General features: G+C 41.9%; 1 protein-coding gene across 4 annotated transcripts; it reads right to left on the reverse strand.

Annotated features, from left to right (window-relative positions):
* Positions 1-38,007: 38,007 nt before the first annotated feature.
* Positions 38,008-121,271, reverse strand: LOC127045661 (opsin-5-like). 4 transcript variants are annotated; one of them, XM_050942005.1, is made up of 6 exons: positions 121,018-121,271; positions 81,862-81,949; positions 77,026-77,188; positions 72,014-72,141; positions 69,208-69,542; positions 38,008-42,352 (listed from the first exon to the last, which is right to left on the reverse strand). In XM_050942005.1, exons 2-6 carry the CDS (start codon positions 81,947-81,949, stop codon positions 41,735-41,737), a joined length of 1,332 nt encoding a protein of 443 aa, XP_050797962.1. In that variant the 5' UTR covers positions 121,018-121,271; the 3' UTR covers positions 38,008-41,734. The 4 variants fall into 4 exon arrangements, with proteins under 4 accessions (XP_050797962.1, XP_050797963.1, XP_050797965.1 ...); XM_050942006.1 differs by lacking the exon at positions 121,018-121,271 and adding an exon at positions 80,001-80,139 and having other exon boundaries at positions 81,862-81,937; XM_050942008.1 differs by lacking the exons at positions 81,862-81,949; positions 121,018-121,271 and adding an exon at positions 80,182-80,261.
* Between the last annotated feature and the right edge of the window lie 625 nt (positions 121,272-121,896).

A 121,896-nucleotide genomic window follows, 5' to 3' on the forward strand; every position in this document is an offset into this window, starting at 1 on the left:
GGATTATGCAGGGAATATCCCCAATCACATAGGTATAAAAGAGGCATTTTGCATCTGCTGTTAATTATGTTAAGCATTCATCTTTCTTCATTGAAGTTACAGTAAATGCTGAAACCTCCTCATACCCATGACTTCAGGTGTTTCGTGCATAAACCTACTACGATGTCATTACACATACTTGCAGATCACCTTCCAGCAAGATACCAACAGATGTCACTGATGAGGTGCTCAGGATGGAGCAATATTGTATGACTTCAGAGGAACACAGGAGTTGCGATGTTGGATGAGACCAGTGGTCCATTTTGTTCAGTAGGGCTGGTCTATGCTGTCACAGTAAGTTGGCCTAAGTTATGCTACTTCAGTTACGTGAATAACATAGCTGGAGCTGATGTAGTTTCGGTCTTCTCGGTGAGCAGAAGTACGGGAGCCAATGGGGGAGCGCTCTGCCATCAACTTAGGGGGTCTTCACCAGACTTGCTAAATCAATACTGCTGCATCAATCACAGCAGTGCTGATCTACCAGTAAGTGCAGGCAGGGCCTCTGATCTTGGAAGCAGATAGTATCGGCCACTGTTTGAGGAAGGTACAGGAAAGCTTGTGGTAGACAGCTATGTGATAATCTGCCCAAAGGAAAAATTTCTTCCTAAAACCCCAGTGATAGGGAACTGGCAAGAGCCCTGGAGTATGAGGATTTATAACCCTACCACAAACTTTTGGTTTTGTATAGTTTCCTGTTATAATTCTGGATCTTTGTTATCCATATTAGTGTCCAATCCTTTGAGTCCAGCTGAACTCTTGGCCTCATTGATAGCTTGCTGGGCAAGGGAAATGCAGTCCTCAAGAGGAATAAGTATTTTGCATATTATTCATGCTACCACCTGCCGTCTATGCTTTTGTAGTCACTGTTAGAGGTTATTGTATGAATTTATTTAAATTAATTGTAGCTAATTATTACATACAATTATGGTACATCTCGTTAAGTACCAATAAGTCAAACAATTGTGATGAGCAATTAAGTAATTACACATAATTATTTAACGGAGTGATTATGCAAAAATTCTTATTAAGCTTTCAAGTAAGAAAGCAGTGGGATTGGCTGCTACAGAATCAATTTCACAGATGAAATGTTCTGTGGAAGTGCTTGGATTTGGCTGTGAGTTAGCCAAATACTGGCCCACTTTGTGCCTTAAATTCAGAATTTAGCTAAATCCACAAAACTGGGGATATAACTGTGAAAGTAAAATACTATTTTGCAAAATAAAAAATAGAATTTAACTGAATATTACGTTAACAGCATAAATGTAGAAAGGGAGGCCTATGCACTGACCAACTGTAGTCAGCATTTTGTAACAATGGCCATTAAAATTTCAGGCTGTCGGATTACACCCTGAGCATTCAGTCACAATTAGGAGTGGAAGAGCATTTATCTGCTGGGATTAGAAAACACTATGCTCTCCTGAATCATCAGTAAGATGTTACATAGCAAAAGAGGAAAATGGCAAAAGAGAAAGGCCAAAGGAGGTGGTGAGAGGCATAGCTGGCATGGAAAGAAAGAGAAAACAAGGAGAAAAGGAGAAGCATAAAAACAAAACAAAACCAAAAGAAAAACCACCACACAACACACATTCTGCCAGAAGTGGTTCCCGTTGTGAATCCCAGACAACACATCCAAGTTTGCTTTTTCTTTCACTTGACTCCTTACCTGCATATCATGAGCAAGCATCTAGTCCTCTCTCACACATACTATTTGTAGAGGAAAATGCTTTTTCCTGCAACTTTTCTTGTTGCACAAAATTTGGAGCACCTCTGAACTGATGTGTGCTGACAGTCTGGCACTTTTCCTAGCTACTTTCCTGACAAACCCAACCCCCGCCCCCCACACGCACACACCCCTGACCTTGCCATCTGCCTGCTAGAATCAAAGAGAGAAGAGAAGATGATGACCCTTGAGGCTACAGCTATATGGGAGCTAGCAATCACAGCCCAAGCTATAGTGGACATACTTAAACTAGCTCTCAATCAAGCTAGTACACTAAATATAGTAGTGTAGCAGTAGCACAGGCAGCAGTGGCACAGACTAACCACCCCAAGTACAAATCCACCTGAACCCTGTTGAGTATGTACTTTGAGTCACAGCTTATGCAGATATACTTGCATTAACTCTCCTCTGAGCTAGCACACTATAAAAAGAGTAGTGTAGTCATGGTAGCACAGGCAACAGCGGCATGTGCTAGCCACTCTAAGTACATACCCAACAGGGTTCAGGTGGGTTTGTACTTGGGGTGGTTAGTCTGTGCCACTGTTGCCTGTGCTACCATGACTACACTACTCTTTTTATAGTGTGCTAGCTCAGAGGAGAGCTAATGCAAGTATATCTGCATAAGCTGTGACTCACACTCCTCCCCGACCCCCCCCCCCGGCTAGTAGTGTAGACACAGCCTGAGAGGAGCAGAAAGGTACACTAGGTCTATGCCTGTTTGAAGAGTGAGGGAGGTGTGTGTAGTTTACACATATGATAATTGTATGTGTATATATGTCCTTCAGGTTACCCGCATCATATTCTCCTGCCTGAATGCACAGTGTTAAGTCAAAAGGTGTCTGTTAGAGGAACCAAGGAGGAAAATCAGAATAGAGACACAGAAATGAGTCCTTGAGGAAGCAATGGGGAATATTCCCTACATGGCTCCATCCCAGCTAAGAATGATCTACTCTTCCAAACGTTAAGCAAGATGGTTTGCTTCTCACAGACAGTCTAAGATTGGAGAGACCATTGGATTCCACTCTGAGTGATCTGCAGTTGCCAGGCCTGTCACCTGAGGGTGCACTTCAAAGGGACAAAGGGGTCTAAGACAGGAGCTTTCATGGTAACTTCCATTGAAGTCAAGGGTAAAAATCCCATTGGAGCCAATGGGAGAATACCCATAATGATGAACTGCTATTCTCCAGCTATCGCTGACTCAAACAAACAAACATCCTCATGCATATCCTGGCCTGGTGTAGCCACTGCAGTCATCCCAGAGTCCACTGTCCACTGCCACAATACGAAATTTAGGGATGAGACAAAGTTAGGGGACCCATGCTGAGGAAATTGCAAGTCTGACATTGGAGAAGTGTTTAATAATGTTACAAATTTAAAAAAAAAAACACTTCCCTTTTTTCCCTTACTGAGTCTTATGAATGAAGTTATTGCCATTTCAGATTAGATCAGCGACCCTTATATAGTCTCAACTCAACCGTATCTAGTACCCAATGCTTCAAGGAAGGTGCAAGAAATCCCATAGTGGACAATTATGAAATAATCTGCACATAGAGTTTTATACTAACCCTTTCCATTATGGTTAGCTTACTCCCTGAAACGTGGGTTGATAACCCTAACTTTTCAAATCTTTTCTGATGTTACTGCTTCTCAGTGAGATCTTGTGACAATGGATTTCTACAGATTAATTGTGTGCGGTGAGAAAAATAAAAGTGTTTCCTTTTTCAGTTTAAAAGTTACCTTTCCATTCCGTTTACAGTCACTTTCTAATACTGAGAGAGCAAATAGGAGCATCTTATTTACTTTCTCTACATCATTTGTTATTTCACATATATCAAGCACGCTGCTTACTATTAATCTCCTCTTTAAACTGCATGGTCCCAGTCTTACCATCTTGATTCCAGCTTTTGAACACCATAAAATAGGTTTTACAATTTTTGTGATTTCTCAGCTGATGGAACATTGCCCCTACAGCATAATCTTTAGTGATTCAAAAAAATGGGTAGAAAAAAAAATCCCCGAACTTGTGCATTTCCAATAAAGCAGGGTAAAAAATCAATTAGAAATCACTAAATCTCCAGAAATGGGCTTAAACATAAGCCAGTTGCACTCCCAGAGCCATCAGATGTATCATTAATAAATGGGGGGTGAATAATGAAGGATTTCTAGGGAAATGCAGCCTAGATGGAGCTACTACATGGTGGGTGCAAAACTGGTTGGAAAACCATTCCCAGACAGTGTAGTTATCAATGGTTCACTGTCATGCAGGAAGGACATAACGAGTGGGGTCCCACAGGGATCAGTTCTGGGTCTGGTTCTATTCAATATCTTAATCAATAGATAATGGCATGAAGTTTGAGGATGATGGGGGTTGCAAATGCTTTGGAGGATAGGATTAAACTTCAAAATGATCTGGACAAACTGGAGAAATGATTTGAAGTAAATAGATGAAATTCAATAAGAATAAATGCAAAAATATTCCACTTAGGGAAGAAAAAAAATCAATCAGTTGCACACCTACAAAATTGGAAACGGCTGCCTAGGAAGGAATACTACAGAAAGGGATCTGGGGGGGATGATATTGGATCAGAAGCTAAATATGAGTCAACAGTAACACTGTCACACAAAAAAAAGGAAACATTGTGATTTATTAGCAGGAGTGTTGTAAGCAAGACATAAATAGTAATTCTTCCGCTCTACTTTGCACTGATTAGGCCTCAACTGGAGTATTGTCTCCAGGTCTGGGCAGAACATTTCAGGAAAGATGTGGACAAATGGAAGAAAGTCCAGAGAAGAGCAACAAAAATAATTAAAGGTCTGGAAAACCATGACCTCTGAGGAAAGATTGAAAAAAACTGTTTAATCTGGAGAAGAGAAGGCTGAGGGGGGCACATGATAACAGTTTTCAAGTCCATTAAAGGTTTTACAAGGAAAAAAGGGAGAAAACTTGTTCTCCTTAACCTCTGAAGATAGGACAAGAAGCAATAGGCTTAAATTGCAGCAAGGGAGGTTTAGGTTGGACATTAGGATAAGTATTTAAACTCTTTTAGCAGGAGACCATGATGTTGCCCATCTTACAGTCCAATATGTATTTCCCTCCACAATCCCAATAGCTGCTGAGCCTCAGCCATGCAATGCTAGGGTCTCGTGCAAATTCCACTGAAGTTCTTCCATTAACGTTAGTGAGCACTGGAGCAGGCTTCTAATATGCAAGTGCTTCCATGATATGAGGGGCAGGGAGAAATTGTTTGCACTCCCTTCTTTTCACTTCCCTGCTGGTTGGCCTCTCCTTACCCACCTCCTCTTCTGCAGCACAAAGGGCAACTATCTGTCCCTTGGCTGTTTCTATTATATTTAATAAGGTAACCTTAAGGTTTGTGTGTTATGAAACCAAGCAGCCCAGTACCAGTGAAGTGGGCTTTGAAATATCATGAGTAGTGACACATGGACATAATACAAACCAGGGTCAATGAGATCAATCTAATCAGCCAGACCATTTACAACAGAAGGCAAGCGCCAATCCAATCCGCCTAGGATAGTAGAATTTGTGGTGGGGAGGGTGCTGGGGGAAATAAATCTTATTGTGAAATGTGCCAATTTATTCTTATAGGTCACTCACAGGCTGAGGAACTGCTGAAATGCCACCAGCTTCTATAATTAGAGATGTCCTTCAATCCTGCCTTAGCTCTAAGACCTGTCAAAACAGCTTGAACTACTGTTCCACATCTTAGATTTTAATAAAAGTAACCTTTTCCTCTCGTTAATATGACTTGGTTCCATTCTGGCCACTTAACCTCAAAATTCAATATTAAAAGAACTCATCATGCCTTCCCCCCTCCAGCATCAAGACAAACATTATGTAAATAAATGGCGAATAATACTCTGTTCCAAATTGTGATTTCAGCTGTATTGATGTAAGTCCAGTATAATTCCAATGGAGTTATTGGAGATTTGCAACAATTTAAAAGAATAGAATTAGGCTCTTTGTTTTTCCTAGTTTCATGGTAGAAGTTTCCATAAATTAACTTTTAAATCTGAAAGCCAGGATTTAATAACTGTGTGTGTCATGTCATGGAACAATGTCCCCACTAAAACGATGTGATCCTAGGACCAATCTTAACACCACCTGTTTCAAAATTCTATAGAGGTAATTGTAGCATCAGTTTTCAGAAGGAGTTTTGGACATTCAAGGAAGATACAGTAGCAGCCCTGTTTTATTTTACTATAAGAAGCTGCTCCACATGCAGTGCCTTTATGCTCTGTTACAAGCCAGCATGAAACAAAGCTTTTTCAGTGCATAGAGATGTTGTCATGCTCATTTCCAGGGGCTGCCAAATTTCAGCCTTTATAACCATTATCAGACTTCGTCCATGTGCTGCTGAAAACAGCGTAGATATCTTCCAGTGAGTCACTGATAGTCTTGCGCAGGACGACTCGTGGTGCAACACAGGCCTTTTAAACCCAAGAACCAGGCTCCTTTGTGTGAAATTATTATTATTTTCTCAAGTGTTCTGTAGGAGATAATATTATTAATAAAAAATGGAGGGTTTTAAAGTGTATCTTGGCCTCATTCTGGGAGGATTATACACTCTCTCTGCTGAGATTGTGGTCCATCAATTGTCCCTGCCTAGGAGATATCTGTGGTGGGAATGAGTATAAAATACATTCACACCCACTTATCAGAACACTAAAAGTATCTGAGTCAGTCTAAGAGTGAAGAGGGAGTTGAAACTGGTGCCACTTACATATTTGTGGGCAGGCAGAAGAAGGTTTGAGTAGCAAAATGTTTTGCCTCCCTCAAATCTATTTAAGCTGCACCAATTTAGAGACTCACCTCTGAACTTGGTCTTTTGTCTCAGTACATGCTTGTATGCAACAAAGTGCATGTTTGATAATTTTATTAATGCTAACATTAAAAACTATATAATACAAAGGTTAAGAAAAGAGTATCTGTACATCTGGGTATAGTGCTTAGATTATCCAAAAATACAAAGTTTGTTTTTTAAAAAAAAGTCAAAATATAAATCAGCAGTAACCTAAATTTAGGTGAATAAATTTAATGCTACATTAATAAACAACCCTTAAGAAAATGTTTACTTTGAATTCTTCCTGTGGTTAGATGTTTGAGGTGGGGTGTGTGTGTGTGTGTGTGTGTGTGTGTGTGTGTGTGTGTGTGTGTGTGTGTGTGTGTGTGTGTGTGTGTGTGTGTGTGTGTGTGCTCCTTGTGTGCTGTCCCAGCTCTGCACAAACAGCCGGCATGGCAGACCTTGAGCAAACCACCCAATGACCACAAGATCTGTTAAGGTATAAAGGCACCAAGCCAGGTTTAGTGTTGACAAAGCAAGGTAATAGCACCTGGCAGACTCTACGAGGGTACTAACATATGTATGCCCATGACAATGGACGCAGTTCAGTGAATGGCGGGACTTTCCATACCCCCCTCAGCTGGACAAAGATACTCCCTCTGAGATATCTCTTTATAACCTGATACAAACAAGTTACTTACTGCTTCGGACATAGTTAGTTACTGTCCCCTGACATGGCTAGTTATCACCACCGTTTACTTATTGGTTTGATCAAAACATCTCTATTATGTATTGTTAACCTAACCTTACTATTTAGGAGGAGTCAGTATGTTTCTGTTATTCTTGGGATGCTTTTGTACGATCCTTGATATCGAGATGTTCTGGTACCACTTGATATCAGGATATGTTTGCGTAAGTCCTCTGTGCTTAGCGCTTCTTAGAAATGTGTATTTCTGCAGCATCAGCCCTGTTCTTGCCAGATACTGTGAGCAGGTCCAGCCTCATACCAGGCCTCTGCTACAGGGCTTATGTCTCAGGCTCTCTTCCCACTACACCTCCATCTCAAATCCACATACAAATCCAGACTACTGAATGATGAACAACTCAGGTTAAAATCATAGAAATTTAGCAAAAAGCATATCACTTAAAAAGTTGCTACCATTTGCCTCATTATACAGTGGTGCATCAAAGCTGTATGCATACAAACAAGAAATATGGATGCCAGATCCTTAGCTGTCTTAAAATCAACACAGAACCAAGAACCTAGCCCAGAAAACCATCTAAGGAGGTACAATCTATACATGATAGATTAACAGGTCACTTATAAGAAACATGATTCTTGGAATTTGAGAATGTTAGTTCTATGTGTCTTTGGCACATTTCTGGGAACACAGGGTACATCTAGACTGCAGTCATCAGATAGGAGTGCAGCTTGTGTATACATATCTGAGCTAGCTTTAACCTGGCTAGTTCAGGTCCTGGAGTAGTGAAGCAGTGGCAGTGTGTGCTTCATTGTGGTCTGTACAAGCCTGCACCAAATACTGGGAAGTTACTCTAGAGGCTAACCTGAGTTGAAGCCCATGCTGCTGTGGCTTCACTACTCCAGGACCTGAGCTTGCTAGATTAAAACTAGCTTGCTCAGGTGTGTCTACATGAGCTGCAGTCACACCGTATGATTGCAGTATACAGGGCCGGCTCCAGCCCCAAAGCGCCAAGCGCATGCTTGGGGCGGCATGCCGTGGGGGGCACTCTGCCGGTTGTCGGGAGGACGGCAGGCGGCTTCGGTGGACCTCCCGCAGGCACGCCTGTGGAGGGTCCGTTGGTCCCGCGGCTCCAGTGGAGCATCCGCAGGCACGCCTACGGAGGGTCCGTTGGTCCCGCGGCTCCAGTGGAGCATCCGCAGGCACGCCTGCGGGAGGTCCACAGGAGCGGCGGGACCAGCGAGCAGCAGAGCGCCCCCCACAGCGTGCCGCCATGCTTGGGGCAGCGAAATGGCTAGAGCCGGCCCTGGCAGTATAGACAGTCTCTATTGTCAAAGTGAATGAAGAACATGAGCTAATGCTTTGTAGTACCTAGCATTCATCCATCACACACAGAGGTTGGAAATTATGTACCTATGCACCACCTGAATGTATTTTGCCTGATCTATCTTGTTCTTTACTGAAAGCAAACAAACAAATTAGGCTGACTTGAAAAAAAAAAAACTTCCATAAGAATAAGGAAGGCTAATAAGACTTTTCAGATTGAAAAAACCTGTGTTTCTGGTTCATTATGGACTTGGGTCAAAGCTCATTGAAATCAATGGTGGGTGGGGGAGAACAGTCATTGACCTCTAGGGGCTTTGGACTAGGTCCTATTTAAAAATTTTTAATAGAAAAGACCAAGTATTGCAGCCAGTGATCCCAAGCTTTGGTGAAATTCTGATCTTCAGTTTATCTTCACAGTGGGCCAGTCTCCATAGTTGTCTGAATGTAAAATGTTTGATTCCAGATCCTAAGTGTGGGGTTTATACCAGAGGTGGGCAAAGTACGGTCAGCAGGCCAGACCAGTCCTGAGCTCCCGGCTGGGGAGGCTACCCTGGACCCTCCCCTGCTGTTCCCCTTCCTCCGCAGCCTCAGCTCACTGTGGCACCGGGCAGCTCAGCACCTGTGTGGGGCCGGGGGGGGGGGGCGGGTGGCAGGGGAGAGCAGGGAGGGAAGTTCACCTGCAGCCTCAGGAGAGCAGGCATGCAGTGTGGGTGGTGAGAGCATGGGAACCTGGCTGGAGGACTTACTAATAAATACAAACACACACTAGTGCACAATCCCTTCCCTAGATAACATCTATACAGGCCTTTGAAAAATGAAATTTGGAGTTAAAGTTAGAATTTGATCCTGGATAGCTTCATTACAGTGGCCCTCTGTCTGGAAGCCTCAGAACCTTGCTGTTTTGCACACAAATAGAAAGTTAGACAAGGACAAAGTCTGAGCCTTAATGACTTGCATGAAAAGTGCCCTGAATCCTCTTGTGTAAATTGAGCCATCAATGAAGTAGTGTAGGAGACATAATTCAACATGTCTTATAACAACCTAATATGGCATATCACATTATAGTGCAACAGATGAAGCTTTGAGGGGAAATGTCCAGTGCTATAACAAGCAGCTCACTAACTACCCACAGACACCAATAAAACACAGTTCTAGGGTCCACACTAGCAAAATCCTGCATTTTGCTCTGGGTCCCTGGTGCAGCACACAGATACACAGGGCACCGATTTGGCAATTTTTAGCTGAAACCTGAGAGAAACCATAAAAGGACGCAAGGTTTTCCCATGCAAGCTATGCAGGTGTTGCCATTCACAGGTGTCAAATGCACTTACAGTTAAGAGTAATGGGGAGAAAAGAACAGAAAACACACACATAAGAATTAGATGGTTGGAAATATATCAAATGCTGGAAGTAAGAAATATGCAGTGACAGATTCAACTAGGAGAAAGTCCAGTATTTTTCAAAGAGAAATTGTCATTGTAACAAACAGAAGAAATGAAGCATTGTGAAAAATTCAGTAGTAGCAACCAAATGTGAATAGGTGTTAAAACAAATTCTAGTATTACTGTGAATTCAGGAAATGCTCCAGAGAGAACATAAATTGGGAAGAAGTCATTTAATACCAAGTAGTAGGTGGTAAGACTAATTCAGCGAGGGAACACAAAAAAAACCCTGTTATTTTAAAGATTTGAGCTCCTTTGTACAGGAAGCACTTGTCTTCTAATATAGATTTTCTTATTGTTCCTGAAGAATTTCCCCAGTCACTTTTCTGCAGGCTTTTCAGCAAGAGAGAGGGCTAAGAAACCTGAAAGAAGACAGAACCCTGGGTTGGTCCTTTAAGCAATATATAAATAGGAGCAGAAGAACTGTGTAGTCTGTTTAAGAGACTACATAGCTATTAGGTGCAACTTTATGTATTAATGAATGTTTAACTATTTAACATAAACAGCACCCAGAAGGACTTATGGGGCTAAGGGAATGAGCTTCTGAGTGCTTAAATTAAAGAAGTATGGGCTGGATGAATGGACTATAAAGATAGATAGAAAGCTGGCTAGATTGTCAGGCTCAACGTGTAGTGATCAATGGCTCCATGTCTAGCTGGCAGCTGGTTTCAAGCAGACTGCCCCAAGGGTCGGTCCTGGGGCTGGTTTTGTTCAATATCTTCATTAATGATCTGGAAGATGGTGTGGACTGTACTCTCAGCAAGTTTGCAGATGACACTAAACTGGGAGGAGTGGTAGATACACTGGAGGGTAGGGATAGGATACAGAGGGGCCTAGACAAATTAGAGGATTGGGCTAAGAAATCTGATGAGGTTTAACAAGGACAAATGTGGAGTCCTGCACTTAGAACGGAAGAATCCCACTCACTGTTACAGATTAGGGACTGAATGGCTAGGAAGCAGTTCTGCAGAAAAGGACCTAGGGGTTACAGTGGACGAGAAGCTGGATATGAGTTAACAGTGTGCCCTTGTTGCCAAGAAGGCTAATGGCATTTTGGGCTGCATAAGTAGAGGAATTGCCAGCAGATCGAGGGACGTGATCATTCCCCTCTATTCGACATTGATGAGGCCTCATTTGGAGTACTGTGTCCAGTTTTGGGCCCCACACTACAAGAAAGATGTGGAAAAACTGGAAAGAGTCCAGCGGAGGGCAACAAAAATGATTAGGGGGCTGGAGCACATGACTTATGAGGAAAGGCTGAGGGAACTGGGATTGTTTAGTCAGCAGAAGAGAACAATGAGGCGAGATTTGATAGCTGCTTTCAACTACTTGAAAGGGGGTTCCAAAGAGAGGCTGGATCTAGATGGTTCTCAGTGGTAGCAAGTGACAGAACAAGGAGTAATGGTTTCAAGTTGCAGTGAGGGAGGTTTAGGTTGGATATTAGGAAAAACTTTCACTAGGAGGGTGATGAAGAACTGGAATAGGTTACCTAGGGAGGTGGTGGAATCTCCTTCTGTAGAAGTTTTTACGGTCAGGCTTGATAAAGCCCTGGCTGGGATGATTTAGTTGGGGATTGGTCCTGCTTTGAGCAGGGGGTTGGACTAGATGACCTCCTGCGGTCCCTTCCAACCTTGATATTCTATGATTCTAAGCTCAAAAACACAGTTCAGTTAACTCATAACTTCTGACTGGTCCAAGTGAGAGTTATATATAGCACTGGTTTCTGATATTCAGACATCACTATGCCTCGGTCTCCCTTCTAGAAGCAGTTTTACCTCAGTCTCAATAGTCCACCAGCAGCCCTCCCTGAGACTCAAGAGTACTTCTAGTAGTGCCAAGGTACCCTCACCACCTCTCAGAGGAGGAGCCCACCCTGGGACCCAATCTTCCTTAAATCCAAGATTTCCATTCTACACTATTTTCTTGCATCACGTCATACAGTGCCTATTGCTGGTCAGACTGTACCTGGCTTCCCCCTCCACCACAGTACACAAACCCCTCCTTCAGGGTCCACCTATAGGCCTCCTCTCTGGCCCTTATCTAGTTTCTTCTATACACTCTTTCTGGACTACTTCAGTAGACAGCCATTGCTAATGCTTCCCCAGTTCCTGGAGAATTTCACAATACCACAGGTCCCACCAACTTCCCACTCCTACTGAAAGAAAGCTTCCTTTTACAGTTCCCAGCAGACCTAACTCTCATTCACCAGGTCTGTCACATGACTTGGGGGGGGGCAGGGGAGTAAAACTAGATGCAGATTTTTGTTGAGACTGGAATCGCTTAAAGGCTCGTCTTATCTTGTACCATACCGTAGCTGCTGACAGTGCTTACAAAGCAAAAGAGGCCCATGGATCTTACAGCCTACATACGTACACACAAAAATACTAAGATAAAAAACCTTAAGGTTGCAAAGTCTGTATCCTCATTCTCCTGCTCCATCATAAGCTCTATCGAGTGCCTTGAGTGTGTCAGAAAAGGCCACAAAAATTCCATCAGTGCCTCACAGAAACTCTGCCTTGTTCCTGACACAGGAGTGAAAGTGCAAGCAAAGACGACCTTCAAAAGGTGTCTTCATTCATGTTGCTGGCTCTGGTTGCTGGAAGCACACAGACCAAAATGACTGCTCAGCAGGATGAGTTGGTGGCTTCCGGCCATTCTGTGTCTGCTGCAAATTCTGTAGTGGACTGTTCCTCAGGGGGGACATCAAACAGCTCCTCTGAGTACACCCCCCAAGATCGGTTGCTGCTCCTGCTGCTGCGGCAAAGCCTTCGGTGGGACCAATTTCAGCAAGAGTCACTTTGTTGTCCACACTTGGCCCCTGCTCCTGGCTTCCATCAGTCTCCACAGGGCAGCACATCCTGCGGCGGGTCCCTCAGTCCCTCTCGGAGTGAAGGACCCACTGCCAAATTGCTGCCGAAGAATGAAGTGGCATGGTAGAGCTGCCACCAAAGTGCTGCTGATCACAGCTTGATCATTTTTTTTTGCTTCACCGCTTGGGATGACAAACAGGCTGGAGCCAGCCCTAAGTCTTCGTGGATTCTGGGGCCATCCTGGCTGAGTAGGTCATCATGCACCGCTGCTGACTGTGTACTCAGCCCAGTACTCAGCACCCAGTCAAACACCTCATAAAATGGGCACAATGTCAGCAAGTTGCCCAGGGTGCAGTTCTGGTCCCTGGATTTCCTATATTCAGTCTTGAGCTGCTTAACCAGTCTGATAAATTTGCAACATTGGCAGCTTCTTCACTATGTTGATATGTATGGTCATTTCGGGTCCTCTTACTAAAGTCCACAATTTTGCTGGCCTTGCATCAGAGATTTACCAAAATCTGACTGCGCTACCATGACCATGAAGCAACACTATGCAAAAGGCTTGTTCTGTTCAGCCTCCACTGCAAACACAGAAGGCTCTCCAATGGTGTGTTCGCAATTTGGTAGTCAGAAGACAATGAGAGTTAAACACTGACTCACTGAGCTGCTGCGCTACACCAAAGAAAGTTAGCCCATGGGATTGTGGGATACTTTTGGCAGATTCCCAGAATCTGAGTTGAGGGGCTGCATCTACACTGCAAAACAAAAGGCCTCAAACTCTAGGCCTTGGGTTGATCCAGGCTTGGACTCTCCATCTCTGTAGGATCCTAAGTCTGAGCTATTTGTGTATAAACAGAAAGGGAGGTTGGACTAAAGCCTGAGTATGAGCCAGGGCTTATATCACAGCATAGACATACCCAGAGACAGCACTGAGTAGTAAACTAAATAGATCTCAGAGCATATCTTATGCACAACAAAAACAGGAGAGAGAAAAAAAGTTACTGTGCTGTTATGCACCCAGTGGAATATCAGTCCAAAAATCATCAACAAAATCCCAGTGAAATTCATCAGAGTTCTAAACCCACAATTATAAGTGGGAAGCCTTCCTGAGGATGCTGTAAACAGTCTCTGACTCATGACTGCTGACCACACTGCAAGGTCAAGTGACTGGGTCACCTGGTGCTGGACTCTATCTTGGAATACCAGTGTTTTTCCACTGGCTGGCATGGGAACCACGCTTTGAAACAAAAGGTTCCCGCCATATGCAAAAGCCATTTAAGGCAGGGGAGTGACATAGTCATGGTTATTCACTGACTCTCTGCCCCAAAGAAACTCTTAGAAAGACCTGAGGAACAAGGACTGAACTGAAGAGGGTGGCACCCAGGGTGGAGGAGTGCTAGACCCAAACTAAAGGGATTTTTAGCCTGTGAAAGGAACACCTAGATTTTAAACTGTAAATAAGTGCAGCTGGTCCCTTAACGAATCTCTGCAGCCTGCTTGAATCATTTAGGATGAGAATTTGCTGCTCATATCCAATCTCTTTAGTCTATTAAGCTTAGATTGCATTTTTGTTTATTTGCTAGGTAGCCTACTTTGATCTGTTCGCTGTCCCTTATGATCACTTAAAAGCTACTTTTTGTAGTTAAAAAAATGTTTTTGCTTTATCACAAATCAGTGTGAAGGAGTCAACTTGGGGCAAAAAGTTGTTGTATGTTTCCTCTCCACACTGAGGAAGGGTGAATTTCATGAGCTTATGCTGTGCAGTTTCCTGTGCAGCACAAGATGGTATAACTTGGGGTTTACACCCCGGTGGGGGGTGTGCACTTGAGTAGCTAGGCAGTTCCTTAGCTGTAGCCTCCCCATGCGGAGCTGATCACAGCAGCTGTATGTACTGCAGCTGTGTGTGTCCGTACCCGTAGGTGTGCTGAAGCCTGAGAGAAAGCTTAGCAGGCTGGTCACAGCAGTACAGCATAAAGGGAGCCCAGGCTGGTGGGTCAGGGAGCTCAGTGGCACCCCGAGGGACCTGTCACACTGAGATATTAGGCATGCCTGCAGATCCATCCCCTGTCAGCATTAGAAGACGAGTTGTGCCTAATCTCTGGGAAAAAGCATCTTCTCCAAACCAAAGTAGCGTTGAGACCCGCCCCACAATTTTTTTCGTGCTGTGACAGGGTGTTCCACTCACCTCTAGGATGGTGCCTCCTCCTGGTCACTCTGGGAAATAGCTCACCAGGTCAACACCTCTTCCTGCAGCTGCACACAGTCTTTCTGGGTCTATCACCTCTTCCTCACTCCTCAAGCTGCAGCCTTCTCTCCATGACTCAGTCCTCCAGCCAAGTTACTCTACATGTTTTCCCCTTCTAGGGTAGGGGAGTCTGTCTCCCCTTTCACTTTCCCTTGGTATCACTCCTCAGGGGAACCTAGACCTGCCCTCTACTCTGGGTTCTGGCTCAGGGACCCTATAGTCATCAGTCAGAGAGTGTTAACCTTACTGCCTTTCCCTGAGCCCTTTCCTTACAGTCTGGCACTCCCCAGAGTAACTATGGGCTACCTATCCCCATGGTCTCCAAACACATCTTCCTTCAGCCAGGGAGTAATTGGATACTTTCCCCAGCAGCTGCCTCTGTGCCTAATTTCCTAACTTTATAAGTCCAGTCCAGCTCTTTCTTCCCCAGATGGCCTCCCTCCCTCAGTCAGGTGATTTCTTACCCACTTGATTCCTCTCAGCTGTGGCCTGGTGGGTTAATTAGCCCCCTTCTCAATTTGCCATAATGCTTGTAGGGTAAGTGTGGGGCAAACACACCATCACACTTGCCTAGAAATAAAGATGTAACCTGCCTGAAACCCACACTTGCACTCTCAGAGTCTGTGCCCTGGGTAAAAGATTTCTTACAATAATACAATTTAAAATATTGCTAGAGCTTGTAAAAAATGGAAAATATTTTCCCCACTCCCTTTGAAAATGTTTAACATTTGAATCTTTTTCAATCAGCTTTAAACACTACTCAGTTAGTGGGAGACAGAGGCACCTTCTAAATGTTCCTTAAGCATCTAGTGATATTTATTATTACCTGAAATATTTTGACCAGCTATTTACCTAGTTTTAAATCTTCTCATTCTTCAGTATCTGATTTTGCTTAAACTCACTCATGGTCTGTTTTGGTTCCTGGGCAACATAAAGTTAGCACTTGCACCAGGCTCATGTTCAGTGTATATAGATCCTCTGTCTAGCACCCGCCCTCCTGAGAGCTGGGACTTTGCAATCCAATTTGCCTACACCCTGAGGCTAGTTCTGGCTCCCTCAAACTCCCCAGTAGCTTAAGCACCTCCTTCCCAGAGCTCCAACCTGTAAACTACAGTGCTCACAAGTTCACCCTTTGAGGGGCTTGGGACAGTTGAAGCAAATAAACACAGACTCTGAATAGGATTTCTTACATAATCACACTATTCTTTAGACATCACAAGAGATATGCAGATGTAGGCAAAATAAGAAGCATCTGCCCATGAATCCTTGCCTCACTTTCCAGCATTCCTTGGGATTTAGGCGGTCTTCTAGAGAATCCAGGATCTTTCCTCTCCTGCACATGGCTTCTCCTTTAGAACATGAAGTCTCTCTGACCTACAGTCAGCATTCTCCACCTTTGGCTGGGCTGGCAGTCAACAAGCCTTCATAAATTTGTCTCTCTGTTCCTCTTTGAGTCCCTCTCCGAGTCTTCTTCCCCCATCCCCTCAGTTTCTGAGACTTTGTGTTTTTGAAGGTCTGCATCAACCTTTGGGTTCTTTGTTCTGCTTCAAAACCTCATCCCCACAGCTCGCCTGGAATGTAACTGGATTCTTCCAGCTCAGGCACCCTCTTTAACAAACCCATTGTCCTGATAGAGCAGCGTCATTACAATGTTAATGATTCCTTTTGTTTGTTCTGTAGCTTTTTCCAGGTAACCTGTATGATACATGACAGGGGACTTGTTAATTTGTTATGCATTGGAAGTGGAGTTATACAAAGAGTTCATAAAATAACCATTTCATAAATTTTACATTGCAGGTCTTCCAGATGGTCACATCTGGCTTTTGTAGTACTGCTAAAATCAATCCTTGGCTTTTAATTTTTATGCATACACAGATAGTGCTGTATAAAAACACCCCAACAGTGTGTTAAATAGTTGGGATTAAGTGGCCAAATCCAGCAGCCAATGGGGAAATTAATCAAATGAGTAAAATATGTAAAATCCACCCCCAGGTTTTGATCGATAGTTATTTATAATTTCTATACTTAACAGTTATTAAGGAAAGCATGCTTGGGAATTGATATCTCTGTTTCTCAGTTTTCCCATGTGTGAACTGGAGATATTTGCCATTTCTTTACAGAAGGAGATAGCTCCTTGCACCCTTACTCCACCCTACCATCACAATGCATAGGAGTCAATCATAATTGTATCCAAATTCTCTAAACTGGACAAGATATAATACAGTGCCGTACATTGTATTTCACTTACACATCTGTAACAGACAAGCTGCTAAGCCAAATGCTCCCTTTGCAATGCTTGATGAAAGCATTGTTTCCCAAAAGCTTATGTATTACACATTTTATTTGTATAGCTGAACATCTGTTGAATCAAACATTTTCCTCAAAGATTAACCTGCACAGATATTTTTTGAGGTTCTTTCAGGAAAAAGAACTGTTTGAGTTTTATGATTAGACAAGCTCCAGAAATGTAACATGATTTTATCTGAAACTGAACAAGAAGCTGTGATTTATAATTCAGGAGGCTCAACTTCTTTACATGAGAATAATGAACTATAGAAATATACATCACCGGCTGACTGCAAGAACATCATTGTACACTGTATAGCCAGTTGCAAACTTATTTGCTAATTAAAAGAAGACTGGCATATTCTACCTTATTTCTAATCCTCCACAATGGATACTTTTAAATTCTTACATCTCCAAAGTTCATAGAATGGAGTTTAATTACAATTCCTACAGTAAAAAAAATGAATTGGACCAAAGTTGTTTTGCTTATTCAACTCCATGACGCTAGAATTCTCTTCTGGATAATCAGACTTAAAGAACATGGCCTAAATCATTTAAGGCTAGCCTGTTTTGTTATTAGAGTGCATCATATACTTAGATTAGATTTGTGTGACAACAGTGCATTACCGTTGTAAGGGAGGGATATAGGTGTCCTGTTAAGATTATCTTTCTTCCATCACCTTCTCCTCCCCCGCAATTCCATTCAGACAGACATTTTCCACACACACTCAGTATATCTTCTCTGTGATCAATCCAACCCTTACATCCTTCAGCCAAAGATCCTTTTGAATAGAAAGTGATGCATTTTATATGCCTCTGTTTCTTGATACAAAAATGTTCCTATATTCTGCACCCACATCACCTCAAGCTATGATCATATAATATCTCATAGTCAGAGGCACAATAATTTACACATACACACTAATGCAAACAAAATGTAATCAGGCTATTTCTCCTTCACACTGGGAAGAGAGAGTGAAATAGATTGTTTTTTCCCAATTTTTTAAATACTCGGGAGATTCAGATACTATGGAAATGAGGACCATATAAATAGGATGGATGGATAACTACTAAGGAAATATGAGGTGCTGTAGAGAGTGGAAATAGCTAAGCACTTTTTCTTCTGAGCCAGTATGGACCCAAATCTCCAGCATAGTGATAGGGGGCACCAAGCTGTTGGAGTTGACACCTTCACTACTGAGGATGTTAAACCAAACTTATGACTAGAACTAGCCAAAAAATTTTCGAAGGAAGAATATTCCATCATTTTCACTGAAATAAAAACGTTTTATGAGACTGCGCCAATTTTAATGAAATTTTTGACACAAAAACATTGAAAGAAAAAATCGGACTGTTTTCTTTCAGCTTTTGTCTACTCTACAAAATTATGTTGACCCAAGTTACATCAGCATAGAGGCATCACAGTAATTAAACCGTTTTTGCGTGTCCACATTATACTCCTTGTGTCAGTCGTGCGCATCCTCACTACCAGCACTAGCATCAATGCAGAGATCGGTGCACCGTGGGTAGTTATCCCACTGTGCAACTTTCCACCATCTAGTTCAGGCTGTTTTGAGAGGGTTTTTCAATGTTTCATGGGGCCAAATGTCGTGCAGGGGTGACTGATAGCATGATTTCAAGTTGGTCCATGAATGCCAGCAGCAATCTTGAATCATTTGTTTCCATGGCAGACAGCATTGCAGGCATCACTGATTCATTGTCTGGGTCACAACTCATGAAGTACTGCAGGACCAGCTGAGTTGTGTTCATAATGATCATCACCACGCTAATCAGCAGCTCAGGCCATGCTATCAGGCAGAGATGGCGGACGCACAGTTTACAAGGCCTGTTGAAAAATGGTGCAAAAAGAAACAGAAAACCCATGGAATGCTGGGACAGGAAGAACTGCTCCACTAATGTTATTATAGCGACTTCTGATTGTCGACTTAATTCTGTAGTGTAGATATGGCCTGTGTCAGCATAGCAGGTGAGTTATATCAGTGGGAGCAAAATTTTAATGTAGACACTAACATAGTTAGGTCGATGTAAGCTGCCTCGCATTGACCTAACTCTGTAGTGTAGACCAAGCCTGAGAAACTGCAGATGTTCAATATCTAGGTTATTTTTACATTGCAAGTGCTAAAGCAGCAAGCTCTAGTGCTGGGGCTACACCTTTGCAGTCTAGGCACTTGCTATAGTGACTGAGGAGATCTTTCTATTGCTGTAGTAAATCCACCACTTTGAGAAGTGGTAGTTAGATCATCTGAAGAATGTTTCCATTGACCTAGCTGTGTCTATACCATCTGTGGGGGAAAAAAACCCTGACCAATGCAGCTAATCTAACTCACAGTGTAGCTGCAGCTATATATATCTACAGAAGAATGCTTCTGTCGACCTAGCAGCCATTGCTCAGGGAGGTACAATCCCTACATGAATGGCAAAAAAACCCTTCTGTTAGTGTAGGCTGCATCTACACTACCAGGTTATGTCAGCATAGCTACAATGGTGCAGCTATGTTGGCATAGTCTCTGTAGAAGACATACCCCCAGATACCTATGTGTGTCAATTGTGGGTAGATTTTGAGATTTTAACAGCAACTTTTGTACATGGTTTCTGGAATGGAGGGATCATAAAGCAAATTGCCCAGGGGTTATTATTTTTTCCTATCTGAGATCTTATTCCTCTGTTACATCATTGATTTATACTGGTTTTATGAAGGCACTGACGAACTGCAGCAATACACACACAGAAAACCTTCTTAATTTTCCCACTGAGAATTCAAAAACATCAAGACTACCCTTGATGAAAATTCCCAGCCCATTAACTGATATCCCATTAGCCAAATTAGGTTGCATTTTACAAGACAGTTCCCTTCTAATGTGTGTAAGCTATTGTTGGCGTGCTGCATTTCATTTAATTTAGGGATTAACGCAAAGATGTCATTTTATAAGTCTTTCTAAGGGCCATAGATAGTGCAGGATGCATTAGCAGCTGGGCACTAATGGTGCATAAAATGAAAGCCAAGATAAAATTAATTTGTTTTGTTAAAATTAGTGAGAAGCAGAAGGTATAATGGAAAGTGACAGTTGTACTGTAGGTGGAACTAATATATTATGTCTGGCTTGAAAGCACCAGTAATCATTTATGGAAAATAAACCACTCTTCAAAGGTGACAGAACCTAAGCAATCTTTGCCTAAAACAGAATTTGATTGCCAGGGTCTCATCTTGTGAAAAGCTTTGTGATTCATTTATTATTATTGTTGGTGTTTTTCGAGATTTATTTTAGGGTATTCCATAGGCTGCATTTAATTTTTAGTGTCATTGTAAAACTCCTGCTCAATTTAATAAAGTTTTTTGAAGACCAAATCCTGCCTTCTCCTGCTTATTTGCAACCTGTTAACCTCAATGGAAACACTGCATGTGTGTCCCCAATGGCAGTGTTAGTCCTTGGCAGGAAAAACGCACACCATTTTAATAGCTTTGTGTGTCCTCAATGTGCAAGTATTAGTGAATATGTAGAGTCAATAAAAAGAGCTCCATGTCTCCAAGCCAAGTGTGAGATTCCTAAGGCCTTTCCTGCCTTCTGGTACTGGGTTCCCCCCAAGGGATCAGTAGTGCTGGGTGGTTGTCTTTGGAGTTAGCTTTCCCTTTTCTTTTTGGGCAACTTTGGCCAATAAGTAGAACTTGGTTCGAGTAGTAAAATTTGATTTTGGGTCCAGATCTCAAACACCTCTTATCCTGTGCCTGCTCTAATTTGCATCGTTGACTGAAAAGTCCTCTCAGTCAGCTCTAGGATTTGAGGGAGGGAAAAAGAAACATAAGTAGCACACAACTTTCCCCTGAACTGAGTGCAAATCACTGGACCCAAGGATTGTCCCTGCAGAGAGAGAGAGAGAGAGAGAGAGAGAGAGAGAGAGAGACAGTGTGTGCGTGCATATACACAGCCATTCAGCAGGCCATATATTTATATACACAAGTCATAATTCTGCTTTATGTAGAGAAGAGTCTATGTAGATGGTTTAAACATGATTAACAAAATTGTTATTGGAACCATAACTTTCATAACTCCTGACTTTTAAAAAACAATTGTGTAACCTTCAGTGTTCCATTAATGTAGGTTTTGCATTTAATGTTTAAGTAAGAGGTATATAGAAGTGGGCGCATATGCGATAAAATAGTGCTAGATAGCAGGAAAATAATGTCATTCTGCAAACAAACAGAATTGAAACTAATCCAAGCTGAACTAGTCAAGTACAATTTGTCTCAAAATCTGATGTAGGCTTCAAAATGAACCAAGACGATGTCTTGGTCTGGCATATGACGTGCAACTGTGAAGTTAAACAGAACGAGGGGGAATAAGTCCCTATTCTGTAGGTACAGGAGATGCTGACAGTTTTGAGGAGAATTACATCTTGCTGATTTATGAACTGACTGAACAGCTTGTAGTGTTTAGATGTTGCTTGTGATTATTAGAACTGGGAGCACTGGCTGCTGGGAGTCTGAAAGGACAGGAAACAGGAAGGAAGGGGGAGGAGTTGAGGAGACTGAGTGAGAGTTACAGAGAGTGCAGAAGTGCTTGGTAGAGAGGTTTCCACTTTAAATATAAAATCCTGTTGAAGTTTGTTAGTACCTTGCCTGGTTGATGCAACACAGCTTCAAACAGTTTAGTTTTGTAAGATGAGAAGCCATCTGGTATGCAACTAAACAAGTGAATGTTACCAAAGCAAATGGATTTGATGCTTATATTTCGCCAGGGGCTAGCAAAGATCACTGTATAGATTCATAGATTCCAAGGAACTGCGATCATCCAACCTGATCTCCTCTATGACAGAAGACATAGAACTTCCCCCCAAATAATTCCTAAAGTGTATATTTTAGAAAAACATCCTATCTTGATGTAAAAATTGGCAGTGATCTAGATTCCACCACAACCCTTTGTAAATTGTTCCAATGGTTAATTACTTTCACCATCAAAAATTTACACCTTATTTCCAGTCTTAGTTTGTCTAGCTTCAACTTTTAGCCTTTGGATCCTGCTCTACCTTTCTCTGCTAGACTGAAGGGCCCATTATTAAATATTTGTTTCCTATGTAGATATTTATAGACTGTAATCAAGGCACCCTTAACCTTCTGGACACACTATTCCAGCAGCAGTTGCACCACTGCTAAACAGAGGTAAAATAACCTCTCTACTCCTAAATAAAGTGAAGGCTTTTTGTGGGGAGGGAGCAACTGGAACAACGGCCAAATATATATTTCTGACTCTGTTTAGTAAAAAGAGCATTTCCAAGGATGTAGGTGGAATGTACTAGCAATGTTTATCCAAGTCATCTCCTACAGAAATTAATTCCAGGCCCATAGTTAAAAGCTGCCTGTCTCCATCACATCATAGCTCTAATTGAGGATTCAAACTCTCTCATCACCTCCTCGCCCATCCAAATCAAGTGGAACTGAATACCACAGTTGTCTGAATGTTATATCAAGAGCAGGGTCCACGATGGTATATTATGGAGAGTGGGACACCTCTGCCTGAGACCTGAGAGAAGGCAATGTGATGCCAGTTAAAAAACAAAGATTTGCAAAACATCTGTAAATTTTACTAACAGGGAAAACCTATTACTGTCCCTGCATATGAGAAAAGGGAATATGTTGTTGGAATGACCTGATGTGTCAGCTGGAGGTGGAATTTTTAGGCATTCCTGAGCATTGGTGTCTAAGAGAACTGAGCAGTTTTTTGGAAGAGTGATCATAATAAATGAGGGTGAAGGCAGAACAGTGATTACGATTTTCCTGCCAGGCCTCTGATTAAGTCTGATGACACCTGCAACTGGTGAACAAGTAATAGAGAAATCTGTTTGCAAAGCAGCAAACAATGTTCTTTTCAAACTGCACTATTACAGGGATGGAATTAAAGATCTTTAGCCACAACAAACACTAGGAAATGTTGTGGTGTTTTTACGATATGGACAAATGGCCAACAGGGCTCAATTGAGACTCAGCTCACTTGCAACTTTAATGGGAACCTGAATCTTTAGAGAAGAAAAGGTGGAAACCAAAGCAGAAGAGGATAAGTGAGGATGAAAAGAAAAGAAAAGATAAAAAGAGAACTGTTGCGATCTGGTAAACAACTGAAGGTAAGTGAAGAAGCACTGAGAGAACAGTGCTTGGAAGACAAAGGAAGAGAAAAAGAAAAGATGAAAAAAGAAGGAAAAAAGGTAAAAAAGAAGGTGCAGGAAACTGAGAAATAAAATTAAATGAACAGAGAGCTTGGTTCTGCAAACATAGTTCAGGTGAGGAACTTGACTAAATGAGACTGACACAGGTAAAGGCACTCCTGTACGTACAGAGGGCTCTCCTATGCACAAAGCTAAACTCAGGCTTGAGGCCAGACCGGAAAGGAAAAGTGAAAGGAAGAGGCAATGAAAAGACGAGTTATGAATTTTCTGAAAAAAAGGAAGTTTAGACTGAGCATCAGAAACCTTAAGGTTCTGCCATTCCTGACTATAATGAAAGCATTGGAAGGCAATACCAATGCTCTGCAAGTCTCCAGCTGTTCCTTCTGGGCATCCAAGAGCTAGACCAGTAGTTTCCACATTGGCGAGTACTAAACTTCAATAATCCTCTTCCAGTTATTAGCGACTCCTGGATCCATTATGCATCTGTCTCCATTTGACACAACAGCATACTCCTGCTTCCAGAAATTATTGCTCATGACTAAGTAACCATTTATGAAAATATGACAATGACATAGATCACCAGTTTCTCCCTCACTCCCTGCTCTGGGCACATTTACCCTGTTCTATGTCTGCCTCTCACTCCTCCTCACTCATTGTTCTCTGGGGTTTTTTTTCAGCTTCTTTTTCTCACTTCTCCTCACCCTCTCTCAACTCAGTGCTTAGGTTGAAGAGAAAAGGGTGTTGGAAAGTTTCTCCTTCCAGTTCTCATTACCTTTCTCATTCCCCAACAATTTTCTTTACCCTCCCTTTTCTGCATTACAATTCTCTTCAACCTGCCCCTCTTTAATTCTCTTTACTTCGCTCTTTTTCCAGGCTCATTTTCTTTTCACTAGTTCTCCTTGCCATTCCCCAGTTCTCCTCTGTGGCACAAGTATGTAGTCAATACAGATTATTTATAATTTGTATTGTGGTAGCACCTCGGGGACCCACAGACTAGGCTCCCCACTGTTCTAGGGCCTGAACAAACCCATACCAAAAGTCAGTCCCTGGAGCTTACTATCTGAGTGATACCATCCTAAATAATTCTCCTTTCAGCTTAACTACAGAACTATTCAATCAGAAACTATAGCCTCCATCAACGCTAGGGATTTGAATGATTGCTCACAATAGTTTTCAGCGTGGATCCTTCTGGCTGCTAGTATAAACAGGAGAAAACTAGTTGTGGTACAATTTCAGAATAAATACTGGCGCTTGGTGATGTCTTAGTGAAGTTGTCAGTATTGGCTCTGCTGGTTCCCCTGCTGAGTAACCTTGACAGCAGCAGTTCAATTTCATAGTGCAGACAGGGATTATAACTGCTAATTAACTGCTTTGAGTGCTTCTTTTTGCATGAGACTAAGCCACTCCTCTGAGATACATGTAGCTGTTTTACTCATAACTGGAAACAATGGCTACTATGCAAACTATTTCTGCAAAATATGAATCCTTTCAGTCACCTCCAACAGGATATTTCATTGCATCAGTTGTACAGAGAATAAAATGTTCTCTTCAGATGCTTTTCCTGAATGGCCCTTCAATTCTTTACTTTTAAAAGGCTGAAGGAAGAATGGAAGGACTTCATTTTGTAAACATGTACAAAAAAGTAATTAAGCTGAATCCTTAAAAAAACCAAAAACAACACACACACACACACACACACACACACACACACAGAGCTGTCTGACTCTTCTGTCCCTGAGCTGGCTAATTGGTGCTGCCCTTAGTCATTCTTAGGATATGGGCTTCTCAGCAGAAGAGTGACATCGAAGATATGGAAATAGCAGAGGTATGCTTAGAACATCAGGGGGTTCCTCTGCCATAAGGTTAGAGCCAGTCCTGTAGTCATTCCACATTCAAAGCTCTCCCTGACAGCATGATCAGGCCGCTAGTGGCCAGTGCAGCTTCCAGTGATTGCAAGGGCTTAAATCACCAGGCTGAAAATGTACCTCTTATTGATTTCATATGTGTCTTGTTTTTTCCAGCATATAAGTGCCACCATGCTAGAGCCTACACATACTAGATCATTTCTGGTGAGATTCTCTTCCCTGCATATGCTGGGCAAAAGGGCCAGAGAGAAGTAGTTCCAGCTGGGGGGGAAATCCCCAAGTACAAGGACTGAGAGAGACAGCATAACCAGTCTTCCAGGGACCCCCTTTGGAAGCCTTGGCACAGGGCTGTAACCAGGGCGGGGTGCATGGGGCAGCTGCTCAAGGCACAAAATTGGGGAGAGGGAGAAATGGGGCAGAAAAGTGACAAAAAATGGTAAGCAGTGCAAATAATCTTGCTCATCCTGGGTGCTTGAATGCCTAGTTATGGCTCTGCCCTGGCACAAGGGAACATGTTGGGGGGTGGATCAAAGAGGGGGGAGGGTGTTGGACACAGTTCCACTTCATGTAGTTCTGCTGAAATTCTGGGTAGCACTGCTGCTTGTAGGGTAGCCAGGGGAGGCTCTTATGACTTAGGCAGCCCTAAGCTGAAGGCTGCTCTGACCCTTGGGGGGCAGGGGGACCTCAGGCTCAGACCAGCCCTGTGCAGTGTCTCCTTTTCGCTTTGAGATATATGGTCATCTTACTAATGTGGATGAAGAATATCTGAGCCAGGACTTGTTACAGCAGTTTTTTAAACAGGCCAGCTGGATTTTCATTGATACTGGGATTGGAATGTTACTGCAGGGAGCAGGGGAAAGGGAATAGATGACTTGCCCTTGCTACAGCAGTAGAAGTTTCATTGGATCCTTCAGTTTTATAAAGGTGGCTAGTAAGAGTTTAGAAAACATCTGTATGGAAAATTACCATGTATGATTCATGCTGTTGGAATACTCTTATGGAATTCCTGTGACAATATTTAAAACAGACTGACAACAAGCCCTCTGTAGTGGGGTATGCACACCTCCACCCTCTTTCGGGGTGGGGAGGGGCTGTTCAGCCCAATGGCCAGAGTCAGGGGCCACCACCCTGGGATGGTGACAGCTAGGGTATGGGGACTCAGGCCTTCCCTGCTCCACCAGGTCCTGGCCAGGGCCCTGTCAACAGTGAGTATGGTCACCACCCAGTCAGAGGGGAATCATACAACACCACACTGATTTTCCTCAGGTGGGAGATACCACTCAACCTGCCTCCCCAGACCACTTCCTACCATGTGTCCTGAAGCTGGGGTCCATTCGTCATCGGGGGTACTGAACTCCTCAGCACAGGTAGCTCACTGGGATTCAGACTCCAGTTGAGCAGCTGTAGGCAACAGGTCTCCGGTCTAGGCCTCAGATCTCTGGTCCCTGCAGTCAGTGGCTGAAGTGGCTCCTGGGCTGGAGCCTCCACCAAGCATCTTTCCTCCTTGGTGGTCAGCCTCCCTTTTATACTGAGGCAGCAGTTGGAGCATGCCCAGCATGGCCTGAGGGGCGGGACCATAATGTGGGATTAACCTTATCTTGTTCAGTGCAGGGTATGCACACTCCATCACACCCTCCAAATGTTTTCTGCTATAGCATGAACAATAGAATTAAATATTAGTAACCAGATTTTGATGTGTAATTCTAGCATTTCTTGGAAACTTTCTGTTTGATTATTGACAAAGCTTTTTGTGAAGGGTTTACTGGTGCTTCTGGGAAGATAAGACCTGGGAAAGTCATTTCTCAGACATTGAAGACCATGATGATAATAATGCACACTTATACAATGCTTTTCAAACCAGATGAACTTAAGAGACAAAGAGTATGTCTACACTTTGAGCTTGGGATGTGATTCGCTGCTTGAAGCGACATGTCTGGGCTAGCTCTGACTGAGCTAGCACTTTAAAAATAGAATGTAGTTGCAGCAGTGTAAGGGGGGCTAGCCATCCCACGTGTGTGCCCATCAGAGATGATAGGTACATATTCGGGATGTCTAGCACCTTTCTTCTTTCGTGCTGTTGCAGTTACCTTCTATTTTTAGCATGCTAGTTCTGACTGAGAAAAGGGGAGGAAAATTGAAAAAGAAAAAATGAGGCTTTTAGTTTTATCATTGAAAAAAGGGAACTTTCATGACAATGTCGATTTTTTGCAGAGAAACAATTTTTTCAATCAATAATAAAATTAATCTGAAATTTTCAACCAGATCTTTCCAACTTGCAAATGGTATGCAGCCCCTTGGGGAGCATAGCCAACTGGTATAAATTAGAACAGCTGCTCTAAATTACCCCCAGGCCTGGTGACAGGTCAACCTGAGAATCAGGCAGCTGTAACTGGCTCCCTGACAGTCACCACAATCTGTACTGAGTTGCCTTTGGTTCAGGCTGAAATCTGGGCTGTTGTTTTTAATATAAAGTCTTTTGTACTGTGTCAAAACAATTTACTGGGTCAATGCTGTTTTACTTCAGAAATTATTCCATTAATGCCATAAGAATCAAAAATGGAAAATTTATATACTGTGGGTCTAATCCTCCACTCTGCTATACTGGTTTATGCTAGTGGAATTACATCAGCATAAAGCCAGTGTAACAGAATTGTGAATCAGGCCTTGTGTCTCCTTCCAGCTTTTAAACATCAACTTGTCCTCTGCAGCTCAGTAGAAACATATACATTATTAGCATTGCTAATGATTTATCACAACCCAGTCATTCTGGGTTCCCAATTAAAAATTGGAATAGGTGGTACTATGTGGAAAATAAGGTTAAATTGCACAAGTAGTTCATATCTCTGTATAATCTCAGATGGGCGTATGATAACCTTCAAAAATGTGCAGTGTTAATTCAACTTTCCTAAAATACCATTTTTCATATATCTAATAATTGTAAACTGGATTCTCACTTAATATACTACTCTGCAATATTTGCTCCCCCAGTATTAACTGCTTCAGTAACATATCTCAATTCCAGAGCAAAGACACCCCATGAAGAATCAAATAAACAAACAGAATCACAGCACAATCCTTGTTAGGATTCCATAAAATATGGAAAGTGAACAAAAATAAATCCCTGTCTCTTACATAGTAGAGCAATATATGCAGTAGACATATAGAATATCTTCTACTGTTCATGCTTTTGCTTCCTTTTCCCATGTTTTGGAGGAGCCTCTGAGAACATCTGCAAAGCCACCTCTTTATTGACCTTCTAATCCCTTCTCAGAACTCTCCAGTCCCATGTTGACTATCAAAAAATTGACAACAGTTAGACTGCTGGTGTCCAGAAACTGTTGGCTATCATGCTGATCACGTTGTCTCACTGTTTCCTTGTACTCCTATCTGCCTGTATCTATCTGTTGCCTTTTGTCTTATATTTAGATGATAAATTCCTTGGAGAAGGGACTGTCTTTTTGTTCTGCGTTTTTATAGTGCCTAGTACAATAAGGTGTTGGTCCAGGACTGGAGCTCCTAGATGCCGTGGTAATAATAAACAACAATATATACAGCAGGGGACGACAGTAAAGACACTTCAAATTCCAATTCTGGTTGGGCATTTGATACATCACTGGAGAAGGGAACAGCAGTGGATAGGAGAATGGACTTTAAGAGGAATGATAGTGCTGATACTAGTCATATAGGCATATTAGCACTAGAATGACTGTACCCAATCAGGCAAGGAATGTGGACAAAGCGAAGCCGCAACAACTAAGATGCTTGTACACCAAAGCAAGGAGCCTAGGTAACAAAATGGAGGAACTAGAACTACTGGTGCAGGAAGTGAAACCAGATATTATAGGGATAACAGAAACATGGTGGAATAGTAGTCATGACAGAAGTATAGGTATTGAAGGGTATGTGCTGTTCAGGAAAGACAGAAATAAAGGCAAAGGTGGCAGGGTAGCATTGTACAGTATATTAATAATAAGGTAGACTGTAAAGAAATTAGAAGAGATGGAATGGATAAGACAGTCTGTCTGGGTCAAAATCACTTTGGGGAAGAAAGCTGATACAGTGCTTGGGGTGTGCTACAGAACACCAGGATCTGATCTGGATATGGATAGAGACCTCTTTAATGTTTTTAATTAAATAAATAATTTTGGGAATTATGCAGTTATGGGAGACTTTAACTTCCCAGATAAGGACAAGTGCTAATAATAACAGTAGGGTCCAGATTATCCTGGATGTGATAGCTGACAGATTTCTTCACCAAAGAGTTGCTGAACCAATAAGAGGTGATGCCATTTTAGATTTGGTATTGGTGAGTAGTGAGGACATCCATGGAAGAACTAGTTGTAGAGGACAACCTTGCTTCGAGTGATCATGAGCTAATTCAGTTTAAACTAAATGGAAGGATAAACAAAAATAGATCTGCAACAAGAGTCCTTGATTTCAAAAGAGCTAACTTTAAAAAAATTAAGGGAATTCGTTAGGAAAGTGGACTGGACTGAAGAACTCAAGGCTCTGAATGTGGAGGAGGCTCTGAATTACGGTACTTTAAGTCAAAGTTGTAGAAGCTATCTGAAGCCTGCATCCCAAGCAAGGGGAAAAAATTCATAGGGAAAGGTTTCAGACCAAGATGGATGAGCAAGCATCTCAAACAGGTGATTAAGAGAAAGCAGAAAGCCTACGAGGAATGAAAGATGGGGAAGATCAGCAAAGAAAGCTATCTCTTGGAGGTCAGAAGGTGTGAGGACAAAGTGAGAACTGCCAAAAGTCAAGCAGAATTGGAACTTGCAAAGGGAATTAAAACCAATAGCAAAGGGTTCTATAGCCATATAAATAAAAAGAAAACAAGGAAAGAAGTGGGACCACTAAGCACTGAGGATATAGAGTGGAGATTAAAGATAATCTAGACATGGCCCAACACCTAAACAAATAATTTGCCTCCGTTTTTAATGAGGCAAATGAAGAGCTTAGGGTTGCTAATGGCAATGATGATATGGAGGCAGAAATGACCACATCTGTGGTGGAAGTCAATCTCAAACATTCTACTGGGACTAAACGGCGGGGGGGGGCCGCAGATAATCTCCATCCAAGAATTATAAAGGAACTGGCACATGAAATTGCAAGCCCAATACAATGATTTTTAGTGAATCTGTAAATTTGGGGGTCATACCCTATGACTAGAGAATTGCTGATATAGTTCCTATTTTTAAGAAAGGGAAAAAAGGTGATCCAGGAAACTACAGGCCTATTAGTTTGATCTCAATTGTATGAAAGGTCTTGGAACAAATTTTGAAAGAGAAAGTCATTAAGAACATAGAGGTGAACAGTAATTGAAATAAAATACAACATGTTTTACAAAAGGTAGATCATGCCAGACCAACCTGATCTCCTTCTTTGAGAAGATAACTGTTTTTCTAAACAAAGGAAATGCAGTAGATATAATCTTCCTGGATTTCAGTAAGGCATTTGATATAGTTTCACACGGGAAATTATTAGTTAAATTGGAGAAGATGGGGATTAATATGAGAATTGAAAGTTGGATAAGGAATTGGTTAAAGGGGAGACTACAACAGGTCATACTGAAAGGTCAACTGTCAGGTTGGAAGGAGGTTATTAGTGGAGTTCCTCAGGGATTGGTCTTGGGACCAATATTATTTAACATTTTTATTATGGACCTTGGCATAAAAAGTGAGAGTATGCTAATAAAACTTGTAGATGACACAAAGTTGGGAGGCATTGCCAATACAGAGGAAGACTGGAATATCATACAAGAAGATCTGGATGACCTTGTAAACTCTAGTAATAGAAATGAGATGAAATTTAATAGTGCAAAGTGCAAGGTCATGCATTTAGGGACCAACAAGAATTTTTACTATAAGCTGTCCATTTATCAGTTGGAAGTGACAGAGGAGGAGAAAGACCTGCATGTATTGATTGATTGCAGGATAACTATGAGTCATCAATGTGATGTGGCAGTGAAAAAGGCTAATGCAGTCCTAGGATGCATCAGGCGAGCTATTTCCACTAGAGATAAGGAAGTGTTAGTATCATTATACAAGGCACTGGCAAGACCTCATCTGTGCAATTCTGGTCTCCAATGTTTAAGAAAGATGAATTCAAACTGGCACAAGTGCAGAGAAGGGCTACTAGGATGATATGAGAAACCTATTTTATCAGAAGAGACTCCAAGAGCTTAGCTTGTTTAGCCTAACCAAAAGGAGGCTGAGGGGAGAGATGATTACTCTCTATAGACAGGGGCGGCTCTAGGTATTTTGCTGCCCCAAGCACGGCAGGCAGGCTGCCTTGTCCCATGCCTGCAGGAGGTCCCCAGTCCTGCAGATTCAGCGGCACGCCTGCGGGAGGTCTGCCGAAGCCGCGGGACCAGCGGACCCTCCGCAGGCACGCCGCTGAAGGTAGCTTGCCTGCTGCCCTCACAGCAACCAGCAGAGCGCCCTCCGTGGCTTGCTGCCCCAGGCAAATTCTTGGCATGTTGGTGCCTGGAGCCGCCTCTGTCTATAGATACATCAGAGGGATAAATACCAGGGAGGAGTTATTTAAGTTAAGTGCCAATGTGGACACAAGAACAAATGGACATAAACAGGTCATCAACAAATTTAGACTTGAAATTAAGTGAAGGTTTCTAACCATCAGAGGGGTGAAGTTCTAGAACAGCCTTCCAAGGGGAGCAGTGGGGGCAAAAGTCCTAACTGGCTTCAAGTCTGAGCTTGATAAGTTTATGGAGGGGATGGTATGATGGGGCTGCCTATGATGGCATGTGGCCCATCAGTGATTGCCTTAGGAAAAATCCCTACTGGCCAGACAGGAGATTAGTTGGCCAGGCCTCTGAGTTAGTACAGAGAATTCTTTCCCAGGTATCTGCCTGGTGGGTCTTGCCCACATGCTCAGGATCTAACTAATCGCCATATTTGGGGCTGGGAAGGAAGTTTTGCCCAGTCAGATTAGCAGAGACTCTGGGGGTTTTTGCCTTCCTCTGCAACATTGGGCACAGGTCACTTACAGGTTTAAACTAGTGTAATGGTGAATTCTCTGTTTAAACCATGATTTGAGGACTTCAGTAACTCAACCATAGGCTAAGGGTCTATTTCAGGTGTGAGTGGGTGAGGTTCTGTGGCCTGCAATGTGAAGGAGGTCAGACTAGATGATTACCTTCTGACCTTAAAGTCTATGAGTCTATAATGATTATTTTTCATATTTTCTATATCAAGGTAGGACCATAAATATGCATGGTGCTTTACGGACTTGTAAAGAGACAGACTCCTATTCCAAAGGAGGAGGGGCAAATAGATATAGAACATGGTACAAAATATGTAAGATAGAAAGATATAGTATTTACAGCCCAAACTTAAAGGGGAAAGCTACATAAATCAGAAACAAATCACAACAAAAAAGGTTGTACTTCTAGGGAAATGGATTTTTAGTTAGCAGCAGCAGCAGCCAGGACCCAGAGAGTGAAGAGCCCTTTGTTTATAATGCACATTAATCCCAGTAGCACTAATCCTTTAACTGGTGGGGCAGGAAGAGAGATACAGGGCATAAGACCACAGGAAAAATTGTCACAAATGGAAATGAAGAGAAGCTTATGGTAGCAAGAGTAAGATTTCTGCAGTAGCAGGGATCAGTAGTGAACATCCCTCTGTACTCACATTCCACACCCTATTGTAATAATCTTTTATACAAAGTATGCCTTGTGAGGGATCATTTGAAAACTCATAACTTGCTGGTAAGCATTGGCATGGTAGGATGTGCTTTATGTGTAAAGTTATACACTTCCCCTGTATGGTGTTAAAAATACATGGTCAGACTCATGTAGCATCAAACTGGTCAACCTACCTGTCTTGAACAAAGCAGTGTATGCTTATCTTAATTTGCATTTAAGCAGTAAACAGAATTGTCAAGCAGAAGGGGGAAGGAGTGCTGGAACAATTTGTACAGTGAGGGTGCTGAGAGCCATTTAACCAAACCGCAAACCCTGTATATAATGGAAACCACTTCAAACCAGGGGGTGCTACTGCACACTACAACTCTCCTAGTCAGAGACACAGACTTTCTAATGTTCAGAGGGGCTCCACCCCAGTCCCCACCCATCCCTCAAGACCCCACCCTGCCCTGTCTCTTCTGCCCCACCTCCACCCTGCCTCTTCCCACCCCATTCCATTCCCCCAAGCACATCTATCCTTACTGCTCCCGCCTCCCTCCAGCACTTCCTGCAAGTTGCTGAACAGCTGTTCCATGGCAGGCAGGAGATAGTGGGAGGGAGTGGGAGATGCTGATTGGTGACTGGGGGGAGAGGGAGGTGCTGATATGGGGGAACACCCATGGAGTCAGAACGTATGCTCCTAGTTCCAGCACCTATGGAAGGGTGGGGGAGTGAAAAACAAAGGAAGCTCACACAGGTGACATCCTTCTACACAGACTCTTGATCCTCTGGTTCTCAGCTGTAAATGTTTTTCAAGAGGAGAACTGATATTATAAAAAGGAGAGCAAAAGCCTCAAGACAGCTTTCCACTCTCTCTCCCTGACTCTCTCACTCTTTGCATCTGAGAAGACAAAAGCCATCACTGGACTCCAGGGGAGGGGTCCTGACCTGAAGAGTTTGGTGGGTAATGCTGTTAGAAACATACGGTGAGAAACTTCACTTGACTCTAATAAACTTTGTTATGTTAGGTACTAGAAAGTGTATTATTTTTATTTTTCTTGTAACTATTTCTGACTTTATGCCTTTTTGTTTGCACTCACTTAAAATCTTGCTCTTTGTAGTTATTAAACTTGTTTTATTGTTTTATTTAAGTTAAAGAGTCTGGGTAGCTCTATTTAAGATAATAAGATGAAGGAATAATGGCCTTCATATATATATTTACTGTCCAGAAAAGGGTTAGGCAGTATAAGACATATATTGGGGGGCAAGAGAGAAAATCTGGGACTGGGAGGCTGTTGGGGTCACCCTGCATAAGTAACCCAGGCTGGTAAAAGCCAGAGTGTAACCCAAGCGTGGGTGGCAGGCTGCAGTTACACACTGACACTCACAGTGTGGCTTGCACACTGGAAGGCTGTTTGTGAGTGGTCCAGGTGGGAGCTACTGCAGCAAGGCATTGTAAGGCATCCACAGTTGCAGGGCAAGAATGTCACAGCCCCTCACTAGTCTGGATTGTACCCCCGTGTGTCACACACAGTCACCTGCAGAGGATTATTAAAATATAACTGTTGTGATGTTAACAACTGTCCTGACAAGGTTTTGGCTTGCACGGTTTTAAAGCCTCAAATATAATTTTAAGTCATTGTTTCAATAATTCATAGTAGCCACCCTAATAAATCTAATTTCTTACTTCTTACGACAAGTAAGCACCGACTGATTAGTCGTCCTTTAGAAATGCTCATCGCCATTGTGTCAAAAGTATTGTACAAATAGTTATTTTATTAAAATACAGACACGCATAGCTTGAACCTATGGCACTGAATATACTTGACACTATCATTATTTATTATTCTTATTACAGTAGGGTCCAGAGGCTCGAGGCAGGATTGGCAATCCATTTTAGAAACATACCAAGAGACTGTCCCTGTCCAAGGAATTTACAACCTATCTTAACACAAAAACATGACAAGAAGGTGTACCAAATAAATGGAAGGTCTGGGAGAGAGAGGATGAGGGTAGTAGTTTCATGTGGTTACACAGACTAGCAGTCACAGAATCATAGAAATGTAGGGCTCGAAGGGATGTCAAGAAGTCATCTAGTCCACTCCACCTCACTAATGCAGGACTAAGAAGATCTAGACCATCCCCTGACAGGTGTTTGTCTAACCTGTTGTTGAAAACCTCCAGTGATGGAGTTCCACAACCTCTCTAGATAACCTGTTCTAGTGCTTAACTATCCTTATAGTAAGAAAGGTTTTCCTAATATCTAGCCTACAGCTCCCGTGCTGCAAACTAAGTTGCTTACTTTTTGCCCTACTTTCAGTGGACATGGAGAAAAACTGATCACTGTCCTCTTTATAACAATTATAATCATGTACATAATAGTCATCTGGTTTCAAATCAAAGGTGTTTATTTTTAAAGATCTAAACTAACCAGTAATATTATCATCAATCATTCCTACTGGCCACCTGTCTGACAACAAAAGTGCCATTTCATGGCAGTTGTGATAGCATTTGTATATGTGATGAGGTTAGCCATCTGCTAGGATCTGAGATCACCCACATGTATCACCAAACCTTTCAAACAGCCACCAGCTTGTAATGACTTTCAATCACTTCTGATTGGGATCACATTTGAATTGGTGACCTTGAGAGCCAAAGGCTTCATATTCCAGTACAAATATCCTGAGCAATCACATTCTCTTACAAAATGTTTAAACTTTGAGAAGGGTGGTATTTCAGTGTTGTTGTAGCCATATTGAGCCCAGGACATTAGGGAGTCAAGGCAGGTGAGGTAATATCATTTACTCTACCAACTTCTGTAGACAGGCATGACATTTTTTACTATATTCTTTGTGTTGGGCATGAAAGACTGCAACCTGCAGCAGAAATGCCCTTGCTTTTGCTACCATTGCTCTTATTATTGACATTTATTCTGAAACCTGTCCTTAAAAGTTGATTTTACTCAATATATTTAAAAATCACACCTCATCATCAGCAACAAGTATGAATTAACTCCCCAGACATGATATCACTCCTTTTATTGTTACACCTTGAAAAACAAGTTTTTTTCTTCCAATAATTGACAGCGTTTTTCATAAGACCTTAATACATAATGTCAAGAAGACCCTGTAATCAGCAGCATCATGATTTGCAAATACATCTATTTGCAAGAAATTCATAACAATAGTCTAACTCTGAAAAATGGTAGATGGACCAATCCAAAGGCAGACAGGTTGGGAAGAATCTTCTGTGACTCATTACACCAGAAAAAGCATTTAACATAAGAAGAACTTTTTTCATACAACAAACACAATCGAGAATTTGACTGTCAGTCTGATGCTTGTGGACACTGGGCATTGCTTCATAGTTCTCTTCAAAAGCACAATCCTGCTCCCATTAACTCCAAAAAGGAATAAGCTGAGAGTTCGACGTTCATTGTAAAACAAAAAATCATCTGAAATCTCAACTGTGGAGAAAAGAAAAGTTGAAAGTGACATGTTGATTTTTAAGCAAATGTTTACTCCACAGTCAAAACTTATGACTAGTTCAGGGACTCCAGTGCAGACTTGGAGGGAACAAACAGTGATACATTAACTTTATTTCTATACATTATATAATAATCAGTGTATAAATACTCATGAATTTTCCAGAGAACATAGACACTGTATAGTGCAAACTATTTTTATTCCCTCCACCCCCAACATGTGTTTTCGATTAAAAGCCTGAGTTTTTTTCTGATTTGCTTATATGGAGCAAACAAACAAAAACAATCTTCACTGTTCAATCTGGTTATTCCAAACATTAGCTCATCAGATTGGTGATGTACAGGTTGACACAAATAGGAGATACAGCGAGAGGCTTCAGAATTTCCTGAGTGTTTTAAATAGGGGAATATTACAACCAATATGGACAGGCCTAAGGAAGATGGATGCTATGAAAATCCCAGCCTACTAGTTGTTTGTTCCTGTTTTATATAGTCCTGCATTCTTTTCGTATTCCAGTTAATCACAATGTACAGATCATTCATCTCATAGTAGTGAGCCAACCATCTAAGGCCCCAGTCCTCTAAAGCAGGGGTGGCCAACCAGAGCCTGACAAGGAGCCAGAATTTACCAATGTACATTGCCAAAGCACCACAGTAATATGGCAGCAGTCCCCCCATCAGCTCCCCACTCCCTCTCTCAGCGCCTCCTGCCCACGGCAGCCCTGCTGATCAGTGCTTGCCCCTCTCTCCCCGCACCTCCTGATCAGCTGTTTTGTGGTGTGCAGGAGGCTCGGCAGGGGAGGGGGAGGAGTGAGGGCATGGCAGGCTCAGGGGAGGGGGCAGGAAGGGATGGAGTGAGGGCAGGGCCTGTGACAGAGTCAAGGGTTGAGCAGCAAGCACCCCCTGACACACTGGAAAGTTGGCCCCTGTAGCTCCAGCCCAAGCCAGTGCCTATACAAGGAGCCATATATTAACTTCTGAAGAGGCGCATGTGGCTTCAGAGCCACAGGTTAGAGACGTGTGTGCATGCCGTAAGAAATCTGCTCTAGAGACGTGTGTGCATGCCATAAGAAATCTCCTTGAAACCAGTAGGACTCCTCACAGGGAATATCTACACAGTAGCTGGGAGGGTGTTTCCCAGCACACGCAGAGAGATGTGCTAGCACTGTTTGAGCTAGCACACTAAAAACAGCAGCGTGGCTGCAACAGCACAGGGAGCAGCTCAGGCTAGCTGTTGAGTACCCCCTCGGGGAGTACATTGGGATAGTATTAAGGCACCTAGCCCAAGCTGCCACCCATGCTGCCACGGCCACATGGCTATTTTTAGTGTGACAGCTTGAGCAGAGCTAGCCTGGGTCTACCCAGGCTGAGAAGTACCCTCCCAGATGCTATATAGACACCCACAGGGCATAGAGGCTTTTTCTTAGCGTATGCGCAACATGCCTCAGGTGACATGTGACCAGGATCCATAATTAGTTTAGGGCCTCATCCTATTCCACTTGAAGTCAATGGCAGAACTTCCCTTAACCTCAGTGATGCTAATCAAAACTTCAGTTTTAATTTGCACATCCTTCAAAAAACAATACAGTTCATTTACAGAGTGCATGGCTCTTAAAGAGGTGTGGTGTTTTAGCCGCACACAAAGCTTTTTCTCTAATATATTCTAAATGTTTTAGACTCTGCAACAAACAGCTACTCATGTGGAATTTTAAAATCTCTGCAACTATGGGAAACTAGCAAAAACATCAAAAGCATCATGCACATGGGAATAGATGGAGGATGAAGGGGGAGACAGTTTAAGTAGAAGGCAAGAAGCCACACTATAGGTCCCAAGTAAACGAGCTGTATACTATCTGTTGCAATAACATCCATTTAAATAGCGGCTTACTCAGAATTTCAGGGGGGAATACAGTCTGGAAACCATCAAAATACACCACCAAAACCAAACTCAAGATTTAATCAGATCTGTGTACTTTCAACATTACTTTATAGTGCAGAATGCTGGGGAATGAGAAAGTATTACATGTCTAAACTGTCTTCAGTCCATACAACCTGCCTCAGAAAAATCCTCTCTATCTTTTGGCCCTGAACAATCTCAAACTAAGATCTATTGACACAGTGCAGTCATGAGGATTTGAGCACCATCATTGCCAGGAGGCGTTGGAGATGGATCAATTATGTGCTTCGACTGGAAACTGACTTCATCATCAGAGTAGCAATAAGATGGACACCTGAAGGCAAGTGAAAACGAGGCCACCTGAAAACAACATGGTGAAGAGCTGTGGAAGTCAAGCTGGGGGAGTCATTGAAAGACTTGCCATAAACAAACAGGAGTGGAGGAGCTTCGTCACTGCCCTAAACGTTAGAGGCATAATGGGAACATGATGATGATCACTCAGAATCACTGGTAGAGTTTAAATGGTTAGGTCACTGGCATTCAAGTATGCAGCCACCACAGAAACTTCAACAAAACGTGCTGGTGCCACGTGGTTATTTATAGAACTAAACACATGCAGTTTATTTCACTGATGGTTTGGGCGGTGTCTCTTGAAGAATGTAAGACTAACTTTTGGATTGCAAGTTCTTTGGGACAGAGACTGCAGCTTTGTGTATGTTTATACAGAACCTAGCACAATTCAGCATCAATCCTGAGACAGGCCTCTGAGCACCACTGCAATATAAATATTAAATAATGATGGCTGCATACTTGAACCACAGGGCCGTGGCCTGACCAAGATGGTAGCCTGGCACTGTCAGGGTGCCCTCTGCTTCCATGACAGGAAATAATATAGCACTTCCTGTTGACTGAGCATGAACTGGTGTGGCAGTATAGAAAAAAGGGTGGTGGTGATGTTAGGTGACCCAACCTCCTCCCCAGCCCACTACACTCACTAGTAGGGGTGTCAGTAGGGTTGCCAACAGTCCCTTATGACAAGTGATGTCCCTTATTTTTTTTATCTCTGTACAACAGGATCAGGAGTTGCTGAGTGCTGCAAAAAGCAGCAAGAAATACCCCTGGTGAATGTAAGTGAGTCATGCTTATTAATAAATAATAATAATGATAATAATAATTAGTGGGATGAGAGGTGGGGCATGAGGTGCTAAGAAAACAGTCCCTTACTTTTGAAATACAATGTTGGCAACCCTAGGTTTTAGAAGTCCCTTCTTTTTTTGCTCTCTCTCCTATCTCCGGAAAAACAAAAACCACAACACCAGGGTCAAGCAAGTGAACATCATAACTTCTGCAGCTGCAAACCCTGACAGAGATCTATAATGTGTTGCAAAATGGAGCACCACTGAGGAGGAAGGATAATAAGAAAGGAGGAGATAAGAGAGACTGGGAACAAACACAAAGAAAAAACTGTGTGTATTTCTATCCACTAAGACTAAGATTGTAAACCAAACAGAAAACCCTGGCATCATAGGCACCAGATCTTCAGCTGGTGTAAAACTGTGCAGCTTCTCAATATCAGTGCAAAGCTGCACTGATTTACACCATCTGATATTCATAGATCCTAAGGCCAGAAGAGATCATTATGATCATCTGGTCTTACTTCCTGTATCAGACATGCCATAGAACTTCCCCAAAGTAATTCCTGTTTGAACTAAAGAATATCTTTAAAAAAGTAATCCAATCTTGATTTGAAGATTTACAGTGATGAAGACTCCACCATAATCCTTGGTAAGAGGGTTAATTATCCTCATTGTAAAAAACTTACTCTTTATTTTCCTATCTAAATTTATCTAGATTCAACTTCTAGCCTTTGGATCGTGTTATACCTTTTTCTGCTAGACTGAAGAGCCCTTTATCAAATTTCTGTTCCCCACTTAGGTACTTATAGACTATGATCAGGTTACTCCTTAACCATCTCTTTGTTAAGCTAAATAGATTGAGCTCCTTAAGTCTATCACTATAAGGCATATTTGCCAATCCTTTAATAATTCACATGGCTCTTTGCTGAACCCTCTCCAATTTATCAACATCCTTCTTGAATTGTGGGTACCAGACTGGACACAGTATTTCAGCAGTGGTCACACTGGTGCCAAAAACAGAAGTAAAATAACTTCTCTACTCCAGCTTGACATTTGTCTGTTTATGCATCCAAGGATGCTTTTGGTCACAGTTTTGTACTGGGAGTTCATTTTCAGCTGATTATCTACCATAACCCCCCAAAAAACATTCAGAGTCACTGCTCCCCAGAATAGAGTTCTCCATCTGTTAAGTATGGCCTGCATTCTTTGTTCCTAGATGAGTACGTTTACATTTGGCTGTATTAAAACTCATATTGTTTGCTTGAGCCCAGCTTACCAAATTATCCAGATTCTCACCCTTTGAGTTCTCTCTACTCCTTTTCTTCACCCCAGTTATTCCAAGGTCCTTATTAGAAAACTGGGACTATTATTTTGACATTTCTGGGTCAAATTCCTGCCAGTTACACCAGCGTAAATATGGAGTATATCTGTTTAAAAATCAGAGTTACTCTGATTTTACTCCAGCATAAATTGGAGCAAAAGCTGCCTCTTTGTCTCTTCATGGTAAGGAACAACATTATCTGTTAGTTAAATTTGTTAGTCTCTAAGGTGCCACAAGTACTTCTGTTCTTTTTGCGGATACAGACTAACACGGCTGCTACTCTGAAACCTAACAATATCTTTGCTACCAACATTGAAAGCAGAATACATGATTATTCTCCAGGGCTTTTTGGAAAATAGGCATTTCATACAGCATCTACTTTTTAATTTCTGTTACAGTTAGAACAGCATGAGGTTGTCTTTTTAAAATTCTTATATGCATTATGCTATTTGTCTTGAGTGTACAGAATATAAAACATACAACTTTTAGAAAGAACAACAACACCTCACAGAAATGTCTTCATAGTACCCAGGGGTCTGTTTCCTTGAAAACAAAGTAAACAAGAGCTCCGAAACTCAAAGTGGGAAGGAGATTAATTGCAATAGAACTGTTTGAATACAGTTAGCACAAGATACTTACTGAAGTCTGCATTGTGAGAATCAAACATCCTTTTTAACAAGTTCATGCTCCATTAGGCATTCTATCAAAGGACATGTGAGGGAATCAGGAAAACTGTATAGAAAATGGGCAGTGGGTGGGCTGTTTAGAAAAGGTTACATTCAGAAGTCTGATACCATTACTTTATTGTTTCTTAAATGAAACCCTCCAGGCTCTACAGATTTGCAAATCTGCTGCGTGCAGGTATTGTTTCCAAGGTGATTTCAAAGTTATCATTTTGGGTGCTTTTTTCTCCTTGAACAACCACCTTTACAGATTTCTTGGCATCCTGCTTCCATTTTGCTTGGAGACTACTCTCCAAAGATACACTTTCTTGAGGAGTATATTCCATAGTGCCTAACCTCTTCTGGCAGCATTTTGGATAGTTCTTAAAGCATTCGAAAGTATCATTGCACTTTTCACAAGGGAAGTAAGAACATCCTTCTACTGTCTGCACTGAGTTACAGCTGGACTCATTTCTCCCTTTAAATGATTTCAGGCTGATTTCCAGAACTGACCTGTAACTACAGCTCGGTAGGGCCTTGAGGCAAAAACAAGTCCTGATGCATAATTGCTGGAGAACTCCAAAATCTTTGGCAAGGGTGCTTCGGAAATTGGGCTTCAGAAGAAGATAGGTAACTGGGTTGTAGAGTGTTGAGGACTTTGCAAAGACAGCTGGCACAGCAAAGGCTAGTGGAGGAATCCCTTCTATGGATCCAAAGGCTGCCCACATGGCTATGATGGCATAGGGGCTCCAGGCAGCAAAAAATCCAATGCATACAGCAATGCTCATCTTGCAATGAAAGGAAAGAGGAAAGAAGTGGTGTTAGCTAAAACAGCATATGTGAGAAACATACATACAAGCTAGTGTGGGCATAAGACATTATCATGTCTAATGCATCTGCTGAAGTGTCTCTCTATGCCTTCCTCACTTATCATCTTGTCTACTCTGTACATAGCTATTCTGTACTTGGATAATTGTTTCAGATAAGATGCATACCAGGCTCCATTGTATCTGGAGCTTTTTGAGGACAGCTCTACCATCTCAATCCTATCTGTTTCTCACGTCACAGAAGGGCAAACATTGCCCTTATAAACACCTGAGGAAAAATGCAAAATCAGAAGAAATTCTCTTCTGACCATCAACAATAGACTTTTCTATTTCCTAGCCCAAATAATTGGTTTATATTGACTTTACTATGTGCACCATTCCCTTAGAGAGAAAGGAAAGTTAAACTAAACTGTAATAAATCTATAAAACTTAATCTGTGGTGACTCATCTCATCACCAGTATCCAGAATAAAGAATTCTATGGGAGTTGCACACAGGCAACTGATGGATTAGTCTGGCTTTTAAAAAATACATTTAATATTTTTAAAGCAGTTAAAATATTTAAACCAGCAGCTGACTCGAATGAATTCATATGAACTGCTGTTGCACAGCTAATTCATGAAGTTTTGATAGCTGCTTTTAAAAAACTTTGGAGAAAAAACCCACCATTTAAAGAAGTGCATATGTATAAAGCAAAAATATGAGAGTAAATACCAGAATTGGAATACAAACACCAAAAGCCAGAAATCCCAGATATATTGTAAACTTTCATTCACATAGAGAGACCATAATCTACTATGACCATTCTGAGCTTCATTCAGAATAAACTGTACTGAACACTTAAAAAGATATATACAGACAAGAATACTCTCAGATAAGTGTCAGATTTCTGAATGAGTTGCATGAGCTCTGAATTGGTCAAGAGCTGCAATTCAAAATGAGAAATGATGAAGAAAATCCATTTCACCTAAAGCAGCGTCAGGTCAAAGTGTGTTTTGGCAATGAATGCACTCTTGTTTCCAAAAGCCTATTGTGCTCTGTGCCTGTAGTGGTAACTAGCTCATCTGGCTTTAAAATTCAACCATTCCACCAGGCAGGGTCAGGCTACAAACTCTCAGCTGCCAAAAGCATGTTTATATTCACATGTTCCATTGGTTTATGTAACGGCGATATTGAGAAAGGCCTTCTGAGCCCAGAATAAAACCAACATGTGTACAAGCTGTGCAGTGCAATCTATTTTAAAACATGCAGCTCTCTCCCAAGATTTTAATTAGTCTCGCCCTAAATTTGCAAATTTCAGGAACTGTAGGATAATTAAGTACAACATCCTCAGGAGAAAAATCAGTCTAAAAGACACTAAGCATTAGAAATGGGGATGTAAAACAAAAACTGAGGGAGCTAGTCAAAAAAATATCCTTTAAGTCAAAGATGAAATTAAAATCCTGAAAAACTCAGCGTGGAGGCTTAGCACAGGATAACAGAACCACAAGAGGCATGCATCCTTAAAACAATAAAGAACTTAGAAAAACAGAGGAAAATACTACAGTTAAATTGCACAGTTTAACACACTCCTGGAAGGCTGTTAGCTCCTACAGTGATAGGGGTAATACAAGATTCTGAATAGGTTATTCCAGCCAACCCTTTTCAAAAAATGGAAATCCAACCCAGTGAAACTAAAAAGGAGCATAAATTATGGAGGTTGTAGCCTTTCCTTAAATTGAATGGATAGTTCTGTGTCAAATCACAGTATTCCTGATGAATATTAGGTATATAAACAAGGTAAGGCTATAATGCAAAGCCTACAGGTTAAGGCCTGTAAGATTTCAGCTTAGCCATACTAGGCCTCAAGAGGTGCTATGGTTTAACACAGCACTACCATTTAAGGTAAGGAAAGGCTACAATGTTAAAATGTAATTAGGACTAAGAGAAAATCTGAAGAGCAAATAGCCAAAGATAAAAAGAAATAGCAAGAAATTATTTAAGTATATCAGGACCAGAGTTTATAGGGCACAATGAAGGAGAATAAGGACATTGCAGAGAAGCTGAATTATTTGATTGCATCAGTCCTCACAGCAGAGAATGCTGGAGACATACTTGTCTTAGACCTGCTCTTTTGAGCAATGGAGGAGGCACGTTCAAAAACTGAGGTGTTAAAAGAGTTGGTCCTGAAGCAAATTCATACATTTAGAGATTCATGGATTTCATAGCCTGAAGGAACAATTGTAATCCTCTAGTCTGACCTCGTGTATAAGACAGGCCATAGAGTTCTCCAAAATAATTCCTAGAGCAGATCTTTTAGCAAAACATCCAGTCTTGATTTTAAAATGATCAGTGTTGGAGAATACACCACAAACCTTGCTAAATTGTTCCAAAAAAATTGAAGAGCAATGAATCGTGAGGACTAGATGGAACTAATCCAAGCATTCTGAAGGATTTTAAGAATGAATAAAAATATGCAATCTTTCATTAAAATTAGCCACTACTGGAGGATTGTGTGGTATCAAATGTCATACCCATATCTATTTTTTTTAAATGGTAGTATGCATGATCCTGAGAATTACAGATCAGTGAGTCTTTAAACTGGTTGAAAAGATAGCAAACTACAGAATTATAAATCATGTAGATGAACGTGATTCATAGACTCAAACTTCAAGGCCAGAAGAGACCATCATGATCATCTGGTCTGATCTCCTGCACACCACAGGTCACATAACCTCACCCACCCACTCCTGTAATAGACCCATAGCCTCCGGCTGAGTTACTGAAGTCCTCAAATTTACATACTTCAAGTTACAAAAAAATCTACCAAATTACACTAATTTAAACCCACAAGTGACCCATGCCCCATGCTGCAGAGGAAGGTGAAAAACCCCCAAGGTCTCTGCCAATCTGATCTGAGGGAAAATTCCTTCTTGACCCCAAATATGGCTTTCAGTTAGACCCCAAGCACATGCACAAGACCCACCAGCCAGACACCTGGGAAAGAATTCTCTGTAGTGACTCAGAATCCTTCCCATCTAGTGTCCCATCACTAGCTCTTGAAAGTGATTGACAATGAGCAAAGAACATGGAAAAATCATATATCACTAATTACTAACATTCTTTGATCCTCAAAAAAATTGAGGAAACCGGATGTCAGAGATCTGTCCCTCCATTGGATGCTACACGAAAAGTGCAGATACACGAGTCCAGTCCTTCCATCAGAAGCATTTGATGTCAGCTTATAGACTCATAGACTCATAGACTCATAGACTCATAGGTCAGAAGGGACCAATCTGATCATCTAGTCTGACCTCCTGCACAAGGCAGGCCACAGAACCCCACCCATCCAATTTTATACAACCCCTATCCCAGGATTGAGTTTTTGAAATCCTCAAAAATGGTTTGAAGACCTCAAGCTGCAGAGACACCACCAGCAAGCGACCCGTGCCCCACGCTGCAGGGGAAGGCGAAAAACCTCCAGGGCACCTGCCAATCCGCCCTGGAGGAAAATTCCTTCCCGACCCCAAATATGGCGATCAGCTAAACCCTGAGCATGTGGGCAAGAGTCACCAGCCAGCACCCAAGAAGGAGTTCTCCGCAGCAACTCAGTACCCATCGCATGCAACATCTCCCCGCAGACCATTGAGCAGACCTGTCTGGTGGTAATTCAAGATCAATTGCCCAAATTAACGATCCTATCATAACATCCCCTCCATATATTTATCAAGCTTTGTCTTAAAGCCAGGAAAGTCTTTTGCCCCTACTACTTCCCTCGGAAGGCTATTCCAGAACTTCACTCCCCTAATGGTCAGAAACCTTCGTCTAATTTCAAGCCTAAACTTCCTAATATCCAGTTTATACCCATTCGTCCTCGTGGTTACATTAGTACTAAACTTAAATAATTCCTCTCCCTCCCTAACGTTAACCCCCTTGATATATTTATATAGGGCGAGCATATCCCCCCTCAGCCTTCTTTTGGCCAGGCTAAACAAGCCAAGCTCTTTGAGTCTCCTTTCATAAGGCAGTTTTTCCATTCCTCGGATCATCCTCGTAGCCCGTCTCTGAACCTGTTCCAGTTTGAATTCATCCTTCTTGAACATGGGACACCAGAACTGCACACAGTATTCCAGATGGGGTCTCACCAACGCCGTATACAACGGTACTAACACCTCCTTATCCTTGCAGGAAATACCCCGCCTGATGCATCCCAAAATCGCATTTGCTTTTTTAACAGCCGTATCACATTGGCGACTCATAGTCATCCTGCTATCAACCAGTACCCCAAGGTCCTTCTCTTCTTCCGTCGCTTCCAACTGATGCGCCCCCAACGTATATCCAAAATTCTTATTATTAGTTCCTAAATGCATGACCTTGCACTTCTCACTATTGTATTTCATCCTATTTCTATTACTCCAGTTTACAAGGTGGTTCAGATCTTCTTGAATAGCATCCCTGTCCTTCTCCGTGTTAGCAATACCCCCCAGCTTCGTGTCATCCGCGAACTTTATTAGCACATTCCCGCTCTTTGTGCCAAGGTCAGTAATAAAAAGGTTAAATAAGATCGGTCCCAAAACCGATCCTTGAGGGACTCCACTGGTGACCTCCTTCCAGTCCGACAGTTCACCTTTCAATACGACCCTCTGGAGTCTCCCCTTTAACCAGTTCCTTATCCACCTTACAACTTTCATATTCACTCCCAGCTTTTCCAATTTAACTAACAGCTCCCCGTGCTTAGCAATGACTGGCTCTCAGCCCACCAGCCAAGGCCTTCTGACTATTTCTCTCCATTTCAGAGTCCCAAGTGAAACAGACAAATAATCCAAAATTAGCAAGAGAGATTAAACAAAAGGATGAAGAAGAAAAAAAAAGCCTATAGTCAGTTATTTGGCATCTCTTTCTTTAGAGGGGCCTGGATGGGCTATAGTCCACTCCAAAGTTCTTTGGGTCTCCAGCACAAGTATTAGGATACAATCGCTTCCCCTTTTTTAGCACAGGGGGTCTGTCTTCACTTTCTGTGAGGGCAGAGTCTCTGCTAATTCCCAGGCTCTTCCAGCTGCTTTCCTAGGGCGCCCTTCAACAACCTGCTCTCTTTCCCAGGCTGCCCACTACTGAATGGAGTTTTCTCCTTTTAAATGCCTTCTCCATTCCTGACATGACATGCAGGTGCAGCAAGGTGCCGCTACTCCAGACTAAAGTAGCTCCTGAACCCCTTCCATGTCATTGCTGGGTTTACACACCCCATCACAAAGGGTAACTGGGTGACATGGACTTTTCAAAAAGATTTTAACAAAGAGACTATTGAAAAAATGTCATTGTGGGGTGAGATTGGATTGTAATGGATTAGAAACTAGCAGAGACAACATGAAGAGCGGGAATAAATGGTCATGGTAAAAGATTAACAGTGGATTGTCTATATTTCCATGCTAGAATTCATGATGTTTAGAACATTCATAAATTATCTCAAAAAATGGAATTAAACAATGAAGTGACAACAGGTGCAGGTGGTACAAAATTAATCAAGACTCAGCGGGATCCAACAGGACTAAGACGAATTGGCATCAAGGTAGCAGATGTGAATTATTTTGCATTTGTCAAAAATGAACTACTTTGGAAAAATAATCTGAACTACTCTTACTGAAAAACAAATATTGCAGTGCTCTCAATCAGCTGTAACCATTCAGAGGAAAGATCTAAGTGTCACTGGGTGCCAGCTCAATGTAATGCACTGTTTGCACTGGTGCAAAATAGGACTAGCATCAATGTGACCTGGGCAAATTGCACCAGTGCAAGCCCCCTCTAACTGCAGTGTATGTACCCACAAGGGTTGCACTGGTGTACCTCCACTGGCGAAAATACACCAATACACCCCTCCCTCCCCCAAAAAACTCCTCACCCCTCACCACCACCACATTCCAGTACAGACATGACCAAAAAATTGATTCAGAAGGTTACAAAAGCATGGTGGAAACCATTTACAAGATCAAATTGTGCAAATGTTTGAGTGGCAAAGGCTGATTTCACCAAAATCTAGTGTGTAAAGCAAGCACCTTGATAATTTATTACACAACACAGGTATATGAGTGCCCCTAAAAGAATGAGAGATGTTAAATTGGATTAAGCTGGTTAATCAAGTCTTTATTTATTTAATTTTTATTTAGTAGGCCTTTGGATTCCAGGTGTTTGTGTCCTAAAGACACATTGATCAAATGTAGAATTGTAGGAACAATTATGACTACTCTTCAAATCAATCTATTCAATAGGGATGGATACTCTCAGCTTTATGGGCTTATCTTTTAAAGCCAACTGTACTTGACTGGTATGTTTGTTAGCATTCACAATTTTATCAGATCCGCAATATTATATTTAGTGTATAACCTTTTCTCAACCAAAAACATTTTGAATAGGATACAAGATTCTGGACTTTCACATTTGGGTTCCAAAGAAACATTTTAGGTAGTAAAAGGACAGAACATTTGTCTTTGACTAGAAAAATAGCGTTTGACCAGAATATGCTGGTTATTTAGAAATCTATGTTTCTCTTTATCCAGAAATCATCGTTCAGCCTAAGTGATTTGTTAATAATTTTTGTATATTCCTTTTACTCACATATCAGCTATATACATCACAGAGAAGTAATTGTAAGTGGGTGTAACTTTCACATCAATATGGGGAGATCTGAAGGGTCATCTAACCCATCCTCCCTCTCCGCACCCTACCCCCAGGATGTGATTGATTTAATTATTGTTAAACCATTCTTGATAGATGGATGTCATTTCTGGCCTTGAACATCTTCTGGTAAAGGTGATACCATCTCCCTTGGCAAATTGTGCACTCATCTATCCAATGAAAGCCCAGGCAGGACATTAAAATCAAGCAGGAACAGACTTTGTGACCTTCTGATAATCTAACTGCGGGCTTTGGGCCAACTGTTCCACACACTAAAATGAGAAAGATAATGATTTCTCTAACTTTAGACTCAGGCTGTAATTCAGCAGTGCTGAAACTGCAGTAGCAGCAACTATGAGGACACTAATCCAGAATGGGTCACAGAGAAATACGACTCTGGATGAGGGACAGTTTGAAGACATGACATTCATAAACTTAACAAAAAATGTATAAATAATTTTTTCGATTGATAAGATGTCCTATCTAAGTAATGAAATCATTCCATAAGGTAATAAATAACTCCCTGAGGTTTGTAAAAAGTATCAAGAACCTAAGGCCTGATCCAAAGCCCACTGCAGTCAATGGAAAGATGACTTCTACTGACTCCAGTGGCCTTTGGCTCAAACCTCTATTTACTATGGGCCCACTACTGAAGAACAAGGATTAAAAATCAAACAACATTAACAATGGTTATCTTCCAATGACTGCAAGCATTTGTGGGAAATTATTATTAATTTTTATTAAATTAACACTTATCAAATCAGTGTCCCACTTTCACAGGTGTTCTACAGACATAGTAAAGACAACCCCTGCCTGCAAAAGCTTAAAAGTAGTTGAAAATAAGACATAAGCGGATGAAAGAAACAAAATGTAAACCTGTATATAGCGCAGAATTATTTTATGTATTTGTACAGAGGCAGTGACTAGAAGCTCCAGCAAGAATTGAGGTCCCATTGTGCTAGCTACAATACACACACAATGAAATGTCAGTTCCTGCACCAAATGGTTACGTCGAGAGAGAGAGAGAGAGAGAGAGAGAGAGAGATCCAAATGGCGGTATTTCCAAATATCTAGTGCTCACCCTGATTTAGCTAGTTATTCCTCAGTGAATGATGCAGTTTGTAAAATCTCTCTCACATAGCATGCTGTTAGGACTCAAAAGAATACAAATGTAAAGTAATGATAATAATTTCCTATGTAGTGCTGGCAGAGGCAGTGCATTTTGGTGGGGGCATGCAGGGTCATGTCCCACCTCAGATTTAACTGCTTGGCTTGTATTGAGCATGCTCACACAGACTGAGCATGCTCAGTAACATTTGCTGAAGCTTCTGCCCTCACTCTGCCCTTACTTGTGCTCCCCTCTCCCAACTCTTGGCAGATACAGGTCGTCTCTCAGTGCTGGAATATATTCATCCTTGCCCTGCCTGTGAGTTTGGCCACTACTGTACAGTAGGGTCTGAACAATACAGCTTGGCTTGGAGGCAGATATTACAAACGAACAAAAACCACTCTGTGCCTAAATAAATCACATACCTAGGCATTTTTCTACATACTATCCCTTTCCTATCTCATCCTACAAATGATCAACATGCAAAACTCCTTTGTGTGTGTGTGTGTAAAAACAAGCACTTTTTGCACAAAAATTTTCATGGGAATAAAATTCTTCACAGAAGCTGTTGCTCTAGCAAAGTTGTATGAAAGCAAATGGAGGCTATGTTGAGGTTCCTGTACAGGTGTTTTAGATAAATAATATCCACATACCATACTGGTTAAGTAAGTATGGAGGAGTCTGGAGGAGAGAACAATTAAAGAGTGATAAGAGGACGAATCAGATCATAGAAGATTTTTTGCATTGTATTTCTTGTTATTTACTATTTTATTTGGGGAGGGGGAGGTTAATGTCAGGCAACAGAGTGGGTGTAGTTAGTACTGCACAGGAGTTTACTGGCAGAAATCTAGCTGGAAGAATAAAAGAGGATGCAGGGAACTATAGACCAGTTAGCCTGACATCAATCCCAGGTAAAATAATAGAACAGTTAATTCTCAATCAACAAAGAATTAGAGGTTAAAATATAATGAAAGTCTGATAACATGGCTTCATGGAAGGTAGGTTTTATCAAAAAAACTTGTTTTTTTTCCTTCTTTTCTTTACAAGATATCGGGTCTGGTCAATGAAGCCAACTATGTTAATATAGTATCTAGGGATTTCTCCAAGGCATTTGACTTAGTATCAATGACATCTTGATTGAAAACACTTCTTAGGTATATATTAGACGAATTAAAAACTGGTTCACTGACAAATCTCAAAATGTAATTGTTAATGGGGAAACATCACTAAGCAGGGTTGTTTCTAGTGAGATCTCTTAGGGATTGGTTCTTGGTCCAATGCCAATTTTTTTATCAATAATATATGATCATATAAAATCTTTGCTGGTACAGTTTGCAGATGACACAGATTGCTGGATAGTAATGAGGAGGTTAGGTTATTGTTCCAGGGTGATCTGAATTGCCTGGTTAAAATAGTTACTGTGCAATCCAACGAAATCCATGTTAATACAGCCAAATATAAGGGAATACATCTGAGAAGAAAGAATGAAGGCTATACCTACAGGATGGGAGATTTTCTTGGAAAGCAATGGCTCAGAAAATGATTTAGAGAGTCTCTGCCAGGACCTGCCTCCATGGTGCCCCATTCTGGCCCAGTGGGCACTCCTCAGACTACTGCAGGGTTTCCATTGGTCAGTTGCCACCTCTAAGGTGTTTGGTGCAGTGGTGTTTTAGTCCTTCGACTCAGGCACACTTGTGTCCCACCCCTTCCAGGTGTTAAAATGCAAAAATAAAAGGAATCCTAAAACTCAAAATAGGGTCAATCCAAGGACACTTCAGCAGAACCCCACTATTTTGTACAGGGCTTGTCTTCATGCAGCCAGTCCTTTGATCAGTCTCCATGGGCCTAGTTGTTCCATCCACCAGGAGGTTGGTCCAGGCAGCAAGTGGTCTCAGACTCTTGGCTGAAATCAGACTTCTCTCACCAAGGGAGAAGTGGAGCTCTGTTCTCCATCCTGGTCAGCCCCAAACTGAGCTGGGCCTTCTCCATAACTCTCCTCTCCACATCTGTTACCAGTGTAGCAGGACAGGGCCAGTTGGGTCCACAGGCCCTCATTAATCTCCTCCTGCCAGTGTCATTATAGATAACTGCCTGAACATGAGCTCTCAGTGCAATGCTGCAGCAAAGAGAGGCCAGTGTGGTCCTTAGTTGTCATAAAAAGGGAATATCAAGTAAGGAAGTGGTCTTGCCTCTGTACACAGCATTGGTAAGGCCACTCCTAGAATACTCATGTCTAGTTCTGGTGTTCCCACTTCAAGAAATATGTGGAAACGTTGGCGCGAATTCAAAGGAGGGGCTGGAAATAAAGCTTTACAATGTGAGGCTTAAAGAGCTCTGTCTATTCAGCTTATCTAAGAGTAAGTCGAGAGGTGACCTGATCATAGAAACATACAATATCAGGGTTGGAAAGGACCTCAGGAGGTCATCTAGTCCCACTCCCTGCTCAAAGCAGGACCAACTCCAACTAAATCATCCCAGCCAGGGCTTTGTCAAGCCTGACCATAAAAACCTCTATGGAAGGAGATTCCACCACCTCCCTAGGTAACCCATTCCAGTGCTTCACCATTCTCCGAGTGAAAAAGCTTTTCCTAATATCCAATCTAAACTTCCCCCATTGCAACTTGAGACCATTACTCCTTGTTCTGTCATCTGCTACCACTGAGAACAGTCTAGATTCCATCCTCTTTGGAACCCCCTTTCAGGTAGTTGAAAGCAGCTATCAAATTCCCCCTTTCTTCTCTTCTGCAGACTAAACAATCCCAGTTCCCTCAGCCTCTCCTCATAAGTCATGTGCTCCAGCCCCCTAATCATTTTTGTTGCCCTCCGCTGGACTCTTTCCAATTTTTCCATAGCCTTCTTGTAGTGTGGGGCCCAAAACTGGACACAGTACTCCAGATGAGGCCTCACCAATGTAGAACAGAGGGGAATGATCACATCCCTCGATCTGCTGGCAATATCCCTATTTATACAGCACAAAATGCCATTAGCCTTCTTGGCAACAAGGGCACACTGTTGACTCATATCCAGCTTCTCGTCCACTGTAACTCCTAGTCCTTTTCTGCAGAACTGCTTCCTAGCCATTCGGTCCCTAGTTTGTAACAGTGAATGGGATTCTTCTGTCCTAAGTGCAGGCCTCTGCACTTGTCCTTGTTGAACTTCATCAGGTTTCTTTTGGCCCAGTTCTCTGATCACTGTGTGTAGATACTTACACATGGAAAAGATGTCTGAGGCTTTTCAATCTTGCAGGCACAGGCATAACAAGATCCAATGGCTGGAAGTTGAGGTTAGATAAACTCAACCTTGAAATAAGACAATTTCCTAGCAGTGAGTGTAATTAAACGCAGGAGCAGCTTACCAGGGGAGGTGATTGATTCACCATCACTTGGAGTCTTTAGATACCTTTCTAAAGAATATACTTTAATCTGGCTTCTGGGAAAAATTCTACAACTTGCATAGACAGATCAAACTAGACTATCGTAGTGGTCCTTTCTGGCCTTAGAGTCTATGTGTCTGTGAATAAGAATTAAGTTTTGAAGAGGTAACTGAAGGAAAACTTTAACAGACTGCAATGAAAACTTTGAAGGAAGGAGTATGAACTGCAGGATTAAGCTTTTATATCTCAGAGGTGTGGAGAAAAGAAAAGGAGAGACTGTTTTTCCAGCTGCACAATTAAAGATACCTGCACATGGAAGCCCAAATCCTCAGATGTTATAAATCGGTGTAGTCCCATGGACCTCAATAGAGCTATAGTTATTTACATCATCTGAGGATCTGGTCCAGAATGGTTCAAATAATGAGTGTATTACAAGTATATAGTGAATTTAATATGTTTGGATTAGAAATACTTTAAATAAATGGTGCATTATTAAATCTTTTTAAATGTGAACACTTCAGCATTTTAATTTGCCCACTCAGTCAAGATATTCCTGGCTAGTGAATTTACAACAAAGGAAAGGAAATGTTACTGCACACAGAGCAAAGTCAACCTGTAGTAATCATTGCTACATGAGACTGTCAAATCAGCTGGGGTGACTGGATAATTTTAGGAATAATAACATTTGCACAGTCTTAGAACCGTAAAATTTCACCTGTCCTGCAGGATGGTGCATCTGTTTTTACAAGATATCAAAATGATTCGATAGATTTCACTGTTTGGACCAGGAAAGCTCCTGCATGATAGAAGGAATTTTAAGGCTCCAAAACTGTAGCTACATCTGCTAAGATAAAGGTAATGAAAATCTCATGCTCCAGGATGTACTCAGGATAAAAGAGATGCATATTCTCTGAAATAAGAGATAGTTTCTCATACAGATCATAATGAAACATTAAATAAGAGAAAAAAAACCAGTAAGAGGTCTGTATCACTGATAACCTCTCGATGGTATTACATTCAGCAAATTCATCTATTACGAAGAGGAAGAAATAAACTGACCTCAGTCCTGTTAGAAAATAAGCATCATTAGCTGTCTTTGAGCAATAAGTGCAAACTACACAAAATATACAACTGATTCACAACTTCAGCTTTTAGGATTATTGTGGATATCTGTAGTATGAAAACACAGTCTTTGCAAAGCATATTTTATGCATAAAATGTGTAGTTGGTTCCACACATATATGAAAGATTGATGCTATGAAATAATTTAGTATCTATTATATATTAATGTTTTACACTGAATTTTAAAAGGTAAGATCTTGAATTTTTCACAATCTAAAATTCAATAAAAAGAATTTGAATATTTGTTTCTAATTTTTGGAAGGACCTTTTGAGCCAAATTTTGAATGGAAAATGCCTCACTTTCAAATGCAAAAGCGTGTATGCATTTGTACATGCACATACTGAGACTGTGTATGCAACCACTGTAATTGCATATCCAAAATGCAAATTGGTATCTAGACAGGTAAAAACCCATGTGTACATGCAGTTGTAATCATGCATGCAAGTGAGCATGTATTTTTGCATGTGGCCCTTAGGATTCCACCTATTTCAATTTAGCCACCATATTTGTAAAAAGGGAAATTAAAGGATCACACATAAGCTCATTGGTATGTTTTATGAAGCAAAATCTAAAATAAAATGTTTGTCTTTCTCCTTTAAAATAGCACAAGTCTTTCAAGTAACCATTCTTCCCTCACTAAGAACTAGCAAGACCTGGAAAGCCCTAGACCCTTCGTTGGAGTTGAGAAGCAATGGTGCTGTACAAATACAGCTTTCCCACCCAATCTCTCCTCCTGAGTAACAGCCCTTCCTCCACCCTCAACCCCATCACTACCACTTGTGCACACATATACAACAGGATAATTTGCAATAAACTCTACTCACTGAAATTCACTACTGCTATTAATGATAATTAATGAGGAACTAGATGAAATGCAAAAGAAGAACAAGAAAGCAAGTATGAGCATTAGGAAAAGCCAACCCGTACATATAATTATACATTCTACTGGTGTGGTGCATCATTTCAAAGATTTATTCCACAGAATGTTCTAGCCGTTGATCCTGACTAAAATGATTTTAGTTATAATCTTTAAAATCTATTATAAAGCTTTTACTTTTTGAATCTCAGTGTCTACCATCATTAAATTATTGTCTGACTCCTCCCATTGGCTGATCCCCAGATTTCCCGCAACTGTGAAAATTGAAATCAATAAAAATCAAAAACGAAATGCTTAAACTCATTTTTCAAAAGCTGTGAAAATCTAAATGGATAAAAAAGAACAAACTGATATTGATTGAAATTATAAAAAATATAAATTCTATTAAACTTAATAACTCTAACAACAATCCCCTAGGAACATCATGGTTGTTACTATGCTGCACACCAAGCATTCAGACAGATAATAGAGGGCTATTTGTACATTCCGTGTTCCCTGCACATAGTAGTTTGAGGAAGAGGAACTGCATTTAGAATTACATCAGGAACTATGCAGACATATCCAGTGGTGAAATGGCTATTCTGAGTCAGTAGATCACAGTCTTAACAATTTTTAAATATTATGAAAGATGGACGTTAGCAAATCCCCAGTTAGTTTTGCTAGCTGCAGAAGCTACCATGGCCACTCTCTGCTCCCTAGACCCTTGGCTCATGCCTGGACTCCCTCCCACACTTTCTGTTCCTCAAGTTGCTCTTGAAGACTTGGTGGGGAGGTAGTAGTTCTTGCCACTATCTCTGGGCTTGGAAGTGGAGTCTCCCAGATCCCTTCCCCTTCTCTCTCCTTAGGTTCAGGAAGGACACTCCTAAATCATGGTAGAAAGCTGGCTGGAAATCCTGTCGCTCCACAGACCTTACATGAAGGGTCTGAATATTGGGTTGGGAGTGCGTGTTTACACAGAGGGAGTGGTAGGGGACTAGAACCACAGACTGGGAGATCTAGTAGTTTCATTGCTGCTTTCATTGTCAGCTCATTGAGCACAGCAGAGTTCCATACTAGCCATAGGAAAGGCATAAGACTTCTCCTGTATCCAGCCTCCTCCATGCCCATGCTGTATGCACCCCTACATAAACTACGAATCACTTCATCTACCACTGAACTGAAGCCGCCTCTTAATAATAGTACATTGCAAGGCTAAAATGTATTCTGATTTCTACTCAATATTTCGGAAGAGCCTCTGAGCAAAGACTTTAGCACCAGCCATAAACAGTTGGAAGAATCAGGCTGTGTCTGAAGTTTTAGTCTCATTAATATGCACTTTGTGCTGTGCTTTACATAAATCACACGGCCTGCTATCATTTCTCTGTGGTACCGTGCATTTCACTCTTGTTGGCAGTTGAATTAATTCCTGTTTGCAGAAAAAATGAGTATTTATAATATGTATTTTAGTTTTCTCACTGTATTTCTATAACACGTTTGTTCAAGGCCTCCAGACTCCTGTTGGGTGGGGAAAAAAATCTTTTCTGATGCTAACACAGGTAGAGTCTTTGAAAAGATAAGGGGATAGGGCTATATTGGAGGTAATCAGTTGTATGTTCCTTTTCTCTTTCACATAATTGCTGTTGCCAGAAGTGTTTCAGGGTATTTTGCTGGGAACAGAAAGTACAAAAACAGTTCCTTCCCACAACTTGTGCAGTTCTAGGACTGCTCCAAATTGGTTAAGTGCAACTACCTTCAGCATCTAGAATATTTGGTCCAAATGCACGAGAACAAAGGCCAAAACAGTTTCATTGATTTTAAGGCCAGAAGAGATCAGAAAGATCTAGTCTGATCTCTTGCACAGCACAGGACAAAGAACCAATATATTATTCACTTATAGGAAGAAAGAAAAAAAGATGGGGAGCAAAAGAAATTAGCAACCTGTTTGGAAAATAAAAGCCACATATTCCCCTCCGCCTCTCTCCTTCCCACAGCACAAAGTTCCAATGAGATCCTGCTAGAGTTATATAGTTCAGAAAATTGCCTTGTGATTTCAACAACACTATTGAGTCTCACTTTGGGTCTGAGTCAGTCAAAGCTGATTGAAGTCAATGGGAGTATTTCCAATGGATTCACCAGCCTTTGGAGCAACATGATACTTTCAGGTGCCTTGGTAGTATTTTGTTCACCAGCTCCTCTGAGAGTGCTTGGAGAGACACACTGAACAGGATTCAAAGATTGGCAAAAAGCTTACTGCGGCTGAATTATGCAGAAAACACGGTATTTTTTCTGTAATTGCTATGTACTAAAAATATCGCCAAAGTGTTTTTATTAATCAAAGCCAACAGCTAGCAGTCATGTCTGCTTTGTTAATCATTGATCACTGGCTGAGGGACTTTTTTTTTTTTTCAAGTGGACTCATAACACAGCACATACTTTACCAAAATAATAATCTGTCTTCCATCTTAGCCTCTCATTTACAGGGGCACTTAAGCATATTGCCTGTAACTTTAAATAGAAAGGGTGACATTGTGTAGTGTAAACATTATCTTTGATCTGTATAAATTGGCTATAGTTCTTTGTGCCAACAGCCTCTCCCCCAGACTCTTGAAGTGATATTCTCAGTGTTTAATCTTGCTAATAAGATCATTTTATGCAGCCTCAGGGCTAAAGTACATTTCAACACCCACCTGAGGATATAAGTCTCCACTTACAGCTAACGCCTGCCTTGTGTACCTTCCTCCTCAGCTCTTCTGGTGCTCCTGGTCCGTCCGGTACCTGGAGTTCTTAGGAAGAGGAATTCTAACTCACTCAGTGGGGTGGGGGCACAGCCATGGTCACATACGCATCCCACCCTCTTTTAGGCACCTAACACCTGCCGGGATATTATGGTCATGTGCACAACAGCACAAGATGATGGGGAGCCCTCTGTGCCTTTCCTCACCTTGTGCACCCACTCAGGGGCTGACTAAAAACTCAACTTTGATTTTAAAACCAAAGAGGTTTACTCCTACCCTGCACATGCCCTGCAAATCAAAATGATCTGACCAATACTAGCCTGTCTTCTTCTCTCTGCTATCCCTAAGCCTGTGTGAGGCTGTCACTTTCAGTTTAGCATCCAGGTTTTGAAGACAGAGAATGAATTAAAGGCTTGCAGACCTCTCCAGAGCAACAGCCAAGGTCAGGTGCTCAACATCATCCAAAGAATAAAACTCTTTTGAAAGAGCTGCTGCATCGAAAGACCAGTTCTTCCCCAGTGATTATGCCATCTTGGCTTCTAATCATAAGGACCCCTACATTTCAAATACAATTATCAAGAAAACACATTTAGGGCCAAATTCTGACCTCCGTTGTACCCATGCAACCATTACTTCTATGCCAATTCTGTTCTGTGATTATAAGCACAGCCAGATGTAGCTCCTATTCTACATCTAAAAGGCAATTTGATAATCTAGCCATCACACATTAGCCAAAGCTCCAACAGTCTGAAACTGATCTGTGCAAGCCATCCTATTCTCAGACTAGAGAGTATCCACTCTCATGAACCTAAGTGTGTGAGTGGATTTCTAGATTCCATTGAAGATCTAACTCAGGGGTCTCAAATTCCCAGCCCGTGGGCCATCTGCGACCCAAGACCTCCCCACTGTGGCCCATGGAGGAGAGATGCATGCAGACACGCTGCCAGCAACGTCTGCTGCAGGCACCGCCTCCCACAGCTCCCATTGGCTATTTAGCTTAACAAAGACAAGGTTAAAGGGGACTTGAGTGCAGTGTATAAGTACCCCAGGGAACATATATTTGATAATACCCTCTTCAGTCTATCAGAGAAAGTTTAAGAAGATCCAATGGCTGCAAGTTGAAGATAGACAAATTCAGACTAGAAATAAGGCATACATTTTAGCTATCAGAACAGTTTACCAAGGGTTGTAATGTATTGGCAATTAAAAAGAAATCAATTCTGTCTTGATTTTAAAGACATGCTCTAGTTCAAAAGGAATTATGTTGGGCAAGTTCTATGGGATCTACAGGAGGTCAGACTTGATGATCACAGTGTCCCTTTCTCGCTTTAGACTCTATGAATTGAGGACTCCCTCAGGCGTGCAGTTTATTTGGACAATTGTCCCTTCCAAAACATTTTTAAATGATGGCAGCTATGCCTGTGTATCAGCACAATCAGCTGGGCTCCTTTACTACCGCAGCAGAAGCGGTGGGCATGATGAGGGGAAAATCCAGACATTTCCCCTACATACTTTCTCTATTAAAAGAATCAATTAAAAGTGAAGATGTCCCAAAGAATCATCACCAACAAACCCAAGTTGTCAGGCCAGCCTATGCAGCATGGTGTGACCACTAGAGCGAGAGGTCAGTAACAGGGTGGGTAGAAAGCAGGAAAATTTGCTTCATGGCCTATCTATAAAAGGTAAGGCCAGCTCTGCTTTAGTTAGTTAGTTATTCTTTGCAAAACACAGGGGGAAATGTATTTCAGCTTCTGTCCAAAACTCCACAGGGAAATTTCCAAAGAAGCACGTGGAAAGTACTGTATAGCACAGTATGTGCACCAAAGTCCCTGAACAATTATGTAATGGGAACTAATGGGGCAGGTTCCCTTCTCACCTAAATGGAGTTTAGAAAATATCGCCCTTTGGGTGTAAAAGTATTCTATTAGAGTGTTTTTAGCAAGTCTGATTCCTGGTTAATGGCTTAATCCCACAATTACTGCACATGCCAGATTCACACAGACCTGAAGTCAAAGGAAGTTTTTAGAACTGGACCCATGATAAAAAGACATGTTCATTTTTTGACGGAGGGTGGAATTCACAAGGCTTAGATACTGCTGTGCTCAGCATTGCAGCCTGTAACTTTTAGGCACCCTGCTGCCTACTGGAATTCACTGAATTAGGGGCCCAAGCTGTCTATGTAATGCATGGGGAGAGCTAGGCGCCTGAGAACGGGATTCACAGAAGCCAGCACACTGAGCTGGAGCCACCTAAATTAGCCAATAAAAAATGCTGAGGAGTCTGGTGGGGTCAAACTCCCAACCTTCAATGGCAGTTAAGCACCTAAGTCTGGGCCTGAGGGAGGCACCAGTTTCTACATGGGATATTCAGCGATGAACGCTATCCTAGGGGTCAGGGCAGTCCTTTCTCAAGAAAAACTGAAGTGGAGATGGTGGTCTCCTTATAACCCAGTGGTCAGAGCACTCACCCAGGCTGTGTGAGAACTTGGTTCAAACCCCTTCTCTGCCCAATATGCCGCAAGGATTTGAATGTGGGTCTCCTGCCGTCCAGGACAGTGGCCTAGCAAGCGATCTATGGAGTATTTTGGGGCAGGGCTTTCTCAGTCTCTCCTGTTGAAGCCATTCCCCGTGTATAAATAATTAAATAGTCCTTGGAGCAGGGCAGCTAGAACCCAGCTCTGACATAAGCACCCTAACTAGTGGGCTATAGAGTCATTCTAACTCTATCCCTATTTAGGCAGCTGTGCACATGCCCTGCTGCCAAAACTTAGGCATTTGGGAGATTTTAATGACAGATTTAGAAACCTGTGTAGGGTTCTGTGAATGGCACTGAAGTGTTGGACATAGGCACCTAAAGTGGCAGTTAAACACCTAAGTCCCTGCATGTTTCCACAGAATGGTCTGATTCTCATGCCACATTTAAGAAAACTGAAAAAAAAATTAGTGAAGTTAGAATACAATGAAAGTTTTTAGGAACTGTGCTGTGTTCACATAAGAATCTAAAACCAGTCAGCCCAAAAAAGACCCCAAACCAAAACCTTCCTTCATTTTTACAACCATTTGTAAAATAAGAACAAAATCAAAAGTTTGATCATTTATTTCAAAATGACCAAGTCCTGACTGTACCTCTTCCAAATCATACTTCTCCACACTGACTGTCATAACATTCTGTGACAGCGGGTTGTCATTCCCATTTTTTCCATATATCAGCCAGCTTCATACACTTACCAGTGAGGTCAGCATTGTTGCCTCCTCCTCTGGAATCAATAAATATTATCTGGAGTCAGTAGTGGAGGGAATTCAGGTTTAATTTGGCTTCCATATTGCTTCCCTTCATGCATCATGCCTATACAACTGACATTTGGAAATTGAATTATGTTCAACTGGTAGTCACCAAGATCCCCAAATGGTTTTGAACTCCCTGCAGCAAATCAGTGACTTAATGCATTACAAGTAAAATATTTGGATTTGGGCCACTTTGAGCAGAGAGGTACTGAACAATTTCCCCTTTCACTTTAAGGAGAGCTGCAGGTGGTCAGCACCTCTCAGGAGTTGGTGCTGTGAGCTTGTATCCACATCTTGTTCATCTTCTTTGCAGAACATCATTCGTGCAATTTTATTTCTATCACATTTACCATGATATTCTTGCCTCTCCCCAACACTTAAAATCATAAACAACCACAGCTTTCAAGCATGCGTCCTTTGGCACACGTATACCTCTAGTTTCAAGGACTGATCTTACTCCCATTATAGTCGTGGCAAAATTTCACTTAATTCAGTGAAGATGAAAGATACTGGCACTAAGCCTGTGCACCACTTAAGTCCAACTTGGACCATATTTTACGTGCTTAACTGGGGCTTGTGCTGGCTCTCTGTACATAGGAGAATTTCATTCTGAGAGGAGCAAATCCTCAATGAATACAATTAAAAATAAGGTACGTGCTATTCAGACCAGCAGCCAGGTGGCACTTCTATGCTTACAATCATGCACTTTCAAGCTATCACAAGTGATGACCAGACTAAAATAGAACATTACTATTTATTAAGTAAAAATCTGATAAATATTCTTAGTTATTTCTACAGTGATGTAAGTGACACATAAGTATTGTTCTGCTGCTAAAAGAAAAATGGCAGTTTTTACATTTAAATTGAATTTAACTGTATCTTAATTAAAATGGACTCAAATCACTTTTATAACTACATTAATTTTAGTCTTTTGCACCAATTTTTGTTTGGCCTCAGTAGGCATGAGTGCATTTGCTGCATGTGTTGAGAACACATATTGCAGGCAAAAAAGATGTGTACACAGCGACCAATCGCTGCTAGAGTGAAAGCAAATCACATCAACATGCACACAAATTATCAGCTTTTTGCACATGCATGCACACGGTGGAAGTGGCGTGCATTTGAGTGGGCACTTTTCCATTCATAAATACCATGCAGGCTCTGATCCAGCAAAGCACTGAAGTATGCACTTAATTTTAAGCAGGTGATCAGGCTAAATATCTAGTTCTGATATCTAATGTACTTACATGGCCTGCATTACTATAGTATCTGAGCACTTCACAGCCTAATAATGTACTTCTACTCTACATCCCTGTCAGATAGGGAAGCACTTTTACATCCATTTTACAAATGGGGAGCTGAGGCACAGAAAGACTAAGTAACTTGCCAAAGATCACATGTGAAGCTAGTTGCAAAGCGGGTTCAACCTGGTCTCATTAATCACAGACTAGCACCCTAATCACCAGACCATCCCGCCTTTCAATAGTTGGTGAAATACTGACCTATTAGGATTCATATTTGGCCAAAGTTGAACACCATGAAGCTCACTTACACTCATGGTGTTTTTGGTCTTTCATTTCCTAGAAGGACCAGGATGTGCTGTAGGACCAATATAATTAACAGAGTGACTTCCAGCTAGGAGGGCATTCTCTAGTTCTCTGCTGAAGCCCATGGGGTTTACCTGTTTGTGAGCTCTCACAGTGGTTTTAGAAGTGGAACACAAATACATACCCCTTGCAGATATCAGAACAGAGCAATAAACAATGCAGTCCACATATATGTTATTTGGTGGTATATTGCAGTAACTAGCTAGTAATAAAAACACCAGTTTACCAACCTCAGGCTCACAAAACAAACATATTAGTGAGGCATTTGTTTCACACTAAATCTTAATAACTTGCTATTGTCATCAGAGCATGTGAGAAAAGCACCACAGGTAGAAATAATTTACTTTCAATTTACATGAGGTTAATTATAATGAATGGATGTTAGTAACTTTTTTTTTTAATTAAAAATGTTTTTTCTGCACTTGTTCTAAACTTTTTTCTGAACTTGTTCTGCATTTGTTCCATTTCTAAACAAACATTAATATGATCTGGAAAAATTACAGACCGTAATCTGAATGCTTTTAGTTACACTATTGACCTGGAAGCTCAGATAATCAATCAAAGAGAGGCTGATACTAATGGCATCATTTCAAGTACATTGGCGAAATAGTTGTTTAAAAATACAGGGCCTGTTCCTGCTCCCAGGAACATCAAAGGTAAAACTCCAATTGAGTTCAACAGGACCTAGATTGGGCCCAAACAATATAAAAGTGAGGAATGAGATATGCAGCTGTTTTAGGGACTATGGGAGTTAATCAATGGGAGTTAGGTGCCTAAATCCTTTTCAGGATCTGGGTCTATAAACCTGATCCTACTCTCAGTGATTTCATTGGAGGCCAGATCAGGCTCCAGAGGCACATCTCAAATTTGAAGTCTGCCAGGGTACCGAAGTGAAAATGGCTGATATCAAGGAGGGGAGGAAATGGCAGTAAAGAGACAGCAGAAGAGAGAATCTATACTTGGAAGGGGGCAGGAGGTACATTGTATTGGGAACCTCTAACATGAACTGGCTAACTGGAGAAAGAAGCAAGTAGTAGTCACTGTTGTTATGGGGATGCAAAAGGAAGGAAGGAAAGCCTCCTCCTGACCTTCTCTCCACTCCCAGCTATCAGAACTGGCTGTTGGGAAGAGAGAAGCAGCAGTTATGTAGGGAGGAGGCAGCTCTTTCACCTAAATATTTAGCTTCACACTAAAAAGGGTAGGAAAATTATTTGCCTAAATCCAAATGTTATAATTTGGACCAGACTGTGGCTGAAAACTTATCTGAGACCAAATTATGTTACAGCCCTTAATTCTTATGTTTTACAAATAAATATTTGTACCTCCATTCAACTGGAATGAAGGGCTAACTGTTGCCCAGATTTCTCGCACAGCCATTGTGTAAGCGTGACAAGGCAGAGGTTGGGTGGGATTTGTAACATTCAAGAAATAGACTGGTTCCTTTTCATTTATAAATGCTCCAACAAAATATATCAACACATTTTCACTTGGGCCAGATGATCATCAGCTGGTGCATGAAAATTTCAATGGAACTATGCCGAACTGTAGCAGGTGGGAACTTTACTCATTTACATTTTACTGTGAACCCCAAACCATAAATGAATGCAACCAGTAATGAATGCTCCTTCAAAATATGCAGGAAATGGACAAAATTGGGCAACATCTTTCAGCAATAATCTTTTGGCAAGAAGACTGTCCCCTGTTCTCTCACTAGACTTCTCACCATGGCTTATTTCCTCCTCTTAACTCTAGGGATTTCTCTTAAGTATTCCCACTTATCCAGGCCAGCCTGATTATTTATAGTAAACCAGAGAGAACATCAGTGTTCTAATTACAGTGGGCAATGTGCTGGCCCAACACTTCACGCTGTGCAAGCATTTGGGAACTGCATATTTCTCCAGAGAACCGACTTGTTTCCTTTGAAGCAGATGAAAGTTCTGGAATTGAATTCAGGCATTGCAAGTCCCATGTGTTTCAAAGATTCCAAGGCCAGCAGGGGCCATTGTGATCATTTAGTCTGACTTCCTGTATGACATAGGCCATAGAACTCCCCTAAAATAATTCCTAGAGCAGATCTTTTAGAAAAGTATCCAATCTTGATGTAAAAATTATCAGTAATGAAGAATCCACCGCTACCCTTGGTAAACTGTTCCAGTGGTTAATTACTGTCATTGATAAAAATATACATTTTATTTCCCATCTTAACTGGTCTAGCTTCAACTTCCAGCCATTGGATCATGTCATATCTTTCTCTGCTAGACTGAAAAGCCCATTATTATATATTTTCCCCGAGATAGGTATATATGGACTGTGATCAAGTCAGCCCTTAATCTTCATTTTTATTAAGTTAAATAGTTTGAGCGCCTTAAGTTTATCACTGTAAGGCCTGTTGCCTAATCCTTTAATCATTCTTGTGGCTCTTGTCTGAACCCTCTCCAATATATCAACATCCTTCTTGAACTGTGGACATCAGAACTGGACACACTGTCCCAGCAGTGGTTGCACCGGTGCCAAAGATATGGGTCAAATAAGCTCTATTCTCCTACTCAACATTCACCTGTTCATGCATCCAAGGATTGCATTAGCCCTTTTGGACACAGTTTTGTTCTAGGAGCTCATATTCAGCGTGTTACTCACCACCACCCACAATCTTTTTCAGAGTCATTGTTTCCCAGGATAGAGTCCCCCATCATGTAAGTATAGCCTACATTTTTTTCTTCCGCACAGCATACAAAATAATCCAGACTGCTTTGAATCACTGACCTGTCCTCTTCATTATTTACCACTCCCCCAGTTTTTGTGTCCACTGCAATCTTTGACAACAATTATCTCATATTTCCTTCTAGGTCATTGATAAAAATGTTAAATAGTGTAGGGCCAAGACCAAACCCTGCAGGACCCTACTAGAAACATATTTGATTGATGATTCCCCTTTTACAATTATATTTTGAGACCTATCAGTTGGCCAGTTTTGAATCCATTTAATATGTGCCATGTTAATGTTATATCATTTTAGTTCTTTTAATCAAAATGTTATGTGGTACTAAGAAAAACACCTTACAGAAGTCGAAGTATATTACAGTAACACTATTATCTTTATCAACCAAACCTGTGATCTCTTAAAAAAAATAAAAAATGATACCATTAGTTTGACGGGATCTACTTCCCAGAAACCGATGTTGATTTGCATTAGTTATATATACCCTCCTTTCATTCTTTATTGAGTCCTGTATCAGCTGCTCCATTATCTTGCCTAGGATCAATGTCAAACAGGAAACTGAAGACGGAGTAGGCAGAAACAAGAGGTAAAGTATATGCCCAAGCAAAGCTCCAAACTAGAGCTGAACAGAGGATGGAAGTTCTGTTTTGCAAAGGATATTGAGATATCGAAATTTGGCTTTGTTCTGAATAGGAAGAAAATTCTGAGGTTTGTTTTCTTCCCTTCCATCATTCAAAATATTTCATTTAAACAAAAAATTTTTGTTTCAGTTTCCACTTTTAAAAATTGTGTGTTAGGTTAGACTACATAATACAAAATTTAAATTGCAGAACAAAGTCATTTTAAACCAAAAGCATTCTGAAACGAAACATTTCAATGTTTTTGTTCAAATTCTCAAAATGGGATGTTCTGACTGTATGATTTGTCTGGTTTGCTTTCTGAAAGAAACACAAGTGAAACTGACCAGATTTCACAAAGTGTTTCAATTTTGGCAGAACTGCATATTCCATAAGAATATGGCTCCACTGAAGTTACTCCAACCAGCTCTATTCCAAACTGTTAAGATTTCTTTCCCCACTTTGAACTTTAGAATACAAAAGTGGGGACCTGCATGAACACTTCTAAGCTTAATTACTAGCTTAGATCTGGTACGCTGCCACCAGCCAGAATTTAGTGTCTGGCACACTTTCTGTTCCCCCAAAACCTTCCCTGGGAAACACAGATCCAAACCCCTTGGATCTTAAAACAAGGAGAAATTAACCATCCTCCCTCCTTCCCCCCCAGACTTTCCCCTCCCTGGGTTGCCTTAAGAGGCTTCACACAGATCCAAACTCCTTGGATCTTAAAACAAGGAGGAATTAACCATCCCCCTTCTTTTTTCCCCCACCAATCCCTGGTGAGTTCAGGTCCAATTCCCTTGGATCTTAAAAAAAGGAAAATCAATCAGATTTTTAAAAAGAAAGCTTTTAATTAAAGATAGAAAAAAGCAAAAATTAGCTCTGTAAAATTAGGATGGAAAATGGTTTACAGGGTACTCAGATTCATATAGACCAGAGGGACCTCCCACTAGCCTTAGATTCAAAGTTACAGCAAACAGTGGTAAAAATCCTTCCAGCAAAAAGAAACATTCACAAGTTGAGAAAACAAACATAAGACTAATCCGCCTTGCCTGGCTATTACTTACAATTTTGACACATGAAAGACTGATTCAGAAAGATTTGGAGAGCCTGGATGTACGTCTGGTCCCTCTTAGTCCCAAGAGCGAACAACGAACAAAACAAAAAGCACAAACAAAGACTTCCCTCCACCAAGATTTGAAAGTATCTTGTCTCCCTATTGGTCCTCTGGTCAGGTGTCAGCCAGGTTTACTGAGCTTCTTAACCCTTTACAGGTAAAAGAGACATTAACCCTTAACCATCTGTTTATGACACAAACAATGCACAAAGCTAATAGAGTCCATCACCTTCCCAATGCAAGCTTGTTCCTCGCACTGTATTCTCCAGTTTAATGTAAATGATTCAGACTGAGGTTCTACCAAATCACTTGAGAGAGACGGATCTTTGTTTTATGTAATTGGTTTTTTTCAGATTTATCCAAAAGTCAAAGTTCCTCTGGAGAACTCCTGTGATTTATCTTTCTGTTTCAAGCTTAGGAGCCCCGTTTTTAACATATGGGACAGTGAGATGTGTGGCTCAAAATATCTCACTTCAGAACCTTTTTCCAAATATATCAAAGTTTATCAGATTTGGTCTATGTTTCTTCTAACAGACACAATAGTATCCAAGATGCAAAAATCTTTCAAAATATGTTTTAACAGTATAAATGAATTACTCAACCTTGTATTCTCTCAGGATATTGTAGGAGCATAAACATTTTTCAGCTCATTTGTTTAGCCCTGTTTACGCTCAGTAATTCCCTCTCGCCAAAACACAATCCTTTTCCTTTGGTACCGATTCCTGAGCACATAGCATAGGTCTCAATATTTAGCAATTTCTCACTTCTTTAATGTGATCTGATTTTCTTTTTAATCTAGATAAGGATACCAAGCTGTTATGAGTAATACTGCAATCTTAAAATGAAACTATATGCTACAAAAAACACTGCAATGCAATGTTACTACACGTCCGTCATTACAAAACAGCGCATCTCTTTGCCTATCGGGATAATATCTATAAAATATCATACTAAGAATGACAGGAATATATTTTGGGTTTCAAATTTTTTGAAAATAGTCAGATAAGTGTTCTCCAGAACTCTAAAGGCAAACAGATGGGGGAAAGTGAGGTATGCGACCCTGAAAACAAGGGGAAAGACAGATGGACCTGGGAGCCAAAAGAAAGATGACCTGAATACAGAAGGCCAAAATGTAACTCTCTAAGAGTTCCTTAGAAATAACTGGCAACTGTATGTTTAGGTACAGAATTTGCATGCATGCTACAAGTAGTATATTTTTCTACTGAAAGTTTCAAAGTTTTATTGCATTCAGCATACATTTTCCCTTTTAAAGCCAGGTTTTCCAAAGAAATCCTACAGTCTTCCAAAATAGTTTGTAAAATATCAAGAACTTTAAAGAAAAAAAGTCTGAAATTTTCACAAAACTCTAATAAAACTTCTGCCACACCTTTGTTAGCAGAGCCTAAAGAAAAGGTTACAGAAACCTCACAGCTATCACATGAGAGGTTTTGCAGGAACAATTCATTTGCATGTGGTGAAACTGCACAAGGTAACATTGCACACTTGTTTCAGAAACAAATGGGACTGATGATCCTTCCTTTCTCATTCCTCTCTCGGGATCCCTCTAGCACTCTAAATGGTGCTGCCCGTGCAAGCAGAATGTGGCTTGAGAACACAAATTTTCAAATACCTTGACTGTAATAGCCTGCACGTTGCTCATCCTGGTGGGACCTGAGACATGCTGTTCCACTGCTTTTCTGGATTCTTTGACAGTTATCAGAATGAAGGTATAGGATGTAACAATTACCCCACAGGGGATGATAAAGCAGAAGACAAAGAGAGCTACGGTGTAAGACATTGCCACTGTGTTTACATTTGATGAATGCCAGTCAATGCAACAAGCTGTACCATAGGGCTCTGCTCCATACTCTCCCCAGTGAGCTAGGAGTGAACAGGCAAAAATTGCTGCATAGGCCCATGCGCAGGCTATCAGGATTCGTCCATGTTCTTGCCTAAATCTGTTCCCTGGAAGACATGAAACAATCAGTGAAGAACTGCTCGCAATAGTATGATGGATTCTAATTATACAAGCTAGAAAACAATACAAAGGCCCTTTTTATTGGACACTGGGTATTACAATTGTTTACCCTCCCATGCTTGGGAGGAGCCCCCATAAACATCCACAAAGCTATCTCATAGTCTTCCTTCAAATCCCCTATTAAACTCTTCCTTTTTTGTGATGCCTTAACAAGTAAGCAGCAGACATGCTGAGATCACTGCCTATCATGCTGGCCAATATTAGCTCATTGTTTCCCTGTGCTCCCAGTCTGTCACCCCTGTTTTCATTTGTCTTAAACTTAGACTATAAATTCTTTGGGGGCAGGAATTGTCTTAGTTTTCTGTATAGCACCTAGCGCAATGGGGTGCTGGTTCAACAAGACTGGTTCTTTTCTGCACAGTATAAATAAATAATATTCACAATATAAATAGTCAAAAAACCTCCTTGTTATTCAAACTAAAGGCACCATAAAACGAGTTTGCAATATTCTGAACTCTAAATAACTGCAAGTTGGGTGGGCTGCAGAGACAAGATGTTTCAGGTCCCATCTTGTTCACCTTTGTCTAAGCGTCTGGCGAAAGGGAGGTTGAAGAAGCAGCATTTCTTGGGAATAAGCTGTGTCAGGAAATCCAGGGAAACAGAATAGAGCAAATACAATACATACACGGGACTTCAGAAAATACTCATCTCTGACACTCAAACCATAACTCTTATTTCCTGATTTCAGTTTGAGATGATTTCTCTTATGCTGTTATGAGGTGCCACTGATGGTATTTCTGCATACAATGAATATACTGTATATCTGAGAGAGACTCGAGCTGATTTTGTACTAAATCAAGCTTTCAGTTCATATGTCCAATAAGTGCAGAGATTTCAGCTTATGCTATTTGCAAATCCTCCCTCATATCGTGAAATAAACAAACAATTTTCACTGAAATTCAGTTGACATTGTGTGGAAACATAAAAGATGCAAGGAAATATTCAAGAGAACTTAAAAGAACTCAAACAGATTAACTTAACATGAAAACTGGCACCCTCAGGCTGCTTGGAGTTATGCTGGGAAACCAGACCAGCATAAATTAGCACAGAACTGGGGGAGCGAGGGGTGATTGCAAAGGGGAGTTTCATGGTTACCTTACACCCCTTGGTCATAGTCAAGGACCTGGCTCCCTGCAGCTTCAAAATGTGCTCCATTTTAGAATGGTTCAGACACAGTATGACTTTCAAACACAATGTTAACACTAACGAGTCTAAAGAATGATCACCCCGATTTCAAACTAAAGAAGGGCTGTCACCTAGAGAGATTCTACTAAATGTTTTGCCCCACACAAGTAGCACCAAGTACCTGTAGGTCAGAGTTCATGATCCATGCCTAAAATGTTTATATCTGTCATTTTTCAGTTTATATGATAAGACATTATATGTACTTAACAGGGATGTTGCAGCTTCAACACACTTTCACATTAATTAACTATTTAACCTCACAATTATAATTTCTTTAAACAATCCAACACCATGCATAGACAAGAAAAGAAATAAGATACTGTTAGTTAGTGTGCATCTTGATTTACGAGAAGGTAATCTTTGTTCTGGAAAATTTATCTCACTAAGAATAAGTAGTTCTGTTGATACTGAATATAAAAGAGAGGGGGCACCATTTGCATGGTTACACTTACTACAATCATGTGCATTTTTCTTGCCACACAACATCTTCAGGGATTAAAAATCAAATGTAAAACCATCTTCTAAGCTAAAAGTTACCAGGTGAGATTTTAACACAAAAGCAAGTTTATTTTAACAAATTTAAAAACTACAAGGACAGTTTGACCCAAAGGTAAAATCCTGATTAACAGGATCTTTTCCACCTAAAGTTTCACTCTCACAACAATGAGATACTAGAATTTTAAAGCTGTTCTTTGAATAGTAGTAAAATCTGATGCTATATTTGTCTTTTTTATGTTACATTGACTGCATTCCTCTTATCCTAAGGAGTGAGGTAATAAAGAAAGAACTTGAGTAGATGAACAAAAGAAACCATAAGGAAACATCTGAAAAGGTCAACAGAATACAGTATGCATCTCTACCATTTACAGAAAAATTAAGGTACTGAAATGCTGCTCATACCTGTCAAAGATAATTGTACAAAATGAATCTTAAAAATATTATCAACTTAACCCAACCTTGCTGTCATTTTAACAGTTACCTCATGGTCCTCTTCTGAGTCATTTACCTCAGCATAAGCGGGTTTGGATTTAATAAACTAGGTTTATATAGCACCAAACTCAATTACTTGGGGAGAACAGATATATAATCATTTAACACCCCCATGTAACACACCTTTCTACATAAACGTTCTCCAAGATACAGACTAGCCAAGGGCTGTCTTTGTTCAAGAGACAAATACTGAACAATCTGAGAGAGAAGGAAATTAATTTACCATAAGCTGGAAAACAAATTTTGAGGCAGCACACAGTACTCAGTAATGTTAGTGTTGACAGACTGCAGATTCCAAAAAGTACACCACAAAATGCATAGAACAAGCAAACTTGTTTACCATACAGCCATCTGAAAAACAAACAAAACAAAAACAAGAGTCAAGATTTAGATGCCAGCATTCTTCCTGTAATTCAAAGGCAGATGGTAGAAAGTCCCTTGTAGTGGTCATTATTATAATGTTGACATTTACCATTTGAAAGTAGCAAGCATCACTGTGATGTTAATACTTGGTCGGCAGTTAACTGAAGGAGGATGTTCTTACTGGAATATCCTTGTGCCATTAAGAAAATTGTTGCCTGCCTCCATTTTTGAGGAAAGGTGAGAAGAAAAAAAAAAAGGAGAGGCTGTTCAATTCAGCCATTTCTGCCAAGCTGTTTGCCCCTTTTTCTCTGGCACCAGCTGCTAAGAACTCTGGTCTCCTCATTCCTCTTCCTCTGCAACACTTCTAGGCACTGTCTATATGGAGAGTTGCAGCAGTTTAACTAAAGCAGGGCCGTTCTTAGGCATAGGCAACATAGGCAGCTGCGTAGGGCACCTGAAAATTTGGGGCACCACTGGGTCTTAGTGTCCACCCTCTTGTTTTCCTATCCCTGTTCTGACCCTTCCTGCAGGCTCCCACAGATGGCTGCTCTAGCCTGGTGAGTCCTCCTTGGGAGGGAATCTAGTAGTTAAAAGTGAAAAAACCTCCAGCCTGCCAGACCTATTAGCACAACATTGAAACTGTTAAAGAGACATTCAAGCGGTAATAAAGCCATTTAACAGGCATTTGCAAACCCCAAGGTATATACTGACAGGTTTCAGAGTGGCAGTCCTGTTAGTCTGTATCAGCAAAAACAAGGACGAGTCCTTGTGTCACCTCAAAGACTAAGGGCTTGTCTACATCACAAAGTTGCAGCGCTGGTGAGGGGGTTACAGCGCTGCAACTTAGGAGGTGTACACATCTGCAGGGCATCACCAGCGCTGCAACTCCCTGTTTGCAGCGCTGGCCGTACTCCCCTTTTGTCTCGGGTGTAGAGGATCCAGCGCTGGTGATCCAGAGCTGGTAATCAAGTGTAGACACTTACCAGCGCTTTTCTTGACCTCCGTGGAATAAGCAGGTATCGCAGCATACCTGAGGAAGCCTCTCTGGTAATCAAGCAGGTCTCCTTCCCCGGTTTGCTCTCGCGTTCCCCGAACCCCCGAGCAAGCAGGTCTCCTTCCCTGCGGTTTGCAGGGGGGTTCGGGGAACGCAAGAGCAAACCGCGGGGAAGCTGGTCTCCTTCCCCTGTTTGCTCTCGCATTCCCCGAACCCCCGTGCAAGCAGGTCTCCTTCCTTGCGGTTTGCTCTCGCCTTCCCCGAACCCCCGTGCAAGCAGGTCTCCTTCCCTGCGGTTTGCAGGGGGGTTCAGGGAACGGGAGAGCAAACCGCGGGGAAGCTGGTCTCCTTCCCCGGTTTGCTCTCGCGTTCCCCGAACCCCCGTGCAAGCAGGTCTCCTTCCCTGCGGTTTGCAGGGGGGTTCGGGGAACGTGAGAGCAAACCGCGGGGAAGCTGGTCTCCTTCCCCGGTTTGCTCTCGCGTTCCCCGAACCCCCGTGCAAGCAGGTCTCCTTCCCTGCGGTTTGCAGGGGGGTTCGGGGAACGCGAGAGCAAACCGCGGGGAAGCAGGTCTCCTTCCCCGGTTTGCTCTCGCGTTCCCCGAACCCCCCTTGAAGCCGCCCAACAGCGCTGCAGTGTGGCCACATCTAACACCACTTGCAGCGCTGGTTGCTGTAAGTGTGGCCACTTTGCAGAGCTGGCCCTATACAGCTGTACTAATACAGCTGTAACAACCAGCGCTGCAAAATTGTAGATGTAGACATACCCTAACAAATTATTTGGGCATAAGCTTTTGTGGACTAGAACCCATTTCATCAGATGTCCACGAAAGCTTATGCCCAAATATATTTTTATACTGTCAGTTTCTGACTTTACTGACAAAAACAGTTGTGCATTAATGTAATATTTACACAGAACATGTCAGTTTACAGGACCTTAGTTTAAAATTTGCTTTAAAAATATTTCATTAGTGAGCTGGTGAAGATTATAAAATCACATTTCTAAAAAATGCTTGCATAGAGTTTTAGATGCACAATCATCTTTAGCCTTAAATGTGTGGATCTTCACACATAGTTTTTTAAATAAATCCTTCAAAAGACCTCCCTTATCTAAAATACACATTTTAATTACTATAGTTAAAAAAAAAAGTGCTTCCAAGTCTTCCTGTCCTTTCTGTCCATCCCTTCACCACCTCTCCCCCAACTCCCCACTGAAGAGAGCCCTTAAAGGGACAACAGTCCTTCCCTTCCAGATAGCTGGACAAAGAGTTCCCTTTCTTTACTTCTGACTATTCAACAAACTAGTTTTAAAAGAACCCTCCAGCAAAATCAGTATCTTAGTAAGACAAAATCCTTGTTATACCTAAAATCTTTGGAAACATATTTTTTTAAAGTTGGTGAAATTTCATAACCATGTCTCTTGTTATGGAGATCACACAAAGTAAATTACTGTTCCCTTTTTCTAAAAGCAATGAACATTGTTATGAACACACTAAACCTCTCTGATTAATTTAAAAGAATGTCTTTGTTTCAGTGAGTTAAATATGTAGTAATCTGGAATGCTGGTTTAAGATTTGAGTACATTTAAAATATAAATTCAACTTAGAAATACTGATGAAGAAAATGTAAAACAGAGAAGAGCTGCATCATGTATTCCATTATATGTAATGTTGTATTCAGCAGGACAGCTGCCTCACCCTTACTATGAAGTTTTTGCAAATAAATCTCTGACAAACTTCAGGGCATATCAAAAAACCTGTGACTGACATTTTTTATTCCCAAATTTTAGTGCTTTTAATTAGGTACTTTCTTCATGTCCATTCTGCATGACGGAGAGTGCATGGAAGTCTCTGCGGTGAACTGTGACTCTCCGCCACCATGAGGCAGGCTGGGCATCTCATTATCCTTTGCTGTCAAGTCCCTCCTCCCCCTCCCCCACCTGGCTGTGAGCTTGGGCTGCCATCCGGCATAGGGGCACCAGTTTAATAATACTGCGTAGGGCCCCATAAATCCTAAGGACAGCCCTGAACTAAAGATATGAATTTAAACTGATTTAGTTAAACCAATGCAGTCCCCTGTGTGGACACGTATTTCAGTATAAGAGTAGCTTATTCCAGTTTAATTTAAATAGATTAGAAACTGGTTTAAAATAAACCAAATTAAGCTACCCAAACCAAAATCAGAGTGTCCCCAGGTATGTGTGTAGACAAGGCCCTGGGGAGGATAAGAGACGCATTCCAAAATTAGGAGAATAGTCCTGCAGTAAGGAGATGGAATCTCATAAATCCCTCTCTCCCTTCCCCCGCTTCCCCAAGTCATAGGGACCAGTTCAAAGAGGTGATCTTATACCGTAGCTCTTGGAAGCAGGTTGCTCAGGAGGTGATACAGTCATGAAAGGAAACAGTCAATAGCCCTGACTGGAGCTAGGCAGGGTGGGGGCGGGTTTTGTGCAAGCTCTCCCACAAGGATCACAATCTGGCTTGAACAACTTCCTCTTGAATCTTGCCATTTAGCTAGATGACATAGTACCTTGCTGCTTCCTCGAGCGGCTCTGCAGGAAATTCCAACATTCAAAGGGGTTTCACCCCCACCCCCCCATTCTGAGTGAAAATGAAAAAAGTTTGGAAATTTCCTACGAGATGAAGTTTTCAAAATATTTTGTTCTGATAAAATTCATTCCAATTTTGTTTTTTTTTAATATAATGTATGTTTTAAAGTACAATACCTTTCATAACAAAGTCATTTCAAAACAAAACATTATCAGTGTTCCACCCCCCTGAGGTCATGTTCTGTTTGATCTTTATCAAACCTTTTTCCAACAAAAATTTCATCAAAAAAAATCAACACTTTCTCCAGGAAGGTTCCCCCCCCCACTCCCGCCCCCATCCTCCAGCCATTTTGTGTGGATTTCAACATGCTGTGAGCACACCTCCTGGATGGGGCCCAAAAGGGGAATGCCACCTCGTGAATCCTGCTGGGACATAGACAGGAGTTAGGCACAGAGCTGATGGGCAGGTCAGGACTTGGCTATGGGCATGTTCAGCCACTGAAATGTAGGCACCTAAAGTCTCCAAGGCACCTACAGGGCTCGGCAGCAGCAGCTGAGCTGATGTTTTGCAAATGCCATTTGCTCTTAAATGTTGGACTTCAGCACCCAAAGTGGCAGCTAAATCCCTTTGATCTGAATAAATTAGACTCGGGGGGGTGGCTAGATTCACATTCTCCTCCATCCTCTGAGCACCCCCTTTTTCCTCTCCACAATCCCAAAAAGCTTTCATGGGAGAATTCAACAGCATACCAAATACTGTCCTGGATCCAGCAAGGGCATTTATTAGAGATTCTGAGCCCCATGTAAAGATCACAAAAGCCAGGTATTATGGAATACTATTAGATTAAATTTGCAAGGATGAGGGAGGTAGAGGCAAGAGAAAGAAGAGCTAAACTGGAAAGAAATCCAGTTGTGAATTGGACATTAACCATAACTTTAAGTCCCAGGTTTAAATTTAATCCCCAGGAGTCATTTACAGCCTCAGATTTGTTTTAAAAACCCCACAAATCTAATATGCAAACAGCTACGTTCCAATAGCTTTTACAATTCCTCCCACAGAAGATTTCAGACAGCAGGTAGAGTGATTGTATGGAAGAATTATCCCAAGCCCCTTTCCCAAGAGGAATACAAATTGCAATGGCCTCAGACTAGAAAACTAAATGCAGCCAGCAGCTCAGAAAGCTGCTCTTATGTAACATGCTTCTCTCAATCTCTGTAATTAATCTTCATTGTCCTTTCTACAAAAATGGCAGAATAATTCAATCCTCTCTGCTGGCAGAGGACTTCAGTCTGTGCAGAGGATGTTAAATACTATTTGCATATTGAACAAACCTGTGAGAAAGGCTGGATGCAACAGCTAGAGGGCACAAGGTCAGAGTCATACCAAGGTCACTGATGGCAAGGTTGATCATGAAGTATTCTGCTGGTTTTAGTAAATTCTTTTTCTTGTAGGAAACATACAGAAGAATACTGTTGCCACACAAGGAGCATATTCCTATAGGGGAATATAAAATTAAAAAGAGGAATTCATTACTCTCATTTATTGGCTTTTCATTTTTAATACTCTTTGCAAGGAGTAATGCATTACCAACCTAGTCAGTGTTTATGGGATGATCTTTTTTCGATGATGAAATTAATTCAACTCAATTTTATTTGACCACTTAATGCTCCTTATTTGGTACATCTTCCCAGGAATGCCTTATTTAAGACTCATTTGCGATAATGATTAAGGATACAAAGTGAATCATGGAGAAATGAACTTAAATGATATCTCTATTATCCCCAGATTAAAAAGATCATTTTCTTAGGATCTGATATAATTTTAGTAGACAATATACTATTTCCAACATTCCAACAGGAATAACAGGGAAAGAATATTAATTTGCTCTCCAGCTCTGAAGGAGTAGGAAAAAACTTTGTTCTTACAGTTGTGGAGAAAAGTATAACTTAACTAGTAGTATGCTGATTTCTAGGTTAGGAAGTCATGTATTCAAATTCTAATACCAGAACCCAGTATTGACCTTTCAGCACAGCAGTAAGAGGCTTTAGTTCACTTAATATACCCTTATATTTACCATTCCTGTAGAATTTTATTTCCACCACCCTCATCCTCTCAGTAGTTTTTCAAATGTTCCACACAAGTTATCTTGCTTTCACTTGATATTGATCATGCTAGCTGGATTTATTGTTATTTTGATTAACAAGGAATTGTAATAAGCAGTAACAAACTGTTTTCTACCCTATTAAACCTATCCCAGGTGTCTGAGGGTGGGGACTTTCTTGAAAAGGAAGAGGAGAAGAGGGATTAAACCTCCCCAGATCCAGTCCAATTGTAATAATATTACAGCTTGTCAAAACATTTTGTTCAAAATGTTTTTCATACAAATGGCCTTTTCTAACCCGAAAACTTTTCAAAAACTGCATTAAACCTTTTCCTTATTTTTCACCAAACCCAAAAATTTTACCATTTTGAAATGTCAGATTTCCCACATGCACCCACGTGGTTCTCACACACACACACACACACACACACAGAAAGCACAGAATGAACAATATCTTGATTTGATTAATACATATTGACTTCTTCCATTTTAAAAAAAAAATTCCTTTTGCCACTGCAATTTTTGAAAAATTCTTTAACTTTTGAAAACTTAGAGTGGAAGAAGGAAACACAAAGGGACAAATGAAAAAGTGAAGAAAAAACTGGGTATTGTTCATTTAGAGACAAAAGGGGGACCTAACATTCAAAATATCAACATTTTAAAATATATTTTACCACAAATGTTGATTCGAACCTTATAGAATGGGAACACCTTTGAAATAGTAAGCTTTTTGTGAAATAGTTTTTCCATTTTTCCAGCAGTTCTACCAAATATTTCATGATATAATCTCTACAGGAGACATGATCTGAGTGTCCGAGACCAATGCAGGTTCGGGTAAGGATTTGATTGAGAGAGGAAAATTAAAACGGAAACAGATTGTAATTCAAAACCAAGTGGTTGTTTATTAATGGGGAATGAGTTGCAACTTGGGCTGGAGAGGAGCACTTTTACCAACTAACAATACTATCAGAACAAGAATATACACACAACTTGAAACAGTCTATTTACATCCAACAACAAGAAATCAAGCAGTCTATAATCAACTGCTCACTAAAAAACCAGAGCAGATACACAAAACTAAACTGTGTGCACATTAACCGAATATTGTAAAATACAACAATTAATCACAACAGCAATCAATACGACAATTCAACTCTCATATACTATACACACAACTTGGTATCAAGTAAGGGAGGGGAAAAAGGGCAGAAGTTAAACAGAGTATTTACAGCACGCTCCAGGAGCAGCTGACCAGCAGTACAGACACCGAGGACATGGCGAATTGGGGAGGGGAAGTAATCCAAAAAACTAAAACGACATGACACGAGCTGGCTAAATCTGGAGGAGAGCCTGACTGGAAGGGTGATCAGGTCTTTCAGCTAATCCACGGATACTCCTGCCATTTTTGGCACAAGACTTAGTTTTATTCAAAGACTCTTACTCGTGTCAGCATCTGATTGGTCCCTAGCTCCTTCACTAATCAGGTTCCGAGCTGGTGCTCTATGTCAATGGGAGCTGCACCCGGCACACTACTTTTGCACACAGCCCTATGCTTTTGCACACTTAACCTTGTGACCGAAAGAAGGTTCGAGAACAGGCACATTGGTAATTTTTGCACACAGCGCTAGCTTGACCCTTATGTGACCAGGGAAAAGAGTGGGAATAGGCACATGGCACTATGGTGTTGCACACGGTACCAATGTGACCTTTTGACGGACAATTGGCCAAACAGACGCCATGTTTGAGCATAGGCTTTAGGGCTGCGACATTGAGAGTATGAGATCACATGTGGCCACTGAAGGTATGGGAACTTAAACATTAGAATTACTTTCACTTATCAAAATGGATTGCAACTAGCATATGAAAATTCCATCCACTTTAGTAATACTTGAATGTTCTCAGTAGCCGGTCTACGATCATAACTTGGCTCCATAACAACAACGCACCTTTTCTGTTTGCTTTCAAGGTCCCACAGCACCCAGCCCTGTTTGGATTACCAGTTCAAGCTCTGATATGATATCCCAGCATGCACCACGTGGATGTCACAGCTGCTTTAGGAATCTGCTGGAGCATGGATATTGGGGAAGGTCACTTTTGTTGTTAGTTTTTTAATTATTAAATTGTGGAGGGAGAGGGGAATTTAATAAATTACAAAATTATATCTAACATAAAAGTTGCACTGTACTTCTTTTAAAAGCAACTTACCTGACAACCCCCTGCCCAATAGGCTGGCTCCTTTCTCTTACAAGGTCCTGTAGCAGCTGTGACACCACTAACATAGTGCATGCTGTAAAGTCACACTGAAGCGAGCTAGTGATCTGAGCAGGGTTGGCTATCATGGGATCTGAAAGGGAAAATAGAAGAAATAAGTTAGTAGGCAACACACCTTGCTGAATGCCTTTCTAGCAAGAGGTGGGAGAGGGGGCATAACATATACTGCTGAAGTAGATGGAATTTTCACAATTTCATGTGCAGTTCACTTTCCAGAAAGAGCAAGTTTGCACCTTGCTTTGTGGATGATGATCTGCATGCAGAACATCAGAAACAGAATGAAAGCATCACCAGAAAATTCTAGTTTTCACCTGCAATGAGCAAACAGCAAGACTGACGTATTTGTTTCTAATCAGACAGTACTTTATAATATATACACCAGTTCGTGCACAACTACAAAAAGAGTTAGATTTCCAATTACATTCCAATGGCCAGTCATGCCACAATTCTCCTCTCAGGTTCTTCATTTGCTTTTCCAGCCATGAAGCAGGATTGATGTACTATACTGGTGCTCCTTGTCTTGAGGGGTGATGCTGTTTAGAAGGAGATGTTCTTTACAGACAACCCTCCGTTTCTGCATTTGAAACACTTGACTTGGTTCACAGAAAGCAGAAACTAGCGATCAAATTCTCCCACGAGAATTTGCATCACACAGCTCAAAAGCCAGCATCCATCGCTGGGAAGATCATACTAGCATAAAGTAGGTCCTCCAGTTGTATACAATGAATGTAAAGATGTCTACATAATTCCCTGCTGACAATGTAGTGGGGAAGAGGAGAAAGGGATCCTTCTGCATCATCCTTCCACTGCATGCATCCAACGAAGTGGATTTTAGCCCACGAAAGCTTATGCTCAAATAAATTTGTTAGTCTAAAGTGCCACAAGTACTCCTCATTCTTTCTACATCATACTAATCCCTGGCTGTCAGTAGTCATAAATTAAAGCAGTTACCAGGTAGACTGGCCCTGCATACAATATGAGCAGAATCAGGTTTGAAAGAGTGATTTTAAGGCACTTTCTCCCCTATCTCCATGCAATTTGTGCTGTATGCAGTTCAGCTACCGCCAAGGATCTGGCTTTTTCTCAGCTAGAATATGCATTTTGTTTCTTACCCATAAAGAATTCATAAGACCATATTCACCAATGGTATAACTGGAGTCAAATCTAGTGAAGTCAATGACTGAGGATTTTAGATGCAGAGAAATTCAGTGTTACAGTTCCAGGAGTAACTTGGCTTCATTGCTCGTGTTTAAGGCTCTAAACTTGCATCTGGATCTACTTTCATGGGCCACTGTGCCCATGAGGAGTCTCACTGACTTTCCTGGGACTTTTCACGCATACAGGGGTTTGCACTACTAGATTTTGATGCTGGATTGGGATTTAAGGATTCAATGTTAATACCATAACCAGAAATACAAAACAGTGCTAACCAGAACCTAAGCTGGTATAAGTTGAACCAACCACACAATATTTTGCAGTAAATCATTCTTAAAAATATTTAATGGCTTCCAAAGTTAACACTGTTATTATTGTCAAACTATTAGAGTAGATTAAAACTGAATAGGTACTTTATTTTTGATGAAAAATATGTCACTAATTAATGTTATGGAAGTTGTAATTAGGTCAATCTATTCTTTTATTTTATTGTTATTAAAACTTTGAAGTAACCCGTGTCAGTAATTAACTCCATTTCCAGACCCTCTACATTCTCATCAAACCTTTGAAATGTGAAATAATAATCATGAAATAACTCTGGTAAAGCTCCAAAACATACTTACCATGAAAGCATACTTACCAAACACTGTATAAATCATTCCAACAATAATATCTTCCCTTTCTGTTATTTTGGACTGGAATGTTGCATTAACAAGATAGGAACCCATCTGAAAAACAAGAAAATGGGAATTCAGCATATGAGAATCTCTCTGTTGGCTTTCTGCGAGACTAGCAATAAGCTATTTGTTGGGGGGAGTTGGTTTTATTTTTCCAGAGTTTGCAATGACAAGTTTGAAGATCAGAGATGTTGCATGGGGTTGTTGCTGAGGAAAGTTAGTTTCTGACACCCTTGAGTAGTGTCCCTTTGACTCATTAGAACATGAATACATCAAGATTTTCAAAAAAATGTCTTGTGACTCTGTATGCCTCGATTTTTGGATGCTTAACTTGAGACACATTAAAAAGGGGCTGAATTTCACAGTGACTGTTCAGCACTTTCCAAAGATAGGAGGCAAAAAGGGCCAAGAACCATGGAAGAAAATCTAAAATTCAACGGGAGCTGAATTAGACCTTAAGTGAGCCTAAGAAAATATAAAAGAAGCAAAGAGTCCTGTGGCACCTTATAGACTAAAAGATGTATTGGAGCATGAGCTTTCATGGGTGAATACCCACTTCGTTGGATGCACCCACGAAAACTCATGCTCCAATACGTCTGTTACTCTATAAGGTGCCACAGGGCTCTTTGCTGCTTTTACAGATCCAGACTAACATGGCTACCCCTCTGATACTTAAGAAAATATAGAGGTCTAATATAGGTATAATTTACACTTCTCCCCCACCTCTTCAACATGTATGGTACATCAATATGCTCTCTGAAGTTATTTATTACATGCTTTGACTCACTTAGGTTCACACCCACTTACCAACATGTAAGTCATTTTACCCATCCTGCACATACACATTCATTTCTGAATTTGTTCCACTGAGTCTGTGTATAAAGAAGTCTAATTGCTCTACTCCTCTCTTTTGGCCACTAACAGGATAGCATAAAAAGGTGGAATTAAAGCAGGACATTCCTACTTTAATTTACACTTTCTTCTGGCTGGTTGGTTCTTAAATTACACCAACTTGGATTCCCTTACACTTCAGAGAGGGCACTTAAGTAAATCTAAGGGACTCTGACTGCAAGAGATTCTACAGAACACCTCTGAATTTGCCCTCAGGAAATTCTTCAGCAAGTGATGCAACTTAGATGGGGATACTATAAGGTGGGTGCATAAATGGCTGGAAAACCATACTCAGAGAGTAGTTATTAATGGTTCCCGATCCTGCTGGAAAGGTATAACAAGTGGGGTTCCGCAGAGGTCTGTTTTGGGACCGGCTCTGTTCAATATCTTCATCAATGACTTAGATGTTGGCATAGAAAGTACGCTTATTAAGTTTGCAGATGATACCAAACTGGGAGGGATTGCCACGGCTTTGGAGGACAGGGTCATAATTCAAAATGATCTGGACAAATTGGAGAAATGGTCTGAGGTAAACCGGATGAAGTTTAATAAAGACAAATGCAAAGTGCTCCACTTAGGAAGGAACCATCAGTTTCACACATACAGAATAGGAAGAGAGTGTCTAGGAAGGAGTACGGCAGAAAGAGATTTAGGGGTTACAGTGGACCACAAGCTAAATATGAGTCAACAGTGTGATGCTGTTGCAAAAAAAGCAAGTGTGATTCTGGGATGCATTAACAGGTGTGTTGTGAGCAAGAGAGGAGAAGTCATTCTTCCGCTCTACTCTGCGCTGGTTAGGCCTCAACTGGAGTATTGTGTCCAGTTCTGTGCACAGCATTTCAAGAAAGATGTGGAGAAATTAGAGAGGGTCCAGAGAAGAGCAACAAGAATGATTAAAGGTCTTGAGAACATGACCTACGAAGGAAGGCTGAAAGAATTGGGTTTGTTTAGTTTGGAAAAGAGAAGACTGAGAGGGGACATGATAGCAGTTTTCAGGTATCTAAAAGGGTGTCATCAGGAGGAGGGAGAAAACTTGTTCACCTTAGCCTCTAATGATAAAACAAGAAGCAATGGGCTAAAACTGCAGCAAGGGAGATTTAGGTTGGACATTAGGAAAAAGTTCCTAACTGTCAGGGTAGTTAAACACTGGAATAAATTGCCTAGGGAGGTTGTGGAATCTGCATCTCTGGAGATATTTAGGAGTATGTTAGATAAATGTCTATCAGGGGTGGTCTAGACAATATTTGGTCCTGCCATGAGGGCAGGGGACTGGACTCGATGACCTCTCGAGGTCCCTTCCAGTCCTAGAGTCTATGAATCTATGAATCTATGAAAAAGCTTATACAGGTTATAGCCAAAATGGCTTTACAAAGTGAAAGCCATTTTGAAGCAGTAGCAGGGATTTAAGGTAATGCTTCATGACTAAAAACTAGCAAACAGCTTCAAAGTACATCATCCTGTATAGTACGCTGTCATAATGAAATATTTTCAATGATCTTCTCCTTTCAGATGGGCAATTTATTTCATGATGATTAATTCTTCACAACCATGCAACACCAGTAAATGTCATGCTCCATAATAAAAGTAAAATGTTAAGAAAGCAAAGGAAAGCTTAACATTCATACTCCAAGCATGTCAGATACAGGTCTTAAACCCTTAAGATTGTCAGAAGTTCTCACTCAGGCACCCCAGGCAAAAGTATCATTTAACCCTAAACAAATTTCACTTTAATCCAAAACATAGGTGTGTGCCCTAATGGAAAAAAATTGATGTGGAAGGTGATGCCAGCTTTGAAAAGCTAGATGCCATGATGAAACTTTGAATGAGGTAGTAGAACTTGGTTCGCACAAAATCAGTGCTAAGGTGGGCATACCCATCTTGTTTATGTTTTGATAAAGAAAGATGTTTTACTCATCCCCTAAATTACATGGAGATGTTCCTATTCTGCAAATTAGAGGCTCTCTGGATTGATTCATCCCTCAGCAAGGAAATCAGCAACTCTACCAGAAAGATTCTGTCAGCTTCTACAGAATCCACTGACCTTCGTAATGAAATGTGAAGGTTTAGAGCCTAAATAAACATACAGTGCTGACAAGAGAGAGTCTTACAGGAGTCTGCTGCCAGAAAAACCACATTGGTATCAAATCAGAAAAAGTATTCCAGCATTTAGAAATCTAAAAGATTGCCTCATATTTGCATATGCTAATAGGCTAAGGCCTCTCATGCTCAAGGTGCCATTCCTTTTCTGAAGAGTGACTCTAAATATAGCATTGGGAGGTTCCATGTCTATTGTCTTCATAGATCTCATATATATCAAGGTTGATTCTCCACTGCTTTGCACTTGAGGATGTCATTAGCCTCTGTGTAGACCAGGGGTAGGCAACCTATGGCACGCGTGCCAAAGGCGGCACTCAAGCTGATTTTCAGTGGCACTCACACTGCCTGGGTCCTGGCCACTGGTCTGAGGGGCTCTGCATTTTAAATTTAATTTTAAATGAAGCTTCTGAAATATTTTAAAAGCCTTATTTACTTTGCATACAACAATAGTTTAGTTATGTATTATAGACATAGAAAGAGACCTTCTAAAAACGTTAAAATGTATTGCTGGTACGCGGAACCTTAAATTAGAATGAATAAATGAAGACTCGGCACACCACTTCTGAAAGGTTGCCGACCCCTGGGGTAGACTAAGAGAGAAGTGGGTGTAAATTAAGCATGAGGGCATTTTATATCTACTTTACACCAGTGGGAATGACAACAAAAGATAGAGGCAGCATGAGGCAGACACCCTGGACTGGAAAATTTTAGCCCAAATGGCTGTAAGCAACAGAAAATAAAGGTCTTAGAGTGGAAAGGGTCTGTCAGCCTTAACTGTAGGTCTCACTACCTGCATCACCTATGACTAAATTATAAAATGTACTGTTCTCAATTCAATGCAAGCGGTGGGTGGTCCATTTTTATTCCCTGTCCATCCTCCTTAAAAAAAAAAAAGATCAGGTGACTTAAGTGCTTAAATATAGATTTAGGAGAATAACTTAGGCTTCTATTGTTTAAAGTCTTGGCCCAGCCCTTCCCTGCATGAGTTTAGTTCCTAATCTAAATCAGGATGTTTTCGGATGTTCACAGAACATTTTGGATAATGTCTATCTACTCTGTCTTTTTGTTTTGGATTCATCACTGTGGTGATGATGTTTTCTACCTCTGCACGAGGGGGGTGAGGGCTCTGGCTAGGGATGCAGGCTCTGGGGTGAGGCTGGGGATGCGGGGCTTGGGGTACGGGAGAGGGCTCCAGCCTGGGACAGGGAGTTGGGGTGCAGGGGAAGTGAAGGCTCCGGCTAGGGCCAGGGATGAAGGGCTTGGGTGCACGAGTGGGCTCTGGGCTGGGGAGGGTTGCAGGAAGCAGGCTCCGGGAGGGAGTTTGGGTGCAGGAGGGGACTCCGGTCTGGGGCAGGGGGTTGGGGTGCAAGAGCAGATGAGGGGTCCCAGCAGAGCTTACCACGGCTCCCAGGAAGCAGCCACCAGGTCCTTGCAGCCTTTAGGTGCATGAGCGGCCAGGAAGACTCCATGGACTGCCCTCACATCTGCCCTCACACCCCCACAGCTCCCATTAGTTGCGGTTCCTCGCCAATGTGAGCTGTGGAGCCAGCAGTCGGGAGCACGGGTAGCATGCAAAGCCTTCCTGGCTGCTCATGCGCCTAGGGGCCACAGGGACCTGGTGACTGCTTCTGGGAGCTGCACGGAGCTAGGGCAGGAAGGGAGCCTGCCTTAGCCCCGGGCCCCTGCTGCATCGCCAACCGGACTTTTAACGGTCTGGTTGGTAGTGCCAACCGGAGCCGCCAGGGTCTGTTTTTGACCAGGCATTCCGATCGAAAACCAGATGTCTGCCAACCCTACCCATGGCAAGACCCTCACACCAAGCTTTGTGAGGATGTCTGCAGAAGGCATATCTGCCACAGTGTCTGCACTGTTTTATCTGCCAGATGGATATAGAGTTTTCAGGGACCCTTTACACCACTTCAACCCTTTTAGGCAGTGTAAAGGGGCCAGAGCTGGGGTAAGAAGTTCACCAAAACTGGTAACTGAGTGGACTCACTAAGAGCTCTAAAAAGGCATAACCCTGATCTTCACTGTCCCAGATGTATGTTAAATAGTAAATAAAGGAAAGTGCTAAGCAATTAGTGTAGATACAGGAGTGCTTCAATTCAATGGTTATGCCATACTTCCATTTCCCACTGCCTCTGACTGACAGAAAAGCAGACAAGACTACTGTGAAAAATTTGTGGCAGACTTTCATGTCTGGGGGAGTACTATCTTTTTTGGTGGGAGCAGGGTGCAGCACTGGTTTGCAGTTCACTTGGCATTTTATTTATTAACTTTGTGATGAACAACAGGTCAGTGACTAAAAGGATAGAACTATGAAATGCCATGGTACACTTTTGGTTTGCAAGTATCATACACACAAAAAACATCCAGACGTGAGTGGTGTTGGCTTTGGCAGTGTATGTACTGCCCATGAACAGCTCATACTATTCAAGTTCATAACATCAGTTTTATTTGCATGAGGAAACAAAAATCATGCAATGTCCCCCAACCCACTCTCTCCACTTTTACTGGACATGGAATCGTTATTTATCAGCAGAGGTTGCTCACCACTGTATGCCTGCTCATTCAACAGCAATGTGGGGAGATAACAAGGACATTCATAAAAGCTAACAAAGCAGTTTAGGCTCAAGCAACAACATATTGAATTAACCTTGCCTGGCAAAAAAATTGAATGGTTTGGCGAGTGTTTGCCATATAGCTACTGTTGCAAATGTAGCCACAGCTGCCCTTATAAAGCAATGCCTCTCCAGGACTGCTACTGTTGAGAACATCTTTCCAGTTACAGCTGATTTTTCCCCATGTGCACAAATCTATTTTCTCCAAAATGGTTTGTCTGCCCTGCATTTAAGGTTAATCAGCTTGGTTCCCCCCCCCCCACTAGCACCATATCTAATTTCTCTGCTCTCTATGGGGTACTGCAATAGGCAAAAACATGTTTTTCCTTCTCATCAGAATCCTTCTGGGTAGTTTCTTGCTCCACTTATTTCATTACATTTCACTGTGGCTACTGCAGAGGAGAAAAGAGCCTTGCTGGGTTTCATTATACAGCTGGAGTTTGCATTTATGGTAGCACTCTAGAGACACAAACTTAAACATGCCCTTGTTCCAAAATGGGTCCTTTTTCTTCATGCCATACACATGTCTGTTGTTGTCTGGTGGTGAAGTAAATTTTGCAACCACCCTTTTTTCAAATAGGATTGCACACACTAGGGGCAGGCAATGCATTAGGGAAGCTGTGGGCCATTCCCTAGGTGCAAGTGCGGTTTCACCGAAAGATCCCTTCACGTGGACAAAGAGCAATAGCAGCATTTACAACACTCGGCTCCCTATGTGGCTGCAGCAGGGGAATGGGGGTGGAGGGGGATGGCCAGGACTCCACCATACTCCTGTGATCATTGGCAACTATGGTGGCCCCTTCAGGCAAAAAAAAATAAAAAATAAAAAATAAAAAAGCTGCATTCAGAGGAACATGAAGACCACTTAGTTGTGTGGGAGACCATTTTGGTGCAGATTGGCCCAGGACTGGGAAATCACTGAAGCAACCCACAGCCACCCTTGCGTGTACACGTACACACACACACACACACACACACACACACACACACACACACACACACACTCTGAAACAAGAGCTCTTCAGCTGCAGCTCTGACTCTGAGTCTAGTGAGGAACCTGACCTGTCCCAACAGATCTGAACCTCTCCCTCCCTCCCTTTCTCCTTACAAGCTGAACTCTGAGTTAAAACTTGGACAGGCTTAGGGGTGTCTTATCCCATAGAGGGCATGGTGCTATGGTTAAGACATTGGATTGTGATTCAGGAAAACTGAGCTTAATTCCTAACTCTGCCACAGACTTCCTGTGTGATCTTGGGCAAGTCGCCTAAACTTTGTGCCTCAGTTTCCCCATCAGTAAAATGGGGATAACAGTAGTCACTTTCCCTTGCCCTTTGTCTGTCCTGTCTATTTAGGTCGCACACTCTTTGTGGCAGGGGCTGTTTCTTACAAGGTGTTTGTACAGAGCCTAGAACAAGAGGGCGGCGGTCATGATCTCAGCTAGGGCCACTAAATGCTACTGTAATATAATTAATAAATGATCACAGTATGGAGTTTTTTCAGCCACATGACGTTACTCTGTGAGGACTTAACTGTACCTGGAACAAGATAACATCAGCAGCATAGCATTGCTAATATATACTCTACTGTATTCTTTCCAACCTGATACCCATACGGCCATGCAGTTGGCAGCTCTTTGTGAGTATCACAGAATTTCTATTCATTGGGGTCAGACTGTGGCTTTTGAGCTGCAGCCTTCCTTGAGGGTGGCATGGAGGTCCTGTATTGCATTGAGTGCTGCTGAAGAAATTTTGGCTGACTTAGCCAGAATGCAGCATTCCTTGGGAACGCAGTGCTCTGCAGCAGTGGCAAGACTAACACTCTTTCACAGGACACGGCATACACTCAGGGGTGGCTACAGACCCCAGCACACCAAGCGTGTGCTTGGGGCGGCAAGCCACGGGGGCCACTCTGCCGGCGCTGCAAGGGCAGCAGGCAGGCTGCCCTTGGCGGCTTGCCTGCGGAGGGTCCGCTGGTCCTGCGGCTTCAGCAGACCTGCGGGAGGTCCACCGAAGCCGCGGGACCAGCGGACCCTCCGCGGGCAAGCCGCAGGAGGCAGCTTGCATGCCGTGCTTGGGGCGGCAAAATTCCTAGAGCAGCCCCTGCATACACTCATCTCCCTCTGTGCCTGGCACTAGCTATGGCTGTGACACTGCACCCCATATTCTTCACAGTGATATTATTAGAATATGAGGATGGCATAATTACAATGTATTTTATGCAAGATAAGCCATGTGAGATGTCATTGGAAAGATTATGGTTTGCTGAACATGATTATCCTATTTGTAGGCATGTGTCATTTTTGTATCTGAAGTTATGAATATTGAGTATGTATCTATTTCAAAATGCAGTTACAGCTGGCCAACGCCCACTAGGCAAAATGCTCTCAGTCTAGATGGCTGGCTGGGAAGGGCCCATTCAGCTTAATGAGCCATTAGAAAGAAACAATAGGCCTTAGGAGCAGCTTAGCTCCCACCTGCGGAGACTTACTGAGGATGCTACAGACAGCCTCCAAGTAATGGCTGTTGTGACACTACACGACCTGTAACCAGGTCACCTGGTGCTGGACTCCATCTTGGGATGTCAGTATTTTTCCACTGCTGGTGTGGAAACCAAGCTTTGAAACAAAAGCTATATAAGGCAAGAATCATCTTGGTTCTTCACTCCCCAGCCAAGCAGGCTTGTGGAAACACCTAAGGAACAAAGACTGAACTGGGGGCAGTGCTGGACCCAGGCTAAAGGGATTTTTAGCCTGTGAATGGAACACCCTGGGGATTCCAAGCTGTAAAAAAGTGCAACTTGCCCCTTAAGATTCTGCAGCCTGCCTGTATCATCACTTAGGGTGAGAATTTGCTATTTATATCCAATCTATTTAGTATATCAAGCTTAGTCTGCATTTTTTGTTTATTTGCTGGGTAATCTGCTTTATCTGTTTTCTATCGCTTATAATCACTTAATATCTATCTTTGTAGTTAATACAAAACCAGTTTGTGGGAATCATAACTCAGGGGAGAAAGCTGTTGCATATTCCTCTCTACTTTAAGGGAGAGGGTGAATTTTATGAGCTTACGCGGTACAGTTCCCTGTGCAGCACAAAGCGGTATAATTTTGGGTTTATACTCCAGAGGTGGTAAGTGCCTCAGGAGCTGGGAGGTGTCCTAGCTGAAACCTTCCCATGCCGGGGCTGGTCAGAGACCTTGCCTGCATGTAATTGCAGCTGGGTGTGTCCCTACCTGTACGTATGCTGGTGAAAGTACAGGCTGAAGCCTGGGGGGCTTGGAAGCTTGTCACAACAGTACAGTGTAAAAGGGAGCCCAGGCAGTTGGGTCAGGGAGGGCTCAGTAGTACCCCAGTACCAGGTGGCACCAGTGAGGGGAACCCATGACAATGGCAGATGTGGAGAAATGGTCCTGCACACTCTTGTCCCTTCCCTTTACACTAGTGTTACCAGATTTGCCCATTACTTCGGGGTATGCTCATTTATTTGGGTTACTCTTCTGGGGAAGGGGATTTTGTAATTCTATCAATGTACTGCTTGTGTCACTTGTGTTTTTATATGGAGCTCTACTTCTCCCTTCTGCAAGTCCCCTCCCAATGGAGCTATCCTGTAGGACCTAGGTTCCCTAAAGCTGGGTTTCTTTAGCCCCAAAACCAGATGAACACGCACCCGCACCCACACCCACATCCACACATACATTAAGAGAGCAAGTCTGAGCAGACGGGGGCAATCAGCCCTGTCAAGTTGACCCCTTATAGGTCCCTGGACTCACTGGGCTGGATGACTTTCAAGCTGACTCTCCTTATATGCCCCTGGGCTCCATGGATTGGGTCAAACAGCACTTTTAAGCTGTTACTCTTCTGTGTCCCAGATTCAGCACGTCCCTATCCCCACTCTCACAACACAATTGTACTGGCAGTAATCTACCTGATGAGCAGACCCCACAGTATTTTGGGCACTGCAGGGATCTTTAGCTTAAGTAAAAAGCATTGCTGTAGAGTGAATGAGGGAGTTAAAAACACAAAAGAGTAAAGTTCAGCAAGAGAGAGAGAAGCAACCAACTTACCCATAAAAGTAATGTATTGAATAATAGTGATAACTACACAAGGAAGACTAAACCAACATAACATACATTATTGATGGTTAATACCTAAAAGGTAGAAAGGAAAATGAAAAAAGAGAGAGAAGGGGAGCTTACTACTCCCTGAAGCTTGAACTGGTCTGGGTTCCCAGCTGAGGGTGGTAGCTGAGGGTCCTGAGAGCAGAAGACAAGCATAGTCCCCAGCACGATCAGTCAGGAGACTATGGAGTCCCAGTGGAACTGATGCATAGTTTGGATCTAAGCATCAGAGCACTGACTGGAGGGTGAGTGGGGATTTTTGCAGAGAAATTACAATGGTTGAAGGGAGAACACTTAGATTTGTTTATAGGTAAGCTGATGATTCAAGGGCTTTCTTTAGGCTAGACAACAGGAGCTGATCACTCTTGCCTATGAGTGGTGTTTTCTTCCAGGGAGCTCACAATGCAACTAGGCTGCTTCACTATTTGGATATCAATTAAGGATTCATTACTAGAATTGCTCTGATAATTGCTGAGCTGGGTGTGTGCAGACATAGGTTCATTAGCATCTGGAGCAGAGATTCCCATGATGGAGTGCTTCCCTGCTTTTTCTGGTCCCAGAGTTCAGTGTGGTTCTCTGTTCTCCATTCTGTATGTAAATTAAGATGTCTTCCTGTCCCATCTTTCATGCAGATGAGGCTAGGGGAGTTGTCTCTGCTCTCCATTCTGTATGCTAATGGAGATATCTTAATCTTGTCACCTTTGCCAGGAGGGGTCTAGGTGTGTCTCACAACACCCTTCCCTGCTCTCTGCAAATTTTTTTCCTCCGATGGGTTTTGGTTTAAGCAGAGGCTGGCGGAGGAGGGGAATGTCTTTCATGAGTCAGGCTGGATACTGCACCCTGGTTCTCCAAGAACACAGAGGTGTCTGGTATCAGTAGCTAGGGCCCACCTGGGCAAAAGCAGGGATCAGCACCTGCACTCTCCATCAGGATTGTGCCTTCCCACTTATGTCACTCCTCCTTGCATGGGTTTAGCTTCAGGCAGCTACTTGTCCTCCAGACACTGAAGAATAAATGCCGGCAGCAAGAAGAGAGTGGGAAGGAAGTGTGGCATAAGTTGCACATTAAAAACAAAGGAAATAAAGTGGGCTTCATTGCAGGAGGAGGAGATGGAAGAGGAAGCCTTGAGGAACAGATATATGAAAGTGCATATGGTGCCTGGAAAAGCTAGGATGTGTATTACATAAGAAAATCCTGGACTGTGTGTGTGTGTGGGAGGGGAATCTAAAGGGGGTGTGTGATGTTCCCCTGGTGTTATGTGGATCGGTGATCTGCTAGGTTACTCCAACCCTTGACTCTGGGAGCCAGCCTTACCCTGCTCTGCTGTGAGAACCCACACTCCCAGGCTGTTCACACACAGCCTCTGGCATGTAAGCTGCTCCCAGCTATGTAAGTGAGCACTTTTGGCCAGCCGCTGCATGGATTCTGCAACTGAATGACACTAGCCAATATCTCCGGTCCCAGACACAGCTCTAGAAACCTTTGTCTTGCAGTGTCCAGTTATGCCCGCTGGACGCTGCAAACTTATATGAGCTCATCAATTTAACAAAGAAATTGATATGCAGCAGGTTTGTTATCCCAAGGGAAGTCTCTGACATGCTTCAAATCAAATGCACTGCTCCAGGTAGAACAAATAAATTTATTAAGCATAAAAGATAGATTTTAAGTGATTATAAGTCAAAGCACAACCAGTCAGATCTGGTCAAATGAAATAAAAGCAAAACACATTCTAAGCTGATCTTAACACGTTCAGTGCCTTTACAAACTTAGATGCTTCTCACCACAGGCTGGCTAGTTACCCTTCGGCCAGGCTCTCCCCTTTGATCAGCGCTTCAATCCCTTGGTGGTGGTGGTGGTGGTGGTGGTGGTGGTATCTGTAGATGGAGGTGGAAGAGAGAGAGCATGGCAAACGTCTCTCCCTTTTATCATGTTCTTTCTTCCCTACTGGCTTTTCCCACCCCCTTCAGAGTCAGGTGAGCATTACCTCATCATAGTCCCAAACTGACCAAGGGAAGGGAGGTGACTCACTCAAGAGTCCAATAGATCCTTTGTTGCTGCCTAGGTCAGTGTCTTTTGTTGGTGTGAGGCTGGACTGGGTTTGTTCCATACATGCCCTGAGGACCTGTGAACTACCCCTCTGTTCCTGGAGAGTTTTGCCTGGGCTTGTTTTAAGCCATGCGGACACATTTTCAGCCTCATAATGATATACATGAAATTACAACCTATAACATAACATTACTATAACAACAATGCTCAGTGCATCATGAGCCTTCCGAAGACACCTGACATGACAAACTTTGCATTGGATACCAGGCAATCATATCATAAGGATGAACATGGCAGTGCAAGGTGTACCCCCGAGATACAGTGTCACAGGGTGAAAGCCAGGAAGAAAAGCTCTGTATCCTTTTCCCTACTACCTTCCCAAAAGAGTTTGAAAAATAAACCCTGAACTTTCCACTGAAATTTAGCATTCAAAGAGCATTTATTTGTGCCTAGTGGATCTGAGAGAAGATATAGTTACAACAATTTAAACAGTTGCTTCCCCTCCCCACCCCACCTCACACAGTAAGACCCAGTAGTACTTTCCCCACATTCAGAATTGCATAATTTCGTTGACTTATACAGCTATCTGATCCCAAAGCCTCTGTGTACCTTGACTGAGCCTCATTTTTCCCCTTGGTTTTATGATGTTGGGAACCAAGACATCTCTAAATAGAGAGAGTTACTCACTGTAACTTCAATTCTACTCCCAATAATGTTATTGACGGAATTCCCTCAACTCCAGCAGCATACAATCAGATCTTATAGGAAGATCTTTATAGTGACTGTAAAAATTGATAGACCTGAACACCCTGCTTGTGTACCCACTGTAAATACCACAGAAACTTCTGTTTTCTCTTGAAAGACTCTGCACATTTTTCCCCATGTTGTACAATTTTTTTTTTTAAGCAGTTCAGGGGCCAATAAAATTAGCAGTGGGATCATTTCTGCTTCTCTCAAGATTAAACATGCCTAGTTTTTGTAACCTTTCCAGATAAAAGGTTTAGAAAACCTGCCCTATCATTTTGTTGCTCTCCTCTGAACTTTCTCCAGTTGTCCACATTTTTTTTTTTAAGTGTAGTACTCAAAACACAGTACTCCAGCTGAGGCCTCACCAGCGAAGAGCAGAGCAATTATGTCTTGTGTTTTACCCATGACATTCATGTTAATACATTCCAGAATGATACAGCCTTTTTTACAACTGCATCACACTATTGGTTCAGATTCAATTTGTGATCCACTATAACCCTCTCATCCTTTTAATCAGTACTACATCCTAGCCATTTCCCCTCCCCCCCATTTCATATTTCTACACGGATTTCTCTTCTTTCTTACTTTGCCCTTTTCTCTATTGAATTTCATCTTGATTGATTGATTTTAGACCAATTCTCCAATTTATCAAGGACATTCAAATTCTAATCCTGACCTCCAAACTGCTAGCAACCCCTCCCAGCTGGGTGCCATCCACAAATTTTATAAGCATATTCTCCGTTCTATTATCCAAGTCATTAATAAAAATTCTGACTAGTACTGGACCCAGGACTGACCTCTGCAGGACCTCATTAGATAAATCCCTCAAATCTGACAATGAACCATTATTAAATCTTTGAGCATGATTTTTCTACCAGTTGTACACCCACCTTATTGTAATTTCATCTAGACCACATGTCCCTAGTTGCTTACAAACAAAATGGTATAGATTCCCTTTCCTTGATGTGTTGGGTGTTCTAGTATCTGCTGTTGGGAGATTTTCCATTCAGGAAGGTGCTTTTGAAGGTTATTTACAGATTTTCATAGGTATCAAAATATGCAAAATAAAATCATCACAGAACAATGGTATACAGAAGCGCTTCCTGTAGCTCCAGCCCTTGTATTCCTATTCCTCTTGTTATTTGGTTGTACCTAAAAAGTATTCCAGTAATGGGCAATGTTTTAGGGAAGACTGTGACCTGCTTATTCACACTATTGAGCACGTAAGTAGTCCCACTGAAGTTAATGGGATTTCTCATATGAGAAACTGTTGACCAATTTGAGGAGGAGGTTCACTACCATCTGGCCCTTTAAAAATCACTGGCATTTTCCAAGAGCCTTTAATTTCTGAATATTTTAGGGTAAGAGGCTCAAACACTTTTTCTCCCCTCTGTATAAAAAGATTTTTAGCCAATACATTGCACAATGGACTTATTTTTTTCCACATAGCAATGCTGCAGAGAGTGGAAGATTGGGATTGAGCATTTGACCAGTCCGAAAATAAATTGATCAGTTGACTGATCAAACATTGGTCAAATATTATCTAAATGATGTCAAAAATGCTCAACTGTTTTAAAGCACTAATTTATTAGAACAGTAACAAAAAAGATTTTATGGTCTCTAATAAGCTTAGCCTTAGATAAATACTTATGCCTAATTCCATAAAACAAGTTACCTTACTGAGATATTTTTAACTCAGAAAAATGCAAATCAAATGAAATATTGTTCTAAAAATAAATTATCTATTTTAGCAATATTATGTAAGCATTTAAATACGAACATTATTGAAGATGAAACCATTGCAAAAGAAAAGAAAAATGTAATTAAACAAACATAGCAACTATAAAAGAAAAAAAAGTCAATTTTTAAATGTATTTATGCTAGGTAGGCAGAAGGCCAACTCTTCAAGCACCTTGCTTTTCATTATCTGTTGGGGGCAGGTTATATCTTCTTTTGGCTGGGGATACAAGTGTAGGGAGGAATATGAAAGATTTTCCTTGAGAGATGAAGAGTGAGAATTTATACATGGGTTTTTAATGTGGGTTGTTTGCTTTGTTGAGGGTGGGGATGGTGTTGGGGGGGGTTAATAGCTGTGACACTTTTGTTCTTGAGAGAGGTTTTCTGACTGCACATCTTTGGTCTTTCTGTTCAGGGAGGAAGTTTAATGAGTCCCTCCTCCACTCCCTTCATCACTGAGCCTGCCAGTCCACAGACTGCCCAACAGGATGGGATGGGACTAGTGCTTAATTTGTGACAGGGCTTGCCAGGGCTGAGCCCGCACCTTTAGTTTTGGCAGTTCATAGCCCTGGCACCTCAGGGCTTGGCGCAATAGGTATGAAAGTAAAAAACTGCTTTAAGTCGCAGCACTCCTTTCGTTACAAATTCAGCACTAGACAGGAGGCCTTGTCAGCACACACAGAGTAATCCCAGACTCTGCAGGACCCACTCACAACGCAGTACTCTACTAGGTCTGCTACAAGAAATTATTGGCAAAGTTTCTGGTTTTGATCCAAAGCCTGACTGAATTCTAGAGTACCATAACAGAGTAATTCTCAATTTCCTGCTTTTTCTTTGGAAGACTGAGTCAGCTGGTTTTCTTCAAAAAAAGGATCCCAAAACTATCAGATTAAATGAGAAAGGTGACCCAGTTCATATAGAAACAGGGTACAGAGAAATAAGAGTGGAGCAAGGCCAATTCAAACAAATTTGGGAGCTCTGAAAGCCATTCAGTTTGGTCTCTTTTTGCACAGCTCACAATTCAGCATATGTCCCTCTCCCACCAACCTACCTCAAACAAATGAATTATTACAGCTAGAAGATTTAGATCCCTAGGGTGGGAATGTACCCAGGATATTTCCTCCATATGAGCATGTTATCTCTACAGAACTCTCATTTACCACAGAAAAGAGCTTTTACCTTACACTAAGTACCATTGGAGCATGAGTGGCAAATATCCCACTGTCATTTCAACCTCAGACTGATAGAAAGAAGCCCCAGTGACTTGTGTGTCCCCTGCAGCTACAGGTTTGACAGCACTTTCTGAACTTGCCTTGGTACAAGTCACAAATACATGAAAACACTAAGGGTATGTCTACACTGCAATAAAACAATCTGGCTGGCCCAAGTCATCTGACTCAGGCTCATGGGGCTCCAGGACTATAAAATTGCAGTGTAGACACCTAGGCTTGGGCTGGAGGCTGGCTCTGGGACCGAGCTGGAACACCCGCACAGCCCAAAACTTTGACTAGCCAGTCAGGTCAAAAAGAAATTTCCACTACATGCATCCGACGAAGTGGGTATTCACCCACGAAAGCTCATGCTCCAAAATGTCTGTTAGTCTATAAGGTGCCACAGGACTCTTTTCTGCTTTTACAGATCCAGACTAACATGGCTACCCCTCTGATACTTATAGCCAAGAGTGGTGCTCAAAGACATCGGGGAAGGCAAGGAAAGAGCCAGGATAATCAGTAGCTTAGGCCCTGATTCTGCAGACATTTAACCTTCTCTAGATGACAGGTGCCTTTTGAAAATATTTTCTAAGTGATTTAGGCCTTCAAGGGGGGCCATCTACTTTGGATCTGCACTGTACAGAATTTACTCAAAATATCGCTCTGGTAATCTTCTCTTCCCCACTGTGTTGGCATTAGTGATGTGAATGATTTGCTCGTTGCCTAGTTTACTCTCCTTTTCCGCTCACAGAGTAACCGCATGAGTAGATCACTTTCCTCAAAATTGTTATTCATATTTATTTGATGAACATTTTTTCAATGGCCTACTCTATGAACAGATTGCAAATGGTCACAATATGTTGTTTTGTGCAACCCTGAAAGAACCTTATATTATGCTACACATGAACCAGTCCATTCGAAATAGCTTTCTCTTGCTACTAGGGCATTCCCATCCACTCACATGCTGTATGAGTACCCTGAACAGAGGCACTTTACTTCAGTTTGCCTGTCATCCTACAGCTTGGATATGGTCAGGCTTAAGTCCCATATGGGACTTATGGGATTAGGTTTTATTCTTCATTAGACTTTTTAAATGGCGCATTGTTAGAGCTCCGTTATCTTTGCCGATTGTATTGCAGGCTGTAGCGGGAAGGTCTGATGACCAGCTTGCCTAAAGGGCAGCTCATGGCCTTATGGTTTCTGCCTGTCTAGTCATCCAAGGAGGCCCCCAACAGTGACCTCAATCACCCTCTGATGCTCAGATTGCTCCCCCAGAGTTCAGTCACTACAGAGGAGTGGGGCCAGCAAGGTAGGGGGACCCAGACCCACACACTGCACCGGATCCCAACCCAGGGCCCTGGCAGTTTATCAGAGCTCAGTTACTGAGCTAACCCAAATTAGATTTCCCCAAGTCACTTCCTACCAATCTGGAGCTCCTTAGCTGGTGGCATGGTTGCTGGCTTGGCAGACTCTTCTCAGTGTCCATTTCAGTCAGTCACTCTCTTAGGGCTTTCAACTTCTAAAGAAGGGGGTGGAATCCAAGAATCTGCTGCTCAATCTGCCTTCACAATGCAGTACCCACTCCTGTAGACCCCATCACACAGCCAAATCCTGGTTGCTGAACGTCCCACTCCACTGACTTACAGGGAAAATTATAGGCGTTTGGGCCTTAAATCACAACGCTTATTTTGCTGCCTAACTTTAGACACCTGCTTTTGCAAACTCTGCCTTGAGAAACCATATTGTGTATCATGGCACATCTCCTTCTGAAAAACTATGAGAGCAGAAGAAGATGACAGCAAATCATCAATTCAGCTTTTTCACATTGCTAACTATATTCCTTTCACATAGTTTGGAGAATACAACATTCAGTAAACTCTAAACTTGAGAAATAAAACAAAATCTGGATTCACATCTGACATACCACTACAGCAGACAGTTTAAAAGGATACCTTTTCCTTTTTTTTTTTAAATACAGCCTTCAAAATTAAGTATAGATTGCATTTGTATATGAGCGTAGACTTGTTTGTGCTGATTCTACAGCTTTATTTATCGCTCATCTCTGTAACATCTTATATAGGAAAAGCCACTTGAGAGAAACTGAAGTTTAAGTAAGGCCTTGTCTACATTAGCATTTTGTCTAGTAAAAGTTATGGCGATTACCAAAAAGCTCTATAATAACCTCGCTATTGCATGTTCACACTATGCTCCCTCTGGCAGCAGAGCACGTCCACATTTGGCGCTCTAGCATCTACAGTCAGAGCAATGCACTGTGGAAATCTATCCTACAGTGCTGCTTGCCACCTTCTGCTGTTAGGGATTGTGGGTTGTCGGAATAGACTGCAGCACATCATGGGTGAGGGCTCAATGTCCATGATGCATTGTTTTCTGTCCCAGCATTCTGTGCTCTTCTGACTGCTGTTTACGGCATTTTTTAACAGTCCATTTACTGTGCACTCACCATTTCTAAGCAAAACGATGGGTCCTGCACTGCTCTGTTAACTGACCTTAACACATCATGGATTTCAGTGTAATTAATCATGAGGTTCCTAGCGGAAGAGGAGTTAGAGTTGCCTGACCTGCTGTGTGCCTTGGATAGAAGCAACACCAGATTACTTTTGGCATTCAAAGAGCAGCTGCACAAGGTGGACTGTCGCTTTTGGGATCATGAAACAAGCACTGAGTGGTGGCATTGCACTATTATGCAGGTATCAGATGAGCAGTGGTTGCAGAACTTTCAAATGCAGAAAGCCACTTTCCAGAAAGTTTGTGCGGAGCTCACCCCAGTTTTGCCAAGTATGGGCACTAAAATGAGAGCAGTCCTCTTGATGGAGAGCCATATAGCGATCGCATTGTGGGATGCTAATGACTCTTCACTTCTACCAGTTGGTCACGAATCAGTATGGAGCTGGAAAGTCGACTGTTGAGACTGCACAAACACAAGTGTTCAGGACCATTAATCACATCCTGCTGCAAAGGACTGTGACTCTTGGCAATGTCCGTCAAATAGCGGATGACTTTGCAGAAATGGGTTTCCCTAACTGTAGAGGGGCAATAGATGGCATGCATATTCCTATTTTGGCACTGGACCACTTTGTAAGGGAGTACATCAGTAGAAAGGGGTATGTCCTTATGGTATTGCAGGTACTTGTGGATCACAGTTAGTGTTTCACAGACAACAAGACAGGGTGGTCTAGGAAGGTGCATGACACACACATCTTTAGAAACATTGGTCTGTTCAGAAAGATACAATCAGGCACTTTCTTTCAAGACCAGAAGATTACAGTGGGGAATGTTGAAATGCCATAGCGATTCTGGAAGACCCAGCATAACCCTTACTCCCATGGCTCACGAAGCCATACACGGGAGACATGGACAGCAGCAAGGAGCACTTCAACCATAGGCTCAGAAGGACCATGGAATGTGTGTTTGGCAGATTAAAAAGGTACGCTCAAGATGCCTTTATGGTTGGTTAGACCTCAGTGAGGAAAATAGTCTCATGGTCATTGCCACCTGTTGTACATTGCATAGCATTTGTGAATCTCAGGTTTGCTCAGGGTTAGAGCACTGAGGCAGATAACTTGGTGGCTGATTTTGAGCAGTCTGACAAAAGGGCTATTAGCGCGTCACAACAAGGGGCAGTTTGAATCAAGGAAGTTTTGAGGCAATATTTTGAGAAGGAAACCCAGTAAAGTATGTTTCTATACAGCAATCTGTCATGCTTCATTAAATTGAGTTTTGTGATGATTTGTGGGCTAGATTTTCAGTAATCAAATGATTTCACTACCTATATATGTTATATTGCCGTCTGCTATCACAATTTGCAAGACAATTAATCTTTATTTATCTTTCAGATACTTTGTTTTTATTATACACACACAAAGGTTTGGTGGGAAGGGAGGTTTCAGTGAAGGGCACACTTTCATAGCTATGTGTAAATCCAGTTATCATTTTGGAAGCTGTCCAAAGGGATGGAGTGAATAGGAAACTGAGAAGTGCTGGAAACTTAAAAGGAAAGTGTGGGAGGAATTTGAGGGGGGCATGGAAAACAGTTCTACATGGATTGTGGGGGTTGGGAGTGAGAACACATCCGTTCTGACTGCAGAATGATTAGGGACTTCCACATCTGTTTGCTCCTCCCTTAATTTTATCATCTGCTCTGTGGCCTTTTGAACGATCTCCCTATTTTCTTTTCTGTCCTGCCTTTCCATTTCTTTCCAGTCCCTGCCTTCTCTTTTCTCTGCATCAGAGAATTGTTATCTCTTTAAAATTATATTGATAGATCAATATATAGAGATCAAGTTAGTTCAACAGGATCTATTTTCCATAAACCCAGGTTGATTGGCATTAATTACATTAGCCTCCTTTAGTTCTTCATCAATCAAGTCCTGTAATAGCTGTTCATTATCTTGCCTGGTATCAATGTGAGGCTGAGGGGCCCATAATTACCCTGGTCATCCCATTTATCTTTTTAAAAATTTGGCACAACATTAACTTTCTTCCAGTTTTCTGAAACTTCCCCAGTGCTCCAAGATTTATTGACAATCAACATTAGTGAGCTTCCCAGCCAGCTTTTTTAAATCAACAGTTATCTGGCCCTGCTGATTTAATAATGTGTAACTTCTGTTTAACATCCTTTAGAGATACAAATGGAATGGAAAGAGTTATCACCATATGATGAGACTGCATCACTGATTTTTTCCCATATACGGACTTTTCTGTATTATTGATAATTCTACCATGTCCTTCTATACCACTGTCAGAATTTGTTTTGTTCCTAATATATTTTTTAAATATCTGTCTTATCTTCCTGAGCAATGCTGGCCATAGACGTCTTCTTGTGTCCCTTGGCTTCCCTTATCAATTCTCTACAATTACTAACTTTGTATATTATTAACTTCCCCATATATATATAAAATTTACAGCTGTCTTCATTTCCCCTCTAAACCAGCTTGTTGTTTTTGTTTTTTTTACCAACACAGCCTACTCCATGGAGATGCTGCAAGATTTACTAATGAGGCATTAGAGAGATGATGCTAGTTGCCTAGTATTAGGATATTTCAGAAGCTTGACATAAAACATGGGTCTTCTGAATGTCTCAAAGTCTCATTTTATTCCTTAATACTTCCACAATTATGAACCTACATAAAAAGGTTTTTCTAAGATGAGCCCGAGCCCAAGATTTTTTTGTGTGGACACATGAAATATTTTGGCCCAAATAACTACATTCATGAGGTCTCTTGAACAAGACCTTCCCATTACAAAAACAAAAAAATGTGACTAAGCAATCACAGAAAGAGCCTCTTACACAGGCAGCTGTCTTGGAATTTCAACAGAAGTGTTAGAAAATAACTCAGGAATAAAAAAAAAACAACAATGGATAGATGGACTTTATAAGGACCATAATAATTATAATCACAAAAAAGTCTCCATAGCTAAAAGGTTACCTAAAAATGCAGAATTAAGAGAAAATAATAAACCTATTCAGTAGCCCACAGCAATTGCACTGGATACTGCTGGACTGCCTCATTATGTCTTCTTGCACAAAACATTCCCAAAGGAGCTAAAACAGAAAGAAGGGTGAGATACATACATCTCCAAAAGAATATTGACAAAGGACTCTAATGAGCAATTGAAATTACACTGGAAGAGACTAGTTGGGCTACACAGTCCATCCCATTCCTAACAGGATTCAAGTACATTTGAGTGCTTTGTTCAGTCTAGTTTTAAATCAATGAAGTGAAAATGAGGTTTTCACTGCTTTTCTTGGGGAGACTATTATACAGCTTAAAAAAAGGTTCTTGTGCAGTTGCTTCTCGAACTTCCTAATTATGTAGCTTAGAGCACCGTATACGTTTTCTCAGTTCTTTACAAATATTTGTTGTGGTTATCACCTTAACCTTTTACTGCCATTTGGCCAAAGTATTCTTATTTAGGGCCAAATACTTCCCTTCTAACACATTTGAGCAGCTCCATGGACTTCACACAAATATTTGTGTGAACAACATGAGCAGGATTCAACCATTATTTCTTTTGGCCTTTCTTCACATCAAGAGATATTTTGTGCAATTGCCATTGTCTCTCTTACTGGAAATAGATTTATTATTTAAATTATTTCTGCCTTTAGATCATTCCTCTGTGAATTAGCCTACCTGACATTCCCTGTGGGAAATCAGAAGCAGGGTGGGATAGAGTAACTCTAAAACAGTAGAGATGGTAAAGAAGTAAGTAACATATCAACTATATCAGCAGCAGGCAGGTGAGAGTCTAAGCTACAAAATTTGGACATGGATCCAGATATCAAATTCTACAAAAATGTGAGAGCTTTTGGGTCTGGAATTTTGGTTTGGCTCATTAGAGGCAAAATTCTGGTCCTGATAATGATTTGGACTCCAGACACCAAAGTTTAGGGGTACTTGGACCTGGACATTGAGTTAGGATTATCATCTAACAGCAGTGGAAGAACAGAGTGAAGTGACTGAGGTCACAGAGCATGGGAAATGAGTCTTAATGAAGAGACTAGAGACCTCATACCATGATTCCCCCTCACCCCCAATCAGGAAACTAATCTCTTGTAGGCTCATGGCTAGAGAATGGCAATTCTATTTCATAGTTTTTGAAGTCTGGACATTTGTTTTCATTCCACCTTGGAACAAAACCAAAAACCTTTCAAATGCTTTTGCTAAATGGAATTGTGTCAAAATGTCCACTTTCAGATTTAAAAAAAAGTCAGTTTTTTTGAGTCTCTCCCTTCTAAAATGGAGAGAGAGAGAGAGAGAGAGAGACCACCCCAGACCTCAGAAACCTCACTGAAAACTACGTGCCTCCATGAAATATTTTGTCTTAGATGAAACAGCATACTTCACCAATAAAAAGGCATAAAAAAGTGTTCTGATCAGCACTACTCGCGGCATACCCCATTTGTTTAAAGGTATTTAGGTTGCGGATAGCTTGTTATAGAGTTCCCTATTTTGTGGGTTTCAGTTTGCTGTGGCCTAGATTTTGTGAGGATTCCTAATAATCTAGGATACAGATGTCACAAAACCAATCCCTAAATATATGTCACCACCAATTTACTCCCCAACCCCTAACCTCTCCACACCTGAATGGTTTAGAGGGTAGAAAAGGTTGGGCCTGAGACGCTGAAACCAAATTGGCCCTGGAGGTTTAGAGTCCAGTTCAACACCAAAGCTTGCACTATACTTGAAGGTAAGGGGCAGTTAGGAAAAGAAAATACCACAAGAGCTGTGTTCTTAACCATGTTTTTCCAAGTGCAACATGTTGAAAGCTGAAGTCCTGTTAAGCCCTCTCTTCTCTCCTCTAATGAAGTATTTTCTTGTTACTCAGGCCTAGATTTTATACCTGACTCTTTATGTGGAATGAAGGGCAGCAAAGAGGCACATGTCTCTTCATCCTCTACAACATTCCTGAAGTGTCCTCTTCCATTTCTGCCCCCACTGCTAGAAGCTTTGCTAGACTGGGTTCTCTCCTCTTTCTGGTCCTCCTTTATGCAGAGCCCACAGATGAAGTCATCTTCCCATCTAACCCTTTTGCAAATACCAGTCTCCAAGAGCCCTCCCACCCACACCCCACAAATCCATTCACTCAGTTTCCTTTTGCCTCCAGTTCAAAATTCTCACCTATAGGGCCCTACACAGCTCTGCCCTAGCCTATGTCTCAGCTCATTTCCTCCTATACCTTCTCTTATATTCTAAATTCTGCCCACTCCTCTCTCTTTAACACTGCCTTTCCCACCTTCTGCCACTCTGTACTCTGCCTTCCCAGACACACCTCCACCTGGACCATCCTCCTCCTGCTTGCATACTGAGACACTCCTCGTCCCACAAATCCATCCTCAGAACTTGTTTCTCTTGGCTCTCTGTCAAGAATCTCTGCTCTGGCACCATCTGCTCCTTCTCCTATGCTTGAGAATTTTAGAACTAAAATAAAAACCAATCAAAGAACAAAACAGAAACAAATAGGTGATTTGTATCCTTTGTAAAGAATGCTCTGCCAAGCAAAGCATTCACTATCCCCTTGTTTTCTTTTGTTATTTCTTATTATCCATCCAACTTGGACTAAGTGCCACAGGACAGGGATTGGATCACAATTATGAATTAACAGTTTTAATTGCAATAGTCCCCAAAGAATTCAATGCACAGTAATGGCATATAAACACTGTAATTATACATTCAAGAGAATTGCACTACCTGTGAAATCTCCACAACCTATTTTCCTAGGCAATGACAGCCCAGAAAGCAAACATTCCAAAGAGAATCCTTTCTTGAAACAGATTATAATCCAAAAGAATTGAAACATAAATTGGGATGAGACAACCACATTGCCTGTAAACTAGTATCTATTGTCCTTCCTCAGCCAAAAGAATAATTCAGGTCTTTTTACAGACCACCACCTCATCTCAATAACCATTTTTACTGTGACTGCAGCAGCTTTCTTCCCTAGAGTTGTAAGAAATATTCTCAGACTTCTCTAGTACCTTCTACTGCTGGCTTACCAAGTATGAAACCAAAGGTATATCTAGACTAGAGTTTTTACAAGTCAGCTTGCATTAATGAATACTTCTGCAAATGCTAATCTTGGCTTTGCCTACACTAAAAGATGTAAAGGTCTGATATTAGCTAGCTGTAACTAACATGCTTTAAACACCTTCTAAATCTCTAGTCAAGATAAGGCAAGCTGTACTTTTGCACATGCTAACTCAACTAGTCTAGCATATGCTAAAAGTACAACTTGCCATGTCTTGAGTAGAGATTTAGAAGGTGTTTAAAATCTTTAAACAAAGTCTCAGATGGTACATTCTTATCATTAGCTAGTTATAATTATTGTAAGGGTTCTTGTTTGGTTAAGAAACACCCAAACTCATTCCTAAGTGTAAATTAAGACTTTTATGGGTTCCCCACCACCACCAATTTTGGTCTAAAACTAAAATTGAGATCTGTGACATCATGGCTTGAAAACCTCCCACAATTCCTCATGCTGGTTTTCAGAATTTTTTTTCCCCCCATATCACAGAAGGTATAATTTGGATATGACAGTGAAATGTGGGAATTGAACTAACTCAGAATGAATCAGTTTTATTTAAGTTATTTTTTGTTTTCCTCAAAGGTGAATAAAAGTAAAGTGCATTGGGGAGTCTGTTAGTTATGTACATATGTGCTGTATGACACTTAATTCATCTTTGTTTCATAACTAAGTGAACTGATGTATTTTCAAACATTTAGATATGCTACTTAGAGAAATACCATATGCATATATAAAAATATGTGAAAGTAACTAGACATAAGTGCTCCTTTTCATGTAGTTCCATCCAACAGAATATCAGGTCTATTGCATGTAGACAAGGAAACAACTGTCTTCTTTTATGCAACTCTAATGTGGGGGCTGGGAATGTTCGGTATTCCCCACTCCTCACAGCATAATTGTCTAAACTAGAATAAAAGGTTTATTTATAAAATGTATTAGCTAACACATTACAAAACTCTAGTCTAGACAGGGCAAGTTGTATTTCAGCAAGTGTGAGCTGTAGAGATAAATGCTACACTCTCCCAAGTCAGGATTAGCCTAAGTGTGTGGTGGGTCAGTTAATGTCCGACCTCACTTTCGCTTCTTTTCTTAATCTAGACAACAAAGAGCAAAAAGATACCATCTATCAGAATTATTTTTAGTTTGGTTTAAGAAATCCAAACAAGAATAAAAATAGTAACAGTGAAGTCTCCATGAAAGAACACACATCTTCTCCAACACACGGAGCTCGGAGACCAAAATGGCTACTGAATTTTGCAGAGGAAGAGTACTAAGAAACTAGGATTACACAGAAAACAAGGCATCACAATTACATAGCTACATACCCCAAATGTGAGGTGAAGGGCAAGGATTATGGATGTTTATGAAGGGTCAGGGGAAGAAGGCAGATGCTGGGACCAGAATGAGCAGCCAGATAACTATGACTTCCAGAGCAGCACTGGAGAGTCCAGGTGCACCAGGAAGTAGCAGAAAGACTTCTAGGTGGGAGCGAACAACATACTGCCTTGGAGCTTATTTATTTGTAAACAAACAGTAGTAGAGATATTGAGTTATCAATGCAAAAGGAGATGGTTTTCACAGAAAAATAGTACGACTTGGCAGGCCAAAAAAACTTAAAAAGCAACTAGCAAAAAAAAAAAAAAAAAAAAAAAAAAAGAGAGGACACAAACTAAGAGCAAAAAAAAGTAAGTACTTCAGAAGTAGGAAGCCCGCCAAACAATCGTCCTGGCCATTGGCTGATCAAGGTGCTAAAGGAGCACTCAAGGAAGACTGGGTCATTACAGAGAAGCTAGATGAATTCTTTGCATTGATCTTCACCGCAGAGGATGTCTAGGATCTCGACACCCGACTCATTCTTTTCAGGTGACAAATCTGAGGAACTGTACCAGACTGAGGTGTCACTAAAGGAGGTTCTGGAACAAATTGATAAATTAAACAGTCATAACTCTCCAGGACCAGATGGTATTCACCCAAGAGTTCTAAAGGAACTCAAATATGACATTGTAGAACTATTAACCACGGTATGTAACCCATCGCTTAAAATCAGCCTCTGTACCGGATGACTAGAGGATAGCTAATGTAACGTCAACTTTTTTTCTTTAAAGGGTCCAGAGATGATCCTGGCAATTAGAGGCTAATAAGCCCAACTTCAGTAGCAGACAAATTAACTGAAATTATAGTAAAGAACAGAATAACCAGTCACATAGATTAACGTGATCATCAGTGCCTGCAATCAATAAGTCAGTGGGCACTCGTCAAGGATAAGTGACAGAGTAAAGTTGACTATAGCTGTATCGCAGGTCATTACAACAACCCCATTTAAAGAGATTGGCCATACAGTTGCCTGGTCCTGTTCAAAACCAGTTCAGAGATGATCACAGATCAAAACTTGGTGAACAGATGGTTGGGTCCCTTAACAGGAGAGTGATTAACAGCTATCATCACTAACCACTTGTTGTGCTGAACACGTTCCACTGTCATATCCTGTGGTGGTCTAAATGACTATAAAAGGTATCTAGAAGACAGGTGAGCTGGCAGGTGGTTGAAGAGGTCTGCATACAAAGGCAGGTCGCTGTTCTCACGGATCTTAAGACAGCAGCAAGACAGAGGCTCTCTCACAGCAAACATGGGGCAGTGCTATGTTACTAAGTATCAACAGCCATGGCAACAGAGTTGCACATGATGTCCCAATAACAAAAAAAAATTAAAGGTTCTGATTCCACTATACAAAAAGCAAAGAGAAACAGAGCATAAGGTAATTCATGGAGAGGGGTATTCAGGTGGATCTTCTGGCATTAAGTCATGTTGTTAAGTTAGGCCCAACCACCACCATAAAAACATTAGTGTTCAAATCCTGCTACTTCAGGCCATGTACATGTGAATAGACAGACTCCTCATTACCTCTAGAACTTCAGATATTACATTTTTCTTATGTCCACTAGATGACATGACATTCATTAACAGCCTATTGTTTGAAGCACTAGTCCCTTTCTTTGAAAATTTTAGCACCAAACCTTTTAACACAGGGAAAAGACATAAATAAAAACCATCCCAAACCTTTGCCCACCCATTGAAATTAATTTTCTTTTTTAAATTTTTGTTAGGGCAAAAAAGAAAAGACTCCCTCACTTTCTGTGAAATGTCACATTTCACATATCTAATAGCCTTAGGCGCATACAGACAGGCACAGTTCAACAAGATGGGGTCATAACTCAAACAATGTTCTCTTCTTTCTTCATTGGCTGCAAGGACACCTCTCACTAATATACAGAGAGGTTTTGCAAAAACAAACAATGAGACACATGGGCTCTGACATTTCTTTAGCATCTCTTCCATGATGATAATTCTCTCTAGCCCTTACATAGACCTCTCCAGGTAAAAAAAACCTGCAGAAGGAAAAGCATACTTGAACTTTGGTGCTTTCTTCTGCCCAAATAACCATCACATCATGCCCTGGAGATTATGAGACAGGCTGGAGTGTGGTCTGGAACACTTGTACCATGAGCAACGAAGCACTCATCTACAATTCGTTGGAGACCACTCTTTCACACAACCAGTGCCCTTTTATTTCCCAGTATTTTCCTACCACCACATGTATACAGCTATATACAATACCACCACATGTATACAGCTATATACAATTCAATACCAGTCAGATAGCCCCTTAGGGAACAGCTTGCTCTTACAGCAGCTGGGGGCAACAGGCCCTCACTCCTCACTTTCCTGTTTCCCCTCCTTTCTACTACCTTTATAGGCCTTCCTCTCAGCAGGCTCACAGGCGATTGCTCTCAGGCTCCTTTAATGAGCCACACCCTGCCAGCTCCAGCCAGTTCCCCTTGATGGGAGCTATGCTAGCAGGTTCCGAGCTAACAGGGGCTGGTTCAGTGCCTCTTAAGCCAGCACCCTGTTACGAGTACACAGTGTCCTGAGATCTCCAGAGAACATTTTGCCATCCCAAAAGAACAAAGTTTAGCACGATCTCTGCCCCAGTCCTGGCATCATGACTGTCAGGCTCAGTTGCTGTGCTGCTGTTTTTCTCCAAAGACAAGTGCACTCATGTGAACATGGTGTAAGGAATTGTGTGTGTTTTTGCGCCACACCAGAAGTGAGGAATAGCTGTTCTGTATAGCATTTTTTTTTTCAGTTCCTCTGACCAGCCAGTCATACTCTCCATTCAGTGCAGAGCTCCAGTTGCATAATGCCACCATTCCCTCCATGTTGGTAACTACACAGAAGTGGCAGCTTGTTATACGACCTAACCCTGTATACTCTGTACCACTCTTTGCTCCATTTCTTGAGATTTTAGAGCCTCTGTTCCCCCCATGTTGCATAATGGAAGGGAGCATAGGACCCAACTGTGACAATCTTTGGTTGTAATAAATGTTTATGTAATAGCCACAGCTATATACAAGTCTCACACACAGTATTTAGGAGCTAGGATTAGAACCTTGGTCCTTCAGCTCCAAAAGACAAGCCGCTACCACTTGAGCTACAAGATCTCTGAAAGAGGTATTATAGCAAATTGTATTAACAACCAAGTGTCTTGCCAACTGGGAATGTGGTTGTGCACATCCTAAGGATAGGATAAACAAATTGCTGGGTAGAAAAGCTTTTTGATGGGAAGCTCAGCGCAAGGCATACTTTTTGGGTGGGAAAAAAATGTGAATCAAAAGATGCCAATATTGCTTGAACACCAGTCCTGTTTGGTAGGAATGCAGCTCAGAAAGCCCCACCAACATGAGTTATGCAGCATACAGGGAAGCAGATGGGACAAAAATCTCATGGAAACTGAATGAGGAACGCACAGCCAGAGCAGCAAAGAGATGAAAAATCAAAGAGCATAAACTGTTGACTTTGCCATTTAAGCACACAGCTCTGCCAACACCTTATGGCTTATATAGCCCGATGGGTAGTTCACCAAAAAAAGGAAAGTCTGGTGAGCAAAGCCAGTGAATTTATAATAAAGGGAAAACTGGTATAAAAAGGCAGTAGAAGAATTAATGCAAACCATAAAAACTGAGTTCTTTGTGGTTTATTTGTATGCATTTGCACATTATGGCTACTCTAAAAATCAAATCTTAGAATACTATATCATTAAGTTGTTATCTCTAAGGACTTCAGAGAGCAATTTCTGCATCTCAAGTGATATCTTTGTGACAGTTCTTAATCTCCACAAGACACTGGCAAAGTGGCTTTAAGCCTGTTTGTCATCAGTGGCAACTGTCAGTACTCTAAATATATCATTTATTGATCCTAAACAGGGGGCTATAAGTAGACCCTAAAGTACATGGCAGGAAGCTTGTCTGAAAACCTACAATAACCCAAATATTATACAAATATATTTTCAGCAATACACAAATAAGAATTACTAACCTAGTTTTCTGCACATTGGCCTGAAAATTTACTTTATGTTGCCCAAATCTTCACTGTAATAAATCAAATATTTCACCATCAAACCATAAAGTGGATGAAATTGCATCTATGTATCCACACCAAACAGCCCATTAAATACTATGCTTCCTCAATTACATATACACAAGTGCATAATCCAGCCCTTTGTGGATGCAATTTAAGTGACTGGTTTTGGAAAAAAAAAAAGTCATTCTGTAATATTATCAACAATTGGTTCAATGAAATCCTGGGCCCCCCTTGAAGTCAATGGCCATTTTGACATTGACTTCAATGGAGACAGGATTTCATCCTTTGAGTTTTTTCCCCTTCAAGGTTCCCCAAGGCCTCCATTTCGCTAGACGTTTCCTGCTTTCCCCTTCATTTCTTCCTTATGTCTTGATTGATTACAGAACCGAAAAGAGAAAGGAAAAGATCAGAGCTAATCAGTTTACTTTTCCTCAAGCCTTTCCAAATGTTCTCTCAGGCTTAAGGTCCAATCGAACTCCTGTTGAAGTCAGCAGGAAGATGACTTCAATGGAAACTAACCATATCCAGATTCTGTTGTCTTGAGTTCTGTTTTAATAGAATGCACTTTTTCAACAGGATGTATCTAAAAGGGATTCATTCATTTCTATATTGAAAGTATTTTATTGACTTTGAATAGGGCTTCCTCTCTCCAGTATAAATATGAGCCACTAGGTAAGATTTCAGAAGGTAATTATATCAGTTGAGACCTCGGCTGCCATGACCCATGCAATCCAGGCTCAATTAAAAGGTCTTAAGGACAAAATTCACTCCTCAAGAGGCTCCACACTATACCCTCACTTGAGGCCTGTTTTAAGAACTTAAGAGGGGCTTAGTGTTGGCTCTGCACAGGACTGAATTTCGAGGGCACAGCAGTGAAGGGTTAGAGCCTAGTACTCATACATGTAAAGGGTGTGGTTGAGCATTGTTAACACAAGCCTGGAAGACAAAAACCTCCCGAATTCTAATCCGAGTACTGACTTCTGGATTATCCTTTGGCAAACCACTGAAGACCCAATAAGATACTGTAGTAGGGAGTCTGGAGGAAAGCCACTGTGTATTGCTCTAAATCTGTGGAGGAAAAATAAGCAATACTTCATATTCAATAAACAAAATAAAATGAAGCCCCAATCTCTCTCACACACACACAATGCTCTTGTAACTCAGTAGCAGAAAAGTTAAGGTCATCCACAAAAAAGCTGAGCTGCTCATGTGTTGACTGAGCTTGCATGGGGCCTTATTTTCCAGGAGTACTAAAGACCTACAATTTCCTAATATTGCTGGTCTCAAACTTCAAAAATCATGAGTCAACCCTCATCCCACCCAAGTCATGCGGTTAGCCCAACAACAGTGTTGCCAACTCTCTCAAGCTTAATTAATTTGATTTTAATGCATGTGTTTTTGGTCCCTGATGCAGGAGCTCTTGCTTGAGGATACATTTGAGACTAAGGCTCCATTGTGTTCAGCACTGTGTAGAAGGTTCCCAGACTCTTTCCAAAAAGCTTGCACATTCTAGTGCAAAGTATGGTAGTGAGCTTGTGATGTGGGTGGTGGAACCAGGACCCCAACTCCTCGTATATGGCAATCACTAAACATCCATTAGACAGGAACAACTTTTAATTCCTGCTAGGCTGGGCAGGATTCAAATTGGTGACCTACAGGTGACAGCCTCCATTGCTCATTAGCAGGGCTTGGAGGCATCAAGTTTCCCTACGTGCCAGAGTTACTCCTTAAAGAATGAGATTGCTTTCTTGAAATACAAGTTTATTAAAACAAGCTCTGACCTTTCTGGAGTTGACACAGGGTCTTGCAGCCTCTGGGCTCAGCAAAATCTCCCGCTGTTCTCAGTTTCAGACATAATCCACAGAAAGTGCCACATCCTGTCTAACATTGCCAATCCCAGACATTCATAAATGAAAACTCAGGCCTTGGGGGGGAAAAATTATATTATATAATATAAAAATATATTTTATATAAATATATATATAGTGTAGCAGAGTGGGTCTCTGCTCTGGCCTGGAAGGGGTTAAAAACAGCCCTGAGAAGGGTCTGTGGCTTGGGAAAGCAGCCTTTAGGCTGGGCTGATTTGGGGAAGTGGCTGCAGCTGGGGGCCACGCCCCAAGCTGAGCAACAGGGCCTAATAAGAAGGCCAGGGAAGCCAAGGGAGACAGTCTTCCTCTGGCTGTAGAGGGAGAAGGGTCTGGCTGCTGGGAACTAGACAAGGTACCTAGTGTGAAGCAGGGCTGGGGAAAGGCAGTGGAGCTGGGGAGCCCTTGCCTGGAAAGTCCCAGGCTGTGGCCTAGAATTAGGCCAGGAGGTACTGGGGTTGTAGGGTGCAATCCAGGGCTAGGCCAAGGCAGCAGGTCCAAACCCCTTTGCTGATGATGAGTGGCTGATACTGCAGTCTGCCCCAGGGTGTGGGGCTAGACAATGACTGGCAGTAGCCTACACTGAGGCAAAGTGGGGATAGAGGGTGGGGGGGGGTTCCCAGGGAGGGGAAACTCCTAAGGAAAAGGGGTTGCTGCCAGGGGGCAGAACCCCACATAAAAAGGGCACCGGGGTCCAGGGAGGGACACAGGGCCTGTAGCAGGAAACAAGGCAGATCACTGGCCTGCAGAGGGTGCTCCAGGCTGGAACCTGAGCTAATTCCCTGAAGCAACCAGCAGGAGGCACCGCAGGAGTGAGTGCTGCCCGTTTACAATAGGGTTCTTGTTATTGGTTTTCTAGATGTAGAGCCTTTGGGGTACACTCAGGTCATGTTTTCTGGCTTTTCTCCATGTCTTGAGGGCTAGCAACTTACTTTACATGAGACTCCAATTTCACTTTTTTTTAATCACCTGACTCCAGCAGCTGAGTCTTTCTTAAAGACCAAATATTGTGACTTTTTTTTTGAAGTGTCACAAGAGTTAGCACCACTGCTATTCTTGATGACTACAAACACTGAAAATACAACAGCAAAACAATTATTACTACAGCATCCATGTTCATTTCTAAACACAATGTTGCAATATAAAGTCATTCCAGCTATTATTCCTGAGATATTGAACTAAATTTTATACATATACCCATTTCCCTGCCTGCCCCTCTCAAGGCTCATCAGCGGGGTTTAAAACCACAACCTTCAAAAAAACAGCGAAGATCATTTCTACTACTTTTGTGGTAGGTCTAAGGGCTTGGCTACACTGGACAGTTGCAGCGCTGGTGAGGGGGTTACAGCACTGCAACTCAGGATGTGGCCACACTTGCAAAGCACAACCAGTGCTGCAACTCCCTGGTTGCAGCGCTGGCTGTACACCTAGTCTGCCTCGGGTGTAGCGATTCCAGCGCTGGCAATGCAGCGCTGGTCAGCAAGTGTGGACACCACCAGCACTTTTATTGGCCTCTGGGGTATAAGGAGGTATCCCAGAATTCCTGTCCACAACAAACCAGAAGAATGGCTGAACTCCGATCTCCCCATAGCTACTTGCTAAAAAACAAACACAGCTGCTCTTTGCTCCAGCGAGCGAGCCAGCGAAGGCAGGAGATTGCTTTGGAATGTTCAAAGCTGTTTGCTTGAGGAGAGAGGGGGGAGGGGTAACGTTGAGCAACTGTTTATGTGGTCTGACAGCTATTTAGGAGTGCATAATTAGCATTTAGTGAATAAGAGACAGGTGGGGGAAAGGTCAAAACTTTTAAAATGATTGAAGGTAGGCACTGTGTATCTTCCAGTCCTTAGAATTTGCAAGGCAGGGAGCTGAGAACAGTGTCAGCTCCAAAAATCCACTCTCTCTGTCTCCCCCATGCTCCCTGTCACACTCCACCTCACCCCCCTCTTTTGAAAAGCACGTTGCAGCCACTTGAATGCTGGGATAGCTGCCCACAATGCACCACTCCCAACAGTGCTGCAAGTGCTGCAAATGTGGCCACACTGCAGCGCTGGTAGCTGTCAGTGTGGCCACACTGCAGCGCTGGCCCTACACAGCTGTATGAACACAGCTGTAACTACCAGCGCTGCAGAACTGTAAGTGTAGCCATGGCCTAAGTGGGGGAGAAAAAGCAAGCTGCTATGCTCTATGTGGAACAGACCATGGAGTCCAACTTTACTAATTCTGGGTCACTGAGAATGAAAATGATGCTTAAAATTGTTGATTGGCTCTAGTTTTCAAGATATGCTATTGGGTCAGTATATATGACCCTTGACTTGGGAATGGCGGAGGATAAGTGAATTATAAAGGGAAGGGATCTCAATTTAAACCAGAAATGACTAAAATACATCTTTGACTGGATCTATGAATAAATCTATGACTGGGTTTGGACAGTACTTGCTTTTGAGGCAAAACAATGAATGATGCAATCTGAAGCTGGTATTGCGTCATACATGATATGAATTGCATCATGTTATTCCTAGAAGTCACGGATGATGCAATCATAATGAAGCTTACATCACTCTGCTGAACAAATTGCCCTATATCAGCTCTAGAAATCATACAGTGTCGTGCTCTCTTCTTTGTCAGTGTTTGATTTTGCAAAGGGACACATTTCTGTTTAGCCAAAGTGAGCAGAGATGCCTCGTACTTGTGTGAACAGTGCAGATAACTTCTGCTATGTTTGTGGTGAAGTGACTTTTGCATCACAAAAGCGCAGTCTAACCACTATGGTTAAGAGAGCCTTTATTTTGGCTGCCAAATTGGAGATCAGGACAAGAGGTGGGCCCCACACATATGCTGCAACACTTGTGCAACAAATCTTTGCCAGTGGTTGAACAGGAAAAGGAAATCTGTGCCTTTTGCAGTGCCAATGATTTGGAGAGAGCCAACAGATCATACCAGCAATTGTTACTTCTGCACAGTGCCTCCAGTTGGGAAAGGTGTGTCCAAGAAGAAAAAGTGGACTGTGTATTATCCAAACATTCCATCAGCTATACGCCCAGTACCCCAGGGAGAAGGACTGCCGGTTACTGATCCACCAGAGTAATTCTCACTTGAGTCAGACAAGGAAGAGGATGAAACTTCTGGTCCTGAACCCTCAATGTCACCGGACCCACATTTCCTCCCATCCTCCTCCTCTGAACCACACCTCATAACACAAGGTGAACTGAATGACCTTGTCAGGGATTTGGAACTACCCAAGAGTAAGGCAGAGCTGTTGGGCTCCAGACTACAGCAGTGGAATCTCCTGGCAGGCTATCAGGGCAAATGGAGCCCATCAATGCTTGCAGACTATTGCTGGACAGTGACAAGAGATGCTCCATTTAATGAATACAAGAGACAAGCCAAGAAGCGCTGAGTAGACACTGAATAGGACTAAACTATGTACATAATAGTTTGTCTTTTGTTTCATAATAAATTTTATTTATATAAACCTTTTGCTGATTTTTAAAGTGTTACATAAACAGGACAGGTGAAATATTATGTAAAGCAACCATAAACACATGAAAAGACCTAGGTTTACAATTTATGATTAAAACTCTACTATCTACACAATATACATAGACATCAAATGTAAAAACTTAAATATCTTAGAAACAGTAGCCAATCAATTTAATTGTCATATTTGAATTCAGCACATCAAAATACATAATAAATATCATATTTTATCTCTGAAGCAGACGACTTCTCAAAAATTGTAGACCAGTGTAACAATCATGTGCCAGCAATGCCCCTCTGCCATGTACACTGGCCAAACCAGACAGTCTCTACGCAAAAGTATAAACAGACGCAAATCTGACAACACTCAAAAACCAGTAGGAGAACACTTCAATCTCTCTGGCCACTCAATAACAGACCTGAATGTGGCAATTTTGCAACAGAAAGACTTCAAAAACAGACTCCAGTGAGAAACTGCTGAGCTTGAACTGATTTGCAAATTAGATACCATTAACTCTGGCTTGAATAGAGACTGGGAATGGCTGAGTCATTACACTACTTGAATCTATTTCCTTATAACTATCCTTACTCTTCTTGTCAACTGTCTGTAACTGACCATCTTGATCATCACTACAAAAATTTTTTTCCTGCTGATAACAGGTCATCTTAATTAATTAGCTTCTTAGAGCTGGTATGGCATCTTCTCTGTATGTGTGTATAATATATATATTACACACACACACTCTTCTTATGTTCCATTCCATGCATCTGATGAAGTGGGCTGTAGCCCACGAAAGCTTATGCTCAAATAAATTTGTTAGTCTCTAAGGTGCCACAAGTACTCCTGTTCCTTATAACCTAGCTCCTTTCCCATCATGCATTGCCTGTAATTCCCAAGCCTATGGGGAAACACTACTTACAGAGTTCACTTGTTCTATCTGGAATCCAAACCAGGCCATGCTTGCCCTGTATGATGTATATAATAAGGGGCTAGTTTGTGCCTATTACAGCGTGTAATTGCGAGTAGGTCAATATGCTTTGACAGGCAACTATTCTGAACCCTTTGTTATAGTGCTGGAAATTGCACACCTTGATGCACTGCAAATAGCAACTTATAATTGCAGAAAACATAGGTGACTCAAGAGGTCCACCTGTTGCTCTACTATATGTAAAAACAGGTTGAATTTACTACCAGCATCTCCCTGGATATCATAACTTCTAGAGCATTTTAGAGTAGAAGCTGCATTGCAATCAAACTAGCTGAAAGCGGCAGAACAGATGTGTCAGGGTTGTGCTGTTTCTGAGCACACTGTAATGTGGACATAGCTTTACTTATCCACTGCTTAGACACTCTCTTTATGAGCCATTTCTCATGGAGATTACATCCTCCCATAGGAGAGTAAGTGTACCCATGGGTGGCGGGTATCATAGGCTGGGGTAGACTATGCCTCCCCAAACAGCCTGGTGTGCCCCTGCCCCCCAGGGTCCCCTCCTGCAGTTCCCAGCATTCTGCCCTGACACAGGGTGGCTGGCTCTAGCTGGCCAGCCATGGGGTCTGGGGGCGGCTGGCACTGGGGCTGTGCTGCCTGCCCGGCATAGATGCTAGAACTAGAGGTGTGGAGGGTGCTGCTGCACCCCCTGGCTTGAAGTGGTTTCCATTATATACAGGATTTGCAATTTGGTTCAATGGCTCTCAGCACCCCCACTATTAAAATTGTTCCAACACAGCCTGCCACCGGGAACTGGCCACCTGGTGCTCCAGGGCTGGGGGAACTCTGTGGGAAAGGGGGGAAGAGTCGGAGATGGAGGGATGGGACCTCAGGCACAAGGAAAGGGGCCGGGAGCTAGCCTCCCCAAACAGCCAGGTCACCAGCCACCTATGCATGTGCCCATGATGTCACAGGTAATTCTGCTTGGTGGGTTGTGGATGAATTATACCAACTAGCTGCAGCTGGGGGCCTGCCATGCTCAGTTAGAACTTGAAGGAACTTTTCGAGGATGAGGCAAGCGCTACACAGAAATGTACAATGCCACAGAATGGAGAAGAACGGAGTTGGAGACAGAATGCACCTATTCTCTGCCCGTGTCTGTCTCCTTTTGGTAGATGACATTGCAGAGATCACTTCAGTGCAGGGGCAACAATGTCATCTCTGCAAGCTTATTAGTACACATGGAATAGCTCTTACTGCATGAAGGCCAGATCTCCCAACACTGGAAGTGCTGCACAATACCCTTATTTACAGGATACTTGGGCATGTTGTCAGGGTGGCTAAGTATCAAATTGGGCTGTAAAGGTAGACAAATATTAACAATTTCACTTCCACAGTATTTGTGCCCTTTCAACTCTTTTTTCCTCAAGAACAGTTATCTGAGCAGTTTTGTTTGTATGACTGTTCACAAAAGAGCAAGTTTGGGGCTTGCAGCTGAGATTTATGTAATCACTAAATTAAACTTGTTTCTTAGCTAAGTTACATTTAGGTCACAACAGAAGCAGTTTATAAAGGTTTGATCATTCAGTGAGGGAACAAACAAACAAACTTCCCCAATCAATCCACAAATCAAATCTCAAAATTTGTTATCAAATAATCCAAGGAAGACTCCAAGCAAACAATTTCTTAGTTTATCAGAGCCTGAAATGTGTTTGTGAAGAGGTACAAATTATTGCAAAGAGAACAAATCAGTACAAACCCCAAACATTCAAAAATCATGACGTTCATCTCTCCTTAAACAAAAATAAATGCTTGACTTAAAAGTCATCAGATTCTAAAATAATCAATTCTGGGTTCTTGCTTTGCCTTATTTTTTGTTTTGTTTGTTTTTTCAGACAGCTGCAGTCACGTTTTCAAGCCTTTCACCAAAATCACAAGAGCCAGAATTTATGGTAATTTTTTACATGAGAATTGAGAGTCTCATAATAATTTGAATCCAAGAGCTAGAACATGAAGTAAAATACCAAATATTGGGAGACTCAGGAGAGCAGGCAATGCTGAGCATGTTCACATGCAATCCACAAAAACACTGAACTGTTTGTTTTCTCTATTAAACTCTGTTGCAATTTTTTTTTAAATCTGGCTCTGTCATCTGCTTTAGTTTCCCAATTTGTAAAACGGAGATAATATTTAGTCTCAGGGTTGTCCTGAGAATTAAAGTGCTTGGAAGATTAAAAAGTGCTCTGATATTACTATTGTAAAATGTGTCAGTAAGGGTATAGGGATGATACTTTACTCCATGTTTAATCAGTAAAAACTGGTGGCAATGTCTGAACAGGAAAACCACAGAAATTACAGCCCAGGAGGTTCAGTGTTAGCATCTGTTACCATACATAGATTTTTTGCAATGCTACATATGTATTATTCATGGAGTGATATAGGTATTCATTTTTCAAAGGAGGACCCTACAAACACTTAACTTTACTGCTGAAAGTAGTTCACACATGCAAGTTTACAAAATTGAGCCCCAAGCTGAGAATGACAAAAAAGATTGGAGAATGTGTGTGGTAATATAAAAAAAAAGACCCAAATAAACATACATCTCCCCCTGCAAATGTAGATCAGAAATGCTGAAGGAAGTAATACAGATAACGTGTTAAAAGAAATTAATTCTATATCTCTTGAGACCTTCCTGGTCTCTCATGCTAGGTCTCTGTTCCCCAAGTGGGCCGGGGCGTGGGGGGACGGGAATCGAAAACTCTCTATTAGGATGAGCCAGACTAGATGTGATTCAGGCAAGGAGGTGCTGTCCTTTGCTTCTGTAGTGTAAACAAACGGCGTTAGAGGGAAGCTCTCTCAAAACCTCACACGCTGCAAACTAAGAGCAATCGCCAAGCTGGAGGTTAGCAATACAGTATGGGATCAAGCAAGAAAGAGCGCTCCGGGACTCAGCCCCGTGGTCCTTGGAGAAGTGCAAGAGAGACCAGGCACAACGCTCCTGATCTAGCCAGTTGCCTTTGAGTGCTTTTTAGTCTGCGGATCCCCTTAACCCATCCACTCCACAGAGCCTCTCTCCTGTCCCGCAAATAGAGTCACAATCACCGCAATCCGCCGCTCCAGTCTCCCCGAGAAGAAGCGTGTCTGGATCAGCAGAACTGGTGCTTACACCCTCCCCTGCCCGGCTGGGAGGAACGGGACCCCCTTCGCCCCGGCCCTGCCACCAGGATCCCCGGACCTGCGGTAAATCTCCCAGCACAGCCGCTCGCCTATTAGCTGCCCCCTCCCGTCGGTCCCCAGCTCCTAGCCCGGCCAATGCGGGACTCCAGCTCCTGTTGCTGCACTTGCTCAGCGGCTATTAGCGGGGGTCCCGCTGCCCGGCCCCAGCCGCCCGCCTGGCGCTCTCCAGCCGCCGGGGACCTACCTTGGCCGGAGCCCGGGGGACGTTGGCTAGAAGCGCCACATCCTCTCTGCGGGCTCACGCGGAGGGGCCAGTCCCAGCCCTTGCCCCAGCGCCGGGGCTAAGGCAGCGGCCGCCGTGCAGGGACACCGCCGGCAGCGGCGCACAGAGCAGGCAGTGAAGGACTTCCCGCTTCTTCTTCTCCCTCCTCCACTTCCCCGGCTCCTGCTGGAGCGGGGGCAATTGCCATGGCACTGGCAACCCCAGTCCGTTCCGCCCCGTCTCCGGGACTTCTCTTATAGCAGAGAGAGCGACGTGTGCAGGCTGGGGGGAGTTTTCCGGTCTGCCCCCCACCCCCTTCCCCGGGCTGACACTCAGAAGCCACCGCGGCTTGCAAGGCGGCAGCGGACGGTGCCTGCGCCCTGCTTGGCTTTTCAGGCTTCGCTCTGCGGGAGGCGAACGCTGCGTTCACCTGGAGGCCGACGCATCCTGCGGCTTGTCTGGCTCCAGCCTCCGAAGTGCGACCGACAAAGTACAGGCTCGAGAGCGGCTTCTGCTGAGCCCGAAAAGATCCAGATCCTGGATTCAAGAGCCTGGGCGAGCGCTTGTACCCAGATCCTGCACCTGGAGCCTGCCAAATCGTGCCATTTAAGTAGGAAACGAGGGTAGCCGCTTCTTGCGCTGAAAAATATCTAGACCTTTCTGCATCCTGCTGCCACAATAGCACAGGAAACACACACATACACACACACCTCAGATCCTGCCAAATATTAACCCTAATCCCACAACTTGTATTGTATTTAGAACGGGGGACGAATGCAGCTGCTCCTACTACCAAAAAAGAAAAAAAAACCAAACAAAAAAAAACACCCCCACCAAACTCTATTTGGAAACTGGCACAAA

The sequence above is a fragment of the Gopherus flavomarginatus genome, chromosome 2, assembly GCF_025201925.1.
Source record: "Gopherus flavomarginatus isolate rGopFla2 chromosome 2, rGopFla2.mat.asm, whole genome shotgun sequence".
NCBI classification, from domain to species: Eukaryota; Metazoa; Chordata; order Testudines; family Testudinidae; genus Gopherus; species Gopherus flavomarginatus.

Excerpts from the sequence above, each read along its gene's own strand:
- LOC127045661 (XM_050942005.1), bottom strand. The coding sequence starts at position 81,949 with ATGGGTTCCTATCTTGTTAATGCAACATTCCAGTCCAAAATAACAGAA. Across the intron at positions 72,142-77,025 it reads GCATCCAGCCTTTCTCACAG|ATGGCTGTATGGTAAACAAG; the intron begins GTTTGTTCAATA and ends TTTGTTTTTCAG. Across the intron at positions 42,353-69,207 it reads TGCAGGCTATTACAGTCAAG|ATGAGCATTGCTGTATGCAT; the intron begins GTATTTGAAAAT and ends TTTCATTGCAAG.